The sequence below is a fragment of the Ostrea edulis genome, chromosome 5 (genome assembly GCF_947568905.1).
Source record: "Ostrea edulis chromosome 5, xbOstEdul1.1, whole genome shotgun sequence".
In the NCBI taxonomy this organism is placed as follows: Eukaryota; Metazoa; Mollusca; class Bivalvia; order Ostreida; family Ostreidae; genus Ostrea; species Ostrea edulis.
Window position 1 is genome coordinate 31,898,266 of NC_079168.1, and position 144,179 is coordinate 32,042,444.

The following is a 144,179-nucleotide window of genomic DNA, read 5'->3' on the forward strand; positions in this document are numbered from 1 at the left end:
TCGCAGATGTCGGAATGTTCTTCTCCCCTTCACTTTGTAAACGTCGAGCTGAAAGATGATTCAATGAAAGTTGCTTTTTGCACGAATTCCATCGAAAAAAAGAGATCATTTTATAACTATCAGACATATAGAAAGAAATTTTCCTGTCAATAGTTACGTATAGACGAGGAATATCCTTCATCTTACTGCTATTCATTTCCTTCACTGATTTTTCCTGTATCACATTTATCAAATCGTTTAGGCGCAGATCTTTAAACTTTTCGAGGGGGGGAGGGAGGGAGAGTTACGAAGTTTTTGGTAACTTTTCCGCCCAAGGGTGAGTTGGGGGTTGAGAAGTTCAAAATGACAAAAAAAGACCATTTTTTTTCTTTTAAAATCCTCAACAAAACAGGGAAGCTGCAACCACCTGAACTCTCCCTACCGACGCGCTACAAGTGTTGCAAATTGCAATCAATGAAAGGTGAAGATAACGAACAGTGATCAATCACATAACTCCTACAAGCAATACAAAATAAATAGTTGGGCAAACACGGACCCCTGGACACACCAGAGGTGGGATCAGGTGCCTAGGAGGAGTAAGCATCCCCTGTCGACCGGTCAGGGATCGGGACAAGGATCAAATTTTATCAGTACGATTTAGAAATATTAAGTATCAAAACCCAAAATGTGCACAATTGTATTTGAATGAATTTTAACCTAATAAAAATTGAAGCTATATATGACAAAAATACGAGATTTCCCATGTGAATGATTTCGATTATTCGAATACAAACTGATTTTGCTAAACTGGATGCAGCACAATCGGTACGTGATCTAATCGATAGCCTCCCTTTGATCACAGATTCAACGGTATTGAAGAAGCTGGATTTTCCAGAGGCGATGCGCCCCATCAACAATACATTGACGTATCGAATCTTCTTTGGACGACCCCTAAGTTCTGCCAAAGGTGTGTATTTTTCAATTTCTGTCAACAAATGCTCCAGTGACTACAACAGGAAATTCAGTTTCAAGAAATTGTTGAAGAAAGTAAAAAAGAAAGAAACTTTTAGGATACATACATGTACATAATAATAATCAAGATTGTTTTCTTTCTACACTAACAATATAGCGATGTTATGTTATATATAATGATGTCTTTAAATGAAATATTTAACGTAATCTATATGATGAAAAGTGAATATAATGAGCAGTGATCTATCTCATGAAAGGCGAAGATAACGAATAGTGATCAATGTCATAACTCCTATACAAAATAAAGAGGTGGGAAAGCAAGGACCGCTGGATATACCAGAGGTGGAATCAGGTGCCTAAGAGGAGTAAGCATCCCCTGTCGACAGGTCACACTCGCCATGAGCCCTATATCTTGATCAGGTAAACGGAGTTATCTGTAGTCAAAATCAGTGTGTCAATATAAATCCTATAAAGAATACAATATTGAGAGTATGGAAAACATGGACCCCAGATAACACCAGCGGTGAGATCAGGTGCCCAAGAGGAGTACACATCCCCTGTTGTCTTCATCCCAGGTGAGAGGAATAAATCGATTTATCTTTAACTTTCGGACATCTTTGGTCAAACGTATGTGCATAGCGCGTGCCTTCTTCACACGTGATCAGATAGAAAACCATGATGTTGATAAGTTTTGACATCTAGTTCAAATATATAGGAAAAGAGGGAGTTATAGGAACACTTCTAAATTCACCGTTTGGTTTACCGCCATACACAGTACTTCCCAAGTACAAGATCTATGATTATTCACAGATGAAAAATAGAACGTGGTGGGTGAATAAAATAATCACATGGTCAGCACCCCACTCGATTAAAAAAACACAGGTCTCGTATTTTCAAAATTATCTTCATTTATATTTCTACGATACTTTGTTTTGTGTGTATATTTTTCATTTTTTGTTGATCCTATTCCGTAGTATTGATATCTCTATTAAAATTAAATGCGAAAAATTCAGCGTATATACCTTTAAGGTTATTTAAAGTACAGCGTGTGTGTTTAAAACTGTCTCTTCGTGTCATATAATAAATTGGTAAACAGTGAAAAGATAATTGTGTATCGCTTTAAACTTTCATCTCCAATGAAATCTTTGTACTGCCTTCCGATCGGTAGATCAAATGGATGGGTCGCTAAAGGGAAACACTATATCTTAAGTCGGGCGTTTCGTATACCATATAGCTTGCTTTTAGCTGGTAAATAATTATGACTTATTTTGGCGATTTGCAAAGATTCACCAAAATAAAATTCGCTAAATTTAAATACATCAGAATACATATACATGTACATTGTATAAATGAAATGATCAGTTCATCAGAATTTAATGTTATACCTTGTAGACATAAAACCGCCAAACATGTGTCCCACCAACAAACAAAAGCAAAGAGAAAAACACGATACTTTGATCATTTGAATTTGACTCCCCTAACTTCTATTTGATTTTATGTCGGAAAATAGCAACTTGGTGGCCATGAATAGATATTCCATAAATAATTGTGACACAAGATGTCAATTCTGTGTTGAATTTATTTGGTTGATATTCTATTTACTTGCAGGTGTTCTTTCCTGAGCCTCCGTACTGCGGTAAACTTGCCACTACAAACCAATATAGATATAGTAACTATATAACAGCTATTATAACTGATACAGGAAACACATAATCACCGTCTCGTTCCATTCATAATCGTCCATTTCATGCCATGGTTGACGAAGCGTATCGGGAGAAGTTTCTTGTGGTGATTGTTCTCTACAAGCATAAGTAAAGCCTACACAAGATATTGTTCACATACAAGGAAATATAAAAATATCAATCAGATATTTTTCTCTTTGAAAATATATCAAAACGTTCAACTCTCATTGACAGCGAAAATGATACATGTAAAACTTATACGGTACCAATGTTGCATGTTAGACAAAGGTACAACTCGTGATGCAAATAAGTTTCTAACTCGACTCGAAATAATTTAGACTAATCAACTTTGCGGGCTATAACTTTCTAAAACTGGATGTTGATCGTGCCCCTTCCCCACTTTAAGCTCATTCTAGAATCTGCATTCTTATATACTCCTTTAGACCTTTCCAATTTATTTCACATGACTATTTTTTTTATTAGAATTTGGCCACGTAAAACTCTAATCCAAAAAGCAGAATGGCCCATTACCAACTCTAGTCATAGATGCCTATCCACCGACAGGTCAAAATAGTAATAGTCTAAAAGTTCGAATTTTGACCGCGTCCACTGCCCACAGGTGAATATTTTTGGTCTCTTCGTGTCACATATACATGTAGCCTATGGCATTTTTTTTACTTGTCAAGACAGTTTCATTGAAATGACACATGACATAATGCGACCAATCCCGATTTATATGGAAAAGACACGGTCAAATATTCCGGGAAAACTTGTTTTTCAATTTTTGAAGCTCTCCGAGAAAACGCGCGTACAAAATGAAAATTTTGAAGACGGAAGTCACAACATTAAAAAAATATATATCAAGTTTGATCGCTTCAGGAGCTGTAGGTCTTGAATATTTGGAGACAATCCCGAGAAAGGTCGTTCACAAAATTGTGATGAAATAGAATTGTGGTGAAAAAGAAAAATAATAAAATGAACTACTAGTTAAAAGGTCTTCATTTCAAACAGAAGACTTAAAACAAGCCAGTGAATAGAATAACATACGGATCTTTTCGTTGAAAATGAAAGACCTTGAAATAAGAAGAAAACTAGTGCTCTATCGGAGAAAGTCGTAAGAAGAGCAGATACCTTCGGAATCCATCTTACTTTTTGTACTCCATAGTTAGATCCTCCTTTGCTGGAAGTGTACGTATACAGTCTTCACTTTCTTTTATTTCCTCTCGCTTCTGATGAATATTACCAGGTAATAACGATAGAATATATATTCTGACGTCAGATAACACACGTAATTATCTGATACAGTCACACCTTGGGTTCAAAGTAACTCGAGATTAGAGAAAAAAATAGTAAATCGAAACCTTTCCTTAGTGTTGGTTTTCCATTATTATCCGTACTATTTAGTTCCAACATCACGTGACAATTAAATCACATTATATAGATAAAGGAAATGACGAAAAACGCGCGATCTTTGCATAGTGGCAAGGATGCCAATGAAAACATATGACTTGAAAACTTAGTAACAGTGTTAAAGTAAATTGAGATATGATAGTTTGCAGTCAATACTAATATTACGTACAGTGAGTATGCATGCTTGGCCTGTCTGCATTACGTTTCACCAGATAGGACACGTCTGGAGTTACATTTGAGGTTGTTCAACTTTTCCGTTATCCCCATGTAAATTGTTCCTTACTGACAAATAAGTTGATGGTGCAGGGGTTTCAACAGACTCATCAGCATTTTACAAATTCTATGGTCACTATATCGATCTAGTTTGCCAATACAACTTATCATTGGGTCAAATGCTATCTGATGTGGTTCATACCGAATGTTAGGCCGTTCTTGGCGCACTGATTATGTGTAAGGATAAATCTGTTTACCTGATCAAGATATAGGGCTCACGGTGAGTGTGATCGGTCGACAGGGAATGCTTACTCCTCCTAGGCACCTGGTCCCATCTCTGGTATATCCAGGGGTCTCTGTTTTCCCAACTATCTATTTTGTATTGCTTATAGGAGTTATGAGATTGATCGCTGTTCGTTATCTTCAACTTTCACAACGTGTATCTGTAAAACAGTTGTTGTACCCTTGGTTTGTTTATTTTCCTGTGAAATTCAGTATGTATTGTATTAAATCACGATATAATCCGAAGGTTAAAGGAATGAGAGAGGAATTCATGTGATCTAATTGTAGTGACTATTGATTCTGTCAATCGAATACCTGATTATTATGTCTACAAAGAAAACCCCAATTTCTTGGATTCATTATCAAACATTGTAAAAAAAAAAAAAAAAAAATCTTGTAAAAGGCGTTGACAGAATCTTGTAAAAGGCGTTGACAGATATGAAGCTTGTGTACCGCACCCTCTCGTGAAAGAATATTCCCCTTAGTATGTTCATAACAATTGCCAAAATTTAAAGAATAGAAAGAAAACACACTGACAATAATGCCATGCATGAGTATCCATTGAACAAATAGTAAAAATGAAATATTTATTAAAATCTGTTCGATTCATAAATAAATGCAAACGGTAATTATATAGTTCGCATTATATACCAGATTTTCGCTACCACGGAGTTACAAACTGCAAACTGCAAAAGGTACAGAAAATGACCAGTGATCAATCCCGTTAATCCCATAAAGAACACAAAATTATGAGTAGGATAAACACGACCTCTGGACATATCGTGAGTGGAATCAGGTGCTTAGGAGGAATAAGCATTCCCTGAGGTGTATGAATGGCAATGTTGGTAATTTCGTTTTAGCCTTGGAGTATGGAATTGTGGGTTTTTCACGAGTACTCATTTTTTGTGGATGATTATCACAACAATCAAGGGAAATTGGTTTCCATGAATTTGAATGATTCCACGGCGTTCAGATGGGATTGCAAGGGATAATGCATTGTTTTGAACAACATGTTACATTCCGGATGTTTTCTTTAACATTCTTATAGATTGTAACAATAAAAGAAATGGCATTTCAGCTAGCCCACGGACAAAAAGGTACAAAAATTAATTCCGGGAAAAACTAAGGTGATCCATAAAAATACTGCCAACATCAATTAGTTACTAAAAACGATACTAAGAAACTTGTACCGGTATACTATTCATTTTCGTAATTTGTTCTCAAAAAACGAGATATTTCTTAAAAACACTAGAAAGACTGCTTTGTCAAATGATTTTTTAGAAATAAAGGAAAATTCTTTAGACATTTTGTGAAAATCAGGTATATTAATTACACAAGCTACCTGAATTAGATGGACATATATCATGATACTGAGTTCAAAGTAGCAAAAATAAACATGTCAGTGCATTCACACAGTCATGTAATCTACTATATTTACATTCACTGGATGTTTTCTCTTATATTTGTTTTGAAACTGACATTGTTTTCATCATACATTGAATACATGTTTGTTGCAAACTAGTTCGATCTGGGTTTTTAGTACCACCTGTCTACATAATCATTACCAAATATCGAGCGTCATCAAGGTCAAACGTTCAACATAACAAATATATAAAAACCATGTAATATTTTAGATCTTAATTCTAGTATATATTTTTAAGAAATACATAAGAATATAAATATAAGCAATGAAATATATTTCTTTGTTGTTTCATTGGGTGACGAAGGTAGCAATCATTGCATAATTTTACTTTCTGCAATGCTAGCTGCCTTTGTCACCCGATGAAACAATAAAGAAAACATTTTATTGTTTAAGACAACATCCAGTCCAATATCATTGAATATGTATCAAATAAACAAGTTTCATAGTCAGCATACTATTGATTAGAATTAGTACTAAATTTTCATATTCGTTTTCCATTTTTGACAGATCAGGAAAAATGTTTTAACTGGAGGATGAAGATAAGAAATGAAATATTCAATGAAAAGTACACGTACATTTTCCAAATTTTTGTACCTTTTACTCATGCTAATTAACGAGAACTGACGTGTACGAACTACCGATATAATTTTCTTTCATTTAATGCCACTTTCAATAATCGTTTTAATTCAAAATCTGATCATTTTCCAACAGATAGATATACGTTTTGGATCACCAAAGGACAATAACGTATATGGCTTGCAAGTACATGAACTTACGTTAAACAAACCTAAACCAGAACGGAATATATTACAGGTATTTGCAAACTTGTAAAAGTATTTGAACCTCTTCTTATTTTTGTTTAACTTTGATAAATATTAATATGTATATATGTACATTGTAGAATAGTCACATAGGATGTCTGTTTCGTGTTGAATTTAGTTTGTTGACATTTGCTTTCTTGCAGGTCCCATCTCTGTATACTCTATGAGTTTCGTACGGTAGTATAAATGCTCATCTAAACCAATATAGACATAGACAAATTTTGTTATTCATCATAGAAAGGATGAATCCTTTTAATAAAATCCAACTACATGTAGAGAAAGCGCGAATCGCTAGAAACACCAGAGGTGGGTTTAGGTACCTATGAGGAGTAAATATACCATGTTTATCGGCCACACTCGCTGTAAACCCTATATCGTGATCAGGTAAACGGAGTAATCCGTAGTTAATTCAGTATGTAAAGAATAGCCTGACAATTGGTATAAAACACGTCCTACAGTATTTGACCCAATGACAGGCTGTATTTGCAGATAAGACCATCATAAAGACCATAGAAATTGTAAATCGCTGACCATGATCAAGACTGTTAAAACCCTTGTTACATTAACGCATTTCTCAGTAACCTGTGTTCATATTAAATTGATCATACGCAGAACGTGCCCTCGCGTATTGAAGATATATAAACACCATACACAGGTTATAATGAAATACTACATAAGTATGGGGAGTTGGAGATGGAAAAACTGAAGTCACACAGTTTGTCATTAAGTTGATTTTTTAATTTAACGTTAGCATCTTTTTTAAGTAAAATATTCAAATATGAACCAGTTGTGGAAAACTGTGGTATCTTTTATTTTGAGTTTAGTGGTACATATGAAAATAAAGTGCATCGCCACAGCACATGATACGCCCGTCAATCATTATTTAATTATCACAAAACAGAGAAGAATGGATGAAAGAAAATCATGTCAAACTTTAATAGTAAAAAGATCTAAAATTATTTTTCCATTCATAATGCTATATGTACTTCTCTCTGCTGTAGTTTTTTAATGAAAACAAATAGTGCATTTTTATATTTTTTCAACTAGTAGTTTTGGATTTAAACAAATGCCAAATCTGCAGCTTTGCTCATTGTATATCTTTTTATTGCCACATCTTAATAAAACATCAAATTACTTATCATTAAAATATGCCTATATACATATTGCAACCATCTGTTCATCTTACTCAGAAATGACACTCTGCATGTTGGTTGCTAAGAAAAAAAATTAAAAAATAATATTGTATAATGTCAAATTAATTTTGATAACTTCATTTTGAAAATAAAGGCTAGCCACCAAGACAGATCACTACTAATTAAGAGGCTTAGATTCCTTCTGCCCAATTCCCTAGAGATATAGATAACACCTGCTTGATCAGAGATGCTCTACCAGAAGTGATTAAGACAGTCTTCTTACACTAAACCCATTAATTAATCTTATCAAAATGCCCTTTGCATGCTACCCCCATGGGACAAGTGGAATTTCTCTTGTTACTGTTAGAAACAAAAGAAACATTATAAAGGCTTAAAAACCTGTACAGTATATCTTTAAAAATATGTATTTTCTTGATGTAACATTTTTGAATAAGGTTACTAAAAAACCATTAGATCAGAAGGGATTGTACCCATTAAAACATACATTTTTTTTTTAAAAATCACCTTAATTAAATGTCACAGTGACCCTAAAGTACGATGTGACACACCTTCTACCTAAGATGCATTATTTGACCAAGTTTGGTGATTCTAGGTTTCATAGTTTTCAAGTTATGAGTCGGACAGGGTTTTGCCATATTTGGTCATATCTTCTTAATTAAAAGTCACAGCGACCTGGTTTTAATGTGCGACACACCTTCTACCCAAGATGCATCATCTGACAAAGTTTGATTATTCTAGGCCTCATAGTATTTAAGTTATGAGCCGGACACGAAAAAGCTAACAGACGGACGGACAGACGGACGGACATGAAGGCCATAACATAATACGTTCCGTCCTAAGACGGGCGTATAATAAACATTGTGAATACATAAAATATCGTCGATATATCTAAATGAGGAATTGGATCTTTTAAATGAATTCTGTCTCATAAGAATATAACAACAGCTCGGCTAATATAGGAGCACAATTGGTGCTCATGGGAAATCCAACAGACTCTATTGGAAGGCTTGATCTCAATAGACCACGTAGATATCGTTGATGAAGAACTCCAGAATCTTTTCAATATCAATCTCAGAATACTTAATCAGAGTGTCGTTTAACAAAGCAATTTTTGAATGACAGATCACAAGGTATGAAATAATGAATATTTGCGTGTTCCATTTTTATTGAAGAGCAGCTTTCTACGACGTCAAAATGTCTAGTCTTTAATCTATCGTGAGGAATGGTCGTGTAAAACCATTTCCTGGGTCTAGCAATGTATCTATGTTTGCAAGGGTTTTTATGAAGTTTAGCAATCCAGTACACGCATAGTACAGTAACTCGTGTCCATTCGGTCAGTTGACTGCGATATTTAATGTGTTTAAAACAGAAGCATAATTTTGAAGAATTTCTCAGAGGAGAAGTTGGATCACCAAATGTGAAATTAGCTACATTTGTTTAAAATACAGATGTAATAATGGGTCTTACTTGATTGGCTGTTTTTGTTTTACGTCTCTTTTGTGACGTAAGTAGCTGTAGATGAGATATTCTTGGCCATTGTAACAGTTAGGGTTCTTTAAAGTACCAAAATAAGCCTGTCGCGACGCGAGACCTACATTTCAAGGTCATGTTTGATCAAGCCATGGGGCTCACGGCGGGTGTGACCGGTCGACAGTGGATGCTTACTCCTCCTACACACCTGATCCCATCTCTGGTATATCCAGGGGTCTGTGTTTGCGCAACTCTCAATTTTGTATTGTTTATAGGAGTTATGAGATTGATAACTGTTCCTTATCTTCACCTTTCGTAGCAGTGAGCAATCTAATGAATTCTATCTGGAATATAAAATTCAGAGAAGTGCAGATTCCCGTAAACATTAATGAAAGGCGAAGATGATGAACAGTGATCAGTCTCACAACTCCTAAAAGCAACACAAAATAAATATATCTATTTTGTATTCCTTATAGCATTTATGAGATTGATCACTGTTCGTTATCTTCAGGTATCAAATCGACATATGAATGAAAAATAGTATTGTTAATACTTGCATTGTAGATAAAACATCTTCACCCTTTTCCTTACTGATACGAAATATTACTTTTCGTAAATATCTCTAACTAGCTAACTATATACATTTACACCATGCTTGTAAACTATGTGACCCAAATAATAATTTACGTCTAAATATTTACACTGTTCGTTATCTGTACCTTTCATTGAAAAGGCTAGATACTCCAACAAGTATTTACCGCGTTCCCGTACATCACGTGATGTGAAACCTCAGATAGTGAGGAGGAGCGTTATCGCTGATATCGCCTGCCACAGTATCATAGATCCACAGCATTCCATATAAACTATGTAGGATTATACGGGTTATGTAAGTATTACTCAAACATCAATAATGCAACCGCAATGTTGACATAAGATTTAAGAATACACGAAATGGAATCTAGTGTGGAAGAGGGCCAACTTGTTTGTGCATCGCCATGTTTCTTTACATGTGTATCGATCTCGGAATGCAGATGACTGATATATATTAAATGACAAATATTTATCAGTCATTTGTGTAAAAACAAATGCAATAATTATATATTAATTTTATTGAATATAAGATTGAATTATCAGATATCGACTCCTATGCTGTATTAGCAAAACACAAAGTGCAAGTGGGATGTGTATCAATGTTCTTATAATCATTTATTACGTATTAAAGTACATGTATAAAACCGAGAATAATGACCGCGGCATCCCTTTGATGTTTTCAATAACCGTGGTCGAATATGAGATTAACTACTATTCGTTATCTTCACTTTGTGATTTCAGTGTCAGAAAGGTGGAGAAATCCTTGCAGTGAGCAACAACCAAGAGTAAAAATTAAGACAAACCTTAATTTTCATTTATTTTGTATTGGAATTCAGTATCCGATGTTCATTTTGGACGAATATTAGAAATCATGAAAGATGACGATAACGAACATTGATCAATCTCATAACTCCTATAAGCAATACAAAATAGATAAATAAGGAATAATAAATCCTACTGCTTACTGCTTGTACGATCAAATTAGTTATTGGTGTATTGTAGTATCACTAGGAATCATGGTAGAATATTAAACATCTGTAGCATGTATCAGGAATGATAGGCTAACCACAAGAAAGGAACGCCACTGATGACGATGTACATACGCTTATTCATAACTAACTAATGCACTCAGTTATAAAATTCTGTCGTCTCTTGGGTAAAATTGTGTGAAGATCAGGGTTTCCGTCTTATACCATCTAGCTACATCTACAGGTACTACTATTTTTATCACTTTTTAAAAAGATGTCTTATTTCAATTATCTTCTTTTCTTCAAAAACTGTAATATCAAAAAAAGGTCAACATGTCAGATAATTACATGAAAATTCACATTCATCACACATCCACTCTTTTACACGTGTATTGTCATATTTTATATCAAAGTACCCTATCAGATCTAAGGGTCTTCTTTAAACAGAAGTAATTGTAGCAGCTGGACAATTAACCATGAAGTTTATGTATTTCTCTATTGCTCTGATATATAATTCTGAACTAATCGCGATTGGATTTCACTTGCGCTCCTTTATAGATATCCGCCATTATTTCATCCTCAAAATTTTCAAGGTAGTCGTCGGCAGCATGTAAGGCTTGACACAAGTTATATAGAGTCAAGATCTTGAGATCTGTGGAGACGGTTCGAGAATTTGCGATATTCTGCATAGGAAGCACGGTATAGGGTGGCAAACCCAATGACATGGCGACCTTTTCCCGCATTTCCTGAACGCTTTTACTGCGAATCAATTTCGATACATCGCCTTTGATGGTGGACAATATATCCATTTTGGTGAGGAGAATCAGCTGTGGAATTTCTGAATAGAATAAAAAAAGAACATAAATAAAAAAAATATTTTCACAGGGGCATATGCAGCCAAAGTCGTGTATACTGAATAGAACCTAAATAACTGAAACAGTTTTACATAAGATTTAAGAAGAAATATTTAATATATAACATAAAAAATTTCACTTTATCAGGATATCCAACCTCGCATTGTGTCAAATGCTGTCTGACGTGTTTCATACCGATTGTTAAGCCGTTCTTGGCACACTGATTTGACTGCGGATAACTCCGTTTACCTGATCAGGATATGGGGCTCACGGCGGGTGTGACCGGTCAACAGGGGATGCTTACTCCTCCTAGGCACCTGATCCCACCTCTGGTGTGTCCAGGGGTCCGTGTTTGCCCAACTATCTATTTTGTATTGCTTGTAGGAGTTATGAGATTGATCACTGTTCGTTCTCTTCACCTTCCACTTCCGTCCCTACCCGGGTTTGAACTAACGACCTGCGGAACCAAATCTCCTCGCAGCATGTAACCAGCGCGCTAGACCGCTCGACCATCTAGGCAAGTCTAAAAAACTTGCTTTCGATGACGATGGAATTCTCGCCACGCTGTCACACGCTACACGGTCATTGAGAATGGAAATGGGATACAGTTTAAGAGGATCATACATGATACATGTATATATATATATACATATATACTACTCAAAATTTGATAAGGATCATAGATATTGTTCTGTTTAAAAAATCAAAATTTGATAAGGATCATAGATATTTTTCTGTTTAAAAATCAATAACTGCATAACTGGCAATACTGCGTCCAAGTGAAATCAAAAACGTCTTTAACAAACTTGCACGTTCATTTCATGCCATGGGAAATGCGTTTCTCATCACAGTTTATGCTTTTGCTACCATTGCACGATTTTCACTCAGGCATCGGTGTCTGATTCTTTCTAAAATTTCAAACTCACTTGAGTGTTTACACTAAGTTTATCAACACAATGCCCCCTCAACGTGTAAGGCGTCGCCTGACGACAGAACAACTGGGCAGATGTATTGGAATGCTTGACGCTGGCTATTCACAACGTGACGTTGCAAATGCACTAAACTTCAGCCAGAGCGTTGTAAACAGGGCCTGGAACCGACAGCAAACTTTTGGTACAGCAGCACACCGACATGGAAGTGGTCGTCAGAGGTCGACAACCCAACGCCAAGACCATTTTGTGGCTCTTCAGACACGACACCATCCCTTCTGGACAGCAACCAGCTTACGTAACCACCTCCTGAACGCCTCGGGGGTGAATGTGTCCACTCAGACGATACGGAATCGGCTTCACAATGCAGGTCGCAACTCGAGAAGGGCATGTGTTCGAGTCCCTCTGGCTGTTCGACACCGGCGGGAGCGATTGGACTGGGCTGAAGATCATGTCACTTGGACACAGAACGATTGGGTTCAAGTTCTGTTCACCGATGAGTCCAGGTATTGTTTGGACTTTACAGGCAGGAGGCACCGAGTGTGGCGACGACAACGTGAACGTTTCCATGATGCCAACATCAGTTAACATAACCGTTATGGTGGTGGTTCCATCATGGTCTGGGGTGGAATCAGCAGGGATGAAAGAACAGATCTTCATGTCCTGGAGAGAGGAACAATGACGGGGGTGCGGTACCAGGATGAGATCCTCGATGTTTACGTCAGACCCTACGCTGGTGCTGTTGGCCCTGAGTTCATCCTGATGGATGATAACGCCCGTCCTCATCGCGCCTGGGTGGTGGAGCAGTACCTTCAGCAGGAGACAATTGTCCGTATGGACTGGCCAGCGCGCTCGCCGGATTTGAACCTGATTGAGCATGTATGGAACATGCTGCAGGTTGCCCTTTCACGCCGTAAAGCACAACCCACGACTTTGGCAAAGTTCGGAAACGCCTTCGTGGAAGAGTGGAACAACCTTCCCATTGGAAACATCCGGGTGCTTATTGACAGCATGGCTCGACGTTGGCAAGCCGTCATTGATGCAACGGGAGGTCATACCCTGTATTGACACTTCATCGACTAAATCTAATGATGGACTATCCCCAAAAACTGTGTAATTCTTTCTCTGGTTTGCTGTTAACTTTTTGTAATGAAAAGCCTTTTGGTGTTGTTATCAGATTTTAAGCATTCCGTATTGATAAAAGTTCATGCCGTTCATGAATTTTCATTCATAACCTGAGTAAACACGTTTCTGAGTCAAATTTATGTCTTTTGTTATGTTAGTGGTAAATCACACACATATAACCTAGTGATCCTTATCAAATTTTGAGTAGTATATATATATATATATATATATATATATATATATATATATATATGACAAACGACTTGAACACTTCGATAAGTCCCGTCCCGTTCGAATATAGATAAAGGATCGGGCGAACACGGACCCCTGGACGCACCAGAGGTATCCAAGGTGGGATCAGGTGCCTAGGAGGAGCGAGCCCGATAAGATAAGTCATACGATGATTTAAATTCACCACTTAATGTATAAGAATATAAAGATTAATTGCAAGAACCCTGACCAACATAAAAACAAGTTCGACCAATACATGGCATACTCTTCTTCTGATGTATAGTATTGAAAATGACTATCGGTGCTCTGAGCTGCTTTTTCATAGGTGTTTAGAATAATGGATATGATTTAAAAACTCAAGGCCGAAACGAAGTTAGATGAACTGTGCTTGAATTACTGTTTCAAAAGACAGAAATAAATGAAAAGATTCAATAATGGTACGATTTAGAAACACAAGGTCGACACTGAAGGTCGAAACGAAGTAAACTGAGTTACACGTTGAAACACTGTTTTGGAAGACAAATTTATGTGAAAGACACTGGGAATAATACAATTCCAGATTCTTTCCTGTAAATTTGTCTTCTAAATCATTCTGTACTTACTTTTTCTGTTCATCATTTCCTGGAATTCTTTAATTTGCTTCTCAACATTTTGAGACATTGTTATCTCGGGAGGAATGGAACCATCAATTACAAAAAGCACACAATGTACACGATCCGCCATATTTGGATCTTTCCTGAATTTAATACAGTCTTTGGTTATGGGTGTACTTTGGTTAAACTGAAACGAACGAAAGAAAATAAAAGAATTTGAAAAGTTGAAAAGAAATTAAATTCTCTGTATATCTGTGACAATTTATTTGTTGTTGGTTTTTGGGTTGTTGTTTTTGTTGGTTTTGTTTTGGTACTATGCATATATAACTGACATCACAGTGCGACTGTTCGATTCCAGTCACGAACAGATCACGATATCTTAAAATTAACTGTTATTCTAATGAATATTTTCTAAAAAAAAAAAATTAATATTACTGATCACAGTAGAATAATTTGATATAAATGTATGACAAATTGTGATCTATCAATATATACAGAAAGTCTATCATATCTCGGGTTTGCATGTTAACCTTGTAACATTAGCATCTGAATTCATGTACTACAATAAATTAAATTAGATGATATTTCGTAAAAATGCGCATCTCTTCAGTCTGACTGACTGAGCATTCAGTTCCAATATTATTGTGCCAGGGGTCCGTGTTTGCCCAACTATCTATTTTGTATTGCTTGTAGGAGTTATGAGATTGATCACTGTTCGTTATCTTCACCTTGCATGTGCCATAGTCAACTTCCATATTCTATTCAGCAACATTCCATTATCACCTGTATGTGGTGTTGGTTAACTTTCCCATTCAAAGAATGCTTCAGTAAAAAAATCATGCTATATATACAACGGTACTTGAAATCTCACGTAAATACATGTACAAGTTTTTATATAATAATCTCATTTTTTTAAAAAATAGATATGATGACTGTGTGTGCATATGTTTGTAGCTGTGTGAATGTGCACGTATATATGTCTTTATATTTAGATATATATATATATATATATATATATATATATATATATATACGCATCTCTCTCTCTCTCTCTCTCTCTCTCTCTCTCTCTGTATGTGCGTTTAAATAAAACAAACCACGTAATCGTGCAACACATGCCCATCCAGAATGGCTTCAACATCCCGAGAGTTGAGACTTTGTTCCTCTTCCAATCCGCGACAATCATACAAGCGAAAGTTTAAAGGTTGCTGCTTAGAAGTCTTCAGCTTGTAAATATCGAGCTGAAATTTGAAGATAATTCAATGAGATTTCATTCTGCTACATTTTGCTTCGCAGGAGATTAAAAGAGGTATGTTCACTCGAGATTAATAATGTGGCGGATTTAAAAAAAAGTATTGCTTAATTGCTTCTTATTACATTTAATGTTGAATCACCTACTGTCATTTATGTTTGAGTATTTTTCATGTTTAGATGTGGTTGACATATTCCACATATTTTGTATCAAACAGGAAGTACCATCTCTGTTTTCACTCTTTACTAAGTGAGTACGTATCTATTTCCTGATTGGATATGTCAGGATAGTTTCTTTGATTGGCTTAAGTTACTGAATAAAATTCAGGGTATACAAGACAGCGTTTGTTCATTCATTTTCCCTTCTATTGTTCCAAGTAAATAAACCTCAATGTTTTAAAGCTCTGAATAGTTACAAGCAAAGAATAAGCATGGTTTTGGTTAGGATGGGAGTTAGGAACCGCTAAAACATCAAAGTTAAAAGCAGATATTTCAAATATTTTTGATAGGGCATTAGTAGAATTTATAATGTAATATTTAGTTTCTCATGTCCCCTTACCACGTCCTGTTTCAGGGTATTGTGGATAACAGCAGGAGGTTTTATTCTTAATATCATATGCTTTTTCAGGATCAAACATTTTTATACAGTTTATCTCAATGGGCATTCGATCACCTGAATTACTGTCTGATGTCCTGGTCCGGGTTACGATAATAACAACACACTTGTTTTAGTGAAAAAAGCGCTGATCTTCATGAATTTTTGATACGAGAAATAACTACTTCAAGAAAAGCAGCATAGAATCAACAATGCAAAACCTCTTTTTTTCGAAACGATAGATTTTATAGTAGATTTTCTTGAACACATTCATTTTAGGGTTGTTGGGTTTTTTTTCCGGAATCCCCTCTATCATATTGTTTTAAAAATGTATATTTGCAATTCCTTCATAATCCGCGAACTATAGAAAAAAATTCTTTTCTGTAAATATCATTATATATATATGTAGCTACTGGACATGCATTATAACCGCCGTGCTTCCCGTTTTGTATACATCAGTCTTGCTTCTTTCTATAAATAATGAAACGTGAGAATTAAAATAGCAATTATAATGGGTCTCTTTGATCTCTTTGAATTAAGAAAATCTGCGTTTAGTCAAACATATGCAGCATAAACGCAGATCCTGTAGGGAATGAAAGGTGAAGATAACAAACAGTGATCAATTTCATAACTCCTATAGGAAATACAAAATAGATAGTTTGGCAAACACTGTTTAAAAAGAATCTGATTCTTTCCCAATTTTGAAATTACTTTCGGTGAAATCAGTGACTTTTCCTTCATAGTCTAGCTTACTGATCCGATTGTGTCTCAAGATGAAGGCAGGTCAGTGATTCTTTCACTAAGTGTGTTGTTATCATTGTAAATAATTTATTTAAGGTATTCCATGTATAATGAAAGGATAATGAACAATTTTGAAGGATTTAGATCAACATAAAAAATTATTGTTAAATAATGATGAAAGTGAACCAGATGAAATCCACATAGCTGGTAAATGATTAGAAGCTGACCTTTTTGCACTTAAGACTTTTTGGAAGAGTTGTCTGCCCTTTGTGAAAATAAGAACAATCTGATTTTCTAAAAATGTGTGTGGTCAATGATGAATTTTATTTCATATTTTCATAAAAAGAAAGTGTATGTAACTTTCTACCAAGAGATTATTATGAAAATATAATTTGTTTTTAAACTATTGTAATAAAACATGCTTTTCCCATATACTTCAATGTTAAATTCTAGGTGAAATAAATCAAGCAGTAAACAAAATTTTGAAAATTCCTATGGTAGATTTTTTTTTTTTTTTTTGATGAACCCTTCAAAATGATATCATGGTTACAAATATTCCACCATCCATTTATTAGATATGAAATATGGTCATTATACATTGAATACCTTAAGAAGGTTATCGGTGACCTTACTGATTATTACGCCATACATCGCAGATGTAACGCGATCGAGTATGAAGATATATCTTTCAAAAGATATTAATTCTTACCAATTTTATACAATCTATAGTGAGTTGGAGGAGTTTATGCATTATAAAGCAATTCATAATAATATGTTTTTCTATCAGAAAACGCTCCGTTTTACAAACGGAACTAAAATCTGACTGATATAGACTTATTTTTTAAATAATGATTAGAATTGTAATAGCGATATATTTTCAACCTGTCCATAAAGATGCAAACCGATTTTGTTAAGCTGGAGCCTGAACATCCGGCACGTGATCTAATTGACAACCTCCCTTTGAGAACGGAGTCCACGGTGTTGACAAAGCTGGATTTCCCGGAGGATATTCGTCCCATCAGCAGAAAGTTGACATTCGGAATCTTCTCTGAGGGAATATCGTTCTGTTTTATAGGAGTATAACCTTCTACCTCTTTTAGAAGCCGTTCCATACCCTTGAAAATACGAGAGAGAAAAATCAAACTTTATATAACGAGACAATCAGAGAGATGATACCTTGTCTAACATCTTATAATACAAACTATGCTAACTGTAATTAACTAACGACAGTAAGGGTATGGTTTTCCTGGCATGCAAAGACCGATAACTCCTGAACCACTATATAAAAGACTCCATTCATGCTATTTTTTTTCTCAGATCACAAAAAAATTAATGTTTATGTATGCTTACAGATTAAACAGCATATTTGATTTTGCTTCGTTTATGTAAAATGATAAACATAGTTTTTTTTTTAAATTCTTGTTGTCTAATATCTAAGTAGGTGATGGCCTGCTGTTTGTAGTTAGACCTATTTGTAATATATTAGGACTTGGCTAACGTTCAGTGTGTTTGAAGACAAATGTGTGTTAGGAACATCATCGAGGGGGGTAGGGTATCATTGTCTTCATCAACCAATACTGCCTGAAAAAAAACTTTCCCTAGCCTCCCATTTGTTCAGTCGTGAGGGAATATTCATTCACTTATACTTTCGAAAATAGTGGCCCGGGGGGGGGGGGGGGGGGGGCAGTCCCCCAATTCATCTTTATTTGCATATAAAACAACAGAAATTGATCATTGTCAATGACGTTAGGGGCAGCCCCTGGCTTCTCTTGATTCTACGTTCATGATGCACAATGTCTCGGTGACCAAATCTCTGCTGGGAATCAGCTGGAGTGAAGGGGATGAAATGGTTTAAAATGGTGGAAAATTGTATTCGGGTGGGGTCTACCTTATGTGGACAGTGTGTTTACATACTTTGTTTAACTCTTATCTACGGTCTCTGTGGATTGATTGGAATAACCACATTAACACACACCTACACACACACACACACACACACACACATATGAGGAAATTATGTAGGCCTAAATCGAATTTCATACAGACACACCCCTTCCGCATAAATAGTCTCTGCGTTTTAAATGTCTACAATAAAAAAGATTGTCTTCGTGTAAACAAACTATGAATGGTTGGTTTAGAGGAAGAGAACCATTTATCATTATAGATATTTAAAACGTGTATACCACGTCTATGTTACACTGAGATGTACCACAAGTTAATACCTCTCTCAAATAACTAAACATTACATGCATAAACTTTCTGTTAAAGGTACTGTTTATGTAATTGTGTATGCTGCTTTGGGTAGAAGTGGACATTTTACATCGAACATTTGTCCTACAGCACCGTCTCTTTCTACCCTCTGCAGCAGATTATAATCTACAGACACAGTCTTATTACGTTTTATGCATTTGTGGATAGAGGTATTTTGCATTTTTTAAATTAACAGTTATTTAGATATGCAATTGCAAGTTATGTTTTGTGCTTGTTTTGTTAGGTTAGTATTGTATGTGTTGCTCGGGGTGAAAGTGTATATTTCACTACTGAAATAACTTTCCCATATAGCACCGTCTCTGGCTAACTTTTGCATCATATTACAATGTATAACTGACAATGCAACATGCGTTACATACGCATTTCCATTTCAGCAGAGTCTGTAATCAACATATGACACGCCCATATCCATGAGTATGTCCATTGCATATGTGAACATTATATTTGTGTACTGGAACTGTATTGGGATTTGAATCATATATGCTGAGCGTTATGTCAGTTTTGGGCCCTAATTTGGATTAAATATTATATATATATATATATATATATATATATATATATATATATATATATATAACAACCTTAGGCCCCTATTGACTTCTTAGGCCCCAGTCGGAGGTTCTCGTTGCTAAATATTCTTACACAAGATTCTAGAAAAAAAAATCAAGTGACAGATAGTCAGTAGGTAGACAGGAAAAGTAACGAAAACGAAAGTACATATGTTCCAAGTAAAATATTCAGATAACCTTTTCATTCCATTCGGAAACGTCCAGTTCGTGCCATGGTTCACTGGCAATGTCAGATTGGTCAGGTGGCTGTTTCTGCTCGTCTTCCTTTTTATCCGATGTAGATGTAGATGGTTCTTTATCTGGATATACTTCTTGTGCAGTTGTGGCCATGTTCCCCGTGTGTTGTGTACTCTAGTATTTGGCACAATGTGAAAATTTCAAAAAGGACAAATTACGTACGCCAGTATTTAAGAAATGAAACATGATTTAATTCATATTATTTGCAAGCCATATTTTAATTATCTATGATCTCAATTACAATGTGCTAATTATACGTACCACTTGTTATGCATAAGACCTTTCTAAGCGAGGAGACAGAGAATCTATTTATAGAAAATTGGATTTTGTTTATACTTCTTTCGGTTTCATAGTGACGGTTGTCACGTCCTCAAGGAAAATCACAAACTATGGAACGCCAGATGTCTCATAAATTACATCTATTATGTACCATAAATTAAAGAGAAAGAAAGATATGCAAAAGGTGAGGATGATGGACAGTAATAAATTCCATAGCTTCAAAACTACTACAAGCAAATTGTAATGTTTCAAACTAGTGAGATCTTCAAAACGCAATTTTTCTAAAGCAGCAGTTAACTGGACCCATCTGGATGAGAGCAAAAACAGGAGGCTGATTCTATGTATATATATATATATATAGAGAGAGAGAGAGAGAGAGAGAGAGAGAGTGTGTGTGTGTGTGTGTGTGTGTGTGTGTGTGTGTGTGTGTGTGTGTGTGTGTGTGTGTGTGTGTGTGTGTGTGCGTGCGTGCGTGTGTGTGTGTGAGAGAGAGAGAGAGAGAGATCCATAAGCGATAACAGGGAAAACACCGACCATTGGAGGTCGAATCAAGTCTCTAGGAGGAGTAAACATCCCCTGTCGATTATTCAAATCCATGGTGAGCCCCTGTATTTTCTTCTTTTTAAAAATCTTTTTATACAAACTGTATATTTCACAATTCAAATATGCATAACAAGATCATGTAGGGATACATACATTTAGGGAGAAAAAGATATAATAGACTGAACTATATGATTATCCACCACAGGCTTTTTAAACCACCGCGGGTCATGAATGCAAGGTGAAGATAACGAACAGTGATCAATCTCATAACTCCTACAAGCAATACAAAATAGATAGTTGGGCAAACACGGACCCCTGGACACACCAGAGGTGGGATCAGGTGCCTAGGAGGAGTAAGCATCCCCTGTTGACCGGTCATACCCGCCGTGAGCCCCATATCTTGATCAGGTAAACGGAGTTATCCGCAGTCAAATCAGTGTGCCAAGAACGGCTTAACAATCGGTATGAAACACGTCAGAGAGATATTCCTTCCGAATCACACTGCCAGTTCCTTAACCTCAAATTTACTAAGAAAATAATAGATGTCGTCAACATAAGCAACATTCTCCGTCATAAAATAGCTCAGTCGTGTATTCCAACATATATCTACGTTCAAGTCTACACCCTGTATTTCCTACAAATGTACTTTCACTATTGCATCCAAATTTTTCAATTATCAACAAACTTTACCGTGCCTAGATATAGATCATCTTATACTTAATCCACCTACGTGTTCTTGTTCTTTCAACTATAGTCCAGCTAGACATGTCATTAAGGTGATGTTGATATAGGTGAAAATGAGGACCTCATATCACTTATTATAAAAGGTCCTAAATACAAAGAACATGGGTCTTTCAATTGGCGACAGAACTTCATTTCTGTTCTGAATTATGTAGATGATTATGCCAGATGATCGGCTAAATATGAAAAAAGAACTTGATACCTTGTCAGAATGAATCAAAGGTATAAGAGGAATATTAAAATCCCGTATTAGACACATCAAAAACAAAAGTGAGTACCATCTATCCTTCTTTGTTTAGTAAACCAGAAGTGATCAAAGAATTAGATAGGTTACACGAGGAATGTTTTGTTTCCAGTTGACAAAGTTTGAAACAGCATTGCCTTTGTTTGTAGGGCTCATTGTTACAACTGTATTTTAAACGCACTTGGCATTAATTCTACATTTGGTAATCGTAATTATACTCCAACTGCCCTTTTCAAAAGATGAAATTCTTCAAAACCATGCTATCCCGTGGGGATCCGGATTAGAATAGGTCCTCAGTACACCTTGCTTGTCGTAAAAAGCTATTAAATGGCGCGGTCCTTCGGATGAGACCGCATAAACCGAGCCCCCGTGTCAAAGAAGGTGTGGCACAATAAAAATCCCTCCTACTCAAAGGCTGTAAGAGCCGAGCATAGGCCTAAATTTTGCAACCCTTCACCAGCAATGATGACGTCTCCATATGAGTGAAAAATTCTCGAGAGGGACGTTAAACAATATAAAATCAATCTATCCTAAACTGGATACAGGGCTCACGGCGGGTGTGACCGGTCGACAGGGGATGCTTACTCCTCCTAGGCACCTGATCCCACCTCTGGTGTGTCCAGGGGTCCGTGTTTGCCCAACTATTTATTTTGTATTCCTTGTAAGAGTTATGAGATTGATCACTGTTCGTTATCTTCACCTTTCATCAATCAAAATCATACTTCACATTTAATATCCCCAGTCTATGGGATCTGATCGATCATGAATATGAGTTACTGTACCTATACTTATACTGGATTCCTAAACTTCACCAAAACCCTTACAAGGAAAGATACATTGCTGGATCGAGTAAATGTTTTAAAAATCTTTTAATTTACACCTCGCGATGAATTGAAGACGAGACTTTTTGACATCATAGACAGTTGCTTCAACAACAAAAAATGAAAAGGGGAAATATTCGTGCCCAGTGATCAGTCATCCAAACAATTAGTTTGTTAAACACCACTCCGATTCCACGCACAGGCACTCTGAAGTTGAAATAAAAAACATACTGGAGTTCCCCATTGACGCTATCTTCGTGGTCTTTAGTGATCAGGTCTTCAAACAGTTCGTTCGAATTCCCATGGGCACGAATTGTTCTCCTTTGATAGCCGACCTCTTTTTCAATTCTTATGAAGTAAAGTTTATTCAAAAGCTTCTATATGAGAAGAAAAAATATCTTGTTGTGGCCTTCAACTCGACATTTAGATCTATCGACGACGTCTTATAAATCAACACTAATCATTTTCATTCATATGTACATTCGATGAATCCCTGTGAATTCGACATAATCGACACCACAGAATCCTCGACATCTGTTTCGTACTTAAATAGTTTGTATTGAAAATGCATATTAACGGCAAACTAATGATTCAAATTTATAAGAAACGGGATTATTTCACCTTCTCCGTCGTCAACTTCCTATCTTTATTTTGAAATATTCCATTTTCACCTTCATATGGTGTTTATCTGCATCAACTGGTACGCAAGATCTTGTTCCAAATATGATCAGGTTTTAGATCTAGGCAGGCTACTGAGAAACAAGTTGAGGTTACAGCGGTCTCGTTTAAAGTCTGCATTTCGCAAATTCTATGGTCGTTATGATCTAGTTTGCAAATACAACCTATCAATGGGTAAAATGCTGTCTGACATGTTTCATACTGATTGTTAGGCCGTTCTTGGCACACTGATTTTGATTACGGATTACTCCCTTTATCTGATCATGACATAAGCCTCACGGAGGTTGTGACCGGTCAACAAGGAATGCTTACTCCTCCTAGCCACCTAATTCCACCTCTGGTGTGTCCAGGGGTCCGTGTTTGTCCAACTCTCTATTTTGTATTGCTTATGGGAGTTATGAGATTGATCACTGTTCGTTATCTTGTGGTTTATCCAATGTACCTATTGTATATGAACCCAATTTTATGATGATGGATTATCCTGTTGTGTAAAACTTATACGGTACCAAGTTTGATGCACCATATGCGCATTTCGACAAATAATGTGTCTTCAGTGATGCTCAACCGAAATGTTTGAAATCCGAAATAACAATGAAGTTTTAGAGCTATTATAGGGAAAAACAGAGTGCCAAAAAAGTGGAGTCAAATTCGCCTAAGGATAAGAGCTATGTGTGAGGGAGATAATCCTTATTTTTGAAATGAATTTCTAAATTTTTTAACAGCGATAAAATATACATCCGTATTTTCAACCTAGTAACGAAGTACTTAGCTACTGGGCTGTATCTAAGTATTGTTTAAAAATCTAGCTACAATAGACTCAGGTATAAAATGTATAGGTTGACATTTTTTTTACACAATGTGTTGCTTTGTCACATTTTAGTAGATTGCAACAATGTGATAACACCATGTCTTTGGGGTCCCGTGGGGATCCGGGTTAGAATAGGTCTTCAGTACCCCTTATGACCGTTTGATCATATTGCTAGTTGTGTGAATCTGCATAATAGTCTTATATCCACAAAACACTGCACACTATTTTGTATTTCATGAACGAATGAATAGATATAAAATAATAAATGAAATGAATTGAACTCGACTCACGGTAAAAAAAAAACAAAAAAAACAAAAAGACTATTTTAATGTTTTATAAGCTCGTTGTATTTTTAGAAACTATACCACTATATAAAACAAAGAAAATGAAAATATTGGTGGTGCAAAGAAACAGGCGTTGCTGATAACGGAGGATGAAAAAAACATTTTGTGATCGAGCGGTGTCAAAGGTGGCGATACACTTCAAAAGCTTCTGTATACAACATTGTACCTCTTTTGACTACATGTGCGCTGGAGCATCGAAATTTGCAAATAGGAGATCGTTCACAACTAACTGTGTGTAAGGATGGACACGGGGAACTGTCTTGGCTATAAAAATAATCAAGGAGAACTCAAACACATGAAAAACATTCCAAAACGTGTGTGCCAGCATATGAAAACAAGGAACTACCTGACCGATGTATCGTGAAATATGTGAATATTTGAGCAAGTGCCCGGTAGTAAAACTATGTGACGCGTTTATCTCCCTCCAATTTCCAAACCAACCGAAAACCAATGGTTTATGCACAGCCCCTCGGCAGGCATAATCTTGCAAATGTAGTACCCGACCTTTATAAGCAAAGGAGGTTTATATGGATTTAGAACAAACCACTCGTTACGGGCGTCAACAGCTACCCGCCTTTATCATGTTGGTGTAGACGAGCAACTAATTTCAGAGGTGACTGAACATAAATCGAATGCTATCCGCAATAATAAATGCAGAACTGTGACACAAAAATGGTAAATGAAGTTCTGCAAGGAATCAAAGACAGTGACACTGATAACAATAACAATGATCGTAAATTCATCAAATCTGATGATCAACTTCATGTCACTGTAAATGTAACCGTAAATAAAAACTAAAGTTTGTATAAAAACTAAAATTTGAATATCTATTAGTATAAATCACGTCTTACGTTTTTGTCAGGTTAGAAGCATTTCTACATAAAAAGGTAGACCTACTTTCCGAAAGCTCCATTCCTGAAAAATAATGGGGCGTTCGAACAAAACATGTTCTCACAGGTGGATTTAAATTTTAAATCATGTCTTCTACCAAACATAAAGTTTTTTTTAGCTCGATACTACAATGCATGTATTGCAAATAGTAGTTTCTTCGAGTAAAGGGCAAAATTAATGTGAAAATAAAAAATTGGTAACTCGATTAGATTCGAAAACTATTCTTTCTTAGGGTCTTCTAAACATCATATAATCAACACAATGTATATGAATATTGAAATATCATGACGAAAGGTAATTTACAATACTAAGTATAACACATAGACGATTAGTAACTAATACAATATACTTGACGTGTGTTTTGATATTTTCCCACATAAATCAGTAAACAATCAAAGATTTCGTAAGTACTGGTTTATAGCATCGCTCTAATCATCACCCGAATCATTTACGTGTCTTGTACTGAAGTAAGAAAGTCACAATCCGCTCGATGCCCAAGGTGTTTAACTCGCAGTTATAAATTCCTCTGTTGGTGAGGAATGCAAAATCTAATATGAGTCCAACATGGCTAAATTCCGTCCCAGTGAGAATTTTATCGCTTGTTTGACTTGGTAGAGCGTGGACGTCTTTGTGATGAAACACCAATAGGGCAATATCTTTACAGTTCCCAACTGGTAACAACAGAAATAAATTATATTTAAAACCATGTTTCAATTATATTTAAATTTCAAGGTTCTATAATGAATTTACAATGTCACATACACATAAATATGCACGCGCACAGACACACATGCACGCATACATACGCATGTATACACACACATTGTGCACGCACACACGTGCATACATGCATGAACACACACGTATGCACGCACGCATACATACACACACGCATGCACGCACTCACAGTATACACAATAATACATAGTATGTCAAAATAAGCAATGTAACAAATTTATGAATTGAAGGCACAGTGAAAACTTTAACTTAAAAGGTTAATGCTAACTATCTACCTTCTGTAACTCCTCTCAGTGCTTCCTTTGCATCTGCTGCAATACGCGAGACGTTGACACATACTGCTAGCAAAGGATAATTAAAAGGTACCTTTCCAGTATATGGACGTCTTACTAAGTCAACGTTTTCTTCTGCTAAACGGTCTTCAAGGTGTTTCATCAGTCCATTAAATATTAGAGAGGACATGGTTGGTACAAGGGTTGTGTGAAATCCCAGGACTATCAAATAAAGCTATACAAGTTAATGTAAAGAAGTATACACATACAATAGGAGAGACAGAGGGGTAGAGATTGAGAGATGACAGAGTAGAGATAGAGGAGAGAGAGAGAGAGAGAGAGAGAGAGAGAGAGAGAGTAATGTGACTTACCAACTTCTTTTCTGTTGCACTTCTCAATCTGAGTTTCCAATGACTTACATCTGTCTACAATTATTAATTACATTAACTAAATTGTTTTAATTTTATAAAAAGGATAGAGAATTATGAATTCCCTACCTTTTGTTATTCTCAACTCTTCGTTTAGTTCTTGAAAGACATTTTGGCTTCTCGTGTCAATTGTTAGCTTTTCAATTTTCCTTTTGTCCTCTTTCCGCAGTTCTTCTAAATGTCTAATATTTTCTGTAATTAAGAATGGTTTGTTTTTTTTTTTTAATCTTAGCATATCGGAAATCAATTTTAAATTAACTGACTCTGTAGAATCTTAAATTTCCTGACCGACCTCTATCTACATAAAGTAGATATCAATAATGTTCCCGTATTTCAAAACATGTGAACTTGAACTTATACCCATAACATGCTAATATAACCTTCTCTATTTGTAACCACTGTTTTCATCTTCGACACCTCTTCTTCATATTTCTGTAAAGACTTTCGCATCTGAATCTCCGATCGGTCCTTCTCTAACAGATCTTTCTCCAGTCGGAGTATCCTTTGTTCCTTTTCTGTTATCTCGTGTTTTAGTTTTTTACAATGATCGTTTAAAGCATTTCTCTCTCCTTCCAGTTGTAGTATTCTCTCTTCTTCACCGTCTTGATGTCGTTGCCCGAACAAGCTTTGCTTATCGACACTGCTTTCTCTGGTTTTGTGAGATGAATCTGCATTTATGTCCATCTTTCTTCCGCATGTACATGTGTAGCTGTTGATTTTAGAGCTCAGCTCGTAAAACAGTTCCTATAAATATAATGCTATGTACATATATGTATGTGGGTACAGCGATCCATCGTCTTGTCAATTTTGTTTAAAGATCATAGTTATATAATTTACCTGCATTTTATGAAAAGTTTCAGAAAATGACATCATTCTGTCAGTGAAAAGCTGCAAAAGGAGAATGTACACTTATATAAGTATATAAAGAGGGTGTTGCACAGAAGCGGGAATTTTCCCTAATCGGAGCTCCGTGCCAACATTCGTGACGTAGAACTGACCTTCATTCATATTTATACTCATTGCGCATTTGCCATTTAAATACCTGAAGGATTCCCCAGTACTAGGGACAAGCCTAATACATTTTATGTGTCAATACATTATACATGTAGTCTAAATATAATTTTTGAAATCGTGAAAATTAAATTGTCTTCTTTTTTTTCTGAGTATCAGATACAATGTTTACGGTTACATGTTACGAGTGTATGAAATAGTTAATATTCTATACTACTACAGTCCAAAAGCTCTTATACTCGTATGTTTTATTTTCTAAAACCAACAATTGGCAACTGTACATGACTCTGGCCACAAAACAATATATGGGAAGTTTAATACGCATTAATAAAATTCAACATTATTCAAAGTGCATGCATCTGTAAAATTTGATTCAACATAAGAATTTGCTACTGGAATACATATAAACTCAGACTGTTTAACGGTTATTTACCTCGTTTGGCCTTACAGTTTTTCTTCCAAAGCTTTGCAAAGTTCACACCGGTTTTTCGTAAAAGATACCATGCCTTTGTCAACAACTTTCGTTCAGAAAGACATACAAGTTCTCGTTAGCAGCCTTGACTATTAAAACACGGGTATTGCATGCTGTATTCGGCGTGTTTGTTGAGAGTCTTATTCACAAACTAAACAGTGTCCAGGTTGGAAGCTTATTTCAAACTCGGAACATGGTAATAAACAGAGATTTGACATGAAACATTTATAAAAACTAGAAGCGTGTTTCAATTAAGAAAAAAAAATCTAGATGGAAAAGGAATATGAAAAAAAAATATGTTCGTGAGGGAGTCGAACCTGGTCGTTTTGAAAATAGAAAACATCTTTATATTTAAGAGTCGACGACCTTATCCACTGGAACACGCAGTAGGCCATACATTATTGAGGAAAATTAACGGACAGGTGAAGTTGAAAATAATACTAGTGAAGTTTTTTCGATTTTTTTAAATTTACCCAAAAAAAAATGCCCTCGTGAAACAAAATTTCAAAGCGACAGTTTTTTTTTTTTAGAGAAAAACTCGAAGAACATGTTCATGCTAAATTTATTTTGTTTCACGGTGGCAGTTTTTTCTGAAATTCGGGGATTCCCCTCCATTTCAACGCTAAAAATCATATAAATCGTTCATTGCTTGATTTAAATTCGAAATATTTTGGCTAATTTTGTCAATACACGTCTTTTAAACTTATTTTCAAAAATTATTGAATCAATACATACGTTTCATTTGGTTTTGTCATATATTTGAATAACTTAGATTTTTCGATCTTTCATGCAACACCTCTAGGGAAATTAACATGGGACGTGCAACACCTTCTCTCGCCTAGTAAATTCTTTACATACTAAATCAAATGTTTCAAGTGGTTAAACCCTGTTATTTCTCTTTACTTTAAATTCATGTTTATGACAATTCAATCGTTAAATTGTAATGGTAAATTTGAAATACTGTAGTTAATCATGAAGTACAGAGAGGCTAAATTTTAAACATTTTCCTAGTTTCCCAATGTCTTTTCAGTGGTTCACATCGACATCTTATTGAAACGACTACATCAAAAACAGTTGCTTTAATCGGTGTCATTAACACATTTTCTATATGTGTCATCATTTTTCAATTTCATTTGTTATTGTCGGGACTCAGTGTCAATTAAATCGAAAATGAAAGAAGGGTGACAAAGAATGCCAACGACAGCGTAACCAACCATCAACAGATGAATGAAATGTTGTCCCTCTAAAAACTCACAGTTTTTAAAAAGTTTTGGTAGTAACTGAAATCTTTTAAAAGGTCTTACAATTCTAATGTACTCTCCAAATCATTTGACGTTCACTGTAATCCGGAAACTTTAGATCTTCTTATCAAAATTTTCTCACTTTAAAAACAAATCAATCCCTCGATTACTTATGAATCATGCAGTGTGTCTCAAACTTATTCCAATACGGAAGTAGTTGTCGGTTTTCTATGGTAAGCCACTTGCGATAAAATTATTGATTTTAAAACCTACTTACACATATCATTGCAGAAATTCATGTAGTTATATCTACATTTCCAATGTTTTTCTATCTCTACAAAAAAGCGCGTATTAATCTTGATAAATATAATACGTCTATGTTGACTTCATGAAGCATACCAGCGTGAAGCATTGCAGTTCATAACCTCATGTTTTTACAAAATTAATTTTTTTCTTAAATACTACAGTATCTCGTGAAAACTTGCATGTGTTTATATAACTACTGTTAGGAACTGCATGTACTTATTCATAAGTTTGAGTGATTAAAGTAAACACTTCGCCCGTTTGATTTTACGACCTTAAAGTATATTTTTAAAAGTACAAATAGAATAAATCGGCGGATAAATGAATTATCTCTACGATTGGAGCGCAGAATTTGTGTTTCATTTGTGACTAGTTTGTTTGGCCACGTGTTGGATATACTGACATCAGGTGATTTTTTTAACATCTTACCGATAACTGAATGTTATTTTATTAATAATGTGCATGTTTTCCAAATTTTTCTTACCATATATTGCAAAAAATCCTCAAAATGAAAGGTGAAGATAACGAACAGTGATCAATCTCATAACTCCTACAAGCAATACAAAATAGGGAGTTGGGCAATCACGGACCCTGGATATACCAGAAGTAGAATCAGGTGCCTAGGAGGAGTAAGCACCCCCTGTCGACCGATCACACCTATATCTTGATCAGGTATTCGTAGTCAAAATCAGTGTGCCAAGAACGGCGTAACAATCGGCATGAAACACGTCAGTCAACATTTAACCCAAAGATAGGTTGTATTCATTTGGCAAATCTCAATCCCATGATCTATAATTGAACGGTAATTATCAAGTTGCCGTTGTTGAATATTGGAAGCTTACTATCTGCAATTAATTCAGACGATGTTACCACATATCGTAAAGTTTAATACTATTCTACGGGGTATCTGGGTTTTTTCTTTTCTTTTCTGTTTGTTATTGCGCTACAAATCCAGTCTTTGAGTTAATCATTCAATTACTATAACTACTAGTATTTCACAAATGGCACATAGATTGGGACCGATGTATTTTCTTACAGATGAAAGTGATTGACAACAGACATTGCTGCCACAGGTACTGGCGAGCAGAGGAAATCAGGACGTCTAGCTTTCCTTCCTCTGTCTCGGAAGGAGGACACAGTGGTAGTGTTAAATGCATGACCTGCTTGATTTGGATTGTGGTTTAACCATTCGGTAGAGCATTCGACTCTTCTAGAAGTATTTGAAGGTTCCTCAACTGAGGTATGAAAGGTGAAGATAATGAACAATGATTAATCTCAACACTCCTATATATATATTTATATTACAAATCGTATTTCCTCTCTGAACCAACCAATTTCAGCACGCGACACAATCCGTTCATATTGACTATGAACGGATTATGAACTAGTTTAAAGCACGCGACTGAAAGAGCGTAATGATTTGAAAAAATACAACGTGTTACAAAGATCTCGCAAAGTCATACCCCGGATCAAGATTCTGAAATTACGTGGATTATCATCCCACTCTTGTTCTTTCCTAGCTCCAAAATACAGTGCACCGTGCAATGTTGATAAAAGTCAAGGTAAAGTGTGACGGCATGTCTATGTTTTGAAGTACGTCACAATAAAATATTACCTGACTTATATACAAGCAATGTAAAGAAATGGTGATCTAGTAAATGAATATAAATATAAGAAATGAACAGCACTTTTGTGCTAGCGCGATTCACCGAGTTTGCCTCAAATCCAAATCCGTTCATATTGACCATGAACAGCTCAAAAGTGGTGTTCATTTCTTAAATATCGTGTCTCTGTTACAAGGAAAGTGATGATAACGATCAGTGATTAATCTTAAAAATCCCATAAAGAATACAAAATTAAAAATAGGACAAACGTGAACCTCTGGACATACCAGGGTGGGATCAAGCGCCTAGCAGTCAGACAGCATTCGACCTAACAATGACTTATTTGCACATAAGATCAGTATAACGACCATAAAATTTGCGAAATGCTGACTTCAAATGAGGCTGTTCAAACACCTGAAACATTAACGTATTTGTCAGTAGCTTGCCTTCATTTAAAACTTGATCATACGCAGAACATGTGCTTGCGTATCGAATCATCAAATCAGTAGAGAGAAACACGATATAATGGAATATTTTTACATTATTATAAGAAGTTGACAATGAAGAAGCTGAAGTCATTCCGTTTGTCATAAACTTGAGTTGTCAGTTGCCGTTAACACATATCTTTAATAAAACATCCAAATATGTAGCAGGGAAGGAAGACTCACTGGTGTCTCTTATTTCGAGTTCACTGTAATGAAAGGTGAAGATAACGAACAGTGATCAATCTCATAACTCCTACAAACAATATAAAATAGATAGTTGGGCAAACAAGGACCACTAGATACACCAGAGGAGGGATCAGGTGCCTAGGAGGAGGAAGCATCCCCTGTCGACCGACCACACCCGTCGCGAGCCCTAAATCCCGATCGGGTAATCAGAGTTATCCGCAGTCAAAATCTGTGTGCCAAGAACGGCTTAACAATCGGTATGAAACACGTCAGACAGCATTTGACCCAATGATAGGTTGTATTGACGAACTAGATCGTTATAACGACCATAGAATTTGCGAAATGCTGACTTCAATCAAGACTATTGAAACCCCTGTACCAACAACTTGTTTGTCAGTAGCTTACCTCGATTTAAAAACTTACTATAAGCAGAACAAGCTCTTGCATATCAAATCAGTTGAGATAATATAAACACCATATGCAGGTGATAATGGAATATATAAAATCAACATGCAGATGAGAAATGAACATTGTTGGTAGATAAAACGTCGCCGATATGTCTAAATGTTGAGTTTACGGCCACAGCAAGATATTTGTTCTTCTCATTTAGAAGCTTTTGACTAAATTCTGTCTCATCAGAATATAAAAACAGTCAGCTAATAAAGGATCATGAGTTGTGCCCATGAGAATCCCAACAGACTGCTTGGAGACCTGATCATCAAAGACTACGAAGCTATTGTCAATAGGGAACTCCAGCATCTTTTTATATCATCTTCAGAGTACTTGTGAATTGAATCAGAGTGGTTGCAATTCTTTGAATGACTGATCACTAGATATGAATATCTCCGTGTTCCATATTTTGCTGAAAAACATCTGTCTGTAATGTCTATAATATCAAAAAGAAATGATCCTGTAAAGTGTTTAAAAAGTGATATGTTTTGGTGCGGTTAATTGGAGAATAGTTTTTGTTATTTCAAATTTACTACAAATTCTTTGGAGTTTTTAGAATCGGCATTTGATTTGCACACCTTGTTCCATCAGTTGTGGTACAAGACGTCTGCAGTTTCTCCTTCAAAACACTTAATATTTCTGTGAGGGGCAACAATAGGGGTTTGGTATAACACATCTGGTGGTACTAATGGCATCCACATTTGGTTTAACAGCCGGACGTCAAGATAATTGAGGATCTAGGATTGAATTTAGTGTCATATTCAGCGCGACTAACACATCATTAACACTGAGATTTTCGAAAGCTGTGGTGTAAGGAAGGCCTTCATAATAACACCACTGATTCACATACCAGGACACCGTCAGTGAGAAATCCAGTTATATCTTATACCAAGGTTAGATCTGAATTGGGAATACCTAACCCAGATGTGAAGAAAAAATGTAATTTCTAAAAACGATGAGGTGTATTTAGCTTTAAAGGGCAATTTTGGTAGTAAACATTACTTTGATATCAATTAGTAATATGTTAGTATTTGATACGTAAAAGGCGAAGGTAACGAACAGTGATCAATCTCATAACTCCTATAAGCAACACAAAATAGAGAGTTGGGCAAACACGGACTCCTGGATATATCAGAGGTGGGACCAGGTGCCTAGGAGGAGAAAGTATCCCCTGTGTAAAACACAGCAACAAACCTATATTTCAAAATCTAACGCAATGCTGTATTTGAGAAATCTGAATTTTCATTTTGACAACAGGGCAGGAGCTACATGCAAGGTGAAGATAACGAACAGTGATCAATCTCATAACTCCTACAAGCAATACAAAATAGATAGTTGGGCAAACACGGACCCCTGGACACACCAGAGGTGGGATCAGGTGCCTAGGAGGAGTAAGCATCCCCTGTTGACCGGTCACACCCGCTGTGAGCCCCATATCCTGATCCGGTAAATCAACATTTCACCAAAGTTGACGACTTCGGAGAAAAGAGCTTTTACAACAAAAATTTCAGTACTTGTTCTGTGCTTGCTCTCTAGCAATAATCTATGTTGAACTGCTGAATTATATCATCATGCGTTTTAGAAATCTTGGTGGTTTTACTAGCATTTGTTTACAGTCTTATGATCTCATAATTCTCTAAAATAATATAAAATGGAAAACATGACAGACTCTGATCCCTGGAAACACCTGAGGTGGTATCTAGGAGGAGTAAGCACCTCATGTTGACCCGATCTCCAAAATCTGCATATATAATGAGAAACTCCAGCATCCAACATTTTTCACATCAACTTCAGAATGCTTGTGGATAGAATCAGAGTTGTTTTTAAAGTAGCATTTTGATGACTGATCACAAGATATGATGTCCAAGTTCCAATTTATTGAAAAAAATATCGTGGAGAACGGTACTGTAAAGCGTTGACAGTCGTGTGTTTTGATATCATTGATATTAAAAAAGTTTTGAACTTTCAAATTTGCTAAACATTATTTGGAATCTTTTAGAATCCACGTTTAATATTTAAAAAGGTTTGATTTCTCAAAATTACTAAAGGTTGGGGTTTTTTTTGTTGTTTTTTTTTTTGTTTTTTTAAATTGTGAGAATCCACATTTGATTTAAACCACAAACCACTTCACGAATATGTTGTGGCATAGTACGTCTAAAGTTTTTTTCCTTCATATTAGAACATATTTTAGTTAGTAGTAGAGACGGGCCTGGTAGAACACTTACTGGATCTTAACACCGGATTTTAACACCGTATCTTTGTATGGATTTTTAGAAGTTTAGGAATCCATTATAGGAACGGTAACGCACATTGACGGAGATGCCAAATGTGTTTAAAACTGAAATTTGTGTCGTCAGTAACATCGGACTCCCTGCAGTCATTTAGATAAGCTAGTTATATTCATACTTTAATGAAAGTGTATTGTTGTTATCCTGGTCCATCCGTCCTTCTATCACACTTTCTTCATTCTCAAATTTCTCTTTTATTTTATGCAGTAATCAATTATTAATATGATAGGTGGTGTACTGAAGATGTGCAATAAGGTTTCAAATTTTCAATTTTACACGAGGACAAAATGTCGATAAAAAAACGATGGTTCTTTTCTTAAAAGAAACCCTGGTTCCCAGAACTCATACATTTTACGCAATAGTCATATCATCTTTTGAAAGATGATTGGTGGTGTCCTGTAGATGTGCAATAAGTTAAGGTTTTAAAATTTTCCTTTTCACCCTGGGCGTCGAAAACGCCGCTTTTGTACATAAACCTGGTTCCCAGCACTCCTCTTACATTTGAAGTTGTAGCCAAATCATTTTTTGAAGATAGTTTGTGGAGTCATGTTGATTTGCAATAAGCTTTAGGAATTTTCAATTTTAACCAAGGTGCGAATTGGGTGTTGAAAAACGACGATTCTCTATAGAAAAATCTGAGTCCCATAACTCCTCTAACATTTTATGCGGTAGCTAACTCATCTTTTGGGGGAAGATCGGTGGTGTCCTTTAGATGTGCAATAAGGTTTTGGAATTTCCTTTGCTGTCTTAAGGTGTAAAAGTGAAGTTAACAAACTGTGAGCAATATCATAGCTCAAATAAAGAAAACAAATTTCAGAGTAGGGCAAACACGGACCCTGGAAATACCAGAGGTGAGATCAGGTGCCTAGGAGGAGTAAGCATCCCCTGTCGACCGGTCACATCCGCCGTGAGCCTGATATCTTGATAAGGTAAACGGTGTAATCCGTAGTCAAAATCAGTGTGCAAAGAACGGTCTCAATTGGTATGAAACATGCCAGACAGCATGTTACACAATGGCAGGTTGTATTGGTAAACCATATCGTTATAACGACTATAAAATGTATAATATGCTGACTTTAAATTTGACTCTTGAACCTCTGCAACATCAAATTATTTGTCAGTAGCCTTTCTTGATTTAAAGCTGCCCATACGCATAGCAAGGTGTTGCGTATTGAATCTTTGTAAAGACATAAACTCCATATGCAGATGATAGTGGAATATTGCTACACAAACAATGGAGAAACTGAAGTCATCTCGTTTGCCATAAAGTTGAGTTGTAAGTTTGCCGTTAACATTTATGTTCCATAAAATATTTACATACAGGCATGAAACAGATTTGGAAGAGTCTGTGGTGTCTTTTATCTATTGGGATATATCGAATCGACATAAGAATGAAAATGATTGTCAATATAAAAAACGTAGGTATATCTAAATGTCGAGTTGAAGGTCACAACAAGAGATTTGATCTTCTAATGTACGGACAAATGGGGTGAGGAAATGACGAACAGACACCTGGTGCCTAGTGCATTGTGTCAAGTACAATAATATCTGTGCTTTAAAGGTTAGTGTCTCAACTATATTAAGGTATCTTCCACAATTTTATGGAATCAGTTGCCTGAGCCTGTCAGAAGCTGTGATTCTGGTGCATCGTTTAAATCAGCATATTTGCAGCATTACAACCCAAACAAGTGATGTATGTTTATAGTTTCCCCAGTGATATTGTGTATATGTTTTATGTATATATATTTCATATTACACTATCTATTTTCTATCACCTCAGTTATATGTCTGTGCATATGTTTTACACAGGACCACAATATAAACCAATCATTTGATACTAATTGTACTACCCTGTCTAAATGAATTAATCTATCATTATCAAAGATATTTGAACAATTAAACATTGATAAGAGTTGGGATGACCCCGGGTACTTGCCCTTCAAAATACTCAATACATTGTTGTATGCACAGCAGGAGTATGTATGGTTTAAGGGTCAGGACTTCAGTTTTTATAACCGCACTTTGTAAAACACAAAGTTCGGGTATATTGTTACCTCAGTCCGTCCGTCTGTCACACTATCTTCTTTGTCGGGCTTTTATTCTAAGTAGTAACTAATCAATGTCCTGGAATATGATAGGTGGTATCTTGTAGATAGGCAATGAGGTTTCAGAATTTTCAATCTTCAATGGCCAAATCATATTTTGGAAGATTGTTGGTGGTGTTTTGTAGATATGCAACAAGTTTTAGAATTTTCTAAATTTTCATCCTGGGGCCAAATGAGGGTTTAAAAAGACTTTTTGCGACAAAAAACTACTTCCCAGAACTACTGTTACAATTTACACAGTAGTCAAATCATCTTTTGGAAGGTAATTGGTAGTGTCCTGTAGAAGTGCAGGGTTTTAGAATCCTGGGGCTAATTGGGAGTTGGAAAACGATGTTATCTTATAGAAAAACCTAGTTTACAGAACTCCTCTCAGATTTTCTGCAGCAGCCAAATCATTTTTATCTTTTGGGAGATGATTCAAGATTTTTGGAATTTTTTTTTTACCTTGAGGGATAAATAGGGGTATAAGAACCACGAACAAAAAGCTGATGTTCAGTGCATTGTGTCTGAGCAACAAGAATATATCTGCTTTAAGGGTTGGTGTCTTAACCATTTTAAAGATATTTGAACAATAAAAAAATGACAGGGTTAGAATGACCCAGAGACACTAACTATATTTGATCATTTATCTTCAAGTAAATCATAAAATAAATAATGTGGCTTCTTCGCGAGTTACACAAGAACGGTGAAGAATATATTTAAAGGAAAACACTTGCGTGCTGGTATTACTGTCTTACAACAGCATCTAGTTTGATATAGGAAAAACACAAATTAACATGAACAGTATGACATTCATTTCTATCCCATAATTATCCACATTCTATTGGGTATCATAACGACTACTAATTGATAAAAACAAGTACTCATATATTGAAGAATGAAAGATACAAATCTAATTCAAACAGATATCCTCACAAAAGTTAAAGCACAAACAATCTTACATATTTCATCTCTTATTTCCGCCCACATTCTACTAGACTGAACAATTACAATTAATGAGTGGGAATGAACGACAGGAAACACTTAGATAAGTCCTATCAATTTTCTTTTTTAAAACTCATTGATGAAAAATTTTGTAACGCTCTACACCTGTCATGATTGTAATCTGTGACAAGGAGAGAGATTAGAAAGTGGTATGTATTACAATACCATAAAATAACATAAAAAACCAACTAGACTCTTCCAACTGCCTGCTTCATAAAAAAATCAAATTACATTTACTTTGTAAAGGAAAGGAAGTACATGTACATATATCTTTTTTAAAGAGACACTACAGCTCATTTTCCACATTTTAATAAAGTGTTTTTTAAAACATGTATTGATAAAATGATAACATTCATATCGATACTGACAATTTTGAACAATTGGGATGCATCAATTTACTCTCAACTGCGCTTTGAAGATCGTTCGGAATTCAAAGGTTTCTTCATTCTGACTCGGACTTTTGAATGCTTATTTACATCACGTGGTTTTGAATGACAGCAAAGGTGTTGCGTAGGAAATTATTTAAATTCCCCTTCAAGGGGGTCCACACTCACCTTTCAAGTATAAGAGTATTCCCTGCTCCTTAAAATAACTAATTATATAAATCATTATTTCAACAGAAACCCTTCCATGTTCCCATTGACCGATGTTTTTACAACTAACACGTGTCGTGTTCAGATAAAAATAACACTTACTTTTAAAAGTAGTGTCTTCGCAGCTAATCTCAATGGCAGATTTAAGGAGGGGGGGGGGGGGGGCAGGATCCCCCCTCCCCTTTTACGCCACAAATTGTGAATGAAAATCCAAATTTTGCACCAGAATGGCCGATTACTGTGGCTAATCTTTGACTTTCACACCCCCTTCAGAAATCCTAGATCCGCCACTGAGTTACATGGGTTTCTCCGAGCTCTTTGTTTTCCAACGGTCAAACTGATACCAAGGTAAATTTTATTTCACGTATGAGTTTTATCTCATTCTATTTTTACCTCTTTTCTCACAGAATCTGTCAAAATTCTAGATCTATCAACTACACTTTCTCTCACTGGACGACATGCTGCACTGTTTACTGTCTATGCGCATGCGTCTGAAGACTGAAAGGAGGAGACTCGATATTTTTTGTATAGGCCATCAAAAAGTATTAATTTTTACGTTAAAACGATAATTTTTAACTTTAGATAAGTGTTATTTTCGCAAAGTTCATACTTTCAACAATACAACAAAAATTGAGAAAGCGCTAGGAAAATTGTCATTTCATGATTTTTGCGCAAAATGAGCTGTAGTGTCTCTTTAAGCAATGTTTTACAACATTTTTACACAAGAAAATATATTTCAATTGACATGAAATACCAGTTCAATTGACAAGTTAGGAACGGTGTCCATTAATTATGAAATTCTATCGACTCTGATGGTAAAAAGACCTAATTTTGTATTTTACTTAGAATTTTACTTACAATTACGCATTAAAAGATTCAATATTACTTATGCTGAAAGAGGTGGAAATAACGAACAGTGATCAAATGTAAACTAAGGAAGTATTAATTATGTATTGCAGTTTCCATATGTAGCAAATGATAATTTTCTTTTATATCTTACATTTAACATTAAACATTTTACATTAAACGAGTACTGCATTTATTTAAAAAAAATATTCTTATGTAAAGTTTTAAACCTCAACTGTGATCCCAACCTGGTGTCTGAAGTTTTGTATACCACAAACGTGTATTTACATTACATAAGGATTCTTCATTGTTAAGTTGACAGACAGTGGTCCTATTGTTCTTAAGAAGCACTGTCTATTTTGCCCTACATCTAAATTTGTATTCTTTATAGGATTTAGGAGATCGATATACTGTTCGTTATCTTTACCTTTACCTCTAAAACTTTATATCCGAATTATGGCCCCGCCTAAGCCCTTGGGGTCGTGATTTCAAAATACATAAACATTCACAATGAAAAAGAAACACGTATTGATTTTTCTGCCAGAATGTACCTTAAAATGATTTTTAAATATCCCGCCTTAATTTCACTATTTTCCGAACAGATTTGTTCGGGACCATGACCCTTCATTCGGTGAAATACGATCCTCTTCATGCTAGAATATTGTATGCCAAATTTGGCTAAAATGAGTTCAATAGTTTTGGAGACGTAAGAAATGCGAAGTTATATAACAACTAATGTGTATTCAACTTTTCAGGAGAGCTATTGTTTTTGTGATTTATACTGAAGTAAGAAGGAGACAATCCGTTCGATGCCCATCATGTTCATGTCACATTCGTAAATCCCTCTCTGGGAGAGGAAAGCCAGGTCTATAATGGTACCAAGATTGCTGAATTCCGCTCCAGTCAGAAGTCTGTCGCTTGATTGACTCGGGAGAGCGTGTGCTTCCTTGTGATGAAACACCAATAACACAACGTCCTTCTGATTTCCCACTGAAACCGAAAAAAATAAATTTTAAAAAAGTACAGCAATTTCTTTTGATTGATGAGTATTGTTCAACGTCCCTCTCCAGAATTTTTCACTGATATGGAGACGTCACCTTGGCCGGTGAAGGGCTGCAAAACTAGGCCTATGTCTGGCACTTACGGCCTTTGACTAGGGAGGGTCTTTACCGTGCCACACCTGCTGTGACAAGGGACCTCGGCTTCTTGCGGTTTCATCCAAAGGACCGCCGCATATAGTCGCCTCTCACGACAGGCAAGGGGTAATGACGACCTATTCTAGCTTGTATCCCCATGGGAGAATTTACGTTAGCATCAGCAAATTATTAACATACTGAATACTGAGAAATTCTTACATCCATATGCATCGGAAAGTGATTTCACCCAAAGTCCTGTTTACCAAAATTAATGTAATGAAAGAAATCAAATTCGCATATTATGGAAAAGGCGATATAAGCAAAAATAGAATGGACACAAAAGTGTCCTGTATGCAGGAAGGTACCTTTCACTACTCCCTTCAGAGCCTCTTTGGCATCCGCTCCAATTCTGGAAACGTTGACACATATGGCCAACAGAGGGCAGTTGAAATCGGTATTTCCGTAGAACGGACGTCTCACGAGATCGACACCCTCCACTGTCAGACGTTGTGTTAATTGTGTCATCAGCCCATCCAACAGAAGAGTAGACATGGACGGGGCCAGAGTGGTAGAAAATCCAACAGCTTTAAAATAATATTACACAGTTTGAGTAGGCATCTCTCATTCAATTAGAAATGAATAAACCGACCGAGGCGAAATCAGAAAAACATCCTACCGATTTCTTTTCTCGAAATCTTTTCAATATGGCGTTCCAGTTCTGTGCACCTCTCTACAAAACAATGAATATCAGGGGTATATCAGGCATACAGTAGCCCATATTAGGGGTACATCAGGCATACAGTAGCCCATATCAGGGGTACATCAGGCATACAGTAGCCCATATCAGGGGGTACATCAGGCATACAGTAGCCCATATCAGGAGTACTTCAGGCATACAGTAGCCCATAACAGGGGTACATCAGGTATACAGTAGCCCATATCAGGGGGTACATCAGGCATACAGTAGCTTATATCAGGGGGTACAGCAGGCATACAGTAGCCCATATCAGGGGGTACATCAGGCATACAGTAGCCCATATCAGGAGACAAATCAGATATACAGTAGCCATTAGTATAAGTTTAATTGATTTAATAAAATGTACATTACACGGAACAGAACCAATGTAATGTCGCTTACCTTTAAGCGTGCGTAATTCTTTGTCTTTTACTTCTAGGGCTGACATATGTCTACGCTTTAGCCTATCAATTTCGTCTGCATTTTCTTTTTGTGTCTTTTCTAAAGTTTCATTCATTCCTTGAAAACATAAACATAGGAAAATAAAATTAATTTAATCTAATAACTTCACATCAAATCTGATTTAGATATCGAAGGTTTCAATAAAATGTACATCACACGGAACAGAACCAATGTAATGTCGCTTACCTTTAAGCGTGCGTAATTCTTTGTCTTTCACTTCTAGAGATGACTTATGACTACACTTCAGACTATCAACTTCGTTAGCATTATCTCTTTGTCTCTTTTCTAAAGTTTCATTCATTCCTTGAAAACAAAAACATGAAAATAAAATCAATATATGCACCGAGGGGTGCATGAGCCGAGTTGCATAGGATACATTGTAAAGTCAGGAATGATGTGGCATATTCATAATTGTGTAGAACTAATTTCAGTTTTAAACTTTTCGAGTTACTGTCCAGAAACCATATTTGTCTGAAGTTTTCAATCTACTTTCGGTCACTGTGACCTTTACCTTTGACCTTTTTTCTCCAAAATCAATAGGGGCCTTGCTTTGCTGGTATCCAACAATATATCCAAGTTTCATTTGATTCAAATTAAAACATTTCGAGTTATCCACCTGAAACCAATTTTTTTTTGGAATTTTAAATCTATTTTCTGTCACTGTGACCTTGACCTTTGACCTATTTTCTCCAAAATCAATAAGGATTTTCCTTACCTGGTACATAACAATATCTGTAAGTATCATTTGATTCGGATTTAAACTTTCTGAGTTATCATCCGGAAACCAAAATTTTCTGAAATTTTCATTCTATTTTCTGTCACTGTGACCTTGACCTTTAACTATTTTTCTCCAAAATGAATAGGGGTCTTCCTCACCTGGTACCCAACAATATATCAAAGTTTCATTTGATTATATTGTAAACTTTTCTTGACGCCCAACCGCCCGTCCCATCACCTAACCAATAGTCGAGTTCAACTTCGTTGCTACTTGGCTAAAAATTACTTTAATCTAACAACTTCACATCAAATCTGACTTAGATATCGAAGACCTGGTGATGTCGGCAGAGAAAGGGTGAAATATCTTCTCTATATCTCCTTATTACCTTCGAGCTTTCTTCGCAATTCCTCAATTGATCTTTCTACAACAGGCAGAAAATAAAGTCATTACAGTCTCCATGAACTTGAATATAATTAACTAATTGATATAAAGGTAAATACAATAATCAATCAAAGTACTTAAAGTACTCGTGGGAGTTGAACATTGTGGAAATTCAGTTAGAAAAGATAGTACTGGAAGGGTAGGGGGATAAATGACTGAATATTATCATGATTTTAGATACAAATCAACTGTTGTTGTTTTTCAAAGCGTTACAACAGCAAACATGGATAATGGAAGGCCCATGGGCCACAACGCTCCTCGAGTAACTGAAGTCGTGTTGTTGTTTTCTAGAATTTCACCCCTTTATATTCTCATGAAAAATGTGACCACATATTATGGCCCAAACATTCAAATCAATATGGTTATCAATGCCTTGCAGTTATGAAGAAGTTTTTCCCCTGTATATATACATTCAAGTTTAATCCTAGTTATAGCTAATTCTAAGGATTCATTACTTGAAAAGGTAGTCCAATATGCTAAACTGTCACCTGAGTATACTACAGTCCTGTAGAGGATCAATGGAATGGTAAATAATTGTATAATAACTCAAAATAAATGAAATGCAAAAAAAAATAAAAATTGTCGGGCATCGGAAATGCACAAGCCGAGTTGCGCAAGGAATGGTCATAGAGGGAACCGGCAGAAAAGTTTTCAAGAATTATCAAGCAGGGAGTAAAATTTTGCGAACATAAATTTCAGCCGACTTAAATCCTTTGTGACCTTGACCTTTAACCCTTGACTAAAATCAATAGGCTTCTTTGTCTCATCAAGGGCGATAATCCATCTAAGTTTAATTGAGATCCTATAATTTGTTAAAAAATTATAGTGCAGAAAACAAAATTTTCTCCAAATTTCAGTCTATTTATAGCCACTGTGACTTTGACCTTGTGACCCCGGAATCGATAGGCTTCTTGTCTTACTTAATCGATCTAAGTTTGATTGAGATCCTATAATTCGTTCAAGAGCTATGGTGCGGAAAACAAAATTTTCTCCATATTTCAGTCTATTTATAGCCAGTGACCTTGACCTTTGACCTAATGACCCCAGAATCGATAGGCTTCCTCATCTTACTGAGGGTGACAATCCATCTAAGTTTGAATGAGATCCTATAATTTGCTCAAGAGCTATGGTGCGGAAATAAAATGTTGATGTGTGCCCGCCTGCCCGCCCAAAGGCACTTCATCAGATCATAAGCCGAGTTCGACTTCATCGTAACTCCGCTAAAAATGAAACACTAGTCAAATAATGTTATTTATTGCCAAGGTATTTGGGATATTATACTGTGGCTCAAACAGGGGGTGAATGAACCTGACAGTATGGAAAGCATATAGTGGAATCAGACTTGTGATGCTGGAAATCTATAGTGATTAATAAACTATACATGTACAAGATCCATAACTATTTTTTTCAGTTTGTGAGGGAGAATCCTCATGTCTCTTTCATCTGTAGACAAATAAACAATGTGTTTTGACCAGAGCAATTTCCAATCCTTTTTGCAGCATAAATTCAACATTGTGGCAACTGGGTTAAACTTTGATAGTGAAGTAATACATGGCAGCACCTTATCCCATGCTCTTAAAATTTCTGTTTGACACGCACTCATGACATCCACTCAAACATTACAGAGTGCAGCAAAATCCCATTGTAATAGGGAATTCAAAATGGATAATTGGTACAAAATATGGTACATACTATTCAAAAAGGATAATGAATTTGACATATTGATGTCTTGGAAAAGGAAATTCTGACATCGGGGCTCTAAGCGTTTTCAAACATTGTCATTTGATAAAAGTGTTCTACATTTTTAAAAATAGAGATTAATATGTCTTTACATACATAGGTGAGAAAGTTTCCATTATTCCTAGCCGAGACATACCATGTATGCGCAAAAAATTCATAAACAAATATCACACTACTCACGTAGAAAATGTGGACCTTACCGTCATCAAGCGCAGCGAAACACGCCATTTCGAGATTATAGTCGACGAAAGCTCGGTAATAGTAATGAATAAGGTACACTCATTTTGTATCTATTTTGTGACTTTCTTTATTAAAAGGAACAGTTCTCTAATGTGTAACGTGCAATTACTACGTAATTCAATAACTTGAAGCATGAAGCAGTTTCACTTTGCCACCTGATATAGGAAATTTTATTTCGTATTCCGATCCCAATCGAAAGTTGCATTTTTTATATCACATTAAAAAAAAAACCCAAATATATACACATACACAATGTTGTAGAGTTATTTCTTGTAAATTTTCTGAGGTTTCGCACCATATTCGATATTTCGCGCAACGGTGTCAATAGGGCTTGTGTGCAGTTGTCGTTCGTTTCCCTATCAATGTTTATAGGTGACGCTGCGTTACAAACGACAATTTTCAACCTTATCTTTTATTTTTCTATGTCTATCAGTATCAATTTGATCGAAATCTTTGAATTGAATACAATATCATTGCATTTATTTACATGTCAATTATCAAAATTAGATTAATTCAGAAAAGTTACATGGATTATTTAATGGCGGATGTTTATAAAAGTTTATGTTGATTTACCTAGGAGTAAATCAGCTGACACAGAACCCCCGCTGACGACCACTATACAAATCAATACAAATTACTGCGCAGAAAAGTGCGTGATGACCCAGGGAGATTGAACATAGTTCAACTCCCAATTATATAGAATATTAATTGATAGGTATACAAAGATAAGTGAGTATCTGACCTTGTTTACTATCTTTGGTTGTTAAATTGCCTATAAGAGTCTCGTTTTCTTTGATAGTTTTCTTGTAGTTTTCTGTATCTGTCCTATGACGTTTTTCTATGTCCATCAGACTTTCCATTTCTTTTTGCAGCCATGTTTTCTTTTCTTCGGTTTCTCTAAGTTTCTCATTTACTTCCCTTATCAGATTTTCTTTTTCTTCGATTATTTCCGCCATTGTTTTCTTTTCGTCCTGTAGCTGACTGTTAAGGTTCTCTACATCCAATACCCTCTCAGAAAGGGTTTTCTCTAGTTCAGTTATCTGTAATGCATAGTTGGTGTTTACTTCTTGTAAAGCTTTACACTTCTCCTTTTCATCCTCAAGTAGCTTATTGTAATCTTCAGAGGAAGGATCACCCTTTGTTTCCCGTTCACCCTTTCTACCTTTTTTCTCTTTTGCAGTTGGTTTGGAATCTTTGTGATTTACCGGTGAGTGACTGCGTGAGTAAACATCCCCAGAAGACTTCTTAGCGCCCTTAACACCGTCTACACTGGATTCCCTACCTGCACCTGATGAATGGGGATCCTCATCGTAAACTAGTCCTGCCCCACATTTTGGACATTCATACTTGTTGATTTCATAATTCAGATCATCGAGGTATTCCTTTCAATAAACATAGATAAATGCATTAAAGCTAAATCAATTTTGATCGCGTTATCGGGTTATGTTTTTCCTGCAATGTTTGTGGCATTTTTCTCCCGTTTAACAAATCAGAGAAAGACATTTCGTTATTTATATTTTTCTGTGTTTTTCATTTAATATAAATTATTTCAAGTACGCAAAATATAGGTATTAATGACCTGCAAGTTATTTTAAAGTAACATTTAAAAATCACCTGACGTTGATTGGTCTCCATATTTGGTAATGATGTCAATATATAAACGATGGTAAAGGGGAAAAGTCTAAGAAGGACAAACTCTAAACTCGCAAAATAAACCACCGGATGATATAGGTAAGTGTTACTAATAATCTAAATTCAATGAATGGTTAAATAATAAACCAGAAAATATATTTTCCAGCAACATTTCAGCAATACCGCGAAATACGTCGCGGAGTTCATGGAATGTGTATATTCACACACGGACAAACGGAACTAGAATAAACGGATCTAACTAGATTGAAACAAAATGTGCCTTCTTCTTGGTTGTAACTGGTAAGCAATGGATTTCAATAGAAATGAAGCAAAATACACACAGTGAATGTAAACATTATGAAATGAAAAACAATGAGCTCAGTAAAATCGAATATTGGTTACGACTGCAATCGTAAATTTACCTCGTTGTTACATGTTTATTTTGAAATGAACACAATGCCTGCTACCTGTCTGGCTTACCTGTAACGTCTTTATGATCTTGGAAAATGGTGAGGGTTTGTCAGTGAAATGAGGCATTTTCTCCTGTTTGCTTACTAAATAAATTCAAAAGTCTTTATCATTCCTAATGCTCAGTATTTTAGCAACAAAAGTTATTCCTGGGATACATTTTTAAAATAAAGTATCATCAACGATATAAGATTTTGAATGTAATCAAATAGATCATACTTAAAAAGATAAAAGGTGAAGATTTACAAACAGTGAACAATCTCATAACTCCTATAAATGTGAAGATAACGAACAGTGACCAATCTCATAACTCATATATAAAGGTGAAGATAACGAACAGTGATCAATCTCATAACTCCTATAAAGGTGAAGATAACGAACAGTGATCAATCTCATAACTCCTATAAGCAATACAAAACAGAGAGTTCGGCAAACACGGACCCCTTGACATACCTGAAGTGGGATCAGGTGCCTAAGAGGAGTAAGCATCTCCTGTCGACCGATCACACCCGACGTGATCCCTATATCTTGATCAGGCAAACGGAATTATCCGTAGTCAAAATCAGTTTGCCAAGAACGGCCTAACAATCGGCATGAAATACATCAGACAGCATTTGACCCAATGACAGGTTGTATTGCCAAATTAGGTGTTATAACCACCATATAATTTGTGAAATGCTGACTTTAAACGAGACTGTTGAAACCCCTGCACCATCAATTCGTTTGTCAGTAGCCTGTATCGATATAAAAACTGACCATACGCAGAACAAGTTCTTGCGTGTCGAATTAGTTGAGAGATGTCAGACATAAATGCTGTAAAATTATATACAGTACTCTCTCGATATATTGCCCCCCTCCCTCATGTTTATACAGAATAGAGACCCAATAAATTTACAGAATTTAACTATAGTTTTGATTGCTCAGTGAATTGTCTGTAATGGTGCATTCGTTATATTGCAACCCCCGCTTTATTGCCCAAATTGGTTTTGAACAAAAGTTGGCAATACATATATATATATAATAAAGAAAAAAAGATTTTTCTTTATTATACTATTACTTGTGTGGATATTTACTTATATTTTGGATTATATATATATATATATATATATATATATATATATATATATATCCAAAATTGAAATAGAGTCTCAGTAATCGGATACTAATATTTAAAAAATATGAAAAGAAAACACAGAAATCCTCCGTAAAGCTTTAGCGCTTTCATTACATCTTCAGAAGCTTTACAAAAATGTATACATAGCAGTATCATAATCACTGTTACTATGATACTGCTATGTATACATTTTTGTAAAACTTCTGAAGATGTAATGAAAGCGCTAAAGCTTTACGGAGGATTTCTGTGTTTTCTTTTCATATTTTTTAAATATATATATATATATATATATATATATATATATATATATATATATACTGGGGTCATAGATCTTATCTTAATTTAAAATGATTCTGTTTCAATCATTTTATTTTCTCTCGCTGTGGCTCTTTGGGTTAACTCATATTTGCAGGATACTGATATTATATAGTGATATTTCCCAAATAGTGAGACTTCCCCTGGTTGGCTGCATAGTGACACCCCTTCCCTATGTGTATAATGAGACTTCTCCCCTACGTGTTTGGTCTGGATTTCATTTTAATTTTCCAACGGAAGACTGTCTATCGCAAATAATACAACTCAACATATACATGTACATATGTAGTAATATTCAATGAATCCAGTCATTTGTAGCACTATTACGAAATAAAGCAACTTTAGCTTAAAAATTCCCTAGGTTACATAATTCGTTCACACTTTTGTACTGAGTAAATTGACTAATTTAAAGATACTTGGTATATGATATTAATTTTTTAAAGATATAATTTTCTGATATTTGTATAAAAATTTAGGACATTTCAAAATGAAATGGAATTCGTCTCCTATGTCATTATGAGCACAGACTCTCTGGGGCCTTATGATATTCCTATAACGACCAACTTTGATATATAACCTATCATTAGAAATTTTAAACTTTTATAATTGAAATCAATATAGCGAAAAGGACTATTCTGGGCGTGAGTGGAAGGTCACTTTAAATGGGGAAGACTAGTTACATAGTGAGACACCCCCCCCCCCGGAAGTCTGGCTATAGAGTCATAATACTTCCCTGGGAGAAGGCTCACAATTTAGCCAGACTAAATCCATCCATCCATCCATAGAACTATATTCAAAATCAAGATCAATTCTCTTTAAGAAATCTCGTTCAATTAAATGCAAGTTCATTTAAACAGGCTATGTTGGGTACCTGTAAAGTGCGAAACGAAATCGAAACGAAACGAAACCCATCGAAACGAATCGAAACCTACCGAAACGAAACGAAACTTACCGAAAGGAAACGAAACAGATTGCATAACCGAAATCTTTTAATCATAATAATTAAAAATGGTATCTTGGGCCCCTGTAAAAGTTACCACGTATAAATAAAATTCGCCTCCCCTTTGATGTAGGCTTTCGGCTTGACTGATACAAAGTTTTAAAAGTTGGAAAGGGGGAGGGGGAGTAAGCACAAAGTTTATAACCGAAGTTGATTAAATACCATGTGCAATTAGTTTCGGATCCATACATTTCAGAACGGAGGGTTACAGTCTCACAGGTCAGAGATCTGGGGAAACACACTAAACGATGGGGTGGGGTCGCCGGCGTTGGATCCACATTTGGGCCTAAATACATGTTTCAGTATTTTTTGCTCTAAAGACAAATCTATGTATACATGTGGATATTGTGTATTTGTATATAGTATATTGTTCATAAGCCTTTTCATTTTAAGAAATACTGACCTCCTCCTGATGTTATTGCATTTAAAAAATTCCGTTTTCCATCCCGTTTTCAATTCCTTTCCCCGTCTGAGCAACACTTCAAATGTATAGAGTTATCTTTAGACTCACTACATATCAATAATAAGTTTAAATAATACATGTATATATATCTTACCGAATTGCATTCATATAATATGGCATACTTTTTAATTTTTTCCATTATTGAAAGTACTCGCACCTCAGTAGTTAGAGGTAGGATAAGAGCTCTTCCTGCTTTCAACTTTCTCAGACACCAGCTTCTTCAAACAATGTACCTATGCCCAAAGGCGTATCCAACGCCGGCGACCCCACCCCTCGTTTAGTGTGTTTCCCCAGACCGTAACCCTCCAATCTGAAATATATGAATCCGAAACTAATTGCACATGGTATTTAATCAACTTCGGATATGTACTTTGTGCTTACTAACCCCCTTCCAACTTTTAAAACTTTGTATCAGTCAAGCTGAAAGCCTACATCAAAGGGGAGGCGAATTTAATTATTTGTGGTCATTTTCACAGGTGCCTAAGCTAGATACCACTTTTAATTATTATGATTAAAAGAGTTCGGTTATACAATCTGTTTCGTTTCGTTTCGGTAGGTTTCGGTGGGTTTCGTTTCGTTGCGGTAGATTTCGTTTCGTTTCGAATTCGTTTCGCACTTTACAGATACCTAGGGCTATGTTTGGGGGGAATTGATGAGAAATTTATTTATGTTTACAATAACTGGGGGTGGGGGTGACAAAGTCGGGAAAACAGGTGGTACTCACAGGCGTTTGCTTTATATTTTTCATAAGTTACTTTAAAACACATATACATTACTATAACTTTCAAACTATATGAAAAGGCAGAACCCGAGGTTCTGCTCCCCTTTTCCTATAGTTAGAATGATCTAACTGTGTCTCGGGACACGCCCTCACCCCCAGGTCCGTAGGACATTATCACTTTAACGATTGACCATTCTATCTACCTAAGCCTGTTGATTTTATAATGCGATTCAACTTTTTCATATATAGTACTCGACCACACGATATATCAAAGACTAACTGGGTAGGAAAAGGGGTATTGAGGGAGAAAAGGGAGGAAAAGGACGGAAGTACGAGGGGGTGGGGTTCGATCTTCTATTTCTCCCACGTACCCCACCCCTATGTTGCATATCCAGACATCCAATCATTTGATACAAAAATATTTGATGTACTACCTGTGCATGAATATGATAAGTATAGCTATATCTGGAAGCCAGTGATAAACTTTAACGCCTCACGTGCTTCCTATCTTGCACAATAAGAATGACACATTAAATATCGAAATTAACGGTCTTAATGATGATATAGATAATATTCATGTAAATATAAGAATAATTCTATAATGCTTACCTGGACGTTTGAACGGACTGTTGAAAAACTTAAACATCTAGGTCATTATTCTGGAAGTAAAATACTTTTTTATAAACTTGGATAACAATTCACACCACACTAAATATTGTCAATATAGAGAAACAATAAAAGAAGAAGGAAAATCAAATTAACACAAATTATGATGAGCGCTATCCGGGAGCGATTAAGCACATACTAGAGACAACTAATCTTACCTTATGATGATGATGATTTAATAGAAATGAAAACGAAACTACAAACGTAGGTAATTATTTTGGTTTTCCGTTCCGCATTTTAGTTACACCCACTGATAATGGAACAAGTTACTAAAAATCGAACGCGCCGATAAAAACATTCTGAGATCAAGAAAAGCATGGGTAAGAACAGTTATGAAGTGGATAATTTGATAAAAGATTAAAAATTAGATCTGTTGCAGGGGGTGGAGGTTAACTCCTGGCTAAGGGGTCACAATACATAGCCATTTATTTCATGATAGAAAGAAAGGGGCCCGAAAAGACAAAATAGTAAAAATGAATATCACTTGATTAGGATAGAAAACGCACAACGAGTTGGATAATCATATCCAACCACAAACCATGGGGAGGTCAATAGGACGGTTTCAAGAAATGATTTCAGTTATTTCATGTCACCTAATATTATTTTTTTTTTCCAATGTATAGGCCTGTTTGTTTTCTTCATCATTAAAAAAAATGTCAATTAATATCATCTCCAGGGCTTGAAACTAACTCTTTATGTCACCAGTCCAGCCTGACTGATAAGGTATAATTTCAACCAGTCTGCAGAAAAAATTACCAGTCCACCAGAGTTTTTCAGAAATAAATAAACATATTTTGTTCATGTTTATATTAAAATAAAATAACAGAATTTAACAGGTTGGGAACACTTCCCCTATAGCGAGATATTCTCGCTAAAACGCGATTATCCCTCTCTAGCGAGAATAAATATATCGCGTACAACAGAGAAAAACACCCGCGGAGTACATCTTTTCGTGATTCACGTGAAAAGAAGAAAAAGTGCTAAAATGTCTGATACTTCTGCAAATATACAGTGTATAAATCAAAACAAAAACACTCACAATGTGTATTGGATTTCAGACTGCTTCCCTCTTACGCAGCAACTTCGGTATGTAATTTCATTACTATGTTGTCAATTTCATAGAAACAATTCACATCATGTTGAGTGCGTGTCGCACTTATTCAGCGTTGCACGGGATTTGCCATTATTTTCAATAAAGACGCCAAAACACCTGTTTATGGTAATGTTTATTTCTCGCTAAAGAGGGATAATCGCGTTTTAGCGAGAATATCTCACTATAGGGGAAGTGTTCCCAACCTGTTTAACTTGATATGCCTCAGACAGTATTGTAACACTTATGTGAGATTTATAATTACTAATCTGGTTCATCTGATATCTACAGAGGAATGCCAAATGTGTGTTTAAGCTTCCATAAATATGTTTTCCAAAATGATGTTTTAGAAAATTGACCAGTCCCGTCGGACTGACTAAAACAAATGTCAATCTGTCCGCCAGACTTTTAACCAGTCACAGACTGACGGGCATATGTTAATTTCGAGCCCTGATCTTCGACGTTTGATGCAAGACATGATCAGGGAGAGTACTCTAACGCTGCAGGCTGTTCATTTTTTCAAGACGATAACGAGGCTAGAAATGACAGACCTGTTCTCTTGATCTTAACTTCATATATAAATTCATTGTTTTCAAGATTTTACAACACTCGTGCCACTTCCATCATTTTTTACAATTGAATTATTGGGAATTCATTCTGTCACCCTGATCCATTCCCCATTTATGCAAATGTATTCATTTATTTACGGCATGCAGTGTAGGAATACCTACTGTGGATAGGGGCACAAACTTTATTGTATGAGTGATATCCGTAAATATGTGATAAAACTTACTTATTTAATATACAATTAATAGGCACATAGATCTTTACCAGTTCGTGTACATTTCAACCTTTAGGAATTATCTCCCTTAAAATGTAAATAAAATTATTCTTTTACTTAGGTATTTTACAGCTGCATTACAAATTTACAAATAATGTACATGTAATACTCTGAAATTTACATGTTTTAGATATTATTGTAACTAAAGTCAATATATTTTAATTACCTATCTATTGGACAAGGCCCAATTCACGAAAATATCAAAATGCTACCTGGATGTTTTATATTGTTAGGTCTGGATTTGAAAGGCTAAAATTAGATTTAAATGATGCAAAAACTGCTGAAAGTGAACTACAACCAACTTGACCAAAAACTCAGGATTCTCACTGAACAAAACTCAGCCAATGAAATAACAAAACCCGTGAACTTTTCCTCACCTATTAAACTAAGTAAATAAGGGAGTGCTTGAATCTAATGCTGGACAAGTGCCCCCCCCCCCCCAAGACAACTCGTCCCTTCTCAGGACAACTCGCCTCTCTCAGGACAAGTCGCCCCTTCTCTTGAGACAACTCGCCCCCCAATATTATATATAAATATATTATCACATTTTAATTTCATTTTGTGTATGTGAGTAATTGTACAAAAATTTACACTTTTAGCCCTATAAAGATACGTCTTTTTATTTCATACTTTAACATGAATGGTAAATTATAACAGAATTATACACAGATTTAATTTTTGCTTTTCAGAAAAAATGATATTTTTCATAATTCATTTGGCAAGGAAAATTACATTTACTGATCTTCAGGTAATTGATTACATGTCTCCAATACTGAGGAAAAATTTTGGGGGTTGGGAGGTGTGTGTGTTTTATCGATACAGTATACATAAGTATAAATGTGAAGCATGAATATTCTAATTACATGTAATTATCTTTTAATGCGTTTCTCAACTCCCCCATTTTAGAAATTTCATAACAACTTTGCTTTACTGGGGTTTTTTTTTGCGTCAATTTCAAAGTGAAAAGTACTCTGATGACGAGTACCTTAATGTTTGAAGTAAATGTAAACAGCTTGGGGAAAATCAAACAATTAGATTTAACAACAGACGCAGATTATTGATAATTATACTACGTCAGCTGTAGACCAAGTTAATACTCTCCCTACCAATCGCTAACTAGCTTCTGCTGAAATTATATATTTTACATGTTCATAAAAGTGATGATGAATTTACTGAACCCAAACACTGGATATTCACTAAAATGTTTCGTCTTGCATAAAAAGACACGAAGTTTGGTGTTTATGTGAACATGTCTTTTTGTATGTGATATATTTACTATCTATAAGAAAGAACAAGGTACGGTTTTATACATAAAAAGGCCCAAAAATTTTCTCTCTATAAAATGTGTCTGGAATTAACCTTAATCAGCGTTTTAAGAAAGTAAAATAAATGCCAGGTATACTATGTCAACAAAATCAGAATGATAGTCCTAAATGGATAGCATTATGACGTCATGAATAAGACATTTCCCGCCTTTTTCTCAAAATAAGCCTGAAAACTGTTAAATGTCATACAAATTATTGCTCAGGAAAAGATGTGCGCATTTGTCAAGCAAAATGAAAATGATACATATTGTGTATTATTTTGAGATGAAAAACATGCTTCAATATGAATTTGCTCGACGCATGCGCTGTATGTTTTCTGAAAGGAAAACCACCTGAATTTGTGGATATTTTCATTGAAAATGGCATTTTTGCAATTTTATGCCAACTTCAAGCTCTCGTCATATGACACAAATAATTTTGCTGATCAAACTGAGCGAATTTTGGGTTTGCTAATCTATTCCTTAATTGAATGCCAGTATTTGAGCTCCAAGTGAAATCATCAATATTTTGGGCCAGATGACTTTAGAAACTGTACCTACTTCTTTATTTAATTTTTTCTAATACACCTCTTGGATTTAGACCAAAAATAATAATTGTAAACATGTATGATATGAAGGGGAGAGTTATATTAAGAGAGGGGGCGAGTTGTCCCAAATAGGGGGCGAGTTGTCTCGAAGAAGGGGCGAGTTGTCTTGAGGGTAAGTTGTCCTGATACCCTTGAGACTGAGAATTTCACTTCAATCATAAAATGTGCTTTTAATTTCATATGTACTAATCATATCTATTAAAATATTGTATCATATACATTGTAATAGCAATCTAATTAAAATTAGACTTGTATATCCGCTCCTCTACAATACACTTCAATATACAAGTCTAATTTTAATTAGATTGCATATAATAGTTAAAGTACTGTGCTGCAGATCTACATATACACATGTATGATCTTTAACAGAAAGATTTTGCGGGTTTTCTTGGAAGTTTTAGAAGAACGAAAGTTGTGTAAAATTTAATATATATATAACGGTGTCACCATTAAACCGAGCGAAATGATCATTGGCTAATCTCGGTTGAGATTCAGCTCAGATGGATGTTGGGACTAATTAGCTTACACCTGATCTTGGAGCAGTCCATCCTAATTCATGTCTGGAAATTTACATTCAGCTTTTGCCAGTTCAAGCAATTAATATGCACTTAGGTGACACTGCCGTTTACTTTAGATGAGTGATTTGACTGTTAAACTAACTCTCTCTCTCTCTCACACTATTAATATTGCATTGCTTAGATGAAGTGAGTTTTAGAGTTACCATTCTTAGTCTTAGAAAAGTGTGAAATGAATTGAAAAAAACCTTTGAACTTGCCAATCAAGATAAATAATGTAATGAAATTTAAGAAATGATATACTGTGTGAAGAAAGATGCTCTAATATATAATGAGCCCCACAGAAAGCCTTAATATATTGGTTCAAAAGTTTTGTAATCTTATCATGAATATACATGTACATATAATTGATACAAGGTCTGTACACAAGTAGACAAAAGTGAAGTGTAAGATAGAACAAAGATAAAGTGAGTTTTAGAGTTACCCTTCTTAGTCTGGGATATGGTGGAATAGAAAAAGAAACTTTGATTTAATGATGCTTTGATAGTTGCAATAAGTATATTGACTCTAAAGAATATTGAGGAATAAAAGGTCAAAGATAGTGTGAATGATGATAGCATTTGATCAATGAACTTTGCTTCTTTATCTAACTTAGCACTCCTGAAAGCACATGCACAGGCAATTACCTTTATTGGATCTAAAGGTGGAAGATCACATGTACTAGATATTATTTCAGTCAACTGTTTTTAGTTTATTAAATATAATTCTGTTTCCACCTAAAAACATCACCTCCCTGCACAGAATTCCAGAAGGATTGCATATTTCCTCCTTTGCTTGTTTTTTTTTCTGCAATTCATAATTTTTTTTTTTTTCAGAATAAAGTATACGTGTATATGGTTGTGATTAGAGATATACATCATCCGACTGATTCCATATGTTAATGAAATGAATTAAATTTTTTGAAAATACACGAGGGCATGAACAGCGACGTTTTACGCCGGGATCTTCATGAAGCTCGTTAGCACTTCATGACGAGTATGCTGGAGTGAAGCATTCCCTCTTGTATTCACAAAAGTGAAATTCATTTTTTATATTTACATTTTACTTACATTTCTGTAGAAATATTCCCAGCAGCAAAAATGTTCATACTATATTTATCAAGATTCATATACACATTGTTCACATTCATGAGGAAATGGCTATCAATTCAAATGATAAAGAAATCAGAAGGTATAAACATTGGAAATGTAAATATATGGTTGTGATTATAGATGTGGATGACCTGACTGCATATACATGGATTTTGTTGTAATATACTTCAGATTTAGAATGGCACCCTCCCTCTGAAATATACTTTATGGTTGTGATTATAGATGTCGATGACCTGATTTTGTTGCAATATACTTCAGATTTAGAATGGCACCCTCCCTCTGAGGCAGAGATGAAGATCCTAGAGGCTCGTCGCGAGAGGTCGGACAGAATCAGTAAGCTGATGGGGGATTATCTACTGAAGGGCTATAAGATGTTGGGCAGTGTCTGTCAGATTTGTGACGTGAGTAAATGTCCAAGATTAAGACGAAGAGTTCATTGCTATTCTTAGATTACGTGAGAAGCCTTTGAATACTGGAAGATTTAGAATTCATACATTCTCTGATGCTGTGGTTTATATATGCATTATTTTATGAATTGTAGACTATATTGTTAGAAGATAGAGAAGGGGTGAACTACTGCATAGCTTGCAGTGAATTAGACACCGACACTGATAAGGATGATCCAGGTTAGCTAAAAATGATTTCATCTAACAGTGAATAAGTCTTTTATGCTGTTGTGTTCAATGTGTTGTGGTGATTTTGGCAAGTTTGAAATTTGAGATATTGAAGTACATGTACCTGTTATTCTGAATCAATGTTTTTCATTGGAGGAGGTAAAGAAGCAGGTACAGTTTCTACAGTCATCTGGCCCAGAAACTTGATGATTTCAGTAGGAGTCCCAAAATCTGCCATTCCAATAAAGAAGATATAAGCAAACCCAAACTACATTTAATTTGACCCAAAATCGTTTCGTACTGTAATGACAAGAGTGTGAAGTTGGCATAAAATTGCCAAAAATGCCAAAATCAAAAAACACCGATAATCCCTTGGGTATTTTTAGCTCACTTGAGCCAAAGGATTGGTAATGTGAGCTTTTCTGATTAAAACTTTCCGTTGTTAGCTCACCTGAGCTGAAAGCTCAATTGAGCTTTTCTTATCACCTTTTGTCTGTCATCTGTCCATCTGTAAACTTTACATTTTCAACTTCTTCTACAGAACCTCTGGGCCAGAAAAATTAAAATTTACATGGAATCTTCCTTAAATTGTGCAGATTCAAGTTTGTTAAATTCATGGCCGTTGGGGCCACAATAGGGAATTAAACTTTTACATGAAAATATATAGGAAAAAGTCTTTATAAATCTTCTTCTCAAGAACCAATAGTCCAGACAAGTTCAAATTTACATGGCAGCTTTTTGACATAGTGCAGATTTATGTTCGTAAAAATCATGGCCCATGGTGGTAGGTAGGGGTCACAATAGGGGGTCAAAATTTTACATGCAAATATAATGGGGAAATTTTTAAATATGGACCGAGGTGACTCATGGGTCTCTTATTTTCTTATTGCATTGGTCACATCGGGCGGGGCATTCATGTCCTATGGACATATTTGTAGTTAAAATATCTCCCGAACTATTTAAGATGGAGCTTTCATATTTTGTTTATAGATTTCTTATGGCAAGGTCTTCATATCATAAAGCAGGTGATGGCACAATAAAGAAAACTCACTGTTATGGCCCTGAGTGCTAAGCATAGGTCTAAATTTGTGGTACTTCACCTACAGCAGGTGACATCTCAATATGAGTGAAAAATTCTCAATAGGACGTTAAAAGAAAACAAACCATGATAAATGACCTTGTGACATTGCATGGTCTTATCCAGAACAGCAAGGATCATGTTAGTCATGTTAGTTAGGTGTTGAGGCATCTCTGTTATGTGAGTTCATTTTCAGTTATGTAATGATCTTTTGGGGCTTGGTTGGGGCCACAATACGGGATCAAAAATTTTCATGGGAATAAAGATTGATAAAAAAAAAAACTCCTTTAAAAATCACAACAGCCAAATAATGACAGAGCCAAGGTGACGCAGGTGAGCGATGTGGCTCATGGGCCTTTAGTTTATCAAATTATGGATCCTGGGTACAAGAGTGAATCTAGAAGCAGGGATCAAGTCTTGCATAGTGCATAAATAAGACAAAAAAACCATAGTGCATGAATATGAATATAGACCAAAAAACATAGTGCATAAATATAGACCAAAAACATAGTGTATGAATATAGACAAAAAAGAGTGCTTGAATATGAATATAGACAAAAACATAGTGCATGAATATAGTCTAAAAACATAGTGCATGAATATAGACCAAAAACAGTGTATGAATATAGACAAAAAAGAGTGCTTGAATATGAATATAGACAAAAACATAGTGCATGAATATAGACAAAAAACATAGTGCATGAATATAGACAAAAACCATAGTGCATGAATATAGACAAAAAACATAATGCATGAATATACATGTAGACAAAAAATAGTGCATGACTATACACCAAAAGAAATAGTGTGTGAATATAGACAAACAAATAGTGCATGAATATTGACAAAGAAAACATACTGCATGAATATATATATATATATATATATATATATATATATATATATATATATATAAACTGCATGAAAATAGACAAAAATACATACTTCATGAATGTATGAATATAAATGTATTTATGTAATACCCGTTTAATGTTAATCACAGAAACGTGTTGCTCTGACCCCAACAGTAAGACAGACAACATTACTTGTGTGAATTGTCATTTATTGTGATGACAATGTTAAAAGGGGGATATCACCCAGAATGATATACATTGGTACTACTTAAAATTGCGTAGTGGTCTCCCCTGATATAAAACAAATTAATGTAGAAATAAAAATGACACTGTAAAAAGGGGAGCTCACCCAGAAATATATCATACATTGTTGCTAATGAAAGTTGCCTAATGATCTCCCCTGATATAAAACAAAATACTGTAAAATTTAAAAACGGGGAACATAGTGTAAAAACATACATTATATACAATACAACCCAAAATTTGGCGTTCAAAAACAAAATGTATTAATATAGTGTATAAAATCATTGAACAACAAGTACTCCCTTTAAATAATCCACCCTCCCCATTTTGATTTGTCAAAATGAAAGTAAAGTGAATAAATTCTGTCAATGCATGATTTCTGTATCTATTATATTTATTTTGTAATTTCTAATATCACGAGAGAGAGAGAGAGAATGCCATGGGTTACCGTACCAGAACTTTTCATTCATGGAAACGTTACGTCGTTCATTTTCAATAGGAAAAGAACGCAAAAGGATGTACACAAAGACATGCATTCGCCATATGTATCGTTTCTGAATGCTTGTTTGTATTCAGGTATTACACACATAGATTTAACGGGGGTAACGTACGAATTCGTGATATAGATAAGAGTCACACAACCAAACACTTAGATAATACCTGAGGTGTGGGATCATACAGATGTTTTTGTGATGGTAGTACATCTTTTGTTTTCAAGAAATTATTTGAACTCAGTGGCGTAGCGACATGAAAGCACTGTAAACACGTGCTTACAAATATTTTTTGCAATTTTTTTTAAATGCATTGTTATTTTTTCATAAGAAATCCCAACAACGCGTTGCGTTCGTATTGAAACTGTTCCTGAAGCGTCCCGAGTTTGCTACTACACACTGTACCAAAATCTACCCTGTGTAAAAAAAAAAAGGGGGGGGGGAGAGATCGAGAGATCACAAAGTTCTTCAAAAAGCACAAATCCTAAGTGCTTGACCCCAGCAGTGTGAATAAATCTGCTGATACACTCCATATTATAGGGTTAACAAACCAATAAGATACTAGAATAAACACTCAATCTGATAAGCCAAGATTAAGCCTATTAGCCAATGAAATTACAGAAAACAAAAAATGTTCAAGAGGTCTTGCAAAACGACGGGTATAATGAATTACATACCGTTCGACAGGGGATAGTTACTACTCCTAGGCATCTAATCCCATCTCTGGTGTGTCCAGGGTCTCGTGTTTGTCCAACTCTCTATTTTGTATTCCTTATAGGAGATATAAGATTGATCACTGTTCGTCATCTTCACCTTTCATTCAACAGTGAAAGATGAACATGTGAAACATTGAAATACTAGACTAAGTATTGTTTTATACGATCTTAGATATCTTCCGAAATGAATAGGAAGTATTATAGACATAGAAAACATGTTGTATATATGCAATAACCACGTAAGAAAGATAACTCTTGATCATTCTTGTACGTGTGTCTACGCTTATGGCGGGCGTTTCCGGTTAACATGATGCTTGCTCCCCTTAGGCACCTGTATTCATTATATTAACCTAATTGTCCTTTTCCTTGTAGATACAACCTGATTCATGTATAATTTAAAGTATAAGTATTAAACACTATTCACTACCAATATCTCAGTCGAGAATTAGCACATCTTTAACATAAGTCCACATAACTTTGGTAATTTTTGTCATGTTGAAACAATCATTTGTTTGTTCTTTAACCATCCCTTTCTGATGGGTATTTTTCTATATTTTAGTTGTTAGTTCAACAGCAGCCAAATCTTTGACAGAGGAGAGACAAATCCCTACCCAAATAAGATATGCTGCAGAGTCCAGTGGTAGAAATCAAATCGCCCACGTATCACAATCTGTACCGCACTCCAAAAAATCTAGACCGGATTTGTATGAGACAAGTTCCCAGAATCCCGTGAAATCAACAGGCGGATCGGAGAGTTTGGAGCCTTGGCAAAGTTCAGCTGTGAACAGTCTGTGTGAAAAAATTCAATGGGCGAGTGAGGAATTAAAACATTCTAACAGCGTAGATTACAGTATCCAGTTGTGTCAACTCATTAAGGGGAGCGCGGACGCTCTGCAGAGCTTAAAATCCTTACAATGATTAAATTACATTGTCTTCATGAAATTGAAATAGTCTATATGGAATGCGGCTTGTGTTTTTGATTTTATAATATATAGATAAATACCAACCCATTATTTCACCAAAAGGAATAGAAGATATCTTTTTTTTTTAACTTTGTTCAAGGCTGTAGCAGTGAGGATTTATTTTGAGGTCCTCTCCGTTTGTCAAGGTCATTTTCAAAAGACCCGATAATTTTGCTTCTGACCCCGGGCCGATATTTTTGCTTCTGACCCCGGGCCGATAGTTTTGCTTCTGTTCCCGGGCCGATAGTTTTGCTTCTGGCCCCCGATATTTTCATACCCCCCGCAACAAGTTGGGGGGGGGGTATACTGGAATCGGGTTGTCCGTCCGTCCGTCTGTAGACGCAATGGTTTCCGGGCTCTAAAGCATTATCCTTTCCACCTACCGTCACCATATCATATATATGGACTACCCATGGGATGAAGATGTTCCCTATCGATTTTGGGGTCAAAAGGTCAAAGGTCAAGCGCACTGGACATCGAAGTAGCAATATGGTTTCCGGACTCTAAAGCGTTATCCTTTTCACCTACAGTCACCATATCATACATATGGATAACCCATGGGATGAAGATGTTCCCTATCGATTTTGGGGTCAAAAGGTCAGAGGTCAAGCGCACTGGACATCGAAGTAGCAATATGGTTTCCGGGCTCTAAAGCGTTATCCTTTCCACCTACAGTCACCATATCATACATATGGACTACCCATGGGATGAAGATGTTCCCTATCGATTTTGGGGTCAAAAGGTCAGAGGTCAAGCGCACTGGACATCGAAGTAGCAATATGGTTTCCGGGCTCTAAAGCGTTATCCTTTCCACCTACAGTCACCATATCATACATATGGACTACTCATGGGATGAAGATGTTCCCTATCGATTTTGGGGTCAAAAGGTTAAAGGTTACGTGCACTGGACATCAAAGTAGCAATATGGTTTCCATTTAAATTCTTTAACGGCTTTTTTCATCGCATGGAGATGCTGTGTTCCTAGATACCTTTTGGATCATAATACTGAAGTTGTACCTATTACCAACACCCTTTGGGAGATTGGGGTAAGCGGGGGGTATTCTTAGTGAGCATTGCTCACAGTACCTCTTGTTGCTTCTGTTCCCGGGCCCTTGACATAGAAAACTACCTATGTTTGTTGTTTTATCCTACAGAGAGGTCTCCAGCTGTAGGTCAAGTGCCACAAATTTTGATCAGTGCATGACGCTCATGGACGTCGCTCTGAGAGGGGCGAGGGTGTTATCTTGGAATGCTAATGTCGGGTGTTTGACGTAGCTCTGAGGGGATTTGTTATCGTGCGAACACTAATGGCGGGTGTTTGACGAAGGAACTACGTACGTTTAACGTTTCATGGGTTTGACGCAGTTTTCTGAAAACCGAACCAGGTGTTGTAATGTGGGCTTTCTCCTCGTATTACCCCCACCCCCCCCCCCCCCCCCCCCCCCCGGAAAACGGGTCAGCGTTAGACACACACACCCCTTCCATCGGAAAATTGGGTCCAGCATAAAATTTCTATGTAGGCCAATATCTTTCCACTGGCAAAAAGCACCACAGTCTAGAATTGTTAAATGGGGTAATGTTAACAGCTTTAATTCATATGAAAAATAAAATGGATATAAATGCCATATTTGTTTGCCAATAATACAACAAAGATTGAAGGATCATTTTATTCAAAATTTACATAGCAACATGCAGTATGAATCAAAATGCACTATTTACAAACATTTGGTTGATAATTTTTGCTTGCAATATTACCTAGAAAAATCTATTCCTAAATTGTACAAAAAGGGTATCTCCAAAATAAGGCTATCATCACATAATTTATCCATAGAAACTGGCAGACATAAAAATGTACCACGTGAAAAAAGGTTTTGTAAAACATGTATCACTGAAATTGAGGATGAATACCACTTTTTGTTAGTCTGTCCTGTATATTGCCAGATTAGAGCTAAATTAGTGAAAAAGTATTACTGGAGTAAACCCTCCATGTTCAAATTTATACAACTACTAAGTGTGAACAATGTTAAAGAACTCTGTAACTTGGGGAAATTTATCTGTAGAGCTCTTGAACTAAGAACAGTCCATAATATGTAATTTGTATCGTCATTCTCCTTTTTTACTATCACTATACTAGTGTATTTACTATATACTATTGTATGCTAGATGTCTTTGAAAGAATTGGCCGTTTATTTTCAGCTTTGTAGTTATTATCCATGTTCAATTTTGTTATAATGCTATAAGATGTATGTCTTTCGCAATAAAGTTATTATTAAATGCATGCAAATTTATTTGTTTATGTATTTGTCAAGCTAATCGATCATTAAAATCAGAGATTTAGTTTCAGAAGTATAATTGCTTATTCTTAACTTGATAATTATATTTATTGAACAAGTCGACAGACTTAATTGTATAGAATGAATTTAAACATTAGATTTCACGTTCTGAACTGATGTTTTGTGCATTCTAATAATAGAACCGGAAACGGGTAGATACGGCAGTTAAAATAGAAGAAGAGGAGAAGCGTGCTGTCATTTGGGGGCCATTCTATACTGGATTGCGTTTTCCTGCTTTTTCCACATGAACAGAGTCAATGTAGTTAAATCCTAGGCGGAAAAAAAACGCCCTGGGATAGAATTTTCCCCCTCTTGTTTACGGATTTTACTTATTTTAGCGCATAAAATGGGGGGAATGACATACCGGGACGATTTTACCCCCAGGGGGAAAAGTCACTTAAACCGGACCCGCTTTTCGGGAGTTTGGGGTGGATTCTATACAAGGAGGTGTCTATGCTGCAACACAGGGACCAATGGCGGTTAGTGACATAACATTTATAAAAACGGTACTAAGTGATATATGTTTATTTCATTGAAATAAGAACACACTATTTTGTGAAAAGTAAATGCTAAATACCCAAGGCATTGAATATTAAAATATACGGGGGGGGGGGGGGACGCAAATCCTGTCCAACACCCTATTTTGTGAAAAATATACGCTAAATACCCAAGACATTGAACATTAAGTAGCAACAACCACGCTCGCTAGGTGGCGCGTCATGTTCTATTTTTATTTCTACAGGAAAAGTGGGACGAGGTTCCACCCTATTTTTTACGGGCTAGTATGGATAAACCTAGAGCCTACGAATGATGCGAAGTTGATCGTTCGGATCTAAAATAGCTATATTTAGCGTATCTCACGTGATTAGGCATATTCCAGAAAATCCCTTTGAGATTGAAGCGATTAAGCAGAGCGAGTATATGTAAACATTTACTTAACGGTGAAATACGCAACAAAGAGTGACATATTAATACATTTTATGCATGAATAAATTATATTGAGGTCAAACATGAACGATAATTGCCCGTGTTCATGTAGTATTTGATTGATTTAGATATCCAAGGAAAGATAACTCCCATTATTAACGTACTCACAACGTACCGGTGGTATACAATAATACAATGTTTATACATTTCTGAATGATGAGTGAATCTTTACTTTCATCAGAATCTCTTCCATCATACTCGCAGACCAGGTCCCCATACCCCTACCAGTGTCAATCTGTGACTGATAGCAGTGCGGTATTTAATTTGATATAGTCTAGAGGAAATTCGAAATATGGTAGTGACATTTCTTCCTCACTGAATTAGCTGGATTTTTAACGTTTAAAGAAAAGTGGGGTATGGACTGGGGGGTTAAAAATGCTATTTGCCCAATTTTCAACAATATTAATTACAAGGCAAGGCAAAAGGGGTCATAAGCTACAGATGATGCAATTTTCACTTGCAAGTTGCACTGCCACAAGTTACACTTAATTAGTGACTTACTTACAGATAAATAAAGTAACTTACAAATATTTAATTTATTTATTTATCTATCATTTCATTTCATTTTTTTTTTTTAATATCATGGTTTGTACTTGTAGAGTCATCGCAATAAAGGGACATTAATTATTAGTGTTACAAAAAAAATCTGATCATGCAGTTTTTAAATTTCTGAATTTTGAAAAAATAAATAATAGATTCTGATACCACTCAGCCCCCCGACTGGCCAGATAGTTCTGCTTTTGTCAGTTCTGATGCAACTAGCTCAGCCCCCAGACTGGACAGAGAGTCCACTGTTTCGGTAAATTCTGATAATGATGCAACTCGCCCCCCCCCCCCCCCCCCCCCCCCCCCCGACAGCTCTACCAGAAGTTCTCGGAAAAGACTTGCTGATGTTTAATAAATCAGTTTTCCTATTAATTTTACTTTTGCTCCTGTTCATCTGTTCATTAGGCTATGGCCCAATCTGATTAAATTTAAGATCGTTGATCCGCTCCGTTTTCCTCTTCCTTTCCTGTATCTGTGAAGTCCAGAGGTGAGATATATTCTTTCCAAAACAACTAAGAATGTTCATGGAACAATTTAGTATTAATTGTTTTCCTTTTCTGTTGTATGCCTTATTTCAAGAAATAACTTTCAGGTCACTTTTTAATGTGAAATGGAACATTTTCAATTTTTGACAACCTGACGGTAGGGGTGTTTAAGGCCCTATACCTCATTTTCTGTAAGGAAGTGGAGTAAAAGGAATCCAGAATTGGATTCAGCATACTCAAAATTGGTAATTACACCTGCTTTTTATTGTTTTGGGTAATGGTGTTTCAAGAAATAAAGTTGGGTCACTTTTTGATGCGAAATGAAACATTTTCCGTTTTTGGTAACCTGACGGTAGGGGTGTTTGAGACACTATATCTCATTTTCTATAAGAAATTGGAGTAAAAGGAATCCAGATTTGAAATCAGCATACTCAAAATTGGTAATTACACCTGATTTTTATTGATTTGAGTAATTTTTAAAAAATGGGTGGTGGTTGCTACATTAAGATATACGGTGCGCATTCACGAGCACCTAAATCCTTTCTTGTTTTACACAATGAGCCGGGTCTGGAAAGGACAACTTCTAGATAACTCCTTTAATAGCTTGATTGTCATACAAAAAAGTGCATCAAAAGAAGACATGAAAATAGAATGTCTGTAGAATTGGCAGATGTACATGTAGCAGTGTCCGGGATCTGCTTGTTACTTTATGTTATTACACTCGTGATAAGAAGAGCAATCTTTACTCCTCCCCTTTTCAGTGAGAAAATTTCCGGATTACGGATGACTATCGTCTGGCATGCTCGGTGGCGCTAGATTTACTCTTGATATTTTGTCAAAGGTCAAACGAATCGACATAGGGACGGGGGTTAGCTGGTGCTAATCCGCACCTTTTGACAATGGTCACTCCATGTCGGTAGTATTCAGTGATAAGGCACAGCAAGTGTCCATTTTAGTATAGAGATATAGCGATGGTTCGCGCTACACACGGGTTACTTATATAAAATGTAGAGGTCATTTAAGGGCATAGGACACCCCTAAAGATTTTACTATTGCATTTTCTAAAACTATTTGTAAATCTTGATACTGTTAAAAAGAAAAACCATGTTTACCACAATTTTTTTTCCATGAAACCACTTTAATTTTTTTTCATTATTCGCAAATCTTTACTTAAACATTCAATGGGAAAACATTACCGAAAAGTCGAAATCCTTTAAAACGTCTTGTTTGTGAATTTTGTTAATTTCATCTATTAATGACCGGTTTATGAATTGTTTGATCAAATAATAGAAAATCCCTGTAAACACAACCAAATCTCGGGTATCCTATGACTTTGATACATATATATTATTACTACAGTAACTTGATCCGAAGAGTCGGATCACGTCGAGTTGACAGGCGTGGATCATCAGATCACACGAGACGCGAAGCGTCGAGTTTGATCTGATGTTCCGCGCCTGTCAACGAGACGTGATCCGACTCTTCGGATCAAGTTACTGTAGTAATGATAAATTTATTATATACCCCCTTCTGCCTTTTAAATCCACATTTATAAGATACTAAATGCAATCCAAATTATCAAAAACACAGATATACCATGAAATTATTTTTGTGTACGCAGTTTCGTTTGTGACGCGGTCAATATTTTCCACAAATAACGTTGCGTTGATGCATTGTGACGGCATCAGTTTCAGAGGATACTGATACGGAATCAGAAAACCACAGTGTGGTGATCCGGAAAACCGGATCACACGCTGTGAAATCCACAGTATCAAAGAACGATACATTGATGGGTATATAATAAAGACACCTATAACGTATAATTTTGTTTTCCCCACGATAATTCTGTGTCGTTGTCCATCTACCACTCACTTTAACATCTTCACTACGATATGATTTTTTTTTTTTTTTTTTTTTTTTTTTTTTTTAGAAATTTCATTCCTTCTTTGACGGTCATTAAATATGTGTATTCGTTTTCTAATCCCTTGACTTTTTCTATTTACATTCTTTTTTGTCTACCTAGAGTCTAGTGGTGATAGCTCTTTACACTAAAATTTTATTTAATGACTCGTTAAAACACCTGATAACATCACTGTTCGCTATCTTCACTTCTATAGTTTTTGTTCATTACACATATCGGTATTCTAGAGCTTTCGCTCATTATATATGAGAGTCGTTCGAAATGTAACGTGTATTGTACCACAGCGTGATAACGCTTTGCACGATTTCATGGATGATGATATTCTTGAATAGCTCTGTTCAATACCTTTCCAACGGTATAAACACGAGCTGAAGGCTCCACATAGTTTTAAACTTGTAGTCATTTCAATAGAGCCAGTCGTTGACCACTGTTGTAAAAATGGTTGGGAAACGGGTGGAGAAGATTGGAGAAATTAGAGCTTACATAAAAGTTCACACAAAACTCAGTCATTCGGGAATGCAGATTTTTACTGCATTGGGGGAAGTTTATGGGTCTGATAAGGTATCTTATGAGACAGTTCGTAGGTGGAGAAAGAAGTTTCTGACTGGCACAGAGTCCGTCAAAGATGCAGCAAAATCTGACCGACCTGTGACTGTAACAGGCAAGGCAAAAGTCGGGGAAATAATTGAAAGTGATGGCAGATACACGACAATAAATTTCTACTTGAACAAATAAATTCGCATATACTCATAAAGTGTTACCATCGCCCAATCTAGTATTTACACTGTAATTCTGACGAAAATGGCGATAGAAATGAAGTTGATGTTTCATGTAATCAGTGGCGAAACAAATATTGCCACAAATACACAATATTTCACATGATAGATAGACACCCACCGGAAGTAAAGAGCGTGATTAAGAATTTGTGTTGATGTTTGTTATACATGTAAATTCAAAGGTCAACCATACATGTAAGTTGGTTATGTTTGCCGCCAAATAGTGCTTTACATCATAAATGTCCATTCGGTAATTTTTTCACTCATTCAGAGACATCACCAGCTGTAGGTGAAGTTCCAGAAATTTCGATCCATGCATGACGCTCTAGTCCATAGTGTGCACATTTCACTGCACTTTGTACCTACATGTAACAATTATAAAAGAAAACAAATTGTATAATTATTGCAGCGCACCATGCAGGTTGACGCCAGATTAATTTCTCACAAATATAAAAACAAAACAGTATTGATATAACATTGCGTATTCATACCAAATAAGTAATATAAGTCTCCTCCACTGCCCAGGAAAACCCATAGATTCTATAAAAACAATTTTTTGAAAACCCTAAGGAAACGTGTTAATCCAGCCATATTGCAGAGTAAACAAAAATTGAGTGGCAGAACCTCACTTTTGTATGTATTAAATATGACTACCGTTTTCATGGATTTTACAAGGAGAAAATAAACTTAATAAAGCTATTAATAGAAAATTCGACTTGTTCGTGAGAGTGCGCTAGAGATTGAATACTCAATAATAACCATTCTATAATCGAACACGTTTGCCAAATACTGAAACCTCATTGGCTGTAGCTCAAACAACTGAAATCTAGTAACAAGACACTTCCGTAACTTTATTTACGTGTCGTTAGGACAATTATTTTTCGCTATACTACTATATGTAACGCTAATTATTTTTTAATTACGCAAACGCTGATCGTGACACGTGATCTCAGTTTCTAATGCCTCATAAAAAAAACCGGTGACTTTCACTTCTAATGCTAGGTACTTGGGTAGGGAATATATGTGTTAATCTTACTTGTAACACGCAATGTGATTGGCTGAGCACACTGGAAAAAAATCAGTTTATATTGTACAAGTATAATGTAACTTGATATGGGTACACGCCCCCTTGACAACCAAGACGGCACTACTTTTTAAAATTAATTTTACATCGTAGCATCGTTTAGTTCTAGGTCTTCTGTGAAATAGAACATCAACGGGGAAAACGTGCACAATAAAACACTATTGTTTGACCGGTTCTCGATGTTAAACAAGGTGGTATTTTTACTTGTAATTTATGCACAAAACATTAACGATAAAAACTCGATACTAACTCTGATACTACGATATCATGTGCGAAATAATGGTATACCGGTATCAAGTACTTGCAACTTTGTGCTGTTTCATTTTAAATATATATTTTTCACTTTGGGGATTGCTTGATCCGCCTATTAAAGCATAAAATGTGTCATTAATGACAAAATGTACCAGATGACGTCACGCCAAAATTGATTGACAAGTGGATCACATTCTGTGAATTGTATATATTTTACTGTGTCGGATTTAATAGGTGACAATGCTGCATATGTAATGGTAAGTTATAATTCAGTTTAAAACTTTTATAAAGTCAAGAAACCACAATTCGTGTAGCATTTTTTGACGCATGACTTATATTGTTTGATGTCAGGTTTAGATTTATATAAAAAAAAAAAGAAATAAAAAAAAAAGAAGAAGAAACAACTTCCCGGTATCTACTGTCAGTGCGACTCAAAAGTCGACCATCTGTTGTGCAGTAAACATGAGACTTGTATATGTAGCCTACACATATCTTCTGTTATCATAATTCGTTGCAAACACCACCTGCGTTTTAAAGTTTGATTAAAGTACATGCTCAAGTTATGGGAAGAACCAAGATGGCGGTTATCTCGGTCGACACTTGGTCAGGCTGTTGCTGAGTGAATCCTTGCGCGGTGCACGTGCTTTCTATTTCTCAGTGTTTGTTTACTTTTTTGTATAAATGAAGACTTGTTGAAAACAGTTTTGTCTTTTTACATTAAAATTATAAGGAATGAAGCTTCGCGGATTATAAAGCGTAAACTGCACCAAGTTACATTATCTCGTATTACATTGGTCAAAATTAGCTTCATCCCTTAATTGTTAAATGTCTTGGCTTTGACTATTTCACCTACAGATGGTGATGTCTCGGTATGAATGAAAAATTTTCGGCGGGACGTAAACCAATCAATCAATTAATCAATCTTCGGTTTGACGCATTTGATGGGATTGAATCTCTCGGCGGTGAATCGTGACTGGTGTTGTGCCATGCCCGTTATGGAATGATGATAATAAATAGAATGCATGTCACGATTTCGAAAATTATCTGATTAGGTATATGGAAATGAATTGTTAGTAGGAAAAGGCAGGAAATCGGACATAACTATATGATATAAAAACAATCAACGTCACATAAGGACCAAACTGTAACATCTCGCGCAGTTACAAAATGTTCAAGGCGACAGACAAAGTGATCCGTGAAGGTTGCTATGCTTTACATGCGACACAAAATTTAGATCATTGTTAACAAAATAAAACCATGGAATGAAATTGAAATATACATTTTATTAACACGAAAAATACATTACATCAAAACTACAGTACTTGGCCTTAATTAAGTTTCCAAAGAAAATTTTCTCTATATATTTCATGTAAATCTATCTTTTTTTCAAAATCTTCTCTTGGAGCCAATTTTCCCTCTATGTGGATGAAATAAAAATCATTTTCTTTAGAAATATCAAAAGTAACTGTTATATTTTTAAACAATGTTACGATGAATCATTGCAGAGAGATAACATTTTATTCACAATGTTAATTTTTCAAATTCCAAAATTACACATACTTATATAAAGAGCAAGTACTCTCAAATTAAACTTCGTGTTAAAATTGTCATATCATTTACAATAGATTATCATATAATTATTCTGAAATTATTAGATGATACTTCGAGATCGGTGCTTTTTATTTCATCAAAATTGGTCAAGAAATATAAAATTGTTTGAAAATATATGGTTTTTTGTATGAAATATATAGTGGGAATTTTTTTTGGGAACTTACTTACGCCCAAGTACTGTAGATTTGGATAAAAAAAATTTAACACACCATGACAATGCTAGATCAACTTACAAAACTATGAGTCGGAGTCCACCGATATTTTTGTACATTGACATTGTGATGGTTATAAAAAGTACGAAAAATTACTTCAAATCCGTTTATTTAAATGCTATTGTCAATTATTTTACAATAAGTTTGTCGTATATATGATTATGCTGACTATCTAATTTCTCAACCCAAAATACCGTTTGTACACAAGCAAAAGGTCCTGGCTCGGTTTCAATAGCTCTTTGGTTTCCTTTGAAATCATACAATCAGTGTTACTAGTATCAAAAACAGGCCAGTACGGCGACCTGTCCCAAAAAGAGGACAAGAAAAATGGCGTCAAAGGAATCAGCTCTTTATTGTCTTCAGAGGCATATTTCAGGACCTTCCTCCATTCATTTAAAGGTAATGGTTTCAGGTTGTCTCCAGCAAACAACTTGTTAAAAGGCATGGTCCTCTTGTTGAACATGTGATAGATACGCTCGTATTTCTTGTCAGGATCATTGCATATTTTCAGCGAGATTTCTACGATGGATTTTGCAACGTAGTCTACAGGTGTGAGATCGTATGGAAAATCCATGTCAGGATAGAATCCCAGTCTCTTCATGCCAATGAGCGTTGATGCGAATAAATCGTTCTTTGGCGCCATGCCTGTGGTAGTACACCCAGTAATTCTTGCCGGTCTAAAGACTGCACCTCCTGGCAATAGATCGAGAGCTTGCATAACAAGGCGCTCGCTGGCCCATTTGCTTTGACCGTATCCCCCTGCTATATCGAAAGGATCTTCGAATTCGTCGCATTCGTACATCACCGGATGGTGTGGTTCACCAGGCCCTGGCTTGGGTGGAAAAAGAAAGACACCAAGAGTTGATGTAGAGAATATAATTTTTTGCACACCTGTCAAGGCGAGTTTAATGAACTCTTTCGTGCTAAGTACATTTGCTGTTCTGTGGTCCCGGTAATCTGTGTTAAAATTCATCATCGCTGCATTCATAAAGATGACATCAACTGAATTGCATAAGGAGGTGTAAATATCTGGTGCTATTCCTAAGCGAGGCTGTGACAAATCTGATAAAACCACAGCGATCCTATTTGTATATTCAAATTTCCAAAGGTTGTATCGGCGTAAATTTTCCATTATTCTACCAATTCCTCTCGTTTCCGACGATTCACGAACCATGCAGCAAATGTGAGCATTACTCTTTTGCAGAAGTTCAGACAGCAAGTATGCCCCAAGGAAACCTGTAACACCAGAAATCAAAATATTTTTGGGATACCTAAGGTTACTCTTAGGGTTTGTGGCCGACAGATGCGGAATAGCAACTGATCCTCTTCTAGCGAGTGACAAAAATAAATCAATTGTCATTTCAGAGTCCATAATTATCAAGTTCCTGAGTTCCTGGTCATCTGATGAATGAGTTTGTTCATTTTTCCTTAAAACATCTGTCTTTCTCTTTACCACATCTGAAAACTCTTCGATGGTATCTACGGTACCAATGTCAGTGAAAGAAAGAGAAAGCCCAAACGTGTCCTCTAGGTGTCTCTGTAGAAGTACCAACTGAAGTGAATTTCCTCCAAGTTCATTGAAAGAACTTTGCCTATGTAGTGTATATGCGTAGGAAGGATCCAACTTCAAAATTGTGCACCAGATTTGAGCTATTAGAAGTTGTGTTTCGTTTAAGTGACTGTGTCCAACAGATTGATTTTGTTCATGAATCGATTCATCTTTTTCGAGTTTTTTCTTATCCAGTTTACCGTTTATTGTTTTGGGGAATTCGGATAAGTCTAACTTCTTAATAAAGGTTGGAATCATGAATTTAGGCAGTACTTTTACCAAGTATTCTCGAAGTTCAGAGGAGAAGACGAACGTAGGTGCAACAAAAGCTGCTATTGATAATTCATTGTTGTTGATACACCTGTGAGGAACAACCACAGCAATATCTACTTTTGGATGTTGTATCAAAACTTGTTCAATTTCGTTCAAATCCACTCTCTGACCTCTTATCTTTACCATGTCGTCCAAGCGTCCAACGAAAGTAATGTTGCCTTGTGAGTCCTGTAATCCATGGTCTCCTGTTCTATAAAGAACTGACGGTGAGTTTATCATTGGATTTTGGACAAACCTTTCCTTGGTCAGATGACTGGCATGACCATGGTACCCTTCAGAAAGACCAAGTCCTCCAATGTAAATTTCGCCAATGACCCCTGGTGGCAGGGGCTTCATGTAATCATCAAAAAGATAGACATCAACACCTGCGATGCTTTGTCCTATTGGCAATTCGCAGTTGATATCTTCATGTTTAGCTTCTTGAATGAACTCAAAACAAGTGGCACAAACAGTCGCTTCTGTTGGTCCATATGCATTGAAGAATCTTCTTACATTTTTTTCTGCCCATTTTACCGCCGTTGTGAGAGTACATGCTTCCCCTGCTGTCACTATTTTCTTTAAGTAAGGCAAGTCTTTGGGGCTATATATGTTCAACAAAGATGGAGGAAGGGTAATAGTTGTAATTTTGTGTCTATTCATCGAGAGGAGAAATTCTTGACCGAGTCGTTCTCTTTCTTCTAGAATCGCAAGAGTGGCGCCACTGAAAAGGGATGTAAATATTTCTGAAATCGTTGCATCGAAACCTATGGATGCAAACTGAGCAATGACGTCGTTGGGGTTTAAATCCCACAGCTTAATCTGTGCTTTTGCGAGGTTGACAACCGAACTTTCTCGTACTTTTACGCCTTTTGGTTTCCCAGTAGACCCAGATGTATACATTATGTATGCAAGGTTCTCAAAGATATCCTTCTTTGGAAAAACGTTTGCTCTCATATTCTCGTTTTCGTCAAGCTCAAAATGAACCAGACACAATTCTATTCCATCAATAGTGCCACCCTGCACTATTCTAGGATTAGCTGCCAATTCTTTGAAATTGATATCGCCAATCCTTTCCTTTGTCGTCACGATTGTTCTAACTTGACTGTCTTTTAGTGTGAAAAGGAACCGTTCTTGGGGGTAATCTAATGGGAGTGGAAGGAAAATGTGCTTACATTTTAGAACAGATAGCACCGATATGACATAGGCGATAGAATTTGGCAGGTGCAAACCAATTACCCTCTTTCGACCGTTCACAGTCGTTTCCCGCAGAAGAACTGATAGAATTTCGATCCTATGCATTGTGTCCTCGTATGTCATGGAAGTCGTTGACGTTTTCATAGCTATTCTACTTTTGAAGCATTCGCTGCAGCTTTGAAAAATGTCAATAATAGCTGGGGATGGTTGCTTTATGCTTTCGGTTGGCGGAGGGTATAGTACAGCCATTTCCTCTTGGGGAACGAGTGATACATCACATAAAAGCTGTGAAGAATTCTCGGTGATTGAACTGACAAATACTGGAAAATGCTGAAACACATCAATTATGAAACCAAGGTCTTCAGCGGGTCTTCTGTTATAAAGAATGTGAATTTCATTGGTATCTTGAGAGTGTAGCAATAGTATATTGCAGTCATGCAAAACTTTCTCCCCAATCAAGATTTCTGATAGTGAATCTCTGGTTGTGCCGATAACGATGTTGTGATGTGGTGTTTGTTTTCGTTCCCGCAGTGCAGGGTATCTGTAAAATACATCAACGAGAAAACTCATTGATTCGTCATATTTCTTCAAATCCTCCTGGCAAATTCTGATGACGTCATTGATTTCGGTTTTCATATCCATCTGAAAAATGGCTGGGCAAATATCCGAATAAAGTCTAGAAGCACACTTTGGTAATCTAGATTTGTTTGCTATCAATCCAACGTTTACGTCTGGCGTGCAGCAGGTTCTACCAACGAAAGCAATAAGAGCTGCCATGATGAAACGAGAGTTATCTTCCTCAGATGATGGTAATGTCACAATTTCTGTCTTCAAATGGATCTCATCGGAAAGATCGATGATACCAGCAACCACATTGGTGCGTTGTTTGAAAAAAACGGTAGGTTCATACCTCTCGAGTTTGCGTTTCCAGAATGTCTCTCTTTTCCTTATGTGAACCAATGCTGATGTGTCGACGAAAAAACTGTTGTCTAATCTCAGTCCTGTGATTAACCCATGATTTCTAAAATTACACAAAGGGATGCTTGTTCCGTCTAATTTTGCAACTGACACCATAAGCGGTTCCCCCAAAGTGCTCACAATGAGGCTGTCATCGACAATATCCAGGATTGTACCAGGTTTCGTGTCTTCTGTTGGAAATCTGCAGGCAACTTCTGTACTTGTAACCATGATGAATTCCCCTGATGATGTTAGAATTTTTGCACAGCCGAGAGAATTTTCATGATTTCCCAACTCTAGAGCACGAGCAAGATTGAATATTTCTTTCGGTTTGTTGTCGAATGATAGAACTCCAAGGTTTGGGGGTATGGCGTGAAGTCCATAGTAAGAGCGTCCTTCTGTTGGTTGAATAGAACGAACAGCACAGCCAGATTTTATATCAAGTACTAGCTCCTCAAAGCACTTGATCCCAGTTTCCTGACATTTGAGATTTAGGGTGAGTGCTGAATCTTTTTTGTCGATAGCAACTCTTTGAAATTTCAGAATATCTCCTGTATCAATTCCCGGTTCCACAACATGCCAGCTAATACCATGTTCGCTTTCGCCATTTATTAAGGCCCAGCTGGTTGCATGAACACCGGCGTAAGCTGGCAGTGGAGAATCGTGATAGTTGATTGTTAAAATCGACGGGATTTGAAGTTCATTCTTTTTAAGAATACGTGGGTTCGAGATGCTGAAAAGGTAGTGAATGTGTGCTTTGTTTAGGGCCTCTTCTAGGCATGTTGCTCTTTCCCACCAATGGATACCAAACTCATCGCAGTACTTTCGGATTGATTGCGTTTCTGTAAACACGGCTACTATCTCGATATTAGCCTTTTCAAGTATCTTTAAGCAGGAGAGTAAAATGTTTCCTTCTCCAATAACAGCACATCGAATCCTTTTTTCCATATCGACAGCTGATGGTGACAAATGCTTCATCTTCTAAAATTAAAGGATAGAAATGTTTTTAAAAATTCAACAAATATTCTTCACAAGTATTTTATTAATACATTTTGGGCTTTGATAATGTTTACATACCATTTCGCTGTTGTCAGCCCATTCCAAACTGATTTACGAGATCTAGATGGAACGAAAGCACTTTACCTTCTGAGACCAAACGGAAGGTCTGCAAGTTCTGATATAAACTGACCCAGTCTTCGGTATGGGCTTTATATAACATTCCTAAATGTTGTACTCTGTTACCTTTCACGTATATATATATATACATATATATATATATATATATATATATATATATATATATATATATATATATATATATATATAAACACGCTATTTGCTGTGTTCTACTTTCCTCTTTTTATTTAATTAATTAAAATTACATTTTTTGCAAATTTTTTGCAAACTCAAACTTGTCATGGTTGCACTCCAATTCCATAAATTTCCGTCTGAAAGTGATTGTAGATTCTTCTATTGGCTACCTAAAGATAGTTAAATAATATATTATCATTTATCAATGTTTTGCCAATGATAAAGATATCCTGTTTCAATACGCATTTTCTCGAGAATGCAATGGACTTTCACTTTTAGTTAATAAAAAATGATATATTTTACAAGATATACATACAAAAAAGAACTAACTAGGATGTTTCTATTTGAGAGAGAGAGAGAGAGAGATGTAGATGGGTATGTGTTAGAGAGGGAGCTAGAGTTACTGTATTATATAAATAGTGTAAACAACCTTGACTTTTACTCCTTAACTGGGTGCTCGGGGTTTTAAATGAAATCAAAACATACCTGAGACGATTCATTAATCACTGCATACGTACATGATTGTAAAGGAATCGAGATTAAGCTTGTACAAAATTGTATAGATTTTCTATGACCGCATACATAGAATAAATGTTTGCCACGCGGAAAAAAAAATTACGTGTACAGTATGTAGCAACTGTAAAGATAAGAAATAGCCCCATGTTGGAAATTCCTTACAGTATTTTGGGTCCTTTAACTCATTTGTAATCTTTATGGTAATCGTGCCCGTCTTTCTTAAAGCTGACGTGAATTCTGAAATAGTAGACCTAGCATAGCAATCTCTACCCAGAGTTGTCGTTCCTTGCTCTCATTTAAGTGTAAGGAACGATAACTCTGGGTAGAGATTGCTAGCATAGCTCTACGTCAAAATCAAATGTAAATGCGGAACCACGCTTCCGTTTTCCGAAATGTGGTATGGCGGTCGCCCGCTCGGACACGTGGGTTTCCTTCGGGTATTTCGGTTTTCTCCCACAAAAAGAACCCCTAGCGCAAAACTTCCGTGCATTAAAGGACCCAATTGGAAATAAACTTTCGAGCTTTCATGGGTTATCCTTGGTATTTATGTATGTATGTATATTTGTATGTATGTATATACCGAATAAACATTTATTTATGTATCTAAACGTTTTACTATTATTTGAGTTGCACAAGTTCTCCATCACCGGCATTGGTGACGTCTCCATATGAGTGAAAAATTCTCGAGAGGGACGTTAAACTGTATACAAATAACTAACCATCCAACATATGAAATTACGGGGGGGGGGGGGGGGGGGGGGTAGGGAGACTGATGGGAAACGGGAAGGGTTCAGATATCCACCAACATTATAATGACATCATTTCTGTTTTGTCGTTAACCAGATGACACAGTGTGGAATAAAACGAAGTTTATTTTTATGTGTTTTATTTACATTGCATATAATTATAGATATTATATCAAAACGGCGTTAAACGGCAGTGTTCACCTTCATATGATTTGATTTAGTAGATATGCACTCAATATTTAACCATTATCCTCAATTCAAATATCTAAGAAAAAATGTTTTAAGTATCTGGGGTTAAAAGAACACAGTACTTTATTCTTCTTTTTCGATATAACGCGTAGGAAATTCCAAATGAATGGGTTGAATAATAAATGGTAACCCCCCCCTCCCCCTTCTGTAAACGAGTTAGAAAGCAAAAAGGTATGTGTGACAATCAGTATTCCTTCAAATAATGGTCTTATTTTGTATTTGATATAATGGTTTTAACACAATGCACTGCGTCTTTCTTTAATTTATATGTTCATACCTGTTCGTCGTATTATTTCCCGATAATTTTGCTTCATTTAGTACCTCTGGATAGGTTTTCTAACACAAATATTAATAGCAAAAGTTTATAAACTTTATTTTTTCTGTCATTGAAATAGCAAATCACAATTTTACAACAAAAATTTTCGACACCAAAATGACAGCTAGTATTACTTTAATATTGAGTAAATTAATGTGAATGGGTGAGAAACAATGATAATAAAGGTAGCTTGCTAACATATATGTTTTTCAATGTCTATCTATTACTGGAATATATGTAAGTTACTCTTCCCGTATGTACCTCACCTATGATATATCTAGATCCACTGTTTCAATACATATATATATTGAATCCAAGTGACGTATACATGTAGGTCCGTTGGAGCGTGTTCAGATCTGCACTTTTCACATCGATAAAAAGACTCAGAAAGTGTATCCAAGTCATTGAAGAGTATTTTGAAGGATTGATAATTTATCTATGCAATCTGTAAAATGTGAATTTCTGTAAAACACGGCAATAAATTACATGTAATACACTATAGGAGATTTACCTGTTGTCTGTCGGGGCTACCGCACGGGTAAATCGGAAACACTGTTCAATGTGAATTGAAGCGTATCAAAATCATCCCCTCATTATACCACTAAAACCCTGATACAAATGCATAAAATGATAGAGTGCTCATCTAATATGGCGGATAATCAGAAAACTATAGCGGACACTGAAAAGAACACGATATTTAAGATTCATGTCAGCTTTCTGTATTGTCTTTTCGACTTTTTTCGTCAGATCGGGGTAAAAAAAAATCACTTAATATCATTTTATCGTCTTTTCGCCTCGAAATAATAAAAAAAAGTACGAAAATGGCTAAAAGTAGGTCAGATATTTTTCTGGACTTTTTCTCATTATGGATACAGATATTGCACTGAAAGTTTGTCACCACTGTCCGACGAGCGTACGATGTACCATATGTGGTATTCTTATTTTATTTGCTTGGCAAGAAATTTTGAGAAGCGAATGTTCCCCTCGCCCCCTCTTTGAAAACAGATTAAATTTTACGTTGTTACACATTTATACCGATGATATGGTGTAGAACTGCACTCTTTACCAATTTTTCCTTCATGTACACAGTATAAGGAATGGTAAACCATTTCCCAAAACAAACTACATTAAGGATGTACTCTACATCGTCATGATGGTTGCTTTCCTTTTAAAACATGGTGGAAAATATAAATATCAGCAATATTTGTCTATTCATTTAAAGGGAAAGGCAACCCTAACCTCATTGTTGCTTTTATGAATAAAGTATCACTTACTGATATCTTTAAAAACAAGAATCCTTGCTTAACGATTAAATTAATATTAATCTATCATGTATTTTAAAGTACCCGCCGCTAAGAGTGCGACCATTGATGTTTAATTTATGACGTCACACCGTCTGTTCCGGTTTATTTCATCAGTAGCACTGTAAACATCACAAGTCACGAACTGGAAAGGTTTGAGCCGTATAGATGTGAGTCCATTATACCGCAAGAAGAAATTGAGAAAAGAAGACGTTCAGTCGAGTGGCAGACGGTAAACGTTTCTTCATACAAATGTCTCGAACCTCAACTTGTCATTACGCAAATGATGGATCCATAGTTTACGTAGTCTTTTCTTTTCAAATGACTTGGTTGGGTCAGGAATTTTCAAAAAAAAAACAAAAAAAAAACCCAACCTTTTTTTCACATCTCTCCTTCGCATTAGTGTAATTAACTGCTCGCCAGGAAGGCATCAACCTCTTTATTCGTAAGATCTACCACTTGCACATCTTTGATGATTCTAGAATCTCATCAAAACCGGAACAGACGGTGTGACGTCAAAATGATTGATTTTTGTGGTCCTGAATACAAAAGAGTTACACATCATGGCAGCCTTTATAGATCGCGGGAATTTCAATTTTTGACGTTTTCAAATTAGTACTGAAGCCTATTTAGGCCGTATATCAACATAATTGTATGACAAATCTTTATCATATGATTTATCATGTAAACATCTTTTGGGTTGCCTTTCCCTTTAAAACATGCTCGTCTAGCTGAGTAGCACAGTATGTTAGCACGTGGACCGTGTTCGAGTCCAGCAGAAGTTTTAAATTTTTCTCAGAGAGCTTTCAACTAAAACTGTATTTTTTGACTAAATAAATTAAATTTGAAAGTTTTCAGTTTCAAAATATTGTTGTACATGTCCTCCACTTTTCATCCATATCAAATCTCTCTGGTGTACCATACTTCCTTAAGACAAAATATTATTTTGAAACGTACAATTTTTTTCAGAAATATATAAGTAATCAGAAAAATTGCTTGACCATAGCAGAGTGTTTTAAATGGGCATTAGCAGTGAAAGTGATGGCAATCGTGTTTTTTCAAAATATCTCAATGGCATGGGAATATACATGTATATTAATGACTAATAAAAATATTTATTTAGTACAAAAAGAAAAGAAACCTAATAAAACTACGTTAGATAACCGCTTTTAGTGTAAAGAAATATATAAGGAAGAATTATTGTCTTGCAAGACAATAATTATTTAATCCCCAAAATCACATATTCATGTGCCTGCTTTGGGGATAAAAAGTGTTTGAAATCATTAAATACTGCTATCATTACTGAACTATATAAAATGGGGCAATTTTTATTGAATTAAAGTTTTGGTAACAAAATGACAACTTTAACGTTTTTGTAACATGTCATAATGATTACTTTCAGGCCTGGGTGTAATTTATTTATAGAAGGATATGTTTACTTTTCATTTCGTACATTTGGCTCAATGGGTATACATGTATATTAAAATTAGACATACAACTGCATGTCGTTTCTCATGTATTCAAATAATGTCAATATTCGTAAATCAGTAAAAATCGTATTGAGATTTTATTTGATATGATACAGTGTCAATATAATGCATTCCACAAGCTAAGGGTATAACAGATTTATTTTTATTACGGTAGTAGTCTCAATATTGGTATGTTCACGAAGTCTGGGAAACATCATCGAGACGAAAAGACGACAAAGTCAAAGGACGACAAAGTCAAAAGATGACAAAAGGATGGTGTCTTTTCGTCCCAAACTAATGCAAAAAGGTGACAAAACGAAAAGTTTGTTATTTCAATATTTTCTATATGCAAAGTTCGATTGATAGCGCCCCCCCCCCCCCCCAACCCTAATTTTAAAGTAGAAGTGAAAGGTAATTGATGAATTGAAGAATTCGTGTAGTGAAGCAACTTTTTTCGACACCCCCCTCCCCCTCCTGCGATTTAGGATTTTGCGATTTGGACAGATATGCTTAGTGAATAAATATCGGGTTCGGAAACATCAAAGACCCCCAACCCTGGGACCTGAAATTTTGAGGGTGGGATATTTGTTGTCACCACCCACTAATGTGAAAAATGGTAATAGTAATCTCTCTGGTTGTGGAGATCCGCTCCTCCAATTTTTCTTCATAATGCATTACACTTAGTGAATAAATATCGGGTTCGGAAATATCAAAGACTCCTACCCCGGTGCCTGAAATTTTGAGGATAAGATCTTAGTGGTCAACTACCACCACTGTGGAAAAATGGTTATGGTATTCTCTCTGGTTGGAGGGGCAGATCTCCATAAACAGAAAGAGTACCATCACCATTTTTTCCCATCTAACTGCCTATGAATTAATGGTGCTGCTTAATACTGATCAATGTAACATAATACTGATTAGTTCACAAATCATTAGGGGGGAGATAAATTCTTTTCGTGTGTTTCAAGAATGCAATTAGATGTTCCAATATCATTGAATTCACATTTATATGGATTTATAGTGTTCATTCTTTCATTCATTCAATTTATACATTAATATCATCGGTATCATCTTTCTTTTTCTTTTTCGATATTTTCTTAACACGAATGTGTAATTATAAATAATCCTTTATCACCACGTGGAAACCATAGATACGTGTTAGTATGCCACTCCCGATGTATACAATCATATTCACTCTAAATATCTCTATTATACTGAAAGCAGAAATACTTATAGATTCAATAGATATCAAATAAAGACTCATAGGAAAATATTGTATATAAACATTTTTTTTTATGTTCAACCAAATGTATATGAAATTTTAAACTTACTTTTTTAGGCAAAGACACACTCAGCGTATGTATCTATTTTTAAGTGTTATTAACCATATGCATTACTTTTTTTTTTAGTGATATCTTATATTCTTTATATCTGGCTAATTAATATAAACGCTGATTATTTGCTAATCATATATCCATTTTTAATGTTTTTACCTTCGCTATCTTTACCCATTGAAATGATAGCCATGCATTTCCTCGTGAATTTGAACGATGTGTGTGTTTAGGAATCTCGGTGAGTACACGTATAACATGTCTACTAGTATTTTAACGGCTGGGAATATTCCGACTGAAATGAAAGTGAAATATAAATACATGAGGTTATGAACAGCCACTCTTCCCGCCAGCCTACTTTTCGTGAACCGCTAATTAACGTGCTTCGTGAGGCATGCTGGCGTACCGCCTCACAATTCATGCCCTCATATAATTTCAAAAACGAAATGTATGTGCCAGAGAGGTTCGTTTCTGAGTTTAGTAATATATGTTTAAATTAAAAAGAATGCCCCCTTGATTAATTAAATCATTGACTTATGCTTCATTGCATGTCAACATAAAGACTAGAACTGATGCGAATAGAATATCAATGAAAGCAGGGAATATCTCGAAATTACACAATACAGATGTGACTACATATTGTTTTATGTTTGTCACCTGTGATTTATATCGCTGAAGTCAGTATCATTATATTTCATATTTTACATCTGTGTCCCTGGAAACATGATTATATTTCTAAAAATAAAAATGTTTATCGGTTGAAATTATATCCTTAAAGTAAGGTGACAGTCTTTTCAGCAAATTTTTAAACTGTGATGAGAGAGAGAGAGAGAGAGAGAGAGAGAGAGAGATTATGAAATACAATTTTTACACTAGCTAAATTTTTGTCATATATGTACATGTATAGAATAGAATTTATCTCAATTTTCTTATGTATGTATGTATGTAATTGCTTACTGACCAGGGACGGATCTGGGAATTGCGGTTACGGGGCGCCACTTCATGAGGCAGGGGGTCTGGGGGCCGCTTTGAAGTCCCCAGTGGGTCTAGGGCGAAACCCTGGTGGGGCCCAAGGGGTGAAGTCCCCGGAAGCTCCTGGATTTTACAGATTTTATAGGGCCTGAAATATGTCTCCTATTTAGTCATTTGTACTATATTCTATAATTTTTGATAAGGTGAAATTAATCAAATGACGCAAATTTTAAGGGTTTTTGGAAAAAATTAAGTTCTCTCAATAAATCAAAAGATTTTGTCTTTTATTTCTCCGGAGTGGAAGAAATTATTGCTTCTTTTATCGTTTAGTACATTTTTTTAAATAAGATACCACGATTTACCTTAAATTTGAAACTGCTTACGATTCTAAAAATAGGTTTTTGTGGTAAAAGTTTGATAAATCTGATCACCAGTACCATCCTCTCCTCGTCGCTTTTTTTTTCTGACTAATTTCTGAATTTGCATTTTGAAAATCAGAATTTTTATAGCAGACTTCAACATTCAAATATATTCAAAACATACCCTGATAAACAATTGCACTCTTACATGTAGGTAACACTACACGCTAAGAATTAATATTCTTTGAATGTTTATAGTTTACAGGACCGGGTGATATTAAAATTCATGCAAATGTCGATTTGTCAAAGTTCCCTAAATTTTTGTTGTTTGTTATTAATTAATTTGACGATATTTGGCACTGAAATCTGCACATGCTACTAATGATGTAAGAAGTTAATTAAAGAATATGATTCTATCTATCTAAAGATGAATTCGTAGAATGTTAATGATTATTTTGCAAGGAAACCAGCCTCCAATTTAATTGAATAAAAAGTTATAATAATTAAAAATCGTGATTTTTACACCATTTATTTAGAAAAGAATTCGTTTTAAAGACCTGATGCCGCCAATTGAATAAAAAATTGATTAATTAAAAATCGTGATTTATTTTTATTTAGAACAGAATTCGTTTTGAAAACCTGAAGAAACTTTAAAAGAACCACTTGTGCATTCGTGTGACAAAATGTCTGCTATATTCTCACCCGCTTACAATTCTAAGCATAATTATAATACATTCATGCACCTTTATCATCTGTAAAACCGTTCATCATAAAAGTTCGTTTATAGAATTATAGGAAATGCAAATTTTTATGCAAAAATGACACTAAATTGTACATTTTCATAATCCTATGATTAAAACTGATAGCTGATATTTTGGTGCAATGGTCGATTTTTCTGTTCATGAAACTCTGTTATGAATAATCCTCTTTCGTTGATCTAATATTTTTGTGAGATTTAAATAATATTAACTACGAAAGTCTTTTAGTATTATGTAAAAAAAAAAAATAATAACACTTCACTATCAATATTGATTTCAATGGACGAAATTTTATGCTTCCGTATAAAATGTTGTTAACTAAGCAACACTGGTAATAATCAATTTCAAAGATGAATTCTACTTGAAATTCAATAAAGCTGTAATAGGATACTTGCCATACATATATAAATTGTAAGCGTGTTAGCGTGTGAATAGTTATTTACTGTAAGGTTACTTATAAGTGCGTGAACGTCAATCCTCGTTCATTTCGCTAATTACGGGTTTCTGTTTTATATAACTATATTTATGTTAATTCTCAAAAGTCACGTGTTAATTTGCGAAAGTTTCGCATTATTAACGCGAAAGTTTCGCATTATAACGCGAAAGTTATGCGCTCGTTTGCAAAGTTGCATTATAACGCGAAAGATACGCGTTTATTCGCGCGAAATTCTTGCTTTGTAACGCGAAAGTTACGCGTTTATTCGCGAAAGTTTTGCGTTATAACGCGAAAAAAACTATGTTCAGCTACGAAAATGAGCAGAATGAACTTCCGTAGATATGGTCTAATTAAACTAGTTTTAAAAAAAAAAAACCACTTTGACACAAACTTGCACAATGCATCAAACACACTTTTCTATATTCTTCTTAAAGAGAAATTGTTGACCACTCCTTTCAATTCTAAGGTTAATTTCTCGACAAAATTTCACGATACTCAAATGCTGCTCCAGTTTGACATATTCTTATCTGCTACTTCCCTAACTGACGATAACTAATCGGCACGTGCTAAGTGTGCTGTGGTCAATACAAGGAAGAAACAATGAGTTTATTGATTTGTTTCATGGATTATGATAATAAAGGGAATTTTACTACTACTTAGAGTATTTTCGACAAGTGAACACGTACATCTGCTGTCCTTTACAGATATTACGAGTAGACATAGGTAAACAGTCATCCGCATTCGATGCGTTTTCATGGCGAGCATACATGTCGTGTACATAATTTAACAATAATATTTACGTAAATAGCATTTTGCTTGAAGTGAAAGTGAATAATGAATGATATGAATAGTATGCCCTTTGCTTATTGAATTCTATCAATAGATAGTTAATAAATTATCTCTCCGCTTTTATTGTATAAATTTGATATGTTTATTGCAACTATACGCACATTAATGTAAACAAAAGCTTCTAACTCACCTGAGCTAAAAGCTCACCTGGGCTTTTCTGATACCTGTTGTGCGTCGTCTGTCTGTCCGTCCGTCTGTAAACTTTTTACATTTTCGTGCTTTATATAAAATATTTCATATGCAATGTGTATCATGTATGATCCTCTTAAGTTAATATTTTATATAAAGCACGGAAATGGCAATAAACTCTTAAATAAACATAACTGCCCTAAGTGAAGAAATATATAATATAAAGCACAGAAAATTTCACTTTTTATTACTTGCCTAGACGGTCGAGCAGTCTAGCGCGCTGGTTATATGTTGCTGGGAGATTTGGTTCGCAGGTCGTGAGTTCAACCCCGGGTAGGGGCGGAAGTGGGTATCCAAATAAAGTGAAATTTTCTGTGCTTTATATTAAATATTTCTTCACTTAGGACACTTATGTTCATTTAAGAGTTCATTGCCATTTCAGTTCTTTATATAAAATATTTCATATGCAATGTGTATCATTTATGATCCTCTTAAATGTACGTTAAATAACTGTATTTCACTTTCATTCTCAATGACCGTGTAGCGTGTGACAGCGTGGCGAGGATGAAAGCAAGTTTTTTTTGGCTTGCCTAGATGGTCGAGCAGTCTAGCGCGATGGTTACATGCTGCTAGGAGAATTGGTTCCGCAGGTCGTGAGTTCAACCCCGGATAAGGGCGGAAGTGGGTATCCAAAAAGTGAATTTTTCAGTGCTTTATATATATATATATATATATATATATATATATATATATATATATATATATGAGATTATTTGATTCCTATATCTAAATAATCTTGTTTAATTGACAAGGATTTAGCGAGTTTTAACATAGTTCAGCAGGTCTGTAAACCTATCTGCATGTCAACCGGCATGTAGCCCAATTACCTCGGGTTCGACCTTCAATATATGCACAGCTTCCGCTTCCTTTTGGAGATCGACCTGAACTTATACAGACAGCATTCAGACAGCAGTCGCATCTATTTACATCAACGATGCCCCCGGTCTTCAGGCCAATCACTAGACGCTCAAAAGCAGAATTTTGCGTCCCCGGCCAGGGGGAAGGGTCGACCACGTCGTGGAAGACGCCCCATACAGCCGGACACTGAGCCCTCACGGCCATGAGGGCAGGACGTTATAAAAACGCCACCCGCTGTTGCCACTACAGCGACATCAGGACCAGAAGTCCCCGTCCGAGCTCTTCTGGGCACAACTAATGAACTAGATTCGCTGGATATGGCAGGTGAGTGTGACAATAGTTGGTTAATTCCACCGGTAGACGTTACGCAGACATATAGCCATTTTTCAGGCCCAAATTTCACTGTCCCAGAATACAACCCACCCACAATAGCAAGCGTTTTCGACCCAGTTGGTTCAAACATCCCACCCAAAATAAAACAACAAATCTGGGATGGCAAATACATCGATCTTGCGTTTTTGTTAAAATCCGGTCAAGAACTGGACCATCAACTTGAATCTCAGGGCCAAATTCTTAATATTAAGAATGGCACAATGTGCCTTGTCAAACCCAAAGTCAACTCCTCTTTATCAATCACCTACTGGTCTTCTGCTTTTCTGAACTTCACGAGCGTAATGCAGGCTTTCAAGCGGGCCCTTATTTTCCTTCTTTTTCTAAAACAGCCCTTATTTTCCTTATTTGAGCTTTAGAATCCTAAAAAATCCCTAATATTTTGTTGAAATTCCTACATTTTCAAATTTTGAAAGTTTAAATAAATTTGACATAAAGTAAGTGTTGGAATTTATTAAATTCAGTCTTAGTATACTTTCAGAAAATGAATATGTTGATTAAATGTACATCTCAGAAGACATCTTGATGGTTATCAGATATATTCAGCATTGATTGTGAGCCATGGAAGTCCACCTGAATTATATCATGGTTTGTGCTGAATGCCGAATATGGCTGTTGATGACCACTGGTATGATCTTCTGAGTGGGTAATTAGTTTTTGTATTATTGCTCTTGCAAACGGTTAGTAAAATATTTTTTCTTTCCTATTGATTTGTACATTTTACCCTTATTTTTGTCTAAAAAGTCCTTTAAAATCCTTTAAAAGGCCCTTATTTTTCGATAATTTTGCCCTAAAAATGGCCCTTGATTTTTTCCAAAATGTCACTTGAAAGCCTGAATGCTCAAAAAATATATAACCCGGGCTCGAGAGCTTCTTAAGTACATGCGTGACATTCGGATGGCCGCGGGTAGATCTCCGGGGTGGTCAAAATATGACCAACAGTACCGACTGCGCAAACAATCCGATCCCCCAATCATCATGGAGGGTGGGGTCATCAATTTTGAACTTTACATCAATACCCCCTACCAAACACAAGCCATTAAGTCAAACCTAGCACAGAACAATTCACCATCCACACCCCCGCCAGTCAGCAACATTCACTGCATCACCATCCACACCCCAGCCAGTCAGCAACATTCACACTGCATCAAACTACAAAATGTCACTCTAGACCGACAGGCATCCCAAATTACATTAACAATATCGCATTCAAAGCCATCAAGCAGGTCAAAAAACGCCCCTGATCATTAAGAAACAACCACACACATCAGCATGCCCAGTTAAAAACATACTCAGTTTTTTGGCAGTCCACCGCATACCTCAGGAAATCATTGTTTCTTTATTCACCACAACTATGCCCCCTTCTTTCATCCCCCTTTTTAGATACGACGGGATCCACCTATCTAGGGAGGGTAACACAATCTTCCTCAGTAACATTCAGGCAGCTCTTCACATGTTTCTTGGCGGTCAGGGAAAAATTTTTACCACGCGACCCGGGAACTAATTTAATAACAGCAATCTGTCAACTTAGTGGGAATAAATTTCTGTCTTGTACTTCATGTTGGTAGTGGAGGAACATCATATCGATGTCTGTGGCAGATCTGGGGAGGGGGTATAATTGAGTAAAGTGGTCATCCGATCTGGCCCGTTGTTTCATCCCCTTCTGTCATACAAAGACGGAGGGCAGAAAGTGACAAATGTATAATAGGTAAAAACCCTAAGTTAAAAATGTAAAAGTCGATTGGGGCTACTCAGGACGTCACTACAGTTCTGGTATCTCTCTCTCTCCCTCTTGGCAACGGAAGGGAGACCTCATTTGGAGTACCAGGGGGAGGACTGGTACGCTTCACCAGGGAGGCAATCTTATGAAACAGGGTAAGCAGATCGGGCGGGCACTTTCGGTCCCAGAGTAAGTTTGCAGGCTGGGATGCCGGCTCTCGTGCCCACACGAGGCCACCGGTTTGCCCTTATACTTCGGTTGGTACTCCGGATACCCCTCTGGACCTGCAATATTTGTATCGTTCGTAACAATGTGGCCATAACGACAATTCACATGAATTTTGTATATACTTGTGGAATTTCTTGCAATAAATGGTAAACCCAGATCTGACTTTTTCTTGCGAGTTCAGGCAGATAGGAGACATCATGCCAGGTGTATGTTTGTGGCACCACCATGTGGTGGTGCCACCCGAATACTTCCGATTGTTCAATCAAATATACATGTATATACATATATACATTTGGTTTTTAAATCACAGCGTCCGGTATAAGACATTATTAAAAAGCAACGGCTGAGGATTGTGAAATAAAGGCACTTGCGTTAAAATTTTAACTTTGTGTACTGTTTATTTTATTTCTTTTAATACATTTCTAAAAGTAGGTTTCTGTGCTAAAATTTTGATCAATCTGATCACTTGTACCATCTTCTCATTAATTATTTTTTCTGACTAATATTTAAAATTGCATTTTCAAATCAGAATTTTAATAGCAGACTTCAACATTCAAAATGATATATTCAAAACATACTCTTACAAACAATTGCACTCTTATGTAATACTACACGCTAAACATTGATATTCTTTGAATGTTTATAGTTTACAGAACTGGGTGATATCAAAATTCATGCAAATGTCGACCTGTCAAAGTTCCCTAAATGTAGTATGATCAGCATTACTTTTTGCTGTTTGTTTTTAATTAATTTGACGATCATTTGGCACTGAAATCTGCACATGCTACTAATGATGTAAGAAGTTAATTAAAGAATATGATTCTATCTATCTAAAGATGAATTCGTAGAATGTTAATGATTATTTTGCAAGGAAACCAGCCTCCAATTTAATTGAATAAAAAGTTATAATAATTAAAAATCGTGATTTTTACACCATTTATTTAGAAAAGAATTCGTTTTAAAGACCTGATGCCGCCAATTGAATAAAAAATTGATTAATTAAAAATCGTGATTTATTTTTATTTAGAACAGAATTCGTTTTGAAAACCTGAAGAAACTTTAAAAGAACCACTTGTGCATTCGTGTGACAAAATGTCTGCTATATTCTCACCCGCTTACAATTCTAAGCATAATTATAATACATTCATGTATCTTTATCATCTGTAAAACCGTTCATCATAAAAGTTCGTTTATAGAATTATAGGAAATGCAAATTTTTATGCAAAAATGACACTAAATTGTACATTTTCATAATCCTATGATTAAAACTGATAGCTGATATTTTGGTGCAATGGTCGATTTTTCTGTTCATGAAACTCTGTTATGAATAATCCTCTTTCGTTGATCTAATATTTTTGTGAGATTTAAATAATATTAACTACGAAAGTCTATTAGTATCATGTAAAAAAAAAAAAAAAAAAAAAAAAAGAAATAATAATAACACTCCACTATCAATATTGATTTCAATGGAAGAAATTTTATGCTTTCGTATAAAATGTTGTTGTTAACTAAACAACACTGGTAATAATCAATTTCAAAGATGAATTCTATTTTGTATTCAGTAAAGCTTTAATAGGATACTTGCCATATACATTCTGAAATATTTGCGTATGTAGATTGGACGCGTTTTAGCGTGTGAATATAGTTATTTACTTTAAAGGCCAGCAATTGGGTATAAAAGCAGCCAATCGGTGAATATGGTAGAAGATATGAATTTTCTATTCACATTCAGATTGCAGCACTTATTTTGCAAAAATAAAGATTAGTTTTTGTTCTGAAATTTTAAAATGGGTTGTAACTTTTTGTGTTTCCGAGTTTGATACCTACACTTGCGTCTATACATGTATACTTTTTTTCCTTCTTTTTTTTTTTAACGTTTCATCATTTTCCTTTCTTTCAAAGTATTCTATTTTACGCTCTGAAATATCTTCGGGTTTTAATTAGAGGTCATAGCCGTACCGCATAAACATTAAGAGTTTGTGTACATCGATATGCTCTGGCATTTCCAAATTGTATACGTGACTACCGAAAGACAAAAGAAAATAGCATAAATACTCAAATACACGGTATACAAGAGACAGGTGAAAAGCCAAGAAAGAAACTTAACTGTTTTACAGTTCGACTTTTTAAAACCAAATGTAAAAAATGACAATTAAGACACAATATGTAAGCCATGTAGAATTAGTTTTATAACACAAACTCACAATAAAAGCCTACTACAACATGATGACGATAATGACGATGATGCAATTGTGTCGTAAAATCGGTAATTTACACAATGAAAGGTGAAGATAACGAACAGTGATCAATCTCATAACTCCTATAAAGGTGAAGATAACGAACAGTGATCAATCTCATAACTCCTATAAAGGTGAAGATAACGAACAGTGATCAATCTCATAACTCCTATAAAGGTGAAGATAACGAACAGTGATCAATCCCATAACTCCTATAAAGGTGAAGATAACGAACAGTGATCAATCTCATAACTCCTATAAGCAATAGAAAATAGATAGTTGGGCAAACACGGACAATATAAGTTTGTTTAAAGTCCGAAACAAACCACTTTTTGTATATGTTTATTATCAAAGATGAAATGCAGAAAATAACTACGGGGAATCACCCAATGAAAAGATGACTACGCAACATATATTTTGCAAGTTTATTGGCGATGATTGGCCATGGCTGCTTATAAATGTGGGAGCCAGGCATCAATTCTTGCCTTAGAGGGCATCCCTAAAAACAAGCAAAATATCTGAGCCCTGGGAACAGATGCTCAGATTGCTTGCTCACCTAGTCCATAATAGAAAATGAAAATGTCAATTGAAGTAAAGTTAACATAGAAGCACTACTGGTAAGCCAGAATGCCGCCAACATGTGGAAACGTTGTCCGCAGCCATGACGATTGGGAGTCATTGATGAAAACAGTCAGGTTTGACTTGACCTGTAATATAAATCAAAAGAAAACGAAACAGCAGTTCCCGTAGGAAAGAATTTCATGTAATCAAACAGAATGATAATCATCAACCAGTCTACAAAATTAGTACACGACTATCAAATTGTCAGAGCCCCCCCCCCCCTCCCGAAAAAAAGGGGGGATATGGGAGGGAGGGTGAATTTTTCTAGCTGAATGTGACGAAAGAACAATATGACGTCATAAGAGCTAACCGCCGACAGTTACGGGCAGCACTAAAAAACCCGGTAACGACTTGTTATCGTCAATGTAGCAGAACGAGTGAAAACGAGTGGATACAAGATTAAATAATCTGAGAATAGATAGAATCATGAACGAGCAGCAAATCAATATACGTTTCCCTTTGATAAATGGATTTAACCCCAAGTGGTTAAATCTCATTATCAAAGATGAAATGCAGAAAATAACTACGGGGAATCACCCAATGAAAAGATGACTACGCAACATATATTTTGCAAGTTTATTGGCGATGATTTGCCATGGCTGCTTATAAATGTGGGAGCCAGGCATCAATTCTTGCCTTAGAGGGCATCCCTAAAAACAAGCAAAATATTTGAGCCCTGGGAACAGATGCTCAGATTGCTTGCTCACCTACATGTAGTCCATAATAGAAAATGAAAATGTCAATTTAAGTAAAGTTAACATAGAAGCACTACTGGTAAGCCAGAATGCCGCCATGAGACGATGCTGTGCATCGTCTGCGCCACCAGTAGAGCTATGCCCCATGTTGTGGGCTTTCTTTCTATCAGAGGCCGGTGTTCGAAACAGAATGAACAAAAATGTGAAATTTGGGCGAGCTTTTAAAACCAGTTGGTAGAGCCCCCCCCCCCATGAGAAAAAAAAAGACAACCAAAAATCAAAATCCCAACAAACAAATGATATGGCGCCCCTACATACATATTAGTTTGTAAATATGTGTCTATATATAGGTATAGACTGACGGTTTAATCCCGCCTATAATAGTCAAAATGGAACAAACAAGATAATCTACATCCGTCATAGCGGATATATTAGATATCAGGTAGACTGGACCAGGTGAAAAGAAGGTAGACTGGACCAGGTGAAAAGAAAATCATATATCAGTGTCAAGTATTACAGACTATGACCCAATTAGTCATAGCGCAGCCATGGCCCTTCTTCCCCGGTTTTAGGAGATGCAAACACAGTTGAATCGGACAAAAATGTTTGCAAAGCTTGCTGTAATCTGTACAAAAACAAGTCATTCCCGAGATTGGAAAGGTGAACTTTGTCTGACGAGAACAGATCAGGACAATATGAACGTAGCTCAGGGTATCGAATGTATTTTCCACCCGACCTCTTTAAAAAGGATGCCACAGCCCTATTTGTCCGATTCCTGACTCTCTCTAAAGCCACATGATTCCTCTCACCCCTCCATTCACCCCGAGGCAAAATCTGAGACCAAACTAATGTAGTGGATGGCAAAATTTTTGAAAGATGCTGCAGCGTTTTTATTATGTTAAACCTAAGTTCAATGGACTTTCCCTCTTGCATTGGGATATTATTGCCCCCACAATGTAAAAGTAAAATTTCGGGTGGGTTTTCCAGCCGAAGCAACAATTTAACTTTTTTATAAACTTGCCCCCACCTCATGCCCCCTTGTCCTTGCCAGAAAATGGATGCATTGAGTCTATCTAATTGCAGGTTGGTACCAAAGAGAGACTTTCTTCTTGCATGACAAAAAGCATGTTTAACAATGGATGACCCGACGATCCAGATTCTTCTATGCTATAAAATGGGTAATATTAAAACAAACTAACATTAAAAAAAAAACAAAAACAAACAAACAAAAAAAAACAACCAAACAACTAATTTATCTGGATGAGCTAATTCCTAATATAATTACGCAAGCATTGAGATTTCCATCTACCTACTGTAGCAATATACTGCTCACTAGCTCCGGAAGCATGCGTTAGAGGCTGCACCTATACGGAACGAGTGCGTTTTGTACCCCCTACTTTCTAGCCCCAACTCATGGATTGACATATTGAAAACTGATACAACCTGGTATCTGGTCACAGGGCTACCTGACAGGTGACAAAAAATGACCCCTACAATTAGGTCTTAACTCTAAGTATAGCCGAATGAAGGAGACAGGACAAATTGTCCTGTGAGTAGGTTTTAAGTGAATCACTACCCCCTTTCCCTCCTGGTCAGTTTTTGAATGTTGTAGAAGAATCCTGACGGTATTGTCGTGTGGCGAGTATAGAACATTTTGAACTTGAATGGCATGGCCTGCATCATGTTTACTGTTCTGGACTAACTCCCCCATTCGGAAAAACCCAAAAAATGCTGTCACAAATATGGTTGAGAATAGTGTAGATTCATAATATGACTGGCATATCTTTGGAAGTGCCTGACCCATGCCAATTAAAATGGCAAAGGTGATTGGTTTCCTTGCATCATTGTGTAGGTTACTACGACTAAAGCCCAATAAGACTTTCTTGAGTAAAAATGACTGTGTAGTGTCAGGAAAAACGTGCAATTTGTTGTAGTAAGAAATGCCTGCAATGTATGATTTTACTGTGTTCGGTGAAAGCTTCGTGAGGGATAGGTATGACACAAAATCAACCAAAGTTGCAGGGGATGGGGGCCAGACTTGCTTTGGGAGATAACTGGAACAAAACATATGATATGCCTTAACTGCAGAGTCATACAGTTTTTTGGTATTGGCTGACAATGCACAATCTAGAAGCTCTTGGGATCGAAGCTGTAAATCATGTGTAGAAAGGATGGGGAGATTGGTGATGATTGCGCATCTCCCTCTGGGAAACTGGACCTGAAGCGCTTCCATTGCTGTCAGGAGAGAGAATCCGCTTTAATATTATGTATACCAGAAATATGTTCGGCTTTAAATTGTATATTGAGTAGTAAACCTTGGAGAACTAATCTCCTGAGCAGAAACATCACTCTCTTGGACTTGGAGGTTTTAGAGTTAAGAATTGAAACCAAGGCTACGTTATCAGTATGAATAATGACTCGTTGACCTGACAAACTACTGCACCAAACCTCAAATGCCATGGTTATAGGAACCAATTCCAAAAATGTTATGTCGGAGAAAATATCTGACCCCTTCCACTGGTCTGGCCAAGCTAAATAAACCCAATGAGTACCAAATACAGCTCCACATCCTAAACTGGCATTGCCTGCACTGTCTGTAAACAACTCTAGATCAAAATCATTCAACCAATTGGCTATTCTATACGAGGTAATGCCATTAAAATCTTCTAAAAATGCAAGCCAAGTGTATATATCTTTCCTCATTTCCACAGTGACTCTACGCCTGTGATACGGACGGGAAAGCCCACAACATGCATCATACAGCCGCCTAACGAAAACCCTACCTGCTGAGATAGCACGAATGCAGAAATTGAGTAAACCAGTAAGTTCTTGGAGGTCGATCAGAGTAACCTTACGTTTTAGCAAGATCCGAGACAACTTGAACCTGAGCTGCTCATCTTATCTGATGGGATCCTAACTGTCATACTAAGAGTATCTATTTCTAAACCGAGATATACTAAACGGGTTGTCGGCCCTAGTGTTTTTTCCTCAGCTAAGGGGACGCCAAGCTCTGCACAAATTGCTCTAAAAATAGACATGATATCGACACAGTCTTGAGTACCTGCCCTCCCAGCGAGAAGAAAATCATCAAGGTAGTGTACCACATTAAAACTAGTTGCCTGTTGCTTAACTAACCACTCTAAAAATATTGAAAATTTCTTAACTTTCGCACAACTAACAGAACAGCCAAATGGTAAGCATTTGTCTATGAAAATCATCCCCAGCATTTTGAATCCTAATAACTCGAAATCAGACGTATGGACTGGCAGCAACCTAAAGGCAGATTTAATATCCAGGCGAGCTATTAAGGCGCCGGGACCAAGGTTAGCTAGCATGTTAAGGGCTTCATCAAAAGAAGAATATTTAACTGAGCAAACATTTTTGTCAATAAAGTCGTTAACACTAGACCCATGTGGGTATGATAGATGATGTATAAGTCGGAATGAACCATCCTTCTTTGGTACCATACCCACAGGTGACAACCTAAGGTTTTGGAGTGGTGAATGAATGAAGGGACCAGCAACCCTCCCTAAGCTTATTTCTTTGTTAATAGTGTGCATAGCCTCCTCTTGCAAACTGTGCAATGATTTAAGGTTTTTACAATTCGATGCCACCCTTGGGCCTTGGTAACAAAGTTCAAAACCCTCTCTAAACCCCTGTAATAATTCTAAAGCTGCTAATTCATCTGGATAGTTAGCCAAGTATCGAGATAAAACGGAAATACTAATAGGGGAGGGGCAATATCCCCGAGGTCTAAATTGCTGGGTTGTTTAGGGGGCCCTAAAGCGCTGGGGTTGTGGGGGTCTAGTAATGGTAGCTGGGGTGGATGGTACTCTGGACAAGCGAGGACGCCAGGATGGTGAAGCACTGGGTGGTCTGCAAATTGAATCAAAACCTGAACCACGTCTGCATTTGACATAAGGATGATTCAAGGAACACAAGATACACTCGTGCTTGTATTGACATGCAGTTTTGCTACATTGACCTTTATAGTTAAACTCATAACATCTTAAGGGAGTGGCTTGTGACATCAACCCTTGGACAGCGGGTGGGCTGTACATGTATAACAGCCACAACTCTTGATCAACAACAGCAAATGACATACCGGGGTTGCGTTCTTTTTTCAAACGGAATTGAATGTCGTAATCCCTCCAGCCAAGTGCCTTGGATCGACTGTCCCCTAGTCTGATAGTGTGCATGTATTTAAACAGGGAAGCACTACATTCTGGGTGTGCCAATACGTAAATTGAGGCATAGATAAAAAATGCATCGGTCCACACCTGAATATCTGAAATGACCCTGGGTTTGCATTTTGATGATAAAGTTAAGTTGCCTCCTTGCATAGAAAAATATTTAGTATCGTCATTAGGATCAGAATCATAACTCCGATCAACCAAAAGCCCTAAATTAATGTACTCGCCATTGGCAGTTTTGAGTTTGAGATTATTGGAGACATTATGCCCGAGTTCATTCTGATAACTCGGCACCTGTGAATTGTTGGAGGTAGCTACTGTGGTTGATAAATCAGTACCTGAGTGGTCACTGTCTGTTGGTGCCTCTTGGACCATCAGGGGGTTAGGGGACTCCATCCTCTGAGAGAGCACAGCGACTACCGCCTGCGTCACCTCATTCAGTTGCTCCCTGGACAAGGCCCTAGTTGGCGCCGAGTTGTAAAAAGTAGATGAAGCCTCTTGTTGTAAGGGGTACGGTTCGTGGAGGGTAGGAGAATCAGCAGGTAAATGTATATTTTGCTATGGACTGTCCGTGCTGGACGGGGTGACGCGCCTCTTTCCACGTGGTCTCAGCACGGCGCGGGTTGGGGCATCATGTTGTTTCCTTTTAGGAATTTTCTTTCACTCAATTGAAATATAAAATAGATTCAATAACATAGCGGTTTGCCAAAAATAAATAAGTAGATAAACTAGGTTTTCTAAGACTAATGAAATACAGCGTGTCACACGAATCGTAATGGTGACGTGTGCAGCATCCGAAAAATTAAAACCAATCCAAGCTAAGTCTACATTTCAATTTGCCATCGGGGACTGAAAAGTGTAATACAAAGGCTAGAGTTTCATCAGATACCTGGATCAACAACTTTTTCAACAGAAAATTGAAATCACGACGAAAATTGCAAACATATTCGGCTCACACAAAAACACGTCTTACCTGCTGAATTTTTCTAGCTGAATGTGACGAAAGCACAATATGGCGTCATAAGAGCTAACCGCCGACAGTTACGGGCAGCACTAAAAAACCCGGTAACGACTTGTTATCGTCAATGTAGCAGAACGAGTGAAAACGAGTGGATACAAGATTAAATAATCTGAGAATAGATAGAATCATGAACGAGCAGCAAATCAATATACGTTTCCTTTTGATAAATGGATTTAACCCCAAGTGGTTAAATCTTATTAATCAGAGGGTGATGGTTAGTGAAGGTGCAAGGTGGGGAATGGGTAGAACGAACGGATGTGCATGTCAAATTAGGCTGTTTAGAGTCGTCTTAAGGCACTCAGTGGGTACAGGTCAAAGCCCTGGTGAAGGCCGGGGGCGAAGCCACCGGAACCTCCTGAGATTTAGCTTTTTCTGTAGACAAAATTTACGCTTAGGTTATTAAAAAATGCCAACAGGAATTTGAATAAACTAATTCAATAATTCAAGTATTTAGTAAATCTAGTCACAAAGTGCTTATTCTATGGTTGCTTCTTACACCTTTCATTCTCTTTTCTTTCTTTCTTGAGCGCACGATGCGCCCACCATGACGTGCTGGCTACGCCCCTGTGCAAGGTGATGTAAAAGGCACATTTGAACGTACTGTGCGACTATATATCCCAGAAGTAGTGTAAATCAAATGTGGATTCTTAAAAATCATAAAGAACTTTTAATAAACTTGAAATCGCAAAACTTCTCAAATCAGCAACATCAAAGGGTATGACTTTCCTACACTTTACACGACCATTCCTCAAGATGAATGACAGTATAGACTTTTCGACATCATAGACAGTTGTTTCTTCAACAAAAATGGAAAACGGAAAATGCATATCTAGTGAACAGTCATCCAAGAAATTAATTGTTAGACACCACTTTGATTCCACGCATAAGTACTGTGAAGTTGAAATTAAAAATATGCTGGAGTTCCTCATCGACAATATCTTCGGTGATCAGGTCTTCCAACAGTCTGTTGGAATTCCCATGGGCACGAATTGTGCTCCTTTGTTAACCGACCTGTTTATATATTCTTATAAAGCAGAATTTCTTCAAAACCATCTATGTGATAAAACAAAATATCTTGCTGTTTTAACTATTAACTATAATAATTTCCAGATATCTTATTGAAAATATATATTAACGGTAAACTAAGAACTCAACTTTATGATAAACAGAATGATTTGAACTTCTCCATCGTCAACTTCCCATATTTATGTAGCAATATTCCATTATCACCTGCATATGGTGTTTATATCTCTCAACTGATTCGATACGCAAAGCTTGTTCAGCGTATGGTAAGTTTTTAAAACGAAGCAGGCTGCTGACAAACAAGTTGATGGTGCAGCGGTTCCAACAGTCTCTTTTAAAGTCAGCATTTTGCAAATTCTATGGTCGTTATAACGATCTAGTTTGCCAATACAACCTATCATTGGGTCAAATGCTATCTGAAAATTTTCATGCCAATTGTTAAGCCGTTCTTGGCACACTGATTATGACTACGGATAACTCCATTTACCTGACAAAGATATAGGATTCACGGCGAGTGTGACCGGTCGACAGGGGATGCTAACTCCTCCTAGGCACCTGATCCCACCTCTGGTATATCCAGGGGTCCGTGTTTGCCCAACTCTGTTTTGTATTTCTTAAGAGTTATGACATTGATCACTGTTCGTTGTCTTCACCTTTCATTCCTTCGCACATGAAAATAAATAACGTAATGGAAAACTATTCAAAGTTTTAAAAGTGTTAATACAGGTAACCAATGTGAATTAAGAATCAAACATTCTTTTTGAAGACTTTATCGATGTGTAAACTTCGGATATTATATTCACAAATCGTCCATTAACGATTGAAATTGTAAAATATGCACTGTGATAGAAAACGAAAATACATTATTTTAGATAATGTGTATCTCGTTAGAACTTTACAACACGCTGTCATTCCATTATACAGACTGCAACACACTTCACAATCATGCGAGATGAATGCTTGACAAATCAGGAATCTGATCATGCATGAATATATACTTTATGATGTTGCGTGCATATTTCAAAATTCATAAATGACTATATACGTACAATAATGATGAAAAATATACAAGAGAGAGAGAGAGAGAGAGAGAGAGAGAGAGAGAGAGAGAGAGAGACTTCCAAATCGATGTACAATGTCATTTCATAGAAGGGAAAATTATCACTGATATAAATGCATTCATAAATGATAACTGCCTGTATTTGAGATTGACAATCTAGTGGAAAGGTACACGTTGTATCGGTGCTCATATCTGAATTCATCATTAGAAATAATTTTTAAAAATATTAGTTTGGTTTTCGACCTAAAAATCACTGAGATTCTATTGAATTGCAGGGCATTCTAATAGTAACAATTCAATCTAAATATTGAGAGAAACAGACAAGTAGCATCGTTTATTTATTTTTTTTTAAATAGGGGAGGGCACAGCCAGAGAAGTTCACTTCACAATATTGCCTTCAAATTCTTGACATGAGAGAAAAATGGATTTGGAGTATCTCTGCCTAAACCTCAAAATCCTAAATCGTAGGAATGGGGAGAAGAGCTGATTCACTACACGTCACACATCAACTCAGCACGTCACACATCAACTCAGCACGTCACACATCAACTCAGCACGTCACACATCAGCTACCTTTCGCTACTACGTTTTAAAGGGGGGGGGGGGGGGGGGGGTAGCGCCAATCTGTCGAAGTTTGCATGGAGAAAATACAGGATTTGTATGTTGAAATAACGGGAAAAGTAAATTGTAAAAAGTGGGCAGACCAGCCCCCCTGCCCACCCCTATTCCCTGCATACGTGCCTGATGTAACGTTTGTTAAAGTTATATATCTTGTGGAAATAAAAGTACATGTATATACTACTTTTATACATTTTATTTCGTTACATCCTATTAAAGGAGCTCGAATTTATGTATTCCTCTATTAGTTATTTTATCTACAAGATTCGTCCCCGAACATTAGAAACATCCTTTCGTTCAGAGCAGAAATTAATTCGTTTTGACGTACAGATTAAATGTAAGTTCTTTTCATTAGTTTCGTCAGACTCATTAGAAAAAAACACCCAAAACTATGCAAAATGTTTTTATTGATATTTAAATCAATGTATAAATCCGGAATTTAAATTATATGTCCTCCAGGGTTCGTGATCATAAATATACTGAGACCATTAATTAATAGAAAGAATTTTTATACCCTTGGCTTGTACAAATAACACTTTTGCATTATATTGACATTGTTTCATATCAAAAACCACACCACGACATTTTCTTATTAATGAATATTAATATCTTATCGAATACATCAATTTGAAATTTCGACTTACAGCTGCGTGTCTATTTTCAGTATACATGTATATGCATCGCGCAAGAAATGAAAATATTTCTGAATACATTATACTCAGGCCTGTACGGCATGTTACAAAAACGATAAAACACACTATATTATAGTCATGCAATGCATATGTGACGTGTAACCGAGCGGATTTACCAAAATTATTCAAATACATTAAATAATAATACACTAAAGTTAAACTACTTTCCACAATTTAAACTGAGCTAACTGCTCAAAAAATGATTTGTTCTGATTCGTGGGATAAGCTCAGATAACTTCTGAGAACCGTTAAAGAGACAAAAATAATAAAACAATCAATCACAACTTTGAGACGGAGCAATGATTCTTAGCTAATAAAAAACTCTAATTGGGATGGGAAAACTTGTTGATTCAGATGCTGGCTCACTTAACTAAGTATGTATCTTTTATATTATTAGGGAGATAGGGAAGGAAAAGCTTGTTCAGCCACGTCTAATCCCTGTCTTACCTAAGGTGTTTTCAGCTTGTCTTCTACCAACGAAGTGAGGAGCTACGACGATGGTGAAGATTTATAGTGCAGACTGCCCAGTACCGGTCCTGCTACACTAGTGAGGAGCTGCAGTGACTGCGCTCATTATATACTACCTAGACTGATTTTGATTGGTTGATAACCTTTCTTGATTTTCAATGCATAAAAGAGTTCTAACATATTAATCTGAATTTTCTTTGATCACACATACATGCGATTTTTCTGAATATTTTATATTCGTTAGAAGTTTGTACGTTTAAATATGATCTTTTGTCTTAATGCATTTAGTTTTGTGAAATGGTTTACTATTCCTTATATTGTGTAAATGATGGAAAACTTGGTCAAGGGTGCAATTCTACACCTTACCATCGGTATACATGTGTACATTTAACAAAACCAGGCAGGCATCTACTTCGGTATTTTCGACAAGTGCACATGTGCATCTGCGGTCCTTTACGGATATTTACGAGTAGACGCAGGTAAATAGTTATTCACATTCGATGCGTTTTCATGGCGAGCAAACATGTCATGTGTTTAAGGTAGATCGATCCTCATAACAAAAATTGGTAAACTATTGATAGATATGTTTCCCATATATATATATATATATATATATATATATATATATATATATATATTATATAATGTTGCCAAAGGCAATAACTCCTATGCTGGTATTTCCTAGAGCTACTGTATGTCTATCCTTAATATCCACAATACATATTTATAAGTTAGCAGTTTTTCTATACTGTTAACATTAAAAATTTGTCATTTTAACTTTTTTATTATTCTGATTTACAAAAATGTGTGATTTCTGATGTTGATCTATACTTTTGTTTTTGTATGTCTGACATCTTCAAAAAGGTGGCAATATACACAATTTCTTTGGTTATGACATGTAATTAAATCAAACTATATTGAGTGGAAATTACCAGTGTCTCCACTTTCAACCATTAATATTGATAAGTCACATGAGGGTGGAGCTACCTTAAGTTACAGTAGTATTTATGTATACCTGTTTTAACGTCCCTCTCGAGAATTCTTCACTTATATGGAGAAGTTACCAATACCAGTGAAGGATTTCAAATTTAGGCCTATGCTCGGCGCTTACGGCCATTGAGCAGTAAGGATTCTTTAGCGTGCCACACCTACTGTGACATGGGGCATCCGGTTTTAAGGTAATCTCCAAGGACCCGTGACATTCATACCTGATGCTGAGCGTTTGACGATGAAACTGTCACTACCTGTTTTAATGACTTAGGTCTGTCGCGGCCGGGATTCGAACTCTGATCTTCCACATGCGGGGCGAACGCTCTACCTCCTGACCACAGCGGCGGTTAGTATTTATGTATTTCCATTTTGTTTGAAGTGAGTAATAGATGTATATCCTTTGCTTACTCTATTCTATTAATAGATAATTGATAAAATATTTCTCCGCATTTATTGTATAATATTGACATGTTTAATGCAACTGTACCTAAATATATGTAAAGAAACGCAATTCTAAATTTATTTATCTAACATCTGTGTCGGAAATGTGCATGTGTTCCCTGTCGAGCCTATCCGCACATTTAAATCAGAAAAACTGGTGTGACGTGAAGCAAAACTAGTCCCTTTAATATACCATGCAAACCCTGATGCATACAATGTACATAACAAATAGATCATTCATCTAATATGGCGGAGAAGCAAAGAAATATGACGGACATAGAAAATTATGCATGTACTATATATATTTATTACGTAGCAATATCACAATATTTGCATTCGCAATGTTTGTGCCTTTGATATCTTTACGTAGCAATATTACAATATTTACATTCGCAGTGTTTGTATCTTCGATATCTATATGTAACAATGTTACAATATTTACATTTGCAATGTTTGTGCCTTCGAGATCTATTTAAGTAGTGTGTAGTGTTTGTATCTTCGATATCTTTAAGCAGCAATCTTGATATCGTTACATAGCTATATTACAATATTTACATTCACAATGTTTGTGCCTTTGATATTTTTACATAACAATGTTACAAAATTTACATTTGCAGTGTTTGTGCTTTTAATATTTTTAAGTAGCAATCTTGATATCTTTACGTAGCAATGTTACAATATTTACATTTGCAGTGTTTGTGACTTCGATATTTTTTTTAAAATTGTAATGACAGCTATGTCCTCATGAATGCACTACAGTTGTGAACAATGCGCGTATAAATCTTGATAAATATAGTACGTCTATTGCAACGGCTGGGAATTTCGACAAAAATCAAAATAGAATGTAAATGTAAAAAAAAAATTGAAAATATATGAGGTTAGGAACTGCGACACTTCACATCCGCATACGCGGTGCTTTTCATGAAACGCTAACACTAAGTCTACTAACATGGAACGTAGCGGTTCATAACCTTATGAATGTATTTTCAAAAATGAAATTTAATCATCATCTGCATATGTTAATTTATGCCTCTTAACTGATTCGATACGAGAGCATGTTTCTGCATATGATAAATTATTAAATGGATACTGATAAAGACGTTGATGTTACAAGGGTTTCAACAGTCTCATTTGAAATTAGCATTTTACAAATTCTATGGTCGTTATAACGATCTAGTTGCTAATAAAAACTGTTATTGGGTCAAATTCTGTCTGACGTGTCTCATACCATTCTTTACACACTGATTTTGACTACGGATTACTCCAGTATCTGATCAGGATATAGGGCTCACGGCGGGTGTAAATGGTTGAAAGGGGGTGCTTACTTCTCCTAGGTACATGATCCCATCTCTGGTATATCCAGGGGTCCGTGTTTGTCCAATTCTTTATTTTGTAATCCTTGTGGGATTATGAGATTGATCACTGTTTATTATCTTGACTTTTGGTACCACTGCACTACTACTGAGCAAACTTAAATGCAGTGGCGTAGCTTCCATTGAGGCAACCGAGGCAGCTGCCTCGGTAAAAAAAAAAAAAAAAAAAAAAAAAAAACACCTTTTACGTTGTTAAAATGTCGATAGCTTCTTGGGGGCTGCGCCCCCCAGATCCCCTGCCTCGGTAATATTCGAACCCAAGCTACGCCTATGAAATGATTTATCGTATTATTCTCTGAGCATTACATTGTAATTTCTGAAATTAGATACAAAAATTATTTCAAATGTACTAGCATTACACTTTTTATATCTATATTGTTAGAAGACATGAGTATGTATTTATTTGATGCAATGATTGATTTATGTTGCTTTTGTTGTGTTCGTACCAACAGGTTAAATGTAGCACACTTTAGCTCAAAATCAAAACAAATACGATGATCCCAGGTTTTCTTTTTAATTTCAAATGTACACTTCCAAAAAATTGAAAATTCACCTTTTCACAATGCTACAAAACTCAGGTGCGAACCTCTTTAAGGCTTTGTTTTTGGGGGGGGGGGGGTTCATTTTTTTTTCTTAATCACGATAGAAAGTACGACACTGTATAAAGCGATGCTACTATACATAAATTATGTACGTACGGAGTACTAATGAAAGTGATAGAGCAGTTCTGCTGTGGACTACGTACTAAGAGAGACCCTTCTAGTCCCTTCTTGACCTGATGATAAAGCAGATCTAGGTCATGTCTTGGGATATATATTAATAATTAGCATGTCTGTACCGTAGTGTTGGATGGCTATGTATGTAGAGTTATGGGCCATTTATAGAAATAGCAAGGTCATGATGGTTCGCAGAGGTGGTAAACTTAGATCACCTCTTATCCTGCTGACCGGGGGGTCGATCAGTTCACACACAGATTCGACGTATCATCAGATGACTAACAATAACACGAAAACAACTGAAGCCAGGGTCAGTTTGTAATATTGAATGCTAATTAAGTATTCTAATTACACCAGTAACCATAACAGTAACTTTATTTGTCAGTTATATCATTAATCTATTTAATGTACTCTTTTGTAACAGGAAAGGACGGGAGATAATGACAGATCATGGACCGGAAATCAAACCCAGGATAGTTAGATGCTTTAACTACTGAGCTATCCAGACCGAAAGTCACGGTCTATGTAGCCCGAAATACTGTATTTCCCTTCCTTAAATTGTTGTCGCCCTCGAAGACACACAACCCAGATTCTTTTGCCCCTGTAAGTTCAGGGGTGGTTAGCGGCACCAATGTAACAGGAAAGTAGAAAATTAACGGCTGGCCCGGAAACTCGGGTACCCTGTATTACTAGTCAGTTGTTCCATTGTTTTACGTCCCGTCGAGAATTAAGACGTCACCAATTGTAAGTGAAGTACCACAAATTTAGCGCTTACGACCGTAGCAGTGAGATTTCTTTAACGTGCCAACGCCTGTCGCGACACGGGACCTCCGTTTTTGAGGTCACATCCGAAAGACCCGTGATTTTGACTTCTATAAATGCCGAGGAACAATCACTACCTATGTTTACGCCTTAGGTTTGACGCGGCCGTGGTGCTAGCGGGGCTCGAACTCACCACCTCCCGGTTACGATGCGAACGCTCAGTCACTGGGCTACCAGTGTATAGTTGTAATGATATGTATGTTCCTCATGTACCATTATATGGTTTGAGTGAATAAACGGAACTTGAACTTGCTACCAGTCAGGACGCATGGATAACATTTCGGTTACTCTAACCACTAAGCTATACAGCCCGATACCCATGGTCCATATAACCCTAACAACAACACGTGTAAAATTCGATTACCGTTCGTAAAAAAAAAATGTAATTTGTAGATCACTAAAAATTTTCTTTTCCATCTCAATACATATTCACAATGTGGTGAACATTGACTTGATTTGAAGGGTCCTAAAGTAACGAAGAATTTAAATCAGAGAATATTTTTCTTTTTGGGTAGTCACCTCATTTCATAAACTGGTGGACTATTAATCCCCGAGGGTCTCTACAGCCCACTAGCTAAGTACTTCGTTACTAGTTTGAACATACGGATGTATATTTAATTGATAAGATAAGATTTAGAAATTCATTTCAAAATTAAGGATTATCTCCCTTATGCATAGCTCTTGTCCTTGGACGAATTTGGCTCCAGTTTTTTTGACACTCTAGTTTTCCCTTTAGCTCTTACAAGTTTATTGTTATTTCGAATTTCCAAAATTTTGGCTTCAGCATCACTGAAGAGACATTATTTGTCGAAATGCGCATCTGGTGCATCAGAATCGGTACCGTATAAGTATTACATAAATGATAATTTTCACGCTGGTGCAAATTCTATCCTGAGACAAAAAAGAAAATGTTCACCTGGGGTGCAGTTTTGACAGAGGGAATCAGATTCTGTCGTAGGATTTCTACCGGGCTGGGCGCCGGACTCTGAGGAAAACCCTACTCCATTCCGCTAGATGTTCAGCGGAGACACTTCTATTCGCACAACCTCTAGTATTCTCACCGCCGACACCGCCTCCTCTAAGAATCGCTTACGTAAATGAAACTGTCGTCTTATACCGGTGCTATATAGTAACCGTTCCCCCTAGCCACCTTTCCCCTCGGAAAAATGGCTATATAGTAGTTTTTTTTCCCCGGAAAAATGGCTATATTGTAGATCTTCCCTCGGAAAAATGGCTATATATAGTAGTTTTTTCCCCCGGAAAAATGGCTATATTGTAGATCTTTCCCCTGGAAATGTGGCTATATAGTAGGATCCCCCCTTTTTATAGCCTGATGACCTCCTAAGAAAACCTACAATATAGTAGATTTTCCCCCTTTTCATTCCGGTTACGTTTACGGCGGACCATTCCATTACATATATTTTCCATTCTGAAATTAATCCATTTTTGGCTATTCATTTCTTTTATATCCTAAATGGAGTGTTAATTTCCGAATTCCCTTGATTGGGATTTTTTGGAAATATTTATTATTCAACAAATATTTCATTCAGTCGAATGTTGTGTAAAACAATCATATATTCAGAATGTAAAATCAGAATATTTCGTGCTTGTAAAACAGCACCTATTTAGGCAACTTGTCTCTCTCCAATTGATTAACACTAAAACTTTTCATACAGATAGTGGAGAAAAACTTAAATTCTACAACTTTGTTGATTGTCTACCCCTGATTCCAAATTGCCACTACTAAGGAATCAACTCACTTTCTCGCTAGACATGATTCTTAACATCCCACTGGGAGAAGGTTGAATTTTTCAATTGAATTAAAGGTTTTTGAGAGGACTCCCCAACTGTTCTCGGGTCATTGATAGGTTAATAGATGTTCAATCTACGAACATGTTATCGATATAATCGTAACTATTCCAGGCGGTGCAACTCCCAGCTGTACTGTCAGTACTTTGATTTATACATATTCGTTTACAAAATTTCTCCAAAGATTAATCTATTTTGAATCTGACAGATGGACAACGTCATCATACTTTATTCCCATACGATGAATATTCTGGAAAAGTTTTGATTTTTAACATGCTCTCCTAAAACTTTTTAGCTCACCTGAGCTGAAAGCTGAACTATTATTTATTTTGCCATCTCATTTTATTACATGTACATGTTCATACATGTATATTACATATATCTGCTATCCTAAAAGATCCTAGATTGTTTTATAAAAATGAAAACGACGACTCGGGGTGATATTTCGTTCATTTTGTATTAAAATCTTTTCCGCTGTACCCCCCCCCCCCCCCCCCCCCCCCATGGAATTATGAAATTTCATTGTTTTTTGCTATAATTATATTTGCACCAAAAAGTGTTGGACCCCCTGTGAAAATTGTGTCTATACTTAGAATATTTGGACCCCTGGAAATATTGCCTGGATCCATCCCTGCCTTAAGTTGGTTTCATTTCGTTCCTACATAGGCTTAGGCTCGTTTCGATTTCGTTTCGTGGGTTTGCAGGTGCCCTAATGATCAGCATATACAAACGAAAAAACAAAATGACCAAAGTGTCAAAAGAACGGCCTCAAACCATTTGTTTCATCTAAAAATTCGAAGTAAACATGATTTAGACAATAATGATAATGCATTGTACATTCAGTATTTCAAAACATTTAAAATGAATCCTCGTGAGAATACAAAAGGTACGTAAAATGATGATACATACAATCTTTCTTTTTACATACCTAATGCCCTTTGTTCCGCAGTTCATGATCAGACTTTGCGTTACCATGAATATCAGAAAACATTTTCTTTCTTTATTTGTGTTCTAATTTATAAGTTTTTCTTAATACATAAACAAATTCTTTGTTAAGAAACACTTCTACTTCACAAACGATGCGTTAAAATAGCGCAGTTGAAACGCACAGCTTCTTACAACTTGCGTATCCATACCGACCGCCTTGTTGAGGCCCGTAAAATCGGTCCATTCATGATCAAACATTCTAATAATTATATGCGCTTTTTATCAGATGTGTTCAAACATGGATATGACATTAGAAATACAAATACCAACAAATTAAATTGATATTGTACATGTACTCTCTAAATTGTACTCGAAAATACAGATATCCTACCCTTGAGCATGTGTTCAGTGATAATGCAAATTACAATTGTGAACTATAGCTAATCTCTCTCTCTCTCTCTCTCTCTCTCTCTCTCTCTCTCTCTCTCTCTCTCTCTCTCTCTGATGTATGCTACACCAGAGAAGGTTGATATGGATGAAAAGTGGAGGATATGTACAACAGTATTTTGAAATTGAAAACTTTCAAATTTACTTTATTAATAAAAAAAAAAATGCAGTTTTAGTAGAAAACAATCTGAAAAAAATTTAAAACCCCTGCTGGACTCGAACCCACAATCTATAGTTAAGTAGTCGACGTGCTAATCTACTGGGCTACTCAGGTAGGCGATGCTTTTTTAAATGAATAGGCAAATATTGCTGACATTGATATTTTCATCCATGATTTGAAAGTAAGTCAGCCATTATGACGATGTAGAGTACGTCATGTACCTCCTTACTCGAGCATGCAATTTAACTCAGTGACTGGCGGTATGGTTTCAGTAAACGTTAGTTTGGATGACCACGCTGAGCCATTCTTTGAATGCGATTGGTCACCGATAACAAAAGTAAAACCTGTTACAATGTCATACCCGAAATTTTACACGCTCGTTCATCCGCAAGTGACATGCTGTTCCTGAACGACTGAAGATATTCTCTGTAATATGTAACAATGATGATCGATGTAAATGGTGTTAATAATAACGATGATAATTATACTTTGTTACTTAACAGGTACTAATCCCTAGAACTGGTTTCTGAACCGAAGGACTGTGATGAGTGGGAGAGACACTACACAAACCCCTAACACTGACGTATAAAGTACAGGGATGAAGGACCAAGCACTGACGTATAAAGTACACAGGGATGAAGGACCAAGCACTGACGTATAAAGTACACAGGGATGAAGGACCAAGCACTGACGTATAAAGTACACAGGGATGAAGGACCAAGCACTGACGTATAAAGTACACAGGGATGAAGGACCAAGCACTGACGTATAAAATACACAGGGATGAAGGACCAAGCACTGACGTATAAAATACACAGGGATGAAGGACCAAGCACTGACGTATAAAGTACACAGGGATGAAGGACCAAGCACTGACGTATAAAGTACACAGGGATGAAGGACCAGGCACTGACGTATAAAGTACACAGGGATGAAGGACCAAGCACTGACGTATAAAGTACACAGGGATGAAGGACCAAGCACTGACGTATAAAGTACACAGGGCTGAAGGACCACGCACTGACGTATAAAGTACACAGGGATGAAGGACCAGGCACTGACGTATAAAGTACACAGGGATGAAGGACCAAGCACTGACGTATAAAGTACACAGGGATGAAGGACCAAGCACTGACGTATAAGGTACACAGGGATGAAGGACCAAGCACTAACGTATAAAGTACACAGGGATGAAGGACCAAGCACTGACGTATAAAGTACACAGGGATGAAGGACCAAGCACTGACGTATAAAGCACACAGGGATGAAGGACCAAGCACTGACGTATAAAGTACACAGGGATGAAGGACCAAGCACTGACGTATAAAGCACACAGGGATGAAGGACCAAGCACTGACGTATAAAGTAGACAGTGATGAAGGACCAAGCACTGACGTATAAAGCACACAGGGATGAAGGGCATATTTGCGACGTGTGTCGATAATACATATTTTTCGCGACATTTCACGTACAATTTAGTGCATTCTATTTCATTTCTACAAAATACATGTAACTCGGGGTATATTACCAGCTGACTTATTTGGTAGTTTCTCGTTCTTGCAAGTAAAAATTATGTATTACAGTAAGCTGGATAAATGATGCAAAGAAGGAGAGAGAAATATGTAATGAAACAATCCGGTGTCGAACCCGGGACCATTGCATTACTAGGTAAGTGGTCTAACCACTGATCTACCCAGATCGATATACAAAATACGGTAATATTACTACAATATAAAATCTAAATCCAATTCCGAAATTATACAAGAACTCTTCATATATCATGATAAAATAATTTTAGAGAAAATGTCAGACACGCCGCGCGAGCATGTATGTCTTCGATATGGTCCCTGTCAACAAGGCATGCAGTGTGATCTCTCCTTCAACCAAACGTGGCCTTCATTTTCACTGACAAAACACCAGGTGCAATTATATAACGGATAGTATCTATAAAGTTAACCAAAGCTCAGTCAGGTCGAGGCCATTCCACTCATCTAAGATAATATAAGATAAGCTTTATTTCAAGTCGGCATGTTATAAAAACAAGGAAGCATAAGCTCCGGGGAGCTTTAAGGCCTGTGACGCCAATATGTAACAGGGTTTTTTTATTTGTTTATTTTATATTATTTTATTTTTTGATGAACTAGACAATATTTAGTTAGACTTTTGCAAGAGATCACTATTTTTGCTGGACGATCTCCCATCTTATTCGGCTATTGTTACAATTGTTATCCTCGGTTGTTTGTCATTTATAATTTTATTTCATTTGAACACGCAGTTTGATTGGTTGAGCAACATACCAATCAAATTTCATATGAAGCAATTCTGGCATCACGAATGCTGTTTTCCAGGACGTAAGGAGTTATCTGCAAGTTACAATACATGCTTCCTTGGATTAATCTTTCGCAATATACATGTCATGTACCAGGTCGTTTCGTTTATATGGCCAGAAATTGTCCTAAAATACAAAGGAACAGGAAAGCTTTATTGCAGACAAAACAGTTGAAATCCAGCACGTTATGATTTAAATAGATCATATGATTTTCCTTTTAAGTTTATAAAAATGAAAATCATTCGTTGGTTTCAACGCTTACTACAATTTAAGAGCATGTACGTAGTAGTGTTGTTGAAAACAATGTCAACGAAATAATATGAACAAAATAATTCTATTGATCATCAAATGGAGGAGTTCCTTGAGGATCTGGGTTAGAATAGGTCCTCGGTACCCCTTGCTTGTCATAAGAGGCGACTAAATGGAGCGGTCCTTCGGATGAGGCTGCAAAAACCGAGGCCCTGTGTCACATCAGGCATCCCACAATAAAGATCCCATCCTGCTCAAAGACCATAAGCGCCAAGATTAGGCCTAAATTTTACAGCCCTTAACCGGCAATGGTGACATCTCCATATAAGTGAAAAATTCTCGAGAGAGAGACGGTAAACAATAAAATCAATCAAATGAGGACACAAACACCACAGTGCTCAATGGCTGGAGGTACCCTATCACTTCTCATCATACGGCACACTTTGATAATCAAAAAAAAAAATATTTTGAAATAAACCATTTTATTTAAAAAACAATAAAAGAGAGTGGCTCGTATTTTGTAAAAAAAAAAAAAATATATATCACAGAAGATAGGCATGCTGCTGTTCACAGGAAACGTTGAGTTTCATCACGTGCAATGATTCCATATATTGTTGTGGCTTTCTGTTGATTTTGACAAGGCTGTTTAATTTCACGCCTCTTTTCCTGGAACGTACATTTCTCAGCACATATCGATGGAGGGAAAAACAACAAGTCTTCAAACATTAGAAATATAGATGTACAAACAGATATATACCCCAAAGCCGTAGAACACTTCAATCCCCCCCCCACCCCCCATTTTAGAAAATTTTACTTTAATATCCCCCAAACACACAAACTGTAGAAAAGTTTAATCCCCTACCAACACACACACAAACTGCAAAAAACACTTTAATAACTCATCATGAATCATTTTCCGTTTGCTAGGTACAGCCTAACTGTTACTGTTTTAAATGCAGAGTTAACATTGGACAACTTTGTATATATTCATAGACGACAGGAGGTATACATCAAACGTCTCTTTAAAACGGGGTCCCTAGAACTACTAAAATTACGATGAAATGGACAGTAGAAAATATTTCCATTAATTACTTTAAAATGTAAAGACAGTCATCAAGAGTAAATATATCAATAAAACAAGTTCCCATTTTGTCTAATCTTTGTCTACCGAACAGAACGTGTCTAGGGATAAACTACAGAATAAACAGTCTTCTCTTTACAATGACCAATCTACGGACGGATTAGTAAAACAGTTATTACACAATAAAATGATCAAAAGTCATATATCACAAAAATATAATTTTTCAATGTGAATAACATAACAAAATCAATTTAATTAACAAACTGCAAAGACAAATAAAAAATATGCAAATTTCAAACAAGTAATAATAGATATAGTAACTGCACTACTATAATCTCCAAGGAGAAAATTCAGGCGAATATCTAACTTCAAAGCCAGCATCGAAATTTGTGAAATGCACTTCAAGTTCATAGGTTTACTGAACCTTTGACGATTATCAATTTCAAAATCAATTTCAAAATCCATCTACAACCACCATCTTTGTACATTAATGCATCTAATGCTCATCAAAACAACTTTTAATCTTTGTATATTATGTGGTTGTTGGTGTTAAGAAATGTCATGAAAACTGCTGAATGTCAAACATTAAAAAAAATTAGCAAGTCTTTAATCACAGTAATCTAAGCCTTTTATTTGATAACAATCACAAGAAAACCCATCCAAAATGTTTGCTAATACACTATAAAATCAAAATACGTTTCATTGTTGAGCATCTCCATTTTCATCCAATTGACATTAAGAGATGTCTGAATAACAATGCATCTAACCCCCACAACCTCCACAGCCACCTCCACATCCACCCCCACATCCTCCACCCCCGCAACCCCCGCCCCCACAACCCCCGCCCCCACAACCTCCTCCAAAATGACCGTGGGAAGGATATGATCCCAACCAGCCTACGCCCAGAACTCCTCCCAGCAGCAGACCTAGAATAGTAAATATAACATGGATAAGTTATTACATCATTCTGATTTTTTATTAGAAATAAATCATCATTTAAAATGATAGATTAAAGGACAAATGAGGGTGCCAATTATAATCTTTGGCCATGAATTTACCAATGGCACAAAAATTCCCATGATATGATGTAATTTAATAGGTTTTGGGTTTTTTTGAAAATTGAAATTGTTAAATTGAGTAAAAGGGATGAGCTGAGGCTACCAATCATAATAGTTGGCTATGAATTTAAAAATGGCACCAACATTTTATTACTATCACTTGATTTAACTTTTCTTTTAAAAATTTTTACCATAAAAATGTTTATTACTTGAAAGGAACAACTCACTGTGTGTGAATGAAAGTGAAATGGCTTTAAATGAGACAAGTTTCATGACTTGTAGGGCGAGCCCTTCTGTGTGTGAATGAAAGTTAAATGGCTTTAAAGGATACAAGTTTACTGACTTGTAAGGCGAGCCCTTCTGTGTATAAATGAAAGTGAAATGACTTTAAATGATACAAGTTTCCTGACTTGTAAGGCGAGCCCTTCTGTGTGTAAATGAAAGTGAAATGGCTTTAAATGGTACAAGTTTCCTGACTTGTAAGGCGAGCCCTTCTGTGTGTATATGAATGTTGAACAGCTATGAATAAGATACGTTTAATTTGATTAAAACATATCTTATTGTCAGGATGTGCATTATCACTAGCAAAGCAAGCCTTACAGCATCCCATGTTACTAAAATAAGTACATGTAAAAGTCCCTTACCTGTAGCAAAACTATTACTAGAGCTGGTATTGTGTTGAGGCACATGATGGTGCTGATTGACCAACACTGTCGTGTGACCTGGATGCTGCTGGGTATGGGCGGGATACCCATTAGGTTGGGGGTTGTACATGGGCTGGGCAGGTGGATAGCCATTCTGTACATGGCCATTCACCACATGAAGATGGTAGTTTGGGGGCAGAGCCTGACCTTGGACGAGTTGTCCAGTTTGTTGAGGCTGGGGAGGTGGTGGTAACTGTAGAAAATCAATAATCATATCAAGTCTTAAAAATTATGACCAAAGTTAAATTTGTAGACAAACATTGAACAAAAGTTCAGAACAATAAGTCCACCATCTTGGATCCATAAATTATCATTAAATGTAGCAAGAAAATACACTGTAGTAAAATTCTTTGTTTGAAGTGCTTAGTGGTTACTCATTCATTCAATTCACTGATCAAATTCTAATGTTAAATATAGGGAAGCCAGTTTGGGGTTATATTGATAAAAAAACAACTAAAATTTGTTCATCACTTACCACGGCTCCTAGTGCCTGCATCCACTGCCTGAAAAATGAATAGAGCAACTGACACTCTACATGACATGAAAGTACAAACTCCATTAACCATGAGTGGATCGAGAGGAGAAGGGGGGGGGGGGGGGTCTGACCTTTCAGCAAATGATGAAAATACAATATTCATCATCTTCACAAGACAATAGTTATTGATTCATTACCTCACACTAACCATCGACATCAGTCACCATTCAAAACACAAGTTCAAGACGGAGGATGACGCAACAAGCTAAAATTAAATCAGTCAATGTTATTCCTCCATTCAGATGTAAGTTTGGTTAAGGACATAAACAGAAAGTTAAAATGGCATCTATTGATGAAAAGATAAGAGGAAAGCACTCAAAACTTCGTCTAATTGTTTTTTCAAAGAAAATAAATTTCCGAAAATCAGTCGACAGGTATATGTCGACTGGTAATTAACTGGCCACAAATTCTACACCATGTTGCCATCACTATGCATGTTTAGTTCCGTTTTCGACCGATCAGTTTTCTGATTAGATCCACGCTACAGGTTGCAACCAATTAGATATATGCTCTGCCTCGAGCCCGTGTTTTGAATAGTGACTGATGCCAAGGGTTATAACGAATCAATAATCCTGGACTTGTGAAGATAAATATTTATTTGAATTCTTCCATTTAAGACAATTTTGACCACCTCTGGCAGCCCCCCCCCCCCCCCCCTAATCTGCACAAATATAAAGAAACAGGGGAGTCTGAGCAGAGCAAAGATACGGCCAATCTGCTGTTGAGTTAATCCGAGATTCCTCTGTTGCCCACAACTTCCATAGTGTGACATGCCCGGGGGAAATGTCACAATATAAAAGAGTGGCAAGAGTCCGAGGAATCTCGGATTACTGTTAAGTATGTCGAGCCAATTATATGAATATGCTTTGTGTCTAACAATTATCAGCGCTGAGCATGTGGTTATAGCAACAGGAAGCTATTGATAAAAGACAACATAATTCATTTTATTATTAGACTCTTACCTTTTTCAAATGTTTTACGCACAATATCAACTTTGACGTTACTTTTCAATTGTGTAATACGTAACGTGACGCCATAGTATTTTTATTTATCACGCCTCAGACAAAATTGTTGAAATCTAATTGGTCAGATCTTGGTCACATGACGCCGTGAAAAAAAACCGTATCATGCGAGTAAAATCCGTATTGGGCGAGTAATTTTATTTATCGTCGGGTTCGACTTGCAGCCGTGTCAAAAGGAAAGACATTTGACTCCCCACATATACAGTTAGAGGTCTTCGACGTGATAAATTCGTTACACAGTTAGTTAGTGACCTGATACGGAAAAATACAATGTGTGAAAAGAAAACCCGTATCGGGCTCGGCTTCGCCTCGCCCGATACGGGTTTTCTTTTCACACCATGTATTTTTCCGTATCAGGTCACTAACTAACTGTGTAACTAATAGTATGTAGTCTTGCGTTCCGTTGCTATGAGAGATAAACACGACTGAAGAAGACCGGTAACACGGTCGCAATATTTCTACAAAGTGTTTAGAGTATATATATATATATATATATATATATATATATATATATATATAATTTTTCTTTAAGAGCCATTAGCTGTATTTTTTCTCAAAATTTCTCAATGACATGGGGATATATGATATTGACTTATAAAAACATTTATTTTGAACGAAAAACAAGAGAAACCTAATAAATACCCTGGGTCGAGGCCTCTGCTGGTGGACTGTTAGACCCCGAGGGTCTCTACAGCCCAGTAGCTAAGTACTTCGTTACTAGCTTGAAAATACGGATGTGTATTTAATTGCTGTTATAAAATTTAGAAATTCATTTCAAAATTAAGGATTATCTCCCTCATGCATAGCTCTTATCCTTGGACGAATTTGGCTCCAGTTTTTTTTTGGCACGCTGTTTTTGGCTAAATTTAGCTCTAAACCTTCATAGTTATTTCGGATTTCAAACATTTCGGTTGAGCATCACTGAAGAGACATTATTTGTCGAAATGCGCATCTGGTGCATCAAAATTGGTACCGTATAAGTTTTACATAACCACGCTTTTACTGTAAAGAAATATACAAGGAAGAATTGTTTTCTTGCAAGACAATTCTTCTTTATTTCTTTACATTAAAAGCGTGGTAATCTAATGTAATTTTATTGTTTTCTTGCAAGACTTTCCGTGGGGATCCGGGATATAACAGTTCCTCAGTACCCCTTGCTTGTCGTAAGAGGCAACTGAATTGGACGGTCCTTCGGATGAGACCGCAAAAACCGAGGCCCCGTGTCACAGCGGGTGTGGCACAATAAAGACCCCTCCCTGTTCCAAGGTTGTATGTGCCGAGCATAAGACTAAATTTTGCAGCCCTTCACCGTCAGTGGGGACGTTTCCATATGAGGGAAAAATTCCCGACAGGGACGTTAAAAATATATAATCAATCAATCTTGCAAGACAATCATTATTTAATCACGAAAATTACACATTCATGTATCTGCAAGGTTTGAAATAATTAAATACTGGTGTTATTACTAAAATATGTAATATAGAGTAATTTTCATTAAATTCAATTTTTGATGAACAAACTGACAGCTAACACAACGTTAATTGACTGTACTACCTGCGCAAAAATTGTTTTCAACGCCAATTTGTTGTTGGATATAAAATCTGTTTCATCCGCACTCGTGAAATATAAGATAAAATCCTGTCCAACTCCTGAAATGAATTCTATATCCAACAACAAAACATTGAATATCCTCTATATAGTTCATCTAACAACACTTTGAAATTAGACAACTTACTGCATTTCATCGTCCCCTCTGTATAAAATCCAGTTGATCTTCATGGCATTACGGTGCGTCCCCCTTGCGTAGTTAAAGGGGTAAGCCATCATACGATTAATGCTCTGGCCTGCGGGAAGTTCTGGTCTCCTTGGAACATTTAGACAGTTCTGTCCAATAGCGATCAATGGAGTTATTTCCTACAAGAAACATATCATCAGACATTGAAAGTCAGAAGAAATGATTGACCTCGACCTTATTGAATGACCTTGATCTTCATCAATAACATAGCTTTAATCTAAACCTTCAAACTCACTGAGTACGAAGCTATGCTTACACAGGAAAAGTAACAGAACTAAAGCAGTATGTCGTCATGATGAAAAGTCAAGGACATTTGAAGCCTCATAGCAAAGAATCGTAACAAACACGCAAAAGGAGTTTTTAAAGACCACTAAGGATTTCCATTGTGAGTCACAGCATTTACAGAAATTACTGTAAATTGGGAAACTGTGTCTTGGCTAATAACATTTTGGCTATCTAGAAGAAAAAATTGCCAAAATTTCATTAACATATACATTAGACAATTACAACGGCCTAAATTGAACATCTATACTTATAAATTAACAAATTGTGACAATAAACTCCGAAACGCTTGCTCCAGAGTTAATGCTTGCACCATTAATATTGTTTCATATGTGTGATGAAGTCCGTAAACTATGATAGAATCTTTTTGATAAGTAAATATCGTAAAATTAATTAAAAAACCTACTTTCGTTTTTGATAAACTACCCTGAAATAGCAAAAATAAGAGTAAAGTGGCGGGACACGCTGTGTCGGGCCTGAGCCTGTTTTCTTTTCTGTTTTTAGAATGACATCTTTAAAAGAAATGTTTTGATAATTATTGTATAAATAAAATAAGAACGAAGCACCCTGAACGACGCTAAGGTCTACAACCATCGCAAATTCTCGGGCCTCTCCGGCAAGCCAAGAAGTTGCGATTGCTTACAACATTGTATATGTGTTCAGTGTTCATTTTGTTTCTATTCATCTTAAATTCATAATTATTTCTGAAGTTTGTAAGTATTTTACTTCATTTAATCTGTGTTTATTTTACTAATATCTGTCTGTATGTATGTTATATGCAGGACCATATTGAAAACTAGCGTTATTGCTAAATATGTAATCCTTGATAAATAAAGGCTTCATTATTATTATTATTATTATTATATAGTGTTAGTTATACTTATATTAGTTTTGAATAGACCCATATTTAGCATTTTATGAAGAAGAAGAATTATACTAGCGGAAAAAAGAAACTGTGCATTATTTAATATATGGAAAAAAAATAAGAAATAACAATGATTTTTTTTTTATTTTTGTAATACAAATGTATTCGTTACAGCATTTCATAATCCATTAATGTTAACGTCGAATAAAGTCAATTTGAGCACACTCGAAAGACACTGGTATTCGAACAACTTGAATTAACAAAGTTAATAACACGTGTGACCACCATTTGCATTCACGCATGCTTGACAACGGCGCCTTATTATAATGCCACTAAAGTGTTCAGAAATGCTTGAGGGATATTCTTCCAGATGTTGGTTAAAGCCTGGCTTAAATCATCCAATGTCACTGGTTGATTTGAGAAACTGCGTAGACGTCGTTCCATTTTATCCCAGACGTGCTCGATCGGAGATAAATCAGGGGAAACAGCTGGCCAAGGCAAGACATCGACATTCTGTTGAACAAAAAAGTCCCTGACTACACGTGCAACATGTGGCCTTGCATTGTCTTGCTGCAGAGTGATGTGATATTGCTGTCTCTGTATGAAGGGTATCACATGACACTGAATAATTTCGTGTCGATAGCGTACGCCGGTGAGATTTCCATTGACAATTTGTAGAGGGGTCCTTCCACGTGCTGTTATTCCGCCCCACACCATAACTCTACCTCCACCGAATTGTCGAAGTTGCACAACACAAGCGTCCTGATACCGCTCCCCAACGCGACGATACACTCTACAACGGCCGTCACTGCTATCCAACTGAAATCTGGGTTCATCAGGGAACAGAATATTGGCCCAGTCCTGTATTATGAATCGCAGATATCGTCTGCACCACGCTAATCTAGCGATACGATGATGTTGAAGCAGTATTGGGCGCACCGCTGGACGTCTTGGTTTGATGTTGTGCTCGCGCAGACGATTACGCACAGTTCTTGGACTGATTGGTCGAATCCAGGAATGCTACGAGCAGTCAAACTTGCTGTCTGGAAACGATTTCTCAAGTGCAGAATTCTAATCTGGTTGTCCTGTCGACGCGACGTCACACGAGGACGCCCAGAACGTGGTCGATCCTGAGTGTTACCAGATTGTTTGGAACGTCTCTATAATGACTGGATGGTGTTCCGATGAACTCCAAAGTGTCTTGCTACGATATTTTCTGCCATTCCAGCTTTAAACATCCCAACAGCACGATTACGTTGGTTTTCGCTGAGTCGTGGCATGATAGAAGGGTAAATTTTGTCAAAGCTAAAGTCCTTTCCTTAACGAATAGTGTCCAAACAAACCTTTTACACTTCTTACTCCAAACAGTATTGGCCAATAAAACTCGTGCGTACGAACACTTCAATAAACAAACATGTGTTCAAAGTCCGTGCATCTGAGTCGGGTACTATCCGATAATTTAAAAAAAAACATCACCTTTATCGATTGTTTAGATTTTATAAATATAAACAATAAATATAGAAAAATTATACTATATTTTATAATGCACAGTTTCTTTTTTCCGTTAGTATATATTACTTATATCCATCTCATTCAACGAAAGACACCCCCTCCTAATCGATAAATTGTTAAATACGATATTCATGTGAATTTTTTGATTATCTTATCGTTTTCCCGTAATTATAGAAGTCATGTTTACGACTTTTTGTAATAATCTATTAACATATACTGATATATACAAGCACATGGATAAACATGAAAAAGTTTTTATATTGGTTGAACTTCTTTTGTGATAACACAGATCTTGAAAGTAATTGAAAAGTCCCAAATGTCAGATACCGAATGGTCCGGGAAGTTTTTGCCTTATAACTTTAAAGTTAAAAACATTTTACCGAAATTGGGTTGTACACTACCTGACAATGTCCAAGAAAATATTTTTTCGATTATTGCGTTTGACCAAAAGAAACGACGTGTATTCATAATGTTGCCCTTAAATTGTCGCACTGGACAAAAACTAACATTATCAATACATTCGTGATACTGAGTTTCAAATTTTAAAATTATGAACGACCGTTCATTTTGTCTTTGGTCAACTATTAGGCATGACGAATTGCAATTGCATTCGTAAAATCATAATCTAATTTTCTATACGGACTCCCGGAGAGATATCATTTATGCTATATGAGGAACATGGATTTGGAGTTCCAAGTGGCTTTCTAATAATAGAGTTATAACTACTGTATATGCTATCAATAGACGTAACTAGTGAAAGGTGAAGATAACGAACATTGATCAATCTCATAACTCTTATAAGCAATACAAAAGAGACAATTCGACAAAGACGGACCCCTGGAGACACCATAGGTGGGATCAGGTGCTTAGGATGAGTAAGCATCCCTTGTCGACCGGTCACACCCGCCGTGAGCCTTATATCCTGATCAGGTAAACGGAGGTATCCGTAGTCAAAATCAGTGTGCCAAGAACGGCCTAACAATCAGTATGAAACATGTCAGACAGCATTTGACCCAATGATAGGTTGTATTGACGAACTAGATCGTTATAACGACCATAGAATTTGCGAAATGCTGACTTCAATCGAGACTGTTGAAACCCCTGTACCATCAACTTGTTTGTCAGTAGCTTACCTCGATTTAAAAACTGACTATACACCGAACAAGCTCTTGCGTATCGAATCAGTTGAGAGATGTAAACAACTTATGCAGGTGATAATGGAATATTGCTACATAAATATGGGGAGTTGACGATGGAGAAGCTGAAATCATCCCGTTTGTCATACAGTTGAGTTGTCAGTTTGCCCTTAATGTCTACTTTCAATATAATATCTAAGTATGAAACAGAAGTGGAGAACTCTGTGGTGTCTTTTATTTCGATCTCACAGGAATATATCGAATCGACATTTGAATGAAAATTATCATTGTTAATAGACAAAACGTCGTCGATACATCTAAATGTCGAATTGAGGGCCACGGCAAGAGATTTCTTTTTCTCGTGTATAAGTTTTTAAATAAATTCTGATTCATATGAATATAGAAACAGGTCAGCTAACAAAAGAGCACAATTCGCGCCCATGGGAATTCCAACAGTCTGTTGTTGGAAGACCTGATCACCAAAGACCACGAAGATATTGTCAATGAGGAACTCTAGCATATTTTTTATTTCAACTTCAGAGTAATTGTGCGTGGAATCCGAGTGGTGTTTAACAAAGCAAGTTTTTGGATGACTGGTCACTAGATATGAATATTTCCTTTTTCCATTTTTGTTGAAGAAGCAACTGTCTATGATGTCAAAAAGTATAATAGTCTTTAATTTATCGTGAAGAATGATCATGTACATCTATAGTGTTGAAAAGTCATAGGTTTTGATGTTATTGATTTGGGAAAAGTTTTGCGATTTCAAGTTTACTAAATGTTCTTTAGAATGTTTTAGAATCCATATTTGATTAAGACCACTTCTGGCATATGTAGTCGGACAGTAAGTTTGAATTTTCTTCTTCACAGCTGTTAATAATTTCGTCAGGAGCAAAGATAGGGGCTTGGTAGAGCACTTACTGGATCCAGCAATGTATCTTTGGTTGTAAGGGTTTTCATGTAGTTTAGGAATCCAGTATACGTACATGTACGGTAAGTCATATTCATTCGATCCATTGACTGGGATATTAAATGTGTTTAAAACTGAGGCAAGGTTTTGAAGAATTTCATCTTTTGAAAAGACAGTTGGAGTATAAGTACGATTACCAAAAGTGGAATTAATGCCAAGTTCGTTTAAATTACAGTTGTAATAATGAGCCTTACAAACAAAGACAATGTTGTTACTAGCTTTGTCAGCTGGAACCAAAACATATTCCTCATGTAACCTATCTAATTCTTTTATCACTTCTGGTTTACTAAACACAGAAGGATAGATGGTAGGTACTTTAATTTTAATATGTCTAATGCGGGATTTTGATATTCCTCTTATGTTTTTAACCCATTCTGACAATGTATCAAGTTTTTCTTTTTCATATCTAGCCCATCGTCTGGCATAATCTTCGACAGAATTCATAATAGATATGAAGTTCTGTCGCCAATTAAAAGACCGAGGTTCTCTGTATTTAGGAACTTTTAGAATAGTGATTTGAGGTCCTCATTTTCAACTATATCAACGTCACCAGTAATGACATGTCCAGCTAGACTATAGTTGAAAGAAGATGAAGAACACGTTGATGGATTACGTATAAGATGATCTATATCTAGGCACTGCAAAGTTTGCTTATAATTAAAAAGTTTGGATGTAATAGTAGAAGTATAGCTGTAGGAAATACAGGGTGTAGATTTGAACTTGAAATAAATTGGAATACACGACTGAACCCTTTTATGACGAAGAATGTTGCTTATGTTGACGGCATATATTCTTTAGTGCGTTTGGGGCCAAATTTGGCCCCGTGTTCAAATTAAAAGATATCCCCCAAAGTTCTCTAATAAGGTATATGTTATTATAAAATGATTATCATATGTCCGTAAGAAGCTTTATTTTCATATAATACATACATAAATACAGTATAGTTTACGATAACTTTGTGCCATTCTGACGTTACTTTATGCGACGTCATGAACAAGAAGGCTGTGTCTTATTATTATTTTTTGGCAAAAATAAAAGTGCACTGATACGGCACGGTATATAATAACGAGAGGGTATGTTACATACAGTGGCAGAAATGGCGAAGGTATGCACAGTGTAACGATAATTTTTGGTACATAGCGTCGTCATTCGCGCAACGCTTTGCAACCGCGTGCGGGGACTGCACCTTTTTAGGCTGATTCCGGGACCGTTTCGTTGTTACATAGAGTGCCGTATCAGTGTATTGTGATTATTATTTGAAAAGTTTAATTGACTCACTCCGATTGATTGATTGAATATTGTTTAACGTCCCTCTCGAGAATATTTCACTCATATGGAGACATTACCAATGCCGGTGAAGGGCTGCAAAATTTAGGCCTAAGCTCGGCGCTTATGGCCATTGAGCAGGGAGGGATCTTTATCGTACCACACCTGCTGTGACACGGGACCTCGGTTTTTGCGGTCTCATCCGAAGGACCGTCTCATTTAGTCGCCTCTTACGACAAGCAAGGGGTACTGAGGACCTATTCTAACCCGGATCCCCACGGGATGACTCACTCCGAAAGTTTTCATGAATTCATGATTTGTAAATGATTCAAATGTGGCGTATGCTACGATTTGAATGACGAATTTTGTGTAACGGTATTTAGTAATTGTATGGTAACCCATCTTCAATTAATTTTTTATCATTCAGCACATGTTTGTATCTTTACATTTGGATTAAATTCCATTGTTTAAATATGAATTAAATGAATATCAATTGTATACATGATGAGTGGGTACATGAAACTATACTTATGTGTATATATACACCATGTTCAAATTCCCCCCAAGAACATCAAAGGTGTATTCAGCGAAGACACTAAACAATGCTACATTGGATATAGTGAAAATAACATGAAATTCATTCAAAGTAATGCGAGAAGAAATATTAAAATGTCTTGGGGAAAAAAAAACCAAAACATGACATTGGGATTAAGAATGTACTGGTCTGCACACGTATTCAACACTCACAATGAAAAGAATAACTAACAATAATCTTGCGGGATTTTAAGATTCAAAATTTTAGCATATGCACGTATATCTATTTAAAAATATATGATAAATACTTCTTTATATACAACACATCTTTCAATGCATTGGTATTTACGAAATTGTAACAGTTTGAATTATAAATCAGTATTATCGTCTCAAACCGCGTCTGAGGTCCGCATGGGAGAGGATCGCAACATTAAGACAGCCCCCCACCCCCCCCACCCCCCCCCCACCCCCACACACACACCTCTTGCTACATGTCTGATTTAGTCCTATTCGGTCAGTTTCTAATAATGAATGAAGTAGTGACAGTTTAAATTGTACAAAAGTAAATTGTCTTTTATGACAATTCACTGCCATATTTAATACCGTCAGTCAAAGGTTTGTATTATCCAGCAGTTTGTTGACATTAACTAGTGAAATGTTTAAATCATAATCTATACTTTCAATCCTACATGTAGAGTATTGTTTATGGTTTTACATCGTATTGGTATTATTTCAGCCATTTTACGGCAGTATATATATATATAAAATAAAAAATTACTATAAAGAAAATTAATCACCGGTAATAATGTAAATTGAAAATGGAAGAAGGATATTAAACAATGTTCCAGTTTTGTAAAGATGATTTCATGATATCAATATTGTGATCTAGTTCTGTCCTTATTGCTTAGCGCACAGATGTAATAACTTCAATTCCAGGCCGGGGTGGTGTTCCGGTGACCCCACTTTAGATCCGCGCATGATTTAGATATGCGATGTATTTTGTACACGCCAATATACATGTAAATGTTACTTCAACGGCGGATGGATGGGCAGAGTGTAACGGTGTCCCTGTGCGTGAAAATCGTGCTCTACTACTTGAACAACTGTTCCATGTTTTTGATGATGAAAATATTAACCAGTGGTATTATGTATCTTTCAAAAGGACCATGACATAGAACACATATCCCAGTATATACCACATTAGATTCCACAAAAAATATTGCAGGAACTTAACACAGGAGAACTTGCCCCCTCTTTCTTTTGACAATGTATAGCTTTTCCATAATTCTAAGGTACGAAGTTTGATTTATCACCCTCCCCTTTATGGTAGTAGTGAATGCTTGTGGGAATGAAATAAAGCCTTGAAATCCATATCCTGGTGAATCAACCGTCTCACAAAACATAAACATTTATGCTGCCTACTTGAATGTAGCAACCACCACCCATTTTTTAAAAATTACCCAAAACAATAAAAATCAGGTGTAATTACCAATTTTGAGTATGCTGATTTCAAATCTGGATTCCTTTTACTCCAATTTCTTATAGAAAATGAGGTATAGTGTCTTAAACACCCCTACCGTCAGGTTGCCTAAAACGGAAAATGTTTCATTTCGCATCAAAAAGTGACCCAACTTTATTTCTTGAAACACCATTACCCAAAACAATAAAAAGCAGGTGTAATTACCAATTTTGAGTATGCTGAATCCAATTCTGAATTCCTTTTACTCCACTTCCTTACAGAAAATGAGGTATAGTGTCTTAAACACCCCTACCGTCAGGTTGTCAAAAATTGAAAATGTTCCATTTCACATTAAAAAGTGACCTGAAAGTTATTTCTTGAAATAAGGCATACAACAGAAAAGGAAAACAATTAATACTGAATTGTTCCATGAACATTCTTAGTTGTTTTGGAAAGAATATATCTCACCTCTGGACTTCACAGATACAGGAAAGGAAGAGGAATACGGAGCGGATCAACGATCTTAAATTTAATCAAATTGGGCCATAGCCTAATGAACTGATGAACAGGAGCAAAAGTAAAATTAATAGGAAAACTGATTTATTAAACATCAGCAAGTCTTTTCCGAGAACTTCTGGTAGAGCTGTCGGGGGGGGGGGGGGGGGGGCGGGGGGGGGGGGGGGGCTGAGTTGCATCATTATCAGAATTTACCGAAACAGTGGACTCTCTGGCCAGCCTGGGGGCTGAGCTAGTTGCATCAGATCTGACAGAAGCAGAACTCTCTGGCCAGTCGGGGGGCCTGAGTTGTATCAGAATCTATTATTTATTTATTTTTATTTTTTCAAAATTCAGAAATTTAAAAACTGCATGATCAGATTTTTTTGGAACACTAATAATTAATGTCACTTTATTGCGATGACTCTTCAAGTACAAACCATGATACTATAAAAAAAAAATGAAATGAAATGATAGGTAAATAAATAAATTAAATATTTGTAAGTTACTTTATTTATCTGTAAGTAAGTCACTAATTAAGTGTAACTGGTGGCAGTGCAACTTGCAAGTGAAAATTGCATCATCTGTAGCTTATGACCCCTTTTGCCTTGCCTTGTAATTAATATTGTTGAAAATTTGGCAAATAGCATTTTTAACCCCCCAGTCCATACCCCACTTTTCTTTAAACGTTAAAAATCCAGCTAATTCAGTGAGGAAGAAATGTCACTACCATATTTCGAATTTCCTCTAGACTATATCAAATTAAATACTGCACTGCTATCAGTCACAGATTGACACTGGTAGGGGTATGGGGACCTGGTCTGTGAGTGTGATGGAAAAGATTCTGATGAAAATAAAGATTCACTCATCATTCAGAAATGTATAAACATTGTACTATTGTATACCACCGGTACGTTGTGAGTACGTTAATAATGGGAGTTATCTTTCCTTGGATATCTAAATCAATCAAATACTATATGAACACGGGCAATTATCGTCCATGTTTGATCTCAGTATAATTTATTTATGCATAAAATGTATTAAAATGTCACTCTTTGTTGCGTATTTCACCGTTAAATAAATGTTTACATATACTCGCTCTGCTTAATCGCTTCAATCTCAAAGGGATTTTCTGGAATGTGCCTAATCACGTGAGATACGTAAAATATAGCTATTTTAGATCCGAACGATCAACTTCGCATCATTCGTAGGCTCTAGGTTTATCCATACTAGCCCGTAAAAAATAGGGTGGAACCTCGTCCTACTTTTCCTGTAGAAATAAAAATAGAACATGACGCGCCACCTAGCGAGCGTGGTTGTTGCTATTGAATGTGCTATTTAAAAAATATTCCATTAGTAATCATGTGCATGTATACAAAATTAATTTGTCACGAATGTACATATATGACAGAAAATAACTTTATAATGTAAAACTTATGCGGTACCAATTTTGATGCACCAGATGCGCATTTCGACAAGTTATGTCTCTTCAGTGATGCTCAACCGAAATGTTTGAAATCCGAAATAACAAAATATATAAATTTATAATATTTATCCGTGTATAACACAAAGCGATATATGATACAGGCACATAGAATAGGGGTGCTTTCTTAACAACGTATATTTTTGTAGTAAAGATATATTTGGTGACTTCCCTAGGCCACTTTTTAAAAAGTAATAGTGAATGGTAAGAATGTAGTTTCGAAGTAGTACTAATAGGAGTTATGAAATGAATTCATATATAGAAGGGAGCAACCCCTCACCCCCTCCCCCGGAATGAAGAACTAGAAGTTAGGGAAAACGTAAACTTTAATCAATATTATATTTAATGAAAATATATTTGATGTATGTCAACCCTAACCCTCCCCCACCCCACAAATTAGGATTTTGAAGAACATGTTGGCTTTTTGTTTCACTGAATTTTACAAGTATTATTTTTAGACATAGTGAAGTCAACTTCTCCGGCTTCCTGCTCCCCCTTGAAAAAACGATCCTACATGTCTGTAATAAAATAGGTAATAGACTAATATTCACGAAAGGGTAACACGTTACGAATCCTGGGGTAATTAAAAAATTATAACAATACAAATCCTGTAGATATAGGCCTAGGCCTAAATATAGTCGTATAGCACGACGGTATATGCACTGTAAAGTTAAATAAAAAGTAGATAATAATTACACTGAAATAGCTCTACTTTAAATGAAAAAAAAAAAATCTTCATATTGGTCGTTTCCACTACACTCTACCGGCTGAGGTAAGTAGTATGTAAGTTGACAAAATGATCTATCAACCCATTATGACGTCACTTTTGAAAAGTGAGGTCTATATACCGAAATACATTGTACATGTATAAATCGGCCTCGTGCTCTGTCACGCATTTAGCCATATAGATTTTAAAATAAGAAATAGTAGCATTTTGTGTTTGGCAAAATGTTTCATATAATGCATTTTCCATTGATTAAAAGCAATTGATATCAAAGTATTCCTAACTAGTGTACATTTCGCTTAGTTACAAGACACGGAAGTAAGATGGCAGGATTAATATATAATACACAACACAAGCCTGACAAAGGAAGACATGTAAATATCGTATCGTGACATTGCCCCGTTAAATTGATGTTAGGAATTTTATCATTTGATGCGGTGCTAGGCGAGTATTTTCTTTTGTAAACAAAATATGGGTAAACTTATGTAATAACACATATATAACAACATCCATAAATAGGACATGTATTTCCATGCTGTAAAAACGCTAAAAATATGAACGTTAAAATAAGAAATAAGTATGGTCCGCACAATATCACCATCGTAATTTTTTGTATGTGAAATGCTTAACCATAAATGTTTCATGTGTTAAAATTTTAAAGTGGTGATATTATGCGGATCTATTCAAATATCTTTAAAAGTGGTTAAATTTTATGAAATTTTCCGAAACGTATTTTGGCTACGTCAATGTAGTAGAAATGTGACACATTTTCAAAGTTTCGTTTTATTTTTGAGACAAGTGTATCTCCGTCAGTATTTTGCAATGTAGAAGTTTGATTCAACATGTACTTCATTTTTTAATAATTCAGGGGGCCAAACATGATACCAAACGAACTTAGTTCTTTGAGCTTAAGGAACTGGCGGCAGCTTTACAGCTTATCAATCCAGGAGCGCAACAATTCAAACACGCATTAAAAAGTCCTTCCTCTATGCAATAGTATCTAATTATGATTCCCGTGCTTATGCAGGGTTCCATCTAGTAAATCCACATAATTGTCCATTCACAAAAATATGGAGGAACGTAAAATTTACCTGACATCTACATATATGTAGTATCTCTCTCTTTGCATTTAAGTATATGTTACAAAATGTAGAATGACTGGAGTTATACACTTAAAAATCACTCTACAATCAGATCTCTCCAAACACTCAAAATCACCCTATAATCAGATCTCTCCAAACACTCAAAATCACCTTATAATCAAATCTCTCCCAAACACTCGAATTCACCTACTAATCAGATCTCTCCCAAACACTCGAATTCACCCCATAATAACATCTCTCCAAACACTCAAAATCACCCTATAATGAAATATCTCCCAAATACTCAAATTCTCCCCTTAATCAGATCTCTCCCAACACTCAAAATCACCTCCTAATCAGATATCTCCAAACACTCAAAATCACCCCCTAATCAAATCTTTCCAACACTCAAATCACTTCCTAATCAGATCTCTCCCGACACTCAAAATCACCCCCTAATCAGATCTCTCCCGACACTCAAAATCACCCTATAATGAAATATCTCCCAAATACTCAAATTCTCCCCTTAATCAGATCTCTTCCAACACTCAAAATCACCCCCTAATCAGATCTCTCCCAACACTCAAATCACCCCCTAATCAGATCTCTCCCAACACTCAAAATCACCCTGTAATCAGATCTTCATCAACACTCAAAATCACCCCCTAATCAGATCCTCATCAACACTCAAAATCGCCCTCTAGTCAGATCTCTCCCAACACTCAAAATCGCCCCCTAGTTAGATCTCTCCCAACACTCAAAATCACCTCCTAATCAGATATCTCCCGACACTCAAAATCACCCCCTAATCAGATATCTCCAAACACTCAAAATCACCCTGTAATCAGATCTCTCTTTAAACACTGAAATCACCCCCTATTCAGATCTCTCTTTAAACACTCAAATCACCCCCTAATCAGATCTCTCCAAACACTCAAATCACCCCCTAATCAGATCTCTCCCAACACTCAAAATCACCCTGTAATCAGATCTTCATCAACACTCAAAATCACTCTATGATATCTCCCAAACATTCCCCTATAATCTGATCACTCCGAATCTTTGAGTTTAGTTAGTCACAAGATCCGTCTTCCATGAAAATTTTAACGAACACCATGTGCTACATTTTTACCACCATCTTAAGACTTAGTCAATAGAGGTATAATGAAACAAATGCTGACAATCTTACCTTCAGTCTCACAGAGCCAAGCTCTTCACCGCCGCTTCCATACCAAATCAATGTACTGTCTTGGTATAGTCTAAATAAGTAAGTATTCCAGATTCCACCTGCATGTTTATAAATAGCCAAGCATAAAATCAAAGTCTCCACCCAGTTTTGTAATCGAATAGTTAAATACCCAGATTTTTTGTTGTCTTATTATACTTATAAAGAAGTAATGTAAGTTATACAGTGCTCCTTAGATTTATCAAGAACTAGTGTATGTTACAGAGTGATTCCACTTCTTGGATTTATTAAGAACTGGTGTATGTTACAGAATGATCCTCCTTGTTAGATTTATTAAGGACTACTGTATGTTACAGAGTTCTTCCCCTTGTCATATTTATTAAGAACTAGTGTATGTTACAGAGCGAGTCCCCTTGTTGGATTTATTAAGAACTGATGTATGTTACAGAATGATCCCCCTTGTTAGATTTATTAAGGACTACTGTATGTTACAGAGTACTTCCCCTTGTCAGATTTATTAAGAACTAGTGTATGTTACAGAGTGCTTCCCCTTGTTAGATTTATTAAGGACTACTGTATGTTACAGAGTGCCTCCCCTTGTTAGAATTATCAAAAACTAGTGTATGTTACAGAGTGTTTCCCCTTATTAGATTTATAAGGATTTTTACTACCGATTTTAGTTTGTTTGATTGACCCGGTATTTATATAACAGAACATAAATATCTATTTATTTTCAGGAAGTAAGTTAATCTTACCTTGTAAAGCAGTATATAGAATATAACCTTCTTTTTGGACAGGGCAATTTGGTGGTGGTCGATATCCTGTAGAATCAATATCAACATATGAGCTACAAGGCAGAACATCACAGTAAAATATGCACAAATGATCATAGTTCTCTAAAAGTATTTAGAAATGTCTTTAAGCTATTTTAAATCAATTAAAAATTAATATCTTTAATTCGTTTGGGGATATCTAATATCTCTCAGATTTTTAATTGAATCATTGCTTTCTTCAATGACAATATATAAAGAACTTCTAATCAGAACTGAAGATGCCTTTTAAATCATAGGATCAAATTCAAAGGAATATCTGTAATGATAGTGAAAAATACGGGTTATTTACTAGTCAGGGACAGCCACAATTCCTAAGTTTGATATCCATCAGGAAAATTTAAGGTTTTTACTACGAATTCCATGGAAATCCATAATTTGGATATATTTTTCAGAATATGAATTTCTTATTCACTCAACACATTTCATGAAAGCTTCAATAAATGCATAATATCATGAAAATTCACTGAGATTTTTTTTTCTTCCAAATACCTAAAGTCAAGCCAAAATTAAGTGGAGAAGTGTTGTAGCCTGTTGAATTATAAAGTTTATTAAAGGAAGTTAGCTCCTGAGTTTTTGAGCACAACTGTGCAAGATGCTACAACTAAGTATTTACTGGTTCAATACCTACTCCATTGGTACAAACATATTACACATCTATAATTACTGAACTCTACCACGTTGAGAAAAATTTACAAGTGTCAATTCAAATTTTGTAAGTGATAGGCAGGGATTATATTTTGTGACAGAAGGATTGATTAATCAAAAAGTTCTAAATCTGCGTGATATTACAGACTCTGCTTCATCCAATTTTTCTCCAATTCCCATACCCCTATACGTGTATCATTTATTAATCACTAGCAAAAATATTAACTGTAAATGGCCAGATGTCCCAAAGCATTAAAGGGTAAATCTTTTTTTTTTAAATGAATAAAATGAAGCATTACAGTAAAATCACATCGACAGAGCAAAATGTTTTTTACAGGAGGTATATAGTGAAAAACACATGAGTATGAATATATGTTGCATTATGTTGTACATGCAAAAGAAAAAGACTAAGGAAAACGCAAACATGATAATAAGACGATGTTTTGGTTTTCTCAGTTCTATATCTTTGTAATACCATTAAAGCTTCTTTGTTTACAAATTGGAAATCATCCAGCTTTTAAGTTACCTTTAAAGTGTTGCTCTAATAACTCGCAGATTTAAGATTTCCGTTTTAGGGTACATGTGCCCTCGAGGTATGCATACATGCACACATATTTCACAAACTCATCTACGTCTACTGTGCTGTTTGTTTTAAAATTATCGTTATTATTATCACTATAAACTAGATTAAAGCAACAAAAGTACAATATACAGATAAGCTATAAAATTTACTACCCAGAGGCAAATCCTTAGACCTCTATTCTCTATAGAGAAGTAGATAGGCATATCCTACTTATCCCCTTCTCTAAAGAAAATATATAGGCCTGCTGCGTTCCGTGTTTTACCCACAAGATACATTCATTAGTACGCTAGTAAACTGTTTTTATGCTAAGTTAATACTATAAAATTGAAATATTTAGGCCTTTATCAGATACATATATGTCTCTGATAGAGGAGTTATTTAAAGAGAGAGAGAATTGCGAAATTATGACACTGCGCAATGGCTGAGACATATCTCTGCCTTTGTGCAGTGTCATGATTTCGCAATTCTCTCTGTCTCTTTAACTCTAAAAAAGATTGTTCTTCGGAATTTAGCTTAAATAAGACACCTTTTACACTAAAAATAAAATATCTCAATCGCCTTACGTAGAACCATGGCGCTGGTCGTGCATCCCATGTCTCGTCTTTAATTCCTTTTTAGGCGGAAGCTCCTATTGCAATTGCGTTGATGACCTTCTACGTCACAGCTAATTAAAGCTGGTTACCCAAATTGGGGACCAGAATAATGATCATTGAATCAACGTACAAAAAAAACCCAAGTTTTTTCTTAGCGTCATTCGCGAATCTAAGAACGGGTCACGAAAACAACGGTCACGGCGGTTTCGAACGCACTCATTGGGATCAAAATGGGTTCTTGAAAGTATACGTACTACAATTAACAAGCTATCGAGTCTCTGTGACAAACTCGGATATAAAATTGTTATTCCCGCTTGCCGGAAAATGTGCTATTTCTATCTTTAACGGCAGATATTTCGCACGTGCTCACTATCTTTCTCTTCCCTATGATTTTCAATAAAGTCCAAAACGTGGAGACAATTTGTATAGAGTTATATAGCAAAGGGGTAAAATGAAATAAATATAACTTTTGAGCATCATAGAAAATTTATGAATTCCTTTTTTTAGTAAGAAATGTTGCACACTTTACGGATCATAGCCAGTTCTGAATCACTTCGTAATCATTGTGTAAGAATACTTAATTATTGAACTGATTTCTACTTAGAAAAGTAAATCACATTGAAAATGATCACAAAGGGATACAAATCTGAACATTGTAATTTTTTATCCAACCCCCGTTTGTTACTTGTGGCATGCTGGAGGGAAAAGTTGTCTAGCTGTGGCTGTTTGTTTGTTTTGGTTTGGGTTTGGGTTTTTTAGGGGGGGGGGTGTTTGGGTTTTTTGTGGGGGGGGGGTCCCACAAAACATAAAAGCATCTTTAAATTGATATATCTTTCAACAATACCATTAATAGATATTTCTTCAGTGATTATGTCATTGTAGTCAAAATGCCTTACCAAAGAGACACCAACTGCTGGTCCAATTCCGGATCAGTCGTGTTAACTGCTGTCATTTTAAACTTTAAGCAATGTTTCAGTTCAAATCAAAGGCACTCTTGGATTTAAAGAAGTAGTGTCATATAAAACGAACACACATTTTTGAATTACAAACAAAACAAACTCCATTTTTTTCTCCTGATTATTAAATGTTGATAATCCCCCTCCCGAAAATACATTTTTAAATCAGAAAATTGGGACAGTAATTTATATACCATGCGCAGATCTAGAGGGGGGGTATTAGAACTTGTAAAAAATTCGAGAAAGTATGCGTCACAGGCAACTTACGCCAAGATGTGTTTTCATCCCACAAGTGTACAATATGTTGTGGAGACGTCAGTATCGGACAGATCACTTGTACCGGGGAATTTTCTCAAGTCGATTCAGAATGAAACTCTAAATTCAATCATATCAGGGGAATATTGTTCTTTGATTCATTTTTTCACAGCGGCAAATGCCCTGAATCATCCAATATATAGCATTTATCCAACAATACAAAATTTTGCTGTAAACAGACATTTTCTTCATCAAGAAATAAAGCCATTTTCAGATGAAAAGGTACGTCAGGGTTCCCCCATCTACATCATGTGGTCACACACTGAAAATAGCAACCCAAACAATTGGTCACCAAATCATTTTGTGGTTTGTTTCCCAGTTTCACCTGCTGAATCCAATGAAATGAAGGAGCCTGCCCATAAAAAGTCAAAACTTTATATTGATTCAGATGATACCCCGGAAATCACCATGGACTCACAAAATGAAAAGACGGATATTAAATCTGATGACAATGAATTTATTAAGACAACAGAACATGATAAAGATAAAACATCTTTTGACGATTTTTCTGGATTTTTCTGATCTTGGTAAAATTGTAACAGGTGCAATAAAGTTGAACACAATGTCCTCAGCTGAAAAGATAAGTTATATTCCAGTGGCGTAGCTTCCATTGAGGCAACCGAGGCAGCTGCCTCGGTAAAAAAAAAAAAAAAAAAACAACACCTTTTACGTTGTTAAAATGTCGATAGCTTCTGGGGTGCTGCGCCCCCCAGACCCCCTGCCTCGGTAATATTCGAACCCAAGCTACGCCTATGTATTCAGAATCAACCCTAATTGCCTCACGATGTCGCCAAGTTAAAAACAAGTCGTGCTCAAACAACGAATACGGGTGAACTCAAAAAGACTTTATCATTTCAATCTTCTTGGATGAATCAGTTTTCATGGTTGACCTTCAGCAAACTGTTAAATGGCGGTCTGTGTAAGTTTTGTGTCATGTTCCCTCAGTCAGATGTCCAACATCAAAATACATTTGTTACGCAACCTTTTACAGCGTATAAGAAAGTCCTTGGAAAAACATCTGCCCTTTTAAAGCATCAAAATTCAGAACACCACAAGAGTGCCAAATATGTTTATCACACAACCAAGATGACATCCGAAGAGCCATCTTCGTCTCTTCCGTATAAACCCAATCAACAAAATCAGGCACAGTATCAGTTTCTTGAGAAATATAAAGTTTCTTGAGAAAATAGTAGATGCGATCATTCTTTGTGGGAAACAAAACATTCCTCTCCGAGGACACAGAGATGATACCACAAGTGATTCCTCAAATAAAGGTAATTTCCTGGCAATATTACAGCTGTTGGCAAAGCATGATAAGCAGCTCTGGTTTCATCTACAAAAAGCAAAAAAGAATGCCTTATATACCAGCAAAACCATTCAGAATGAGGTTATCCAACTCATTGGAAATCACATCACAGGTAAAATTTTGAAGGGTTTACAAGGGAGGGGTTTTTATTCCATCACAGCCGATGAGGTAACTGACAAGTACGCTAACAAAGAATTTTTTAGTCTTGTGTTTCAGATTTCTAGATACTAGAGAACACCCTGTCATCATTAAGGAGGAATTTCTTGACTTTGCAAATATAGGCAGAACTACTGGGGAAGCAATTGCTGATAAACTTATTGGAATCCTCCGCTTGCTTGCAATTCCGATTGAGAACATGCGAGGGCAAGCATACGATGGTGCAGCAGCAATGGCATCGGAAAAACGGGGGTGTCAGGGATGAATCAAGTCTCTAAACCAATTAGCTTTGTACACACACTGTCGGAGTCATGTATTGAATCTGAGCACCGCTTCAGCCTGCAAATTACCCCTTGTGAGGAATATGATAGATGTCCTTAATTCAGTGTTTATTTTCTTTGACAGTTCCCCTAAACGACAAGGGTTTCTTGAGACTATTATAGAAAATGATGGGTCTGTAGATTTTTCCAGAAAGAAACTAGTTGGACTCTGTCAGACTAGGTGGGTTGAGCGTCATACCTGCTTTGATGTGTTCTACACTATGTACAAGTTCGTCATCAAATGTCTGCAGCACATTCTCAATCAAAACCTTGAATGAATGTACCAGTGAAGACTGGTCTTGGGATAGACAAACTAAAGTGACCGCACAGGGGCTTTTGGCTTCGATGACGTCCTTCTCTGTGTTGATATCATTTGTGTTTGTAAGGTATGTCCTCGATACAATAAAACCTTTGACTCTCAAACTTCAGAAAAGAGATATTGACATTTTCACTGCAAGTAAGTTAATTGAGGAACACGTGGATGGGATCAAAGAAATTCGCAGAGCGGTAGATACCGAATTGGAGTCTTGTTTTGAAGATGCAAAACAAATTGCAGACGACCTTGATATAGTGATTAAACCCCAAGGGTTTGCTCTAAGCAGCAACACAGAGAAAATGTCTCCACAAGTAATCCAAGAGATTATTATAGATATGTCGTGGCCATTCCATTTCTGGACTTTTTCTTCAGCCAATTATATACGAGGTTTCAGAAAGAAGATCTGGCGGCATATTCGATATGCTCTTTGTTGCCTGTCAATGTGACAAATATTTCACACGAGAAATTGTTCAAACTTGCCTCAGAACTAATATTTTGGAGGAGCGACCTGCCTTGTCTTTCTGTAAAGGACTTGGAGAAAGAACTCAGAGATTGGAGACGTTATTGTGTTAACATGAGCAAAGAAACTTCAGACAAGCTCTGCAATCTGCTCAATCTTTTCAACTTTGTAGATGGGGACGTTTTCCCGAACGTGAAAATTCTTCTTCACATTGGATGTGTTTTACCTATCACAACATGTGAGGCCGAAAGATCCTTTTCTGGATTAAGACGCATCAAGAGTTACATGCGCAGTACTATGCAAGAGGACAAATTGACTGGGCTTGCACTAATGCATCTTCACCATTCATTAGAAATTGACCAAAAGGAAATTGTACAATCATGTATCAGGCAAGTAAAACGAAGATTATTTCAGTCAAGTCTCTTTAGCTAAATAACACTTCCTACCAGAAAACATCAATACACGACAAAAAGGTCGCCCACGTGGTGCAGTGGTTATATAGAGCGTTTCCTTCGAGAGTTGGAAAATAAAGGGTTGAACATTATATCATGGGTTCGATTTTGTGAAAAGGTTCGACGCCCCTGGAAAACATTTCTGGATACGCGCCTGTATACTACGCATTGCATCTAGATTTATCTCTTGAAATTAATAATTATAATAATAATAATAGCCTTTATTTATCCAGGATAACACAAATTAGCATATATAGCTAGTTTTCATTGTGGTCCTGCATTAATACATATACACAAACATAAAATTAACATCTAAAATTAGTATCTAAACATGAATACGATATAAAAGGAAAAGGGGGAAGTATAGCATAAGACACACCTAATTAGTGATGAAATTATTACCTAAATATGAATACATGACATAAAAGGAAAGAAGAAAAATAGCATAAGACACACGCACACACAGTGCCATATCACAACTATATTCGGCACACCTGAACTAAAAGAGGAAAGCACGATGTTTTTAAAAGTTTTACTTCTATAAAAATATTCCATCAAAGACACGGCTTTAAAAATGCCAACCGAACCAGAGTTTCGAATATTTTGAGACAGTTTGTTCCGAAGGAATGCAGACTAGTAGCCGTATGAACGTTTAAAATTTTCAGTTTTTGGTAGCAGGGGACAGTTTCGCACTATAGGCCCAGTCAACTTTTTCAAAAAATGGAAATACCCCATATTTGAAGTGATATTACATGTGTAAAAATGTATACAATAATTTTAGGATGCATGTCAAATGTAGCTGAGTGCTTAATAAAATGTTGATATACAACATGTAGGTGTCACCACGATTCCTAGCATATAGATGGTGCGAATACGAAACTAAGACACGTGGTCAGTTGCTGAAGAAATTCCGGTGAAAACATGCAGGGTCTAGCAAAAGGTCTGTAGCTGTGAGGGAAGGTGGATGGCCCCATATGAGAGGTAGATTTTTGAAAAGGGCAGATAGGGTTCTTGATTGTGCACAGTGTCTAAATCCCCATGTTTGGTACTGTGATGGTGTGGGGGTGGTGCGGATTAGCCCAAATGAGGGAAAATCAAAGCAAAAAAGGGGAACCTGCTCAGAGCATGTTTTGTGCACCAGCACCAGTATTTATAGATTACATGTAATTTAGGGTCATAATTTATTAACTACACTAATATGAAATACAAGTATTGACATAAAAGGAAAATATGATTTTTCATTAGTCTGTCATAATCTGACTTTGGTGTATACCCCCTATCCACATGTTTCAAAACCAAAGAAACTGCCCCCTGCCACTTTTAGGTAGCAGGGGACAGTTTCGCACTATAGGCCCAGTCAACTTTTTCAAAAAATGGAATTACCCCGTATTTGAAGTGATATTACATGTGTAAAAATGTATACAATAATTTTAGGATGCATGTCAAATGTAGCTGAATGCTTAGTAAAAATGTTGATATACAACATGTAGGTGTCACCATGATTCCTAGCATATAGATGGGTGCAAATACGAAACTAAGACACGTGGTCAGTTGCTGAAGAAATTCCGGTGAAAACATACAGGGTCTAGCAAAAGGTCTGTAGCTGTGAGGGAAGGTGGATGGCCCCATATGAGAGGTAGATTTTTGAAAAGGGCAGATAGGGTTCTTGATTGTGCACAGTGTCTAAATCCCCATGTTTGGTACTGTGATGGTGTGGGGGTGGTGCGGATTAGCCCAAATGAGGGAAAATCAAAGCAAAAAAGGGGAACCTGCTCAGAGCATGTTTTGTGCACCAGCACCAGTATTTATAGATTACATGTAATTTAGGGTCATAATTTATTAACTACACTAATATGAAATACAAGTATTGACATAAAAGGGAAATATGATTTTTCATTAGTCTGTCATAATTTGACTTTGGTGTATACCCCCTATCCACATGTTTCAAAACCAAAGAAACTGTCCCCTGCCACCTTAGCTCTTGGTAAATATAATAAATCAGACATATAATCATTCGACCTGGTTTGGCGGCAACTCACATCTCTTGTATATTTAACACGTTTAGGTAATTTGGCATTTGATTAATTAAAACTTTGAACAGAAAGACAACCTTTCTAAACATGAAATAATCCTTAATTGGCATCCAGTTCAAACAAGAAAATAATATGATAAAGTATTATCTATATAAACACCTCATAGTTTAGCCTGCTTCACAAATTCATTCTGTACACCATTAAAATCTATATTTAACATTCGACATTTCCGAAACCTTTGAGACGTGCCAATAATCATACATTGTGATTTTTTGAAGATTTATACTGAGTTTATTCTTAAGCATCCATTCTGCACCCAACTTAGGGTCCTCTTGCAATTTTGATTCAATTACTGTAGAAGTACTATTTTCCGCGCGGTATTAATTTACGCTATGTACGCGGTCACAAATTTTCCGCGGAAATTTATCCCAGCGTATATCAACAGATTTGTCATTCATGTCCTGTGAAGTGTCGTCTGCATACATTGTAATTGAAGAGTGTTTAAGACATTTTGGATAATCGTTAATGTACAAAATCAAAAATAATGGTTCTAAAATTGACCCCTGAGGAACTCCTAAAGGTATACTTTTTCTCTAGATAACACACCTCTCCAACTAACACATTGATTACGATTTGTAAGATATGATTGAAACCATTTAAAAGTATCGTGACAAATTCCAAAAGACAAAAGTTTATGCAAAAGTACTTCATGGTTGACTTATCAAAGGCCTTACGCAAATTAATAAACAGAACCCCTGTAAGCTTTCCATCGTCCATGTTTTTTAACCATTTATCAGTAAGACCATTCAACGCTGTCTCACATGAATGACTTGGCTTAAATCCAGATTGACTATCTGTAATTAATTTGTTTGTGGATAAATAATCAGAAAAGGAATTGAAGACATGTCGTTCAATAATATGACAACTGGTAAAATAGAAACTGGTCTGTAATTATTTACCAAATGCTCATCGCCTGCTTTGTACAATGGAACTACCCTAGCTCTTTTCCAAGCATCCACAAATATTTTAAAAGTATACTGCAGTTTGTTCAATTTTAGCATATCTGATTTTTATGCCTTTATTTGTTTCGATCATCAACACCACAAGAAAGTGGCGAAGAATTGTTCTACCGATTAGATGAAAGATATAATATGCTTCAGAAATAAAGATCGCGTTTTCGTGTATGTTGCAGGATAATCTCGACGCCGAGAAATGTTGTCTTATAAAAGCCGACGCGTTAGCTTTTATACTTCATACAACAATTCAGGACCGAGGAGGTTACCCCGCAATATACACGAAAAAAAGAACTTTACTTCTATTCTACTATGGCTCAGAAAAATACAGCCGACCGTTTTCCTATATAGCTGCTATGAATTAGGTCACTGTGACCCCAAGGCAGGTCACTGTTTTTGCTGACGAAAAAAGGTGAACTGGTAGGGGTATTCTAAATCTATTTTGAAAAAATATTTCGGATTATTTCAATTCCTTTGAATACACAGTTCAAGAAAAACTTGTCTGTGCGTCGCCATATTTATATATGTATCGCTCTTGTAATGCAAACGATTAAATGACAAATGTTCTTCAGTCTTTTATGAATTTGTTTCGCAACATATATTGGTTGGTTTTTATGATTATAACATTGAATTTTTAGTCATCGACTTTATTGTTGAATTAGCAAAATACGAAGCGCAAGCGAGGTGAGTATCAATTTTCTAAAAATCAGTTATTACATACGAGAGTATATCTCAGAATAATGACCGCATCATTCCTTTGATCTTTGCAATAACCGTGGTAGAATTAAAGTTTCAGACCAATTGAATGTCGAATAGGGTCGGTCGACGTTCGAATCGGCCTGCAGTAGTTTCAAACGTCTCCGTGGTTTGGAACTGGCAGTATGATTCCGAACTGACCTATGAAATTGGTAATGGAAAATGCAAAGACCGGTGATATTTACAACGATTTTCAGAGAATTTAATTTATTTTTTCGGTAACTTCTGGTCATAAATTATCGTCGTAGATTATACCGCAAGTAATCCTTAATGAAAATTTGGAAAACACTGTATTTCTTACAACCAAAGCCAAATATACAATGTATGTATCAACCCATGCATTCATTTATCTTATTTTAATTATTCTTCTTTTTGTTTGCATTGGGTTTCCTTATGACATGATATAAAGGTCCTTTTTTGATTGATAGAACATTGAGATATTTCTTCGGCGATTATTCGTTCATTTATTTACCGTATACACGATTTCATGCATGTCAGTATCCTTTCCATGAATGATGAATAATCGAAGAAAAATTTTTTGTCAACAAACCAACGTGGAGTATATCAACATTCTTGTATCTGACATACGAAAGGTAACTAAACTTGTTTGCCTAGTTTCTTTCTCATTGTCGTACTTGAGGAAAACTTCACTGAACTGGTGGTGGGGTACATGTAGACATGATACATTATTTGGTCTCGGTGACCTGTACAGTATAAAATCAGTTTTATAGCGGGTTATGTTTTATTAATACTCTTGCATATACATATATATTATAATCTAGTTTTGTAAGTATGGTTGAATATTGCTGTCTACCTAGAAATTAAAAAGGTGTATACATTTGTATAATCTTAATTTTACCTTATATCATAATACAAAATACAGGAATTTGTTTTCAAATTATAGGAAAACTCTTCTGTAACATATTCAGAAGAAAATAGCTCATCTCAGCCGAAGGCTCAAATAAGATGTTTTGATCACACCTATTTGTCCGTGAGGAAACTCTTTTAACATAATCAACTTCTTCAGAACCGCTGGTCCAATTTGTTTTCAAATGAAGGAATATGCTCACTTGAACCCTGAAGGAATAATAGGGAGAGGTCATTTTCTCCT

The 144,179-nt window shown here is 36.1% G+C and overlaps 9 protein-coding genes and 2 long non-coding RNA genes across 19 annotated transcripts in view; 2 read left to right on the forward strand and 9 right to left on the reverse strand.

Annotated features, from left to right (window-relative positions):
* Nucleotides 1–3,931, reverse strand: part of LOC125649491 (interferon-induced protein 44-like) — a 5,962-nt gene extending 2,031 nt beyond the window's left edge. Inside the window, exons 1-4 of one of the 3 annotated variants that reach the window (XM_048877063.2) lie at nucleotides 3,783–3,905; nucleotides 2,669–2,750; nucleotides 774–986; nucleotides 1–48 (exon numbers count right to left, since the gene is read on the reverse strand). The exon at nucleotides 1–48 is cut by the window's left edge and continues 99 nt beyond it. In XM_048877063.2, coding sequence (XP_048733020.2) covers nucleotides 1–48; nucleotides 774–986; nucleotides 2,669–2,750; nucleotides 3,783–3,796 — 357 coding nt within the window. In that variant the 5' untranslated portion in view covers nucleotides 3,797–3,905. Of the gene's footprint in view, nucleotides 49–773; nucleotides 987–2,668; nucleotides 2,751–3,764 lie in introns of all 3 variants that reach the window. The other 2 variants (XM_048877066.2, XM_048877067.2) reach the window with 2 other exon arrangements.
* A 6,569-nt stretch (nucleotides 3,932–10,500) lies between these two features.
* Nucleotides 10,501–20,732, reverse strand: LOC125650436 (interferon-induced protein 44-like). 3 transcript variants are annotated; one of them, XM_048878741.2, is made up of 6 exons: nucleotides 20,623–20,732; nucleotides 20,302–20,475; nucleotides 18,187–18,399; nucleotides 15,795–15,938; nucleotides 14,707–14,884; nucleotides 10,501–11,803 (listed from the first exon to the last, which is right to left on the reverse strand). In XM_048878741.2, exons 2-6 carry the CDS (start codon nucleotides 20,452–20,454, stop codon nucleotides 11,487–11,489), a joined length of 1,005 nt encoding a protein of 334 aa, XP_048734698.2. In that variant the 5' UTR covers nucleotides 20,455–20,475; nucleotides 20,623–20,732; the 3' UTR covers nucleotides 10,501–11,486. The 3 variants fall into 3 exon arrangements, with proteins under 3 accessions (XP_048734698.2, XP_048734700.2, XP_056021767.1); XM_048878743.2 differs by lacking the exon at nucleotides 15,795–15,938 and having other exon boundaries at nucleotides 20,623–20,715; XM_056165792.1 differs by lacking the exon at nucleotides 20,623–20,732 and having other exon boundaries at nucleotides 20,302–20,581.
* LOC130054848 (uncharacterized) lies at nucleotides 16,947–18,224 on the forward strand. Its single transcript, XR_008803183.1, has 2 exons — nucleotides 16,947–17,380; nucleotides 17,897–18,224. It is a non-coding gene; the product is annotated as an uncharacterized LOC130054848 (long non-coding RNA).
* Nucleotides 20,733–24,785: 4,053 nt separating the features above from the next.
* Nucleotides 24,786–30,104, reverse strand: LOC125652230 (uncharacterized). Of its 3 annotated transcripts, XM_056165793.1 has the most exons (7): nucleotides 29,936–30,087; nucleotides 27,986–28,036; nucleotides 27,529–27,892; nucleotides 27,218–27,340; nucleotides 27,092–27,145; nucleotides 26,724–26,942; nucleotides 24,786–26,381 (listed from the first exon to the last, which is right to left on the reverse strand). In XM_056165793.1, the coding sequence occupies exons 2-7, from the start codon at nucleotides 28,019–28,021 to the stop codon at nucleotides 26,155–26,157; spliced, it is 1,023 nt and encodes a 340-aa protein (XP_056021768.1). In that variant the 5' UTR covers nucleotides 28,022–28,036; nucleotides 29,936–30,087; the 3' UTR covers nucleotides 24,786–26,154. The 3 variants fall into 3 exon arrangements, with proteins under 3 accessions (XP_056021768.1, XP_056021770.1, XP_056021769.1); XM_056165795.1 differs by lacking the exon at nucleotides 27,218–27,340 and having other exon boundaries at nucleotides 29,936–30,104; XM_056165794.1 differs by lacking the exon at nucleotides 27,986–28,036 and having other exon boundaries at nucleotides 29,936–30,074.
* A 7,968-nt stretch (nucleotides 30,105–38,072) lies between these two features.
* On the reverse strand, nucleotides 38,073–51,828 carry LOC125650097 (myosin-6-like). 2 transcript variants are annotated; one of them, XM_056165796.1, is made up of 10 exons: nucleotides 51,727–51,828; nucleotides 51,512–51,561; nucleotides 47,302–47,375; nucleotides 45,932–46,571; nucleotides 43,154–43,189; nucleotides 42,237–42,353; nucleotides 41,991–42,107; nucleotides 41,529–41,582; nucleotides 41,218–41,436; nucleotides 38,073–40,706 (listed from the first exon to the last, which is right to left on the reverse strand). In XM_056165796.1, the coding sequence occupies exons 2-10, from the start codon at nucleotides 51,546–51,548 to the stop codon at nucleotides 40,477–40,479; spliced, it is 1,524 nt and encodes a 507-aa protein (XP_056021771.1). In that variant the 5' UTR covers nucleotides 51,549–51,561; nucleotides 51,727–51,828; the 3' UTR covers nucleotides 38,073–40,476. The 2 variants fall into 2 exon arrangements, with proteins under 2 accessions (XP_056021771.1, XP_056021772.1); XM_056165797.1 differs by lacking the exon at nucleotides 42,237–42,353 and having other exon boundaries at nucleotides 51,727–51,811.
* Nucleotides 51,805–62,105, forward strand: LOC125650098 (protein ZNRD2-like). The gene is made up of 4 exons (XM_048878063.2): nucleotides 51,805–51,888; nucleotides 57,335–57,477; nucleotides 57,618–57,702; nucleotides 61,632–62,105. The coding sequence occupies exons 1-4, from the start codon at nucleotides 51,885–51,887 to the stop codon at nucleotides 61,988–61,990; spliced, it is 591 nt and encodes a 196-aa protein (XP_048734020.1). The 5' UTR covers nucleotides 51,805–51,884; the 3' UTR covers nucleotides 61,991–62,105.
* LOC130054849 (uncharacterized) lies at nucleotides 57,815–61,128 on the reverse strand. The gene is made up of 2 exons (XR_008803185.1): nucleotides 61,034–61,128; nucleotides 57,815–57,921 (listed from the first exon to the last, which is right to left on the reverse strand). It is a non-coding gene; the product is annotated as an uncharacterized LOC130054849 (long non-coding RNA).
* A 9,576-nt stretch (nucleotides 62,106–71,681) lies between the features above and the next one.
* Nucleotides 71,682–77,446, reverse strand: LOC125649495 (linear gramicidin synthase subunit D-like). Of its 2 annotated transcripts, none has more exons than XM_048877071.2 (2): nucleotides 77,331–77,446; nucleotides 71,682–77,234 (listed from the first exon to the last, which is right to left on the reverse strand). In XM_048877071.2, exons 1-2 carry the CDS (start codon nucleotides 77,331–77,333, stop codon nucleotides 72,414–72,416), a joined length of 4,824 nt encoding a protein of 1,607 aa, XP_048733028.2. In that variant the 5' UTR covers nucleotides 77,334–77,446; the 3' UTR covers nucleotides 71,682–72,413. The 2 variants fall into 2 exon arrangements, with proteins under 2 accessions (XP_048733028.2, XP_056021773.1); XM_056165798.1 differs by having other exon boundaries at nucleotides 77,397–77,428.
* A 16,623-nt stretch (nucleotides 77,447–94,069) lies between these two features.
* On the reverse strand, nucleotides 94,070–96,754 carry LOC125649499 (uncharacterized). The gene is made up of 2 exons (XM_048877073.2): nucleotides 95,381–96,754; nucleotides 94,070–94,971 (listed from the first exon to the last, which is right to left on the reverse strand). Exons 1-2 carry the CDS (start codon nucleotides 96,035–96,037, stop codon nucleotides 94,336–94,338), a joined length of 1,293 nt encoding a protein of 430 aa, XP_048733030.1. The 5' UTR covers nucleotides 96,038–96,754; the 3' UTR covers nucleotides 94,070–94,335.
* Nucleotides 96,755–97,574: 820 nt separating this feature from the next.
* LOC130054933 (uncharacterized) lies at nucleotides 97,575–98,488 on the reverse strand. Its single transcript, XM_056166044.1, has one exon. It carries the CDS (start codon nucleotides 98,391–98,393, stop codon nucleotides 97,575–97,577), a length of 819 nt encoding a protein of 272 aa, XP_056022019.1. The 5' UTR covers nucleotides 98,394–98,488.
* A 15,119-nt stretch (nucleotides 98,489–113,607) lies between these two features.
* LOC125649497 (protein doublesex-like) lies at nucleotides 113,608–135,095 on the reverse strand. Its single transcript, XM_048877072.2, has 7 exons — nucleotides 134,956–135,095; nucleotides 133,087–133,152; nucleotides 132,335–132,432; nucleotides 119,278–119,456; nucleotides 116,461–116,488; nucleotides 115,926–116,178; nucleotides 113,608–115,149 (listed from the first exon to the last, which is right to left on the reverse strand). Exons 1-7 carry the CDS (start codon nucleotides 134,984–134,986, stop codon nucleotides 114,986–114,988), a joined length of 819 nt encoding a protein of 272 aa, XP_048733029.1. The 5' UTR covers nucleotides 134,987–135,095; the 3' UTR covers nucleotides 113,608–114,985.
* Nucleotides 135,096–144,179: the final 9,084 nt, after the last annotated feature.

What these genes read in the sequence shown, in the direction of transcription:
- LOC125650098 (XM_048878063.2), top strand. An exon ending in GTGTCTGTCAGATTTGTGAC is followed by an intron (nt 57,478 to 57,617) that starts GTGAGTAAATGT and finishes TATGAATTGTAG; the next exon opens with ACTATATTGTTAGAAGATAG. An exon ending in CACTGATAAGGATGATCCAG is followed by an intron (nt 57,703 to 61,631) that starts GTTAGCTAAAAA and finishes TCTATATTTTAG; the next exon opens with TTGTTAGTTCAACAGCAGCC.
- LOC130054933 (XM_056166044.1), bottom strand. Translation starts at nt 98,393, where the DNA reads ATGGAGTCCCCTAACCCCCTGATGGTCCAAGAGGCACCAACAGACAGT.
- LOC125650097 (XM_056165796.1), bottom strand. Translation starts at nt 51,548, where the DNA reads ATGTTTAAGTTTTTCAACAGTCCGTTCAAACGTCCAG. An exon ending in AGATCATAAAGACGTTACAG is followed by an intron (nt 46,572 to 47,301) that starts GTAAGCCAGACA and finishes GTTTATTGAAAG; the next exon opens with GAATACCTCGATGATCTGAA. An exon ending in GATTTCGAGAAAAGAAATCG is followed by an intron (nt 41,437 to 41,528) that starts GTAGGATGTTTT and finishes ATTATTTTAAAG; the next exon opens with CTGTTGGATTTTCTACCACT.
- LOC125652230 (XM_056165793.1), bottom strand. Translation starts at nt 28,021, where the DNA reads ATGATGTCATTTTCTGAAACTTTTCATAAAATGCAG. An exon ending in GTGCAACAGAAAAGAAGTTG is followed by an intron (nt 26,943 to 27,091) that starts GTAAGTCACATT and finishes TTTATTTGATAG; the next exon opens with TCCTGGGATTTCACACAACC. An exon ending in ACTGAGAGGAGTTACAGAAG is followed by an intron (nt 26,382 to 26,723) that starts GTAGATAGTTAG and finishes TGTTGTTACCAG; the next exon opens with TTGGGAACTGTAAAGATATT.
- LOC125649497 (XM_048877072.2), bottom strand. Translation starts at nt 134,986, where the DNA reads ATGGGATGCACGACCAGCGCCATGGTTCTAC. An exon ending in TCTATATACTGCTTTACAAG is followed by an intron (nt 132,433 to 133,086) that starts GTAAGATTAACT and finishes ATAAACATGCAG; the next exon opens with GTGGAATCTGGAATACTTAC. An exon ending in TTGGCTCTGTGAGACTGAAG is followed by an intron (nt 119,457 to 132,334) that starts GTAAGATTGTCA and finishes TGTTTCTTGTAG; the next exon opens with GAAATAACTCCATTGATCGC.
- LOC125649499 (XM_048877073.2), bottom strand. Translation starts at nt 96,037, where the DNA reads ATGGAAGCGCTTCAGGTCCAGTTTCCCAGAGGGAGATGCGCAATCATC. An exon ending in CTGACCAGGAGGGAAAGGGG is followed by an intron (nt 94,972 to 95,380) that starts GTAGTGATTCAC and finishes CCCATTTTATAG; the next exon opens with CATAGAAGAATCTGGATCGT.
- LOC125650436 (XM_048878741.2), bottom strand. Translation starts at nt 20,454, where the DNA reads ATGGCCACAACTGCACAAGAAGTATATCCAGATAAAGAACCATCTACA. An exon ending in ATGTGTTGCACGATTACGTG is followed by an intron (nt 14,885 to 15,794) that starts GTTTGTTTTATT and finishes CGTTCGTTTCAG; the next exon opens with TTTAACCAAAGTACACCCAT. An exon ending in GGAAATGATGAACAGAAAAA is followed by an intron (nt 11,804 to 14,706) that starts GTAAGTACAGAA and finishes TATTCTATTCAG; the next exon opens with AAATTCCACAGCTGATTCTC.